Raw genomic sequence first — 144,179 nt, 5'->3', positions numbered from 1 at the left:
TAGGGCAACACCTGTTAAAGCTACCCCAGTAAAGATTATTATGAGAATGCCTAGGCAGGAGGGTATTGAAGGAGTTAGATTATCAAGTAAATTTAGCCCTTATACCTTCAAGGATGCTTTGATACAATCTACTACGCCTGGTGTAAGTGTAATTGAAAGTGGTAAGGACCCCCCCCCATTTGCTCATGCATAGTCTAGGTTTTTGGAATGTCCTGGTCTTAATGACCTGAATAAACAGAAGGTTGTAAAGTGGTTTATGCATAATCATGGAGTGGGATTGTTTGGTTTATTGGAAACTAAGATTAAGCCAGATACTTTACTTAAGAAAAACACCTCTATATGTGAAGGATGGAGTGTTTCTACTAATTGTAGTAAACATAAAGGGGGGAGAATTTGGGTGTTCTGGAAGCCTCAATGGTTTGATATTAATTTTTTTATCTTATGGCCCTCAACACATTCATATATTTGTTCAGTCTAGAGTTGATCAGAAGGAATTTTATTTAACAATGATATATGCATTCAATGATTTACATGATAGAAATGCTCTTTGGGATTTTTTGAAGGAGACTGCTAATTTTTGTACTGGTCCCTGGTTATGGATGGGAGATTTCAATGCTGTTTTGTCTCCTATTGAATGGCTGGGGGGGAATACCACTGAAGCAGAGATGGAGTTTTTTCAGGAGTGTGTCTCATTGTGTAGCATGGAGGATATACAGGCTACAGGTGTTCTGTATACTTGGTCTAACAAGCAGGCTATTGCAGATAGGGTTTATAGCAGACTAGATAGGGCCATGGGCAACCAGGATTGGATGGAGTCTTATGGGGATTATGTGGCTCATTTCCACCCTGAGGGCATGTTTGATCACTGTCCATGTACTGTTGTGGATAGGAATATTGAAATTGGTGGGAGGAGAAGCTTTAAGTACTTTAATATGTGGGGTAAAGCTGAAACTTTTATTAGTGAAGTAGCTACTGTTTGGGGTAGGTCTTACAGTGGGACTAAAACGTTCTGCCTCATTAAGAAATTGAAAGCTTTGAAACCAGTGCTCAAGGGCTTGAACAGGTCATGTTTCTCTGATATTGAGAATAGTACTAGTATAGCAAGTACTTTGTTGGAAAACCTTCAGAAACAGCTTATGGATGAGCCTGGAAATTTGGAGATTATTCAACAGGAAATGGAGCTGGCCACTGAATTAAAGGAACTTATCTCAGCTAGGGATAGCTTCTTGACTCAGAAAGCTAAAATTCAGTGGTCCATAGAAGGTGATCTCAATACTTCTTATTTTTATCAAGCTATCAGGAAGAGGATAATGATGAACAAAGTTTTGCAGATAGAGGATATGCATGGAAAGTTGTGTGTACTGGGTGATGAAATCTAGGGTGCTTTCTTATCTTATTATCAGGATTTGTTGGGTATTCATACTGCTACTGATCCTGTTAGTATGTCTGTGGTTAGAAGGGGGCCATGTTGTACAGATGAACACTGGAATATTCTGAATAGGCCAGTTACAGTTGAGGAAATCAAACAGAGTATCTTTAGCATTCCCAAGAGTAAATCACCAGGGCCTGATGGCTTTAATAGCCAATTTTATAGGGATGCTTGGGATATTGTGGGTGAGGAGGTTTGTGCAGCTATTGCTGATTTCTTCTCAACTGGAAAGCTTTTAAACCAGATTAATTCTACAGTGATCACTTTGATTCCTAAGGTGGATAGACCAACAAGTGTTAAGCACTTCAGACCAATTTCTTGCTGCAATGTGATTTACAAGTCAATCTCAAAGATTCTCTGTACTAGACTTGCATTAATTCTGCCAGATATCATTAGTCAAAATCAAGGTCCCTTTGTTAAAGGGAGGAGTATACTTGAAAATATTCTTATCTGTCAGGACCTTGTGAGACTCTATTCTAGGGGAATGGCTTCTCCTAGATGCATGTTCAAGCTAGACTTGCAAAAAGCCTATGATACTATTGAATGGCCTTTTGTGGATCAGATGTTGGAGGCCTTAAATTTCCCTAGTAGGTTTAGAACTATGGTGATGACCTGCATTACTACAACTTCTTATTCCCTCAATCTTAATGGTGCTAGCTTTGGATATTTTAAAGGAAGAAGAGGGTTGAGACAGGGGGACCCTATATCTCCTCTTGTTTTTTGTATCTGCATGGAATATCTATCTAGGGTTCTGATGTATGCAATTGATAAGTGGTTCTTCAGATACCGCCCACTTTGTAAGAGCCTCAAGCTGACCCACTTGCTATTTGCTGATGATTTATTGATGTTTTGCAAAGGAGAGACTCAATCTATTATGTTGCTGCTAAGGGCTTTGGCTACTTTTTCTGCTACTTCAGGACTTAGGGTTAATGCAGCTAAGTCTGAGGTAGTGTTTAATGGGGTTACAAAGAGTCCAAGCGGGATAGTCTGAGATCTCTGGTTTCACTGAAGGTAAGCTCCCCTTTAAATACTTGGGTGTTCCTATCCAGGCTGGGAGACTTACTAGGAATGATTGCAATGTGTTGATTGAGAAGATTGTTTCACGGGTCAGGAGCATTGGTGCCAGGAAATTGAGTTATGCAGGGAGGCTGGTATTGATTAACTCAGTTTTCAATACTCTACATAACTACTGGTGTTCAATTTTTTTGATCCCCAAAGGAGTGATAAAGAGAATTGAGGCAATCTCTCGCAACTATCTATGGAATGGGGACACTGAGTACCACAGATCCCCTCTTGTGGCCTGGCATGATGTGTGTTGCAGCAAGAAGGAGGGGGGACTGGGAATCAAAGAAGCTGGGGTGTGGAATGTGGCCATGGTTGGCAAGTTAGTTAATTGGATATACACAAAAGCAGACAGACTTTGGTTGTTATGGATAGACCATGTGTATATGAAAGGCCTTGACTGGGATACTTATCACCCTCCTCAAGATTCCAACTGGAATTGGAGGAATATTTGCAAGGTTCGCGGACTTCTCTCTGGTGGTTTTCATGGTAATCAATGGGTAGCTGACCCTAAAGGCTACTCTATAAGTTCTGGGTACCAATGGTTGCAGGGATCACACCCCTCTGTACCATGGTATAAGGATGTATGGAATGATTGGAATGTTCCCAAGCAGGCTTTCATTGCTTGGTTGATTTGCAGACAAGCTCTGAATACAAGAGTTAAATTGTCTCAGCTTGGAGTGGTTGATACTGATAATTGTGTTCTATGTGAAGGGGGGGCCTGAAACTCATTTTCATTTGTTTGATGACTGTGCCTATAGTCAACAAATTCTTACAGGCTTAGAAATTTGGCTCCAGAAGAAGCTGCTAATCAGGACAGGTAATTGTTCAAAAGTGCAGAATCAGGTGGTCAGTCTTACCAGAACGATTTATTGGTATACTATTTGGATGGAAAGGAATCAATGCAGACTGGATCTCAAGCTCAGGTGCCCTGCTCAGATTATCAGACTAATACAGCAACAGGTCCAGAGTAGAGTCAAGCAGAAGCTGAAGGAGTTTGTGAAATCAAGGGACAGGCAATGGCTAAGTAGTATTGACATTAATGTTTAGTGTAGGTGCTATGTAATGGTCTTCTTGATGCGGAATTCTGGAAAATGTTGTAATGTTCTTCTGATTAATTAATATATCAAAGCTCACATTTCACCAAAAAAAAAGATTGGTAGAATCGTGTTACCTTGTCTATAGCAAATAGAGAAGACAAAAGGCGAACTGGCTGAGCACACCAACAAACGTAGAAATTGGTGATGAAAAGGAATAATTTACTAGGTAGTGATGTCACACTTAGCAAAGGAAGAGAATTAATAGTTCTTGACAGGGTGGGATGTGATGATGTTTACAGAAAGCTTTTGTCAAAGGCAATGGATTATTGTATAGTCAGCTACTGAGCTGCACAACAAAACACGCCGAGACGATGACTAATATTATAAGGCTTTGGTTACTATTAGTTAGGTTTAAAGTATATGGTTAAATAGAATTAAACGAGTACTTAAAATAGGTTGAGAAGGGCCTAGAACTCTAATGAGATAGACAATGAAAAGGTTAACCGAATTTGGTTTTAATAATAACAAACAACATAAAACGGATTTTAATAAAATTTAAGACAATATTGTAATTCCAATAAATTACCAAATAATAATAAAAAGAATAGAAAAATAAATATAAAATACCCAAAATATTAGAAGTATTACATTAATGTTGATTTGCATGCAAGACGGAAATTAAACATCCATCTACCGAGTTAGGTTTATGGTGCTTAACATGATCCATTTGTCTTTAAAAAGTGCTTTGAAATACAAAGTGTAAAATGCAGACTCATCGATCTGATCCGTCTTGTATCCGAGTTAGCCGAAGTCGGGATTGTCCTAGACGAGTGCTAGAAAGGAAGCATGAGCAGTGCCAAGCAGCCTATTGAGGCGCGAGCCATGAGGCAATACAAGGGAGCCTGTCCTGGTTTGAAATGTAGAAAACAGAAAGCCTGTTTAGGCGCGAGTCAGATGACGGCCCAAAGGGGTGTCTCATGTTTGTTGAAAGTGTTTGTGAAATCATTTGTACAAGGGTGTTAAAACCCGGTTTTTTGTTGAAAAGGTCGTTAAGACGCTTTTGTGCTAATATCAAGCACGGGACTCGGAATAATTATCATTGTATTGATAATATTCGATGTCGGGTTCGATTTTGCAAGTTTGACATGAATAGTTTTATGAAAAAAGGATGTGAAAATGTTTGTTATGAACTAATTATGTTAAGTTCAAATAAAGTGTAAAAGGTGCTTGGTATGAACTAATTATATTAAGTTCATTGCTTTGTAATTAGTCAAAGTTTATCATCGTACTCGGGTTAAACCGACATGGTATGTAGAACCAAGGATGATTATTCATGTATGACTAATATGGTTTTTTCGCAAATGTGAACAAATGAATAAAAAGGCTTTAGAGTACCCTTTAAATATGTAATTAACCAAATATTATCACCGAGTCACGGATTAAACCGTCATGGCATGAAGAGCCAAGGGTGAATATAATTCATGGTTAAAAATGCTTGTTGTAAACTTGATTTGAAATATTTGAAATGGTAAAAATCGATTGCAAATAAGAGATGAAAATGAAGGAAAGATGAACTCACACACATTTGATTTCTGACCTGGGGTGCCATAAGAGGCGTGAGCCACCTAGTTGTGACTAGGGGCTTCTGCCTTAGGTCAAAACTCGGTTTTGGCTCGATCAATCTATATTTTGGATCATGTTATGCATGTTTTATCATGTTAAAGTCATAAAAACAGATAAAAAGAACATGAAAGAAGAGGATTAATTGCACCTTCATACTTACATGCTAGGTTGCTTGACGAGAAATCGACAAAGTGTAAAAACTCGTGAGTCGGAAAACTCGATTTAAAACCGTTTTTTGTAAAATATGGAGTGTTGTTTTGCTTTAGTGATGGTGTAGTTGGTCGAAGTGGTAAGTCAAGTGATTTAATGCACGATGACGGTACCAAACAATGTGTATGGCTCGTATTTTCAATCGGTAGGTCGAAAATACGTATCGTTTGTTGACTTGGGAAATCTAGGTCTAGAATTTTAAGGGAGAAAAGAGGGGGCAGACTCTCGCATGCCTTAAAATGGTGGTATTTAAGGGGTATTTATAAAGGATTGTGTGGTCGTGTGCATTTTGAGCGACGTGGCCACATGAGCTGCTTAAAGAGGAGCGAGCATGTCCGTGGGTCTTCGAGTTGTCTTGTCACTATCACGCATTTGGATTTGTTGTTTGTTCTATCCTAGGTTTTTTAGGTCATGATTGTTGTACTTGACCATCAAGTATGTCGTGTATACTTATCATGGAAGGTTTGTGATATTGTTTTTTGTGTTTGACTCGGTTTGACTCATTGTTGGAGTCGGGATATGAATTTTGAGTCGGTTTTTGGTCCGGTGTCGGTTTTGACTCTAGTTAGTTTTATTGCGACCCCGTCGTCGTACATAAAACACTCCAGGTACTTTTGGAATGTTTTGAAAATGTTTTTTGAAATCGTTTTTTGAGTTTTCCGACGCGTAGTTTATATAAACTGCCGATCAAACGTAGCGATTCCTAAGCATGTTGTAGTCTTATAATCATCAGGTGTTTGATGGGGATTCAACAGATACCAGGTATCTACAGAGCCCCCACTTTGACTGAGGCTTGGACAGGGCAAAAGTCAAAGTACAACCTCCAGGTCAATCGAAGATTACAACCTGGAGACCGAAGCGACATCGAGGCGGCTTAAAAGGATTTGGGCCAAGGACCTGCCGCCGGGAAGGGCGGCGTCGAGGCGAATCGAGGATTCGAGCCAAGGACATACCGTCGGGAATAGTTTAGAGTTTGTCGAATGCTAGTGTGGGTCATTTAAAGTCCGTTAGACTACGTATAAAGGCTCGCCAGCCACAGGAATGAGTCATACCTGAGGCATCTTCGGGATATGTCCTTGAATTGCTTTTTTGTCCGTGCGTAGAGGCTCGCCAGCCGGGTTGCAGGTGCGTAGAGACTCGTCAGCCATTGAAGGTGCGTAGAGACTCGCCAGCCGTTGAAGGTGCATAGAGACTCGCCAGCCATCGAAGGTTGAGTAATCGACTGCGGGAAATAGCCTGATTTATGGGGCTTATTTCAAGAGGTTGCTTGTTGTTAGTGGACTCCGCGGGGGGGTTTTCAGAGGTTCCGCAAGGGGATTTTTGGGTGTTTATAAGGGATGTTTGCGGCACTGGGAAGAGATAGGCTTCTCGTAACTTGGGCCTGGCTCTTGCAGATGGCGGCCTCCATTATTGTCATTCGTAATTTTGAAGAGAGGTAACGGTTTTTATTGCCGTCGCTCGGAGTTTGTAAAAATAGAAAATTTGAATTTCGTCATTTACTATTTTGTGTTTGAAAAATTTCGTTGTGATAATAGCGAGTTTTACTTTCGCCATTTGCTATTTTTTTTTTAAAATAACGGATTTTAATTCCGTTATCTTGCAATTTTGTGAGAAATAGCGAGTTTGAATTTTCGTCATTTGCTATTTTGTTTGAAGTTAACGGTTTTTAATTCCTTTACCCTGCGATTTTGTGAGAAATAGTGAGTTTGAATTTCGGTACTTACTATTTTTGTTTAAAAATGACGGTTTTTAATTTCGTCGTTTAAAATTTGTGAAAATAGCGAATTTTGAATTTCGCCATTTTGCTATCTGTGCTTTGAAAATAACGATTTTTAATTTCGTTGTTTGAAATTTGTGAAAATAGCGAATTTTGAATTTCGCCATTTTGTATTTGTGAAGAACATAATGGTTTTTAATGTCGTTGTTTGAAATTTGTGAAAATAGCGAACTTTGTGCGAATATAGGCCAAAGCCCAAAATTTCGCTGAAATTGCTAGGATCACCTCAAAGAGGCGGGAACCTTTGTGCGATGTAAGGGGCCTCTCCTTATTTTCTTAAAAGGACACGAGAAGCAGCAACTCCTCATTCGCCATTTCCGTCGACAAAACCCACACGAAATCGCCAAAAAGACATCATTTTTTATCTCGTTTTTTGCTAGGATTCGTGTCATTGCCATTATGTCATCTCAAGATATGTAAATACTCTTGATTCCATTTGAATTTGTTTGCCTTTTTGTTGATTGAATTAGGACGAAACCCTAACCCTCTTGAAATCGATTTGGGCGTTTTTGTTTTGCCCATTTTCGAGTGGAATTGATGCTTGCATTAGGTTAGAAACCTGTTTAGGAGTATAGGGTTGCTTTTAGTTTTCATTTTGGTTCCCGTTCCCATGGTACCCCTACTTTTCATGGTACCCCTTAATTTTGTCAGATTTCCATAATTTTTAATTACTAATTTATCGCCACATCATCAAAACTTAACGTCCATTTAACGGCCGCTACATTAAGGCACCATGGGCACAAAATGGAACCTCAAGGGTATCACAGGCAGATTCTTAAAAGCAAGGGTACCATGGAAAAATCTTACAAAATTGAGGGTAACATGGAAAATTTCCAAATAATTAATTAATTGGGTTTTGTTGAGTCGGGTTTTATAATAATCAAGTTGTTGAATCAAGTTCAAGCCAGGCATCAATTGTTCATCCCGAGAGTCCGAATTCCTAAAGCTTTGTTTGCATTTTCTAACTCTACCATTTATTATATTGTTTTTATTTTTTTTTTACGTTAATTTAGTTAATTAGTTTTATTTAAATTTTAGTTTATCTGTTAGAAATTAAAACATAATTATGGACTCACAAAACACATATAAGAGAGGTCAAGCTGTTTAATTAGTGAGTCAGAAGAACCAACAAGAAACCCCGAACCACAAATCCTTACGACCGCGCTATTTAACATTAACCAATTTATGGGTTTCACTCCGTCACAAACTCACAATTACAGCACATGCAATGGCCCGTCCAACCAAGTGACCAACCAACCCCTCCATAATGACCCCGACTAATTTATTTAGTAGTCTTATATTTGAAAATCAATCTTTTGACGGACCTATTACAATACTGTTACTGCCTATTCCACCACCTTTTATGACAAGGGGGTTAAGACCATAGTCCGAACATGGCTCAAGAGGTGATGAGTCATCTACCGATTTAATGCCATCCCATACACAAACACAACCTGAAAAACCCGAACAACCCGTAGTAGAAGTATGGTTGACCGAATAAGAAATGAAGGCAATACGTAAAAGCGTAGCTCTAGGGAACCCTGACAACATTTTATAAAAAAATGCTAATAAACCAATCTGTAAACGTATATACTGTGATTGCATATTTACTTGCGCTAGTACAGTGTACCGGTTATCTACTTTGATACTCAATAAGCTCCGTAAAAACGTCCCGATCTAGGGCAACCTTCAATGGACCAATTCGTGACTCACCCCGATAACAAATCAAACACTTATAATTACGATGAATGTGCCGAACAATTGTCTAAAATGATTATTCAAACGGAAACCCATTTGCACTTGCTGAACACCCTGCTTTTAATAAATATGTTAAAGCAAATCAATCCCATCACAAAGAAACGAGTAGGAGGTTCGTTAGAAATAAAGGTATGGTACAATTTCTGACGGCACGACAAAACCTTATTTCTGAGTTTGAAAAGACTAAATGTAAATTTGGTATAATTGCTGATGGATGGGATTCTGGCACAGTGGCGTATCCAGGAGGATGCAATGGATGCACCTGCATCCCCCCTTTCTGAAATATGTACATATTAGCTTCACTAAGTGTCATTAAATCTCTAGTGTTGCAGCGGTAGGTTGGTCACTTTCTATACTGTTGGTCATGAGTTTGACTCTTGCGTGCCTTTATTACTCTTTATAATGCTATATTATTGGGCTTCAATTTTTGGGATTATATTACAAGACATACTCTTTTCACAATAAAATAAAGAACTATATATTCCCTTTAAACCGCTTTAAAATATAAGGTCATTTAATAGGAATACTCCGAACTATTAGGGTGCTTCTCAAAATACTCTAAACTATAATTTAACTACCAATATAACCAACTATTATATCCTTTAGCTTTTAATAGAATTGGCCCTTTATTAACCTATAGTAGGAAGTAAAAAGGTCACATCTTTCTCATTATTGATGATCTTCATCTCCTTCCTCTTCACTATACTAAACTGCCCGGAAAAATTCACATCAAATTACAAAAAATCAATCAAAAACACAAAACAAAACCCTAATTAACCTAATTTAATATGACAATACAAGCTCAGAATACCAAATCGCAACAACTAATCGCTTCTCAGCCACGACTCCACTTAATCGATACAGTATTCATTTCTCTGTCTTCATCATTTGTACAGTATTTAGCCTAAAAAACTTCTCTAAAACCCCACCTTTCTTTACCTATTTTAATGAGGTTTCCGTCTTCTTCAAGTTTGCCCTCTTTAGCTTCGGAAATTGCCGGCCCATCTTCACAAGTGTTTCAAAAAATCAACATTGAAACAAGTTTTGTTTCAATCGATGAGTTTTTACCATTTCGTATGTTATGAAAGTTTCTGCAAATTAAACAAAGTGTGCCTATTATGGTTTACTTGCAAATAACTAAATCATGCACATTCCAGTTATTGACGATAAAGGAATGATGGGAATGGTGTCTATTATGGTGATAGTCTATCTCACACCTAACAAAGATAAATACCCTAGTAACAAATAAATGTAGTAGTAGGGGTCGAACACAAGGAGACGGGAGTTGCTAAACAAGTTGTCATGGAGCGAATTTTATCAAGGTTGATTAACGATTGGGTTTTTGTTTTGGTTTTAGTAACACTGATAAATTAGTGAAAGAAAACAAAAATCAAGAAGAGTTTAGGGGAATCGGGTCACACATGCAATTATGTAAATGCTCATGTCAAACTAGGAATTGATAATAACGATAATTGTTTAGGCTTAAAGACAACCACCTCTCGGTCTTATTGTCAACCATAGAACGGATTCTAGCGAGCTCTCGCTATTACTAGATCGGTCTACTAAAATATGCTTAGTCTAATTCAATTTTGTGCCTCTTGACTTATAAAAGTGAATTAACAAATTTAATCTAAGATAGTGATCAATTATCAAAGACTAGCAAACAATACAAGAATTTGATGGAAACTTTTAATAGATATTATAACATCCTAATTCAATAATTACAAGTACAAATGATAACATATGATATAATAAACATGATGAAATGTATATATGAAAATGCTATGATTAAACTTATGATAACAATAACTTAACAATGAAATGTAATAGACTAATAACGATATGGAAATGCTAATGATAATGAAAACAACATAACAATGAAAATGATGGATGAATTAACGAAGTAATGCTAGAATAAAATTACCGTAACAAGGGAAATAGAACTTGAATAAGAAGAACACGAATGAGAAACCCAAATAACTTGAATGGAAAGCTTGAATTAATAACTTGAAATGCTTAAAGGAAATTGTTTATAACAATAAGGAAATGCTTAAAGGAAATCTAAACTATTCTAAAAACTGAAATAAAGTGTATGAAGGTGTGTAAAAGTGGTGTAAGTGGTGTCTCAAATGACGAATTCAACACCCCTTATATAGAATTAGGGGTGTTGAAACGTAAATGACTAAAGAGAGGCAACCCCAATCAGAGACACCCTACCCCGATCGGGGACGTAGGTATTTCAGTTGTTTCTCTTACTTCCATCTTAATTGGCATAGGGAATCCAAATGCACAATTAGGAATCCTAAGCCTTGCTTCTCGATCTTTATGGGCTTCATTTGTTTACTTGTTCACCAACCAAAGTTGGTTTCTTCATGCTCGGGATTTCCATGCTCGGAATTTCCCAAAACGCCCCTCCATGGTCAAGTCTCGTTTCTTTTAGCCTCGTGAACTTTAGTTCTTGCTAATTTGACGGGAAAAAGCCACCGAATGCTTCATTTCCTACAAAATGCAATGAATACAAGCAAAACACCTAGAACACGGAATTAGCTCACAAATACACTTGTAGAAGTGCAATAATCAAATAAAACCGAGCTAAAATAGGGAGTTAAACTATATATAAAATAGACCTATCATATGATTTACTTGCAAATAACCGAATCATGCACATTCTAGTTATTGACGACAAAGGAATGATGTACTTTTGATAATGCATCTACCGACTTCTCTTGCTAATATGTTAAAAATTAGTTTAAATGAAATTCTTTTAAATGGTGCTTTGTTGCATGTTACATGTGTCACGTGGGTGATAGGGAAGGTGATGGACTGGATGTCGATAACGATATCGTCGATTGATTAATTCATTTTCTTTATATCATAACCACGTCCATATTATTATGATGATGAGCGGTGGCGAGCATGATGGTAATTTGCAGTGGAGGATGGTGGGTGGTGGTGCGTAATGATTGGGGTGGTGGTAGATGGGGTAGATGGTGAAACACAAGAGAGGAGACAAATTTTTGAAAAATTAGATGAGAGAAATGGCAGGGTCAAATTCGGAAAAAGCGTACTATATGAATAAAATAATTGCGAAAATCAACACCCTTTATCTATTATTTTATATTTCTAAAATTAACCCATTTTTTTCCTTTAAACTGCGTTAAAATATAGAGTTATTTAATAGGAATACTCTGAACTATTAGAGTGTTTCTCAAAATACTGTAAACTATAATTTAACTACCAATATAACCAACTATTATACCCTTTAGCTTTTAATAGAATTGGCCCTTTATTAACCTATAATAGGAGGTAAAAAGGTCACACCTTTCTCATTATTGATGATTTTCATCTCCTTCCTCTTCACTATGCTAAACTGCCTAGAAAAATCCACATCAAATTACAAAAAATCAAGCAAAAACACAAAAAAAAAAAAAAAACCTAATTAACCTAATTGAATATGACAATACAAACTCAGAATACTAAATCGCAACAACTAATCGCTTCTCAGACACAACTCCACTGGATCGATACAGTATTCATTTCTCTGTCTTCATCATTTGTACAGTATTTAGCCTCAAAAACTTCTCTAGAACCCCACCTTTCTTTCCCTATTTTAATGAGGTTTCTGTCTTCTTCAAGTTTACCCTCTTTAGCTTCGGAAATTGCAGAGCCATCTTCACAAGTGTTTCAAAAAATCAACATTGAAACAAAGCTTTTTTCAATCGATGAGTTTTTACCATTTCGTATGTTAAGAAAGTTTATGCAAATTAAAGAAAGTGTGCCTATTATGGTTTACTTGCAAATAACTGAATCATGCACATTCCAGTTATTGACGACAAAGGAATGATGGGAATGGTGTCGATCGGAGATGTGGTTCGTGCTGTGGTCAACGAGCACCGGAATGAACTTGACCGATTGAATGCATATATACAGGGAGGTTACTAGATGATGACGATAATGACATTTTATTATGTCGGTCTGAAAATTCTCGACTATCTTTGAAATTGTTATTCCTAATGGTATATGAATACTCACATGTTGGCTGTTTCGCATTTGATAAGTATCCTTATATGTTGATTTTATTGTAGTACTAGTTTAAAAGCCCGTACTTCGTACGGGTTAATGACCTTGATTATTTTTAAACTAAGTTATAGAACATTATCGAATAGGTGTTTCGAAGTTCAAATCCGGGTGTCACATAATTCTAAAAAAATGAAATATCATAATCCCTTATGGTCTCTTGATACGTACTTGATTCTAAGCATTAAGTAGCCTCTAAAGCTTTGTTATCTCGAATTCTAGCAAAATTTATTAAATACTAATCATCATAAGTGTAAGCCAATCGGGGCGCTTTGATAGCCCTTATGATTAATATATATAAAGATAGGTGTTTTGAAGTTCAAATCCGGGTGTCACATAATTCTAAAAAAATGAAATATCCTAATCCCTTATGGTCTCTTAATACGTACTTGATTCTAAGCATTAAGTAGCCTCTAAAGCTTTGTTATCTTGAATTCTAGCAAAATTTATTAAGTACTAATCATCATAAGTGTAAGCCAATGGGTGCGCTTTGATAACCCTTATGATTAATACAAAGACAGGTGTGAAATTAGTGAATAGTTTATATTTGCTATATTTTGGTAGGGAGAATAAAGCAAATGTAAACTATTGATTGGGACGGAGGGAGTATATATTTTGTTTGAACCATATATCTACCCTTCAAATATGGACAATTTACTTACACATGTCATTCTTAGAAGTTAGTCAGTTCAATTTTTTTTTTGTTCAATTAATAAGACTGTATTACATAACAACAATAACAACAACAACAACAACAACAACAACAACAACAACAACAACAACAACAACAACAACAACAACAACAACAACAACAACAACAACAACAACAACAACAACAACAACAACAACAACAACAACAACAACAACAACAACAACAACAACAACAACAACAACAACAACAACAACAACAACAACAACAACAACAACAACAACAACAACAACAACAACAACAACAACAACAACAACAACAACAACAACAACAACAACAACAACAACAACAACAACAACAACAACAACAACAACACCAACAACAACAACAACAACAACAATAATAATAACAATAATAATAATAATAATAATAATAATAATAATAATAATAATAATAATATGTTCGATATTTGCTTCCGCTCTGGGATCTCTGCTGGTAAGGAGGTCGATATTGGTCTGCTTGATGCGCATGACCGGTCCTTGCGTCCTGCAGATTTGTTGCTTTACTCTTGGGACAGGGGCCGGGATGTGTGTGTGGACCTGACTGGGTCTTCCCCTTTGACTCAGTCTGGAATGTCTGATTTCGTACCCGGATGTGTGGTTATTGATGTTGCTTGGCGCAAATGCGCCAAGTACCAGGGCTTATGTCCGGGGATCGGTTATGGTTTCTTACCTTTTTCTTTCTCTTCTTTGGGGGAGTTAGAGGCGGATGCCATTGCACTGCTCAAGCGGATTCGGAAATATTCTCTGTCTCAGGATGCCGGAGCGCGCGCTGCTGCTTTTATTTTCACTTGACTTAGCTTTGCTATTGCTAAGGGGGTGGGCGCCCAGATTGTATCTCGGCTACCCACCAATTTCCTGTAAACTTTTGATTGATTAATAAAAGTTTGCGTTTTTAAAAAAAAAAAAAAAAAAATAATAATAATAATAATAATAATAATAATAATAATAATAATAATAATTAATCTTCTAATTACTGATACATAGAGTTCATTTTTATGTTCTTTCTTTCACAAAGCACATGTAATGTATACTCCTATGATCATCTTATTGCTATCATTCCACCGTAAAGGCGTAAAAGATAAATCCGTCTATGTTTTTGGCCACTATACGCAAACATACACTTTAGTGACAACAAAATTATAGTTTCTTAAATTTTAATTTTAACCGTTAATAATAGAAAATCTTAAGAGATTTCTTTCACAATAATTAAGTGACTCAAAATATTTTGGGTTGATTTCCAAGTTTCAAGGATGGCTTCTATTTATAATCATAAGATCACCCTACCTTATGCATGCTAATCTTTCAATGTGGGATAAATTTACTATTTATACGTAGTATATTCACAACACCTCAATTATTTTTCAATGTGGGACAAATAACATACTAATAAATACACCATCTTTTTCACACCTAGCTCGACATCCAACCCGAATCCCGAAATACGGACAATTGCTACTCATTATATCTAATAGTAGTTATATTTAATATTTAATAATATGATCAAATACTATATGTTAATATTCGTACATTCAACATCCAATCCGATTAATAATGAGCAAATACTTACAAACTAATCTTATCTAGAGTCTAAAGTTTTTCGCACGTATATAGGTAACATGTGCAATTTTATCTTATTGCTAACAAACTAATCTTATCTAAAGTCCAAAGTTTTTCTTACGTATAAAATTAACATTTTTTCTTATAAATATTAAGTAGCTTTTAAGGGTTGGACTCTCTTGATGAAACAAATGTTAAAACTTGAAAATTTAACATTATGTAACGTTACTTTTAAAGTCTCTTATATAATAAGAATATTACTGATATATGTTCGTTATTTAAAAATTCAGCTTAAAATTTAAAAAATAAATAACTTATTACTAAACTACTAAATTTGAGTAGAAAAGAAGATGATATAACAATATATAATTATACAACTGTGAAACCACCAAAATCAAAAGTATTGTGTAGTGTGTCCCTCCTTTACCGTTTTTCAGTAAAAGGAGATAGTATTAGCAATCATCTAACTGGTAGTTAAGGCCTTCCTTGTAAGGCTTTAGGGGTTATTTCTTTTGTAAATTGTATTCTTTTCTTTACCCCTTGTGATTGAATGAGAAGAATTATAACCTTTTGAAAAAAAAATCACTATTGTGGAGGTAATAATACAAACTCTTATAAGAGTTATATAAGACAATATTTAAGAGACTCAAAAGATTTTGGGTTGATATTTAAATTCCAAGGATGACTCATATTTATAATCATAAGATCACCCCACATTATGTTAATCTTTCGATGTGAGACAATCTACTATTTATAATAATAGGATCGGCACATCTTATGTTAATCTTTCGATGTGGGACAATTCTACTATTTATAATAGGATGACCACACCTTATGATCATTTTTCGATGTGGGACAATTCTACTATTTATACGTAGTATGTTCACCACATCTTATTATTTTACAATGTGTGACATATAATATACTAAGAATTACATCATCTTTTTCGCACCTAGTTCGACATCCAACTCGATTTAATAATGTTTTGTTCTTTTGATTTTTTCCCCTTAACTGATGTATAAACTCTTTTTGTAAGTCTTTTAATTTAAGTAATATTTAAACAAAAAAAGGTTGAGGACGGATAATTCCATCTTAAATAAAAATTCGTGGATAATAAAATACAAATAAATTTGGTATTAAGACTACATAAGCTGCTATGGCCTATGGATTTTTTAGGAAAATATTTTTGTAGCATTTTATTATGAGTGTGTTGGCAGTTCGTAGAGCTAATATGGTATAGCTGAACCTTGAGCTCTTTGATATACTTGGATTTCTTCAACTGTTGTCCGCTTAATTGTTTGACTAATATTCAGTGAGTTGGTCTCATTGTAATAAAATCATACCTAACTCATTTTTATATTCTCATTCTCATTAAATTGAATTAATCAATATTAATCGCTTTTAAGACTTATTAATTATGGAGATCATGCATACTTATTGTTACATTTGTTAGTTAGTCTTATCGGTGTTCGATTGTTAGATTAAATTATAATATAATTAGACAATTGAATCAAGAAAATCAAGGATACTTGTATCAATTTAACTGTTAGAGCACAACAAATGTAACATATAAGACAACTGTAACATATAAGAGCTCTTTAAGACAATACTTAAGAGACTCAAAAGATTTTGGGTTGATATTTAAGTTCAAAGGATGACTCATATATATAATCATAGGATCATCACACCTTATGTTAATCTTTCAATGTGGGATAATTCTATTATTTATAATTGGATGACCCCACCTTATGGTAATTTTCCGATGTGAGACGATTTTACTATTTATATGTAGTATGTTCATCACACTTATATTATTTTTCAATGCATGACATATAACATATTAAGAAGCACGTCTTCTTTTTCTCACCTAGTTCGACATCCTATACTGTCTATTAATAATCGTACTTTTTTTTCTTTTTTTGTGCAAATGATATGAAATTCATACTCTAATAATTTCATTTTTTTATCCCAAATCTAATTATATAATTTTTTTACGATAGTTTTTTATCAAATGAAATGTATAATGTTTTTATATGAAAATTATAAACATGACTTGGATATATAATATAGGAAATATATATTATAATAATTAAAAAATATCCACTTTATTTTTTATATCATATTGTGGAGATATGATACAAACTTTTAAGAGATCTTTAAGACAATACTTAAGAGACTCGAATAAATTTGGGTTAATACCTAAGTTTCAAGGATGCCTCCTATTTATAATCATAGGATTAACCCCACTTTGTTAATCTTTCAATGTGGGACAATTCTATTATTTATACGTAGTATATTTTCCACACCTACATTATTTTTCAATGTGGGACATATAATGTATTAAGAACTAAGAGGTACACTATCTTTAGTATTTGCAAATGATATAAAATTTATACTCTAATGATAGAATTTTTTATCACGAATCTAATTATATTATTTTCATAATTTTTTTAACAATACTTTGTTGTCAAATGAAATGGAAAAGTTTTTATATAAAAATTGGAAATATCACTTGAATATAATTTAGGAAATATATATATTATAATTATTAAAAGATTCTCCACTTTATTTTTTACATCAAAAATTATTATTTATGATACTTTCCTAAATTGATTTTTGATGATGTGGACGCTCTAGAATCACTCGAAAAAAGCCTCTTTTATAAATATATACTAGGTTGAACGCCCGTGCATTGCAATGAGATAATTAATTTAGGTTGGTAATCATTATTGTAGAGACAATAATACAAACTCTTACTTCTATTTATAATCATAAGATCACCCCCACCTTATAGTAATCCGATGTGGGTCGATTCTACTATTTATACGTAGTATACACCACACCTACATTAATTTTCAATGTGGGACAAATAACATATTCTAAGGAAAGTAATAGTACAAATAAATTTTTTACCAACCATTTATAGATTAGTATTCATAAACTTTTTACCAACCATTTATAGATTATTAGGCGATGAGAACAAACTTTACAAACTTTTAAGAGCTCTCTATAAGACAATACTTAAGAGACTTAAAAGATTTTGGGTTGATACCTAAGTTTCAAGAATTACTCCTATTTATACATAGTATATTCACCGTAGTTACATTACTTTTCAATGTGAGACATATAACATACTAAGTAGACCATATCTTTTATATCAAAAAAATTTAGGTTAACTAGTTGTTTCTCCGTGCGCGATGCGCATGGAGACCTAAGGACGACCTCTATTGATGTTGAAGATATTAGACCATTTTGTATTGTGCAGCGACAACATTATTAGACATTACTTATATGTATTTGCTTGCGTTCTACATCTTATTTATAACAATCCATAAACTTGAGTACATATTGATGTTGTCCGGCCGTGTTTGCAAGGTTTTGACCATCAAATATAACTGCATATGACACTTGTAAGTAGGTGTAGTCTTTGCCAAGTAGTTGTGTATGTCTTATGTATATAGTTTGGAGTGTGAATACCATTTCCTCGTACTTATGTATATGGTTTGGCGGGTGAATACCATTTTTTCTTGTACTACTCCTGCATGTCTTCCAATTTCTCTTCCTCTCCATTCTTCTTTCCCTTTCCTCTTCGTTTTTATCCTTTTATATCCTTCACTCTAGTTCCTCTTCTTTCCCCTTACTCTCTTTCTCGACCTTCATCCCTTTTCCCCTTCCCCTAGGCATTCTCCTCATTTCTCTTCTCCTCCTACTACTTGTCCACCTCCCCTTAGTCTTTTGCCCCATTCTTCTTTTTCTCCCTATTTCTTCTCACTTCACCCCTCGCACCGTTCTCTCCCTATTTTATATTTAACGTTGTCCCCTCGTCTTCCTCCCTCTAATCACCCTCCATGCCCCCCTTCTTATTCGTCCTCCCTCTTTCATTTCTCCTTCTCCTTCACTTGCTCTTATATAACGCCTCCTCCTATTTGTCCTCGTATTAATCTTTCATATCTTCCCCTTCCCCCCTTCTTCCTCTTTCCCCTTGTTCTTATCGTTTGAATCCTTTCATTTCCCTTTACCTTCTCTTATTACCTCTTACTCTTTTTCTCAACCTCGATCCCTTTCCCCTTCCTCATCCATTATCTCTTCCATGTACACCGTCCCCATCCTATATATCCTCACTTCCCTCTCCTCCTCAACTTCTCCTTATATTACAACTCCTCATATTTTTCCTCGTATTAATCCTTCATATCTTTCCCTTCTCCCCCTCCCCCTCCCCTTCATCTTTTCCTTTCCTCTTATTCCCTCTCCCTACCTCTCATTCTTTCCCTTCTTCTCTTTCTTTACCTCCATCCATTTCCCATTCCCACTTCCTCCCTCCACCGTTCCATATTCTTCTCTTTCCTCTTCTCCTCCTACTATTTGTCCTCCTCTTAGCCCTCCCTCCCTCCTTCTCCTCCCCCGTCCTTCACCTCCTTCCCCTCGGTCTTTTCTTTCCCCCTCATTTTTTGCTTTAACGTTGACGCCTCCAAATCCTCAACCTCTTTGTCCCCATTTCCTATTCTTATACCCCCTCCCCCTTCTATTTCCATGTCTACATGCCTCTTTTTAAATCTCCTCCATCACTCTTTCTATGCTTATTCGAAGAAAATAACATCCTCATTACGACTGTCTTTATTGACTGATACATTAATAAAGAGAAAATTTGATAACTTCAATAATTTTGTTTTTAAAGTTGAGTTTTCTTATAATTTTTTTAATTTCTCATTATAATCAGTTCTCTTCCTATTACTACTACTCCTCATCCTCCCTTTGCTCCTCGTACTACTCGCCCTTCTCCTCTTACCCATTCTTACTCATCTTCTTTCCCCTACCTCTCCCTCTCTCTCGTCATCCTCTTCTCTCTTTCCATTTAATCTTTGACGTCCTCAGCCACCTCCTTCTACCCCTCTATTTCCTCCACTTTCTCTCATAATATTTATCCTCCACTGTATCCTCGGACTATTCCTTATCATTCCCTTCCTTTTTCTCCTCCTCGTCCCTTTCTCCTTCCTTTTCCTCTTATAGCTCGCATCCTTTCCCAGTTTCCCTTGTACATGCCTCCTCCTCTTTCACTCATTTTCTTCTCACTTCCCCCCTCGCACCATTCTCTCTCTATTTTCTCTTTAGCGTTGTCGCCTCCTCTTCCTCCCTCTAATCACCCTTCATGCCCCCCTTCTTATTCGTCCTCCCTCTTTCATTTCTCCTTCTCCTTCACTTGCTCTTATATAACGCCTCCTCCTATTTGTCCTCGTATTAATCCTTCATATCTTCCCCTTCCCCTCTTCTTCCTCTTTCCCCTTGTTCTTATCGTTTGCATCCTTCCATTTACCTTTACCTTCTCTTATTACCCCTTACTCTTTTTCTCGACCTCCATCTCTTTACCCTTCCTCGTCCCTTATCTCTTCCATGTACACCATCCTCATCTTATATATCCTCAATTCCCCCTCCTCCTCCACTTCTCCTTATATTATAACTCCTCATATTTTTTCTCGTATTAATCCTTCATATCTTTCCCTCTCCCCCCCCCCCCCCCTTCATCTTTTCCTTTCCTCTTATTCCCTCTCCCTACCTCTCATTCTTTCCCTTCTTCTCTTTCTTTACCTTCATCCACTTCCCATTCCCCCTTCCACCATTCCGTATTCTTCTCTTTCCTCTTCTCCTCCTACTATTTGTCCTTCTCTTAGCCCTTCATCCCTCCTTCTCCTCCCCCGTCCCTCACCTCATTCCCCTCGGTCTTTTCTTTCCCCCTCATTTTTTTCTTTAACGTTGACGCCTCCAAATCCTCAACCTCTTTGTCCCCATTTCCTATTCTTATACCCCCTTCTATTTCCATGTCTACATGCCTCCTTTTTAATCTCCTCCATCACTCTCTCTATGCTTATTCGAAGAAAATAACATCCTCATTACGACTGTCTTTATTGACTGATACATTAATAAAGAGAAAATTTGATAACTTCAATAAATTCTGTTTTTAAAGTAGAGTTTTCATATAATTTTTTTAATTTCTCATTATAATCACTTCTCTTCCTATTACTACTACTCCTCATCCTCCCTTTGCTCCTCGTACTACTCGCCCTTTTCCTCTTACCCTTTCTTACTCCTCTTCTTTCCTTTACCTCTCCCTCTCTCTCGTCATCCTCTTCTCTCTTTCCATTTAATCATTGACGTCCTCAACCACCTCCTTCTACCACTCTATTTCCTCCACTTTCTCTCATAATATTTCTCCTCCACTGTATCCTCGAACTATTCCTTATCATTGTAACACCCCCTCATACCAAGGTACCTTACCAAGGACTACCCTAGCATGAAAGGCTGTTACCATCTCGGTTTCCCGAGGTTAGTATACCAAAGTTACAAATTCCAAACAACATTTATTAAAGTATAAAAGTTAAAGATTACATTATCTCTGACCAACTCAAACTAAATGTACAAGGTCTCAATACAAATGAAATCCAAGACATCTAAACTCATAACAACGGAAGCTAGACTTGACGTGATGACTCCCCATGACTGTCCCATAGCTAAACATCTCGCATTACTGTCACAATCTGCTCACCATCCCGAATGGATCACCGCAGTTTTACAAAACAACAACACGGGGTCGATGATTACTCAATCAATATAAGACAACAACAATACAACCAAATGATCATCGATCTCACACAAGAATCGACTACACACCGAAGTGTGTAGCCCCGCCAGATTACCCATCGCAACAGTAATCCTCGCCGCCGATGGGTGACCGCACCCGTCCCCACCTAGTCCAAACTCATCAACGAGCGACTAACAATCCCCGTCCCTTAATGTGCACATCCCCTCCCGTGACGGGTTCCACGGAGGGCGAACTAGGGTGTGAAGCCACTCCCGCAAGTGACTCCACCACAATCACACACACAATCACAACTCACAACACCACAATCGTCACAACACAACCACACCAATACCGTCACCACAACACCCAACCTCCGATGATCGCCAGATAACAACAATTATAAAACATATGCAATCTCAATCAATTAACAGTACTGAGTAGGAGAAACCCTACCTTTTCGCAATCCGCTACGCTGCAATCAATCATACAAATGCACAACTAGTAACACATCATCACCTACAACAGAGATAATCAACAATCAACGACATATGATGACCAAAACCCTAAACTCCCAAATTAACCAAATTAGGGTTTGTTAACTTATAAGAATGACAATAGATGAACAAGTATAAGACACTTACTACGGCGATTGACACGGAATGAGATGCTAGAACCCACAATCGACAACCTTTGACTTGGAATTGATGAAGATGATTAGAGGATAATGAATGTAGTTTATGTTTTTGGGGAGAAATGATTTTAGAAACTGACGAACGATGATATATAACCTCTAATCATTATAACCAAAATCGCGGAAATAATACCCGTCAGGCCGGATACTCGGTCGAGTAAGGTGTATACTCGGCCGAGTATCCTCTACTCGGTCGAGTATTCACCATGCTCGGCCGAGTATTCCTCAATGAGAACCCAAACAAACTACACTCTTGACACTACTCGGCCGAGTAGGCTCTACTCGGTCGAGTACTTAGCTTATAAAAATCCGTAGTGTTACAATCTTCCCCTCTTAAAAAGAACTTCGTCCCCGAAGTTCCAACCCAACCTATAAAACATGGACACCTAACACCAGCTCCACTAACCACGCTTACTAGATAACATATCCTCTCGATATTGACTCCATAACATTATCGAATAACCACAAAATAATGTTTCCAATCTTGTCTCACTTCCATAACACTCAATAGCACTCAATACCAAGACAATCCACAAAAGAAGATCAACCATCAAAACGGAATGTTACATTCTACCACTCTTAAAAGGAACTTCGTCCTCGAAGTTTACTCACACTCATCAACATCATCATCCAAATTTGCCAAAACTCTCGAACTCATAAATATCATCATCCACTTTTATCAACACTATCGAAAAATTCTCACACTCCTAAACATCGAACTACTACAAGCACAACCATGGCCTTTTAACACTATCAAACACTATATGTACCCATCCATTCCTTATGCTACACCACACTCTACGTCCAATAATATTACGACATGCACAACCCTCAAACGCTCTTTGCCGCATCCTACTCCTCTTAAGACATATGTTACGTCCCCGTAACTCACTAATACTAGATCCTTAGCTATACCTCTCATTATCTTCATCACCACCACATGTGAAAGATACCCGCCTATAATCTAAACACTTATTATTCCTATATCCAAGGCTCTCTTACTTAAACAGTTCTCATACCTCAACTCATTCTGCACTCCATCTAACTAATACCACACAATCCTGATCATAACAAACACTCTAACTCTTCAACATTACCGCAACACGACATACCTCTCTATATAAGCAATATAAAACTCTTATCGCCGAAAGCATAACTCACGATCCACACTTGTTACGTACACTCATACTAGATCCTCAAGTTCCTTTCTTTCATTACCGCAAGACTCATACATAACTTAACACGACACTAATTACCCAACACCCTACACTCACTGTCTCAACAAAGGATTATGAACCACCTGCATATATCAGATCATCACCACACATGTTCTATGAATCACTTGCCATTACCATGTCTACCAAAGCCTCATCTAGAACAAGATCAAAATTACTGTAACAACCTATCCCAACTATGTCCCATCAACAGAATTTCACTATACCATGACAACAACGAAAACATATACAACTCTCTTTCATATCATACTCTACCCTCATTCCCAAATCCGAAAATCGGTAAGACACATCAACAAACAAAACAACAGTCTACATGTCTAACCAAAACTCACAAGAAACAACAGCAACAAAACAACAATCTGTGCATAACTGGTCTATACTTTCGAAACTCAAATCGTAACCACCTCGTATACTCCACCACAACCAGTGACGACATCGCAACACCGCCACCAACAGCCGCACCGCAGCGCGAAAATGCCCGCATCACAACACGAAGTACCGTGCCCGGATCACCACCCGAGGCACAACAACCACATCGATAAACATTACACCCACATATAATTTACACAAACACTGACTCAGTATAACTCTCCGGACAAGAAAACTTACTCAAAACTGCTTTACTCGATCATAACACAACATTTTATACGGAATAAACATACAAGAATCTCATGAACATCATCCTTACCATTTCACGGAATAAACATGTATCATCAATACACATACAATTTTAACTATCCATGCCAGATCAATCAAATTATTACCTTTTGAACCTCATTCCATTAGTATACCGTACCCAACATAAATTACAAAACATTCATATAACAACATTATAATTATCACACCATACCACTTCTTGTGAGATCAGAACCTCACACAAACATTTACACATATCATAGACCCGTAATCACATCCAACTAGTCAATCCTGATCACGTAAGTTACCACTTGACAATGAATATCTCTTATCCCACTTAACTCAGGTGCCCTTCCTAACATATCTTCTCTTACACACAATTATCACCCCTCCAAATGTAGCCATAACATCGACTCCAACTTCCAAATGAACACCTCGTATATCCACATCTTATACTTCCTCACAATCAAACATACTAACCACCTCCACAAAATCAACCTCATTAGAACAACTAACTTCCCCAAAGTAACATCATCCTCAGCCACTAGTGACACTACTATAACACCAACATCCTTCATGTGACTACTCTCTTACTATCACTTCTTAATATAACAATCTGTTTCCTCTCTTTGGTTATCATCCCAAATAACAAACATTCAATCCATCAACACAATTTACCTCAACATTATTCCCAATTCTATCCTTTATCATATCGTTACCTAACTCTCCACCAAAATCTCAGATCGTGCAAACAATCTACAAGCTTCTTATTCCCTTAATATCTCGAAACCCACGGCTATCATGTCGTCCTGCTCTCCTATATAACCATTAACTCACACTCTCTAGTGAGGCTATCGTACATTTCCATAATTTCCTACCTTCATGCTCCTTAACTCCGGTCAACGTTCTCTCAACTTCCATCCATCCATTTCCCCCCCTTTTTACTCAATGATACCAATTAATAATTCATCTCCTTTCTCTTTCTACCTAACTTTTAGTAAACTGTTTATTTTCTCATAGCTCCACAACTCTAATTCCATTAATTCATATCAATATCTTATCATTCTTCTTATCATTTATCCTCTCTCATCTTGTTTCTCACTCACCCTTGCCACCATCAACTCCACACTCTACAGTTACTCTTCAATTAGTCGTATCTCCCTTTCGTATCTCTAGAAAACCAAAAATTAATCTCATACCGTTAATCGCCCAAAGAATTACACACTAGGCTCACCTCTTGATATTCCAAATTCCCAAACTTGGTCACTATCTACAAATCCACGTCGCGACATAACTCTATCTAAGTTCACTATATACCCCTCTTCTCCATCCCTCTAAAGCAACCTTTCATTACATATATCCTTAAGCAACACAATGCTAACCGTCTCCCTCTATAAGTCCTTACACATCCCGAAATGTCACTATTCGTATCCCTCATCTCAATCTTTCATTCTCACGTTTCTTTAAACTCACATTACTTTTGCCCATATATACTTACTTTGATATTACTCAACACACGACTATATCCCTAACCATATCTCACAAAACATGCTATTTACCTCGACTAGCTCATCATTCTTCCCTTTCCTTTTTCCACTATTTCTCACAACCACATTAACACATGTCTTCCTTATCCAACACTTATCTCTCATAAGCCATAATTCTCCATGTCATAACTTCGGGTAACTTACGTATCAAGACCGTCTCACATATAAAAGAATGCGTTAAGATTCAAAACATACATGTGTATATACCCTACGACTCAAAACAATGTAAAAACATAGCCACCGGCTCAAAACAAAAGTAAGAACATAGCCACCGACTCAAAATGGCCGCCCAATGAGGTACTCGGTCGAGTACATAACATACTAGGTCGAGTACAAGGTACTCGGTCGAGTAACTATATTACTCGGTCGAGTTTTCGACTCCAGAAGCAAACTCAATTGTCGCAGAAGGATTACTCGGTCGAGTATTGGGAATACTCGGCCGAGGAGACCTTACTCGGTCGAGTATGAGACTACTCGGCCGAGTTCACGACTCCAGACGCTAAACAGTATTATCACAGAGAGATTACTCGGCCGAATATGGAATACTCGGTCGAGTATAAAAGATACTCGGCCGAGTAGGGACTACTCGGTCGAGTATCGGCCAGTGATTCTCAAGACCGTCCAGTTTTCGTAAAACAGTCATATCTCACTCGTTACTTGGTCATTTTGGGCGTGTGACCTATCGTTAGAATCGTAAGAGGACAAGCTATCACCTCAACTTGGAATCACAGCAATATCATTTCTAGAACTCGACTTATGACAGTTTTAAGACAACCCTTCCAAAATCGGTTTGTATACAAATCAAAATTTCTTATCAAAACAACTTAAACATGCATAAAACAAACATTAACGACCCAATACTTCTAAAACCAGTACATAGTTGAACATTTATCATATTCACATTAAAATTAAACATGAAATTTACATATATAGACGCATGACCTTAATCACATGCTTCTACCAACAATCAAGCATTGACACCATCATGTTCATATGCATATGTACCACTACCATACTTCATGCTCAACATTGCATTAAACAGGTAACATGATCACATTCTTCAGGCTCAATATCAATCAAATACGAATTCACAATTCACCCTTCATATTTTACCATGCTCCAACACTTAACATGTCAACATATTCATGCTCAAAGTTTAACATCAACAATCCTCGATACATCTTTCAACAACTATCACATTCCACTTCTTTCATCATTTAATCCAACCATGCACAAGATTCAAACTATAGATATGAAACACACATAACTCAAACATACAACAGTTTCCCCCCATGTGACCGGCTTGAGATCGTAAGGGCCTTAGTGCGACTCTGGGACGTCTCCCAAGTCTTTGCGGTAGCTCCAAACAACTCTCCCGGGTTCATTTTATTTAGACTCCCTAAGTTCATTGAGTTCATTAGTTTTAGGTGCCTAATCGTCGGCTCGATACCACTTTGTAACACCCCCTCATACCAAGGTACCTTACCAAGGACTACCCTAGCATGAAAGGCTGTTACCATCTCGGTTTCCCGAGGTTAGTATACCAAAGTTACAAATTCCAAACAACATTTATTAAAGTATAAAAGTTAAAGATTACATTATCTCTGACCAACTCAAACTAAATGTACAAGGTCTCAATACAAATGAAATCCAAGACATCTAAACTCATAACAACGGAAGCTAGACTTGACGTGATGACTCCCCATGACTGTCCCATAGCTAAACATCTCGCATTACACTGTCACAATCGCTCACCATCCCCGAATGGATCACCGCAGTTTTACAAAACAACAACACGGGGTCGAATTACTCAATCAATATAAGACAACAACAATACAACCAAATGATCATCGATCTCACACGAGAATCGACTACACACCGAAGTGTGTAGCCCCGCCATTACCCATCGCAACAGTAATCCTCGCGCCAGATGGGTGACCGCAGCCCATCCCCACCTAGTCCGGCTCATCAACGAGCGACTAACAATCCCTGTCCCTTAATGTGCACATCCCCTCCCGTGACGGGTTCCACGGAGGGCGAACTAGGGTGTGAAGCCACTCCCGCAAGTGACTCCACCACAATCACACACACAAGATCACAAAATGTCACAACACCACAATCGTCACAAAGACAACCACACCAATACCGTCACCACAACACCCAACCTCCGATGATCAGCAGATAACAACAATTATAAAACATATGCAATCTCAATCAATTAACAGTACTGAGTAGGAGAAACCCTACCTTTTCGCAATCCGCTACGTTGCAATCAATCATACAAATGCACAACTAGTAACACATCATCACCTACAACAGCGATAATCAACAATCAACGACATATGATGACCAAAACCCTAAATCCCCAAATTAACCAAATTAGGGTTTGTTAACTTATAAGAATGACAATAGATGAACAAGTATAAGACACTTACTACGGCGATTGACACGGAATGAGATGCTAGAACCCACAATCAACAACCTTTGACTTGGAATTGATGAAGATGATTAGAGGATAATGAATGTAGTTTATGTTTTTGGGGAGAAATGATTTTAGAAACTGACGAACGATGATATATAACCTCTAATCATTATAACCAAAATCGCGAAATAATACCCGTCAAATGGATACTCGGTCGAGTAAGGTGTATACTCGGCCGAGTATCCTCTACTCGGTCGAGTATTCACCATACTCGGCGAGTATTCCTCAAATAGAACCCAAACAAACTACACTCCTGACACTACTCGGCCGAGTAGGCTCTACTCGGTCGAGTACTTAGCTTATAAAAATCCGTAGTGTTACAATCATTCCCTTCCTCTTTCTCCTCCTCATTCCTTTCTCCTTCATTTTCCTCTTATAGCTCGCATCCTTTCCCAGTTTCCCTTGTACATGCCTCCTCCTCTTTCACTCATTTTCTTCTCACTTCCCCCCTCGCACCGTTCTCTCTCTATTTTCTCTTTAACATTGTCGCCTCCTCTTCCTCCCTCTAATCACCCTCCATGCCCCCCTTCTTACTCGTCCTCCCTCTTTCATTTCTCCTTCTCCTTCACTTGCTCTTATATAATGTCTCCTCCTATTTGTCCTCGTATTAATCCTTCATATCTTCCTCTTCCCCCTTCTTCCTCTTTCCCCTTGTTCTTATCGTTTGCATCCTTCCATTTCCCTTTACCTTCTCTTATTACCCCTTACTCTTTTTCTCAACCTCCATCCCTTTCCCCTTCCTCGTCCCTTATGTCTTTCATGTACACCATCCTCATTTTATATATCCTCAATTCCCCCTCCTCCTCCACTTCTCCTTATATTACAACTCCTCATATTTTTCCTCGTATTAATCCTAGAGAAACTCTCGTCCATGATTAGGTCGTCCTACTACACATGCTTTGTCTAATTCAATTCCGTGCCTCTCGACTTTTAGAATGAATGAACAAACTTAATCAATGAATAAGGCCTTTAAACATAGATTAAACGTGACGATGCAAACATGTGATAGAAACAATTTATCAATTTAACTTAGCCTCATTTTAACATTTACAATTTACTTAGTCATGCATGGTTTCCCTTACTCCTTGGACAAATGCAACTATTCTAACATGGTGGAAATGTAAACTAAACTAATGCTAAATGAAATGATAAATAACATAATGAAAATAGAATAAGAATTACCTTGAATGGAAATGGAAATGGAAATGGAAATAGAAGAACAATGAATCTAGAACAAACTTGAAATGTAACTTGGAATTAAACTTGAAATGGAATTGTAATGTAATTGCTAAAAAGAAATGTAAACAAACTAAATTAAACTAAGCTAACCTAAGCTAACTACTAAAATTTAGAGAGAATTTAGATGGAAAAATATGTGTAAGAGTTGTGTAAATGTGTGTGATTAGCACCCCTTATATAGAAAATAAGAGAGCAAAATTTGTAGAGAGATCCAAAATGGCATCCTAAGCACACTCTTAATTTTCCTTCAATTCTTGAGTAATTGCCAAAAGGAATCCCATGCAAATTCTTAATGTCTCTTTAATCACATGGTTAAATGTGATATTAGCATCCAAAGCTTCTTAGCATCCAATATTTTCCACCATAATTTGAACTTTGAATTTGGGCTTGACTTGCATATTGACTTTGCTTGCATTTTCATATTGATCCAACACTTTCTTCATGCAAAATCCATGCACTTCCAACACCTAGTCCAATCTTGCTCTCATACTTATACTTGCTTCTAGTGTTGGCACATTTTATAGTACTTTAGCTCATTTTCCTACAAAACACACTTGAGCACACAATTGCACTAGAAACACAATATTAGCTTAAAAACACTTTGATAAGTGCTAAATGATATGAAAAATCAAACTAATATAAGGGGTTAAAATGTATAAAATATACACTTATCATTATATTATATCATATCTTTCATTTCATCTCGCATGGCTTATCGTTATTTAAGAGAGGAACTTGGCATTGTGGAATTATATACCTGGCAATCATATTTATATTGTGTTGCTGCAAATTATTTTATTGAGACGAGACGAGATGAGATGAGATTTGATAGGCCAGGCACGGGGATGTTGAAGGGCCGTGGACCTTGGTTTGGATAGGACAAGCAGGACACGGTGTAAGGAGTTAGTTCTGCACCTGGCATGGCTAGTCCACATGGTGTGGTTGAGCTTGGGCTGAGAGCCTCGGCAACAGACTACTTGTGATTTATCATTGAGACAGTGACATTGTGACTTCGTATTCATTTCATTATTTATTTTATACTATTCACATGTTGTCCATTTATTTATTATAGATCATGAGGTTGACTTGTTTTGGGTGTTGTGTGTCTTAAATGTCTGTTTCCGTTATGGGAACAGATTGATACAGGTAAAGATGCTGTTTGTTTGCTGGGACGGGGCGTGTGAGCTAGATTCGAGTCATCACCTTTAGTCTTTCGCCTGACTTAAACATTATTCATTAGTATTCACTCTTATTGGTTGTAAACTATTTAAACCAGCTCCTTATTCTTTTATTGGCACATTTAGGCAGCGAGTATTGTAAGTCCAATGCGGACATTTATTTATCATTTCTTTCTATTTAAATTACCTTGAATCGTTTGTTTCTATACTATTTACCTCAGTCAACTGAGATGGTAACACCGTCTTTTATCTGAGATGTCTAACTCAAGGCTCTTAGATAAGCGAGGGTGTTACAACACTGTATATCATAATTCAAGTCGTGTTTGACGGTAAACTGGTAGTAATCCTTGTTTGATGGTAAACTGGTAGTAATCCTGAAACACTGAACTCGTGGAGTTCATTTAAAAATGCCTCCTTTTGTAGTAAGGGTCACTATTATATCATAATTATATCACTTGCACAAAGACTACATTTGTATAGTGAAGATGTCAATTCTATCTAAGTATATACTCCTCTGACCATCACCTGCACAAAGAATACACAGGTACGGGTATGGGTCTTATATGACCCTACCCACTCGCCATCCCTATTCCTACCCATACAACACCCAACCTCACCCTATCCATCACCCACAAGGCCACCATTGCATCAACACATTCACCCCGATCCTAACTCATCCTACCCTCTCCATGGTTTTAAGGATTTCTTGATCATGTAGCTCATTTAATCATTAAAGATGGAGGGTGGTACGGAGAAATGCACGGTAAAGCATTCCTTTCAATTTCAATAATAGATTATATAGACTATGACCCTATTGACGACAACATGTCCACATTGTATGACGACCCTTCTTGTGGTTGGACTTTAAAGCTCATTAAATCAAACATTTAACACAGTTGATGATGAAGGGCCAAAAAATGAGAAATCGAGAGCATAGATCGATGGTACAACACTACATGGTACTTCCTTTCTCCCGTCATTTGTTTACCATTAAGTAAAATAGTGCCACGATAAATATAAGAAGTAAATAAACGACTGAAGAAAGAGTACTATTTTATGGGCATATTTTACCTTGTTAATGTCACGGAGTTTTACCTATAAACCACGAATAATGATCATAATGTAGAAAATGGAGCAATCCTAGTGAAACAAACACCTTCAAGGATTTCTTTTATTTGCATATTCTTAATCTTAACCATGATGGTTTCAAACGCATGCCTTTATCGTGATACCGATAATCGACACATTCAGAACAACTTATTAAGTAAATATTCACCTTCAAAAGTGCACCATATTCCGTCTTGTTCTGAGCAACAGGAACTCAGGGAATTCGATCTAACCAGCGCAATGATCACATTGGAGATACTCGTGTGCCAGCTGAAAATCAGAGAAATCGGGATTAAGAGTTAACATTTTGGGAAATACTTAGTCTTGGGAAATCATATACTTATTATAAACTAAAATTTTCAAGCCGAAGCTACCTCTCAATTTCGATGCTCTTTAAATGTAACTTCTGCTAACTACAGCATTTCTGAGCAGACCTTCAAACCTCATGAGTGTTATGAAGTCCATCATTAGAAGCCGCTTGTTAGCTCCTAAAACAAATATATCAAAATCAAAGAACCTGCAACATTTATGAAGTTCAAGGAGTCATTATGAAAACTCTTATCCCTCTTAACCCAACTCAATATTTCATAATTGAGCTTATTATCCTAATTAATAACCACAACCCCCATATAAACCATCCCTTTACTTCTCAATTCATCTATCTTGCACTATCAGCACCCACCTCATCCATCCCCTCTCGTCCGACCACAACCAGCAACTCAAACTCATCATTGACAATAATCCGTCGCCAGCGTTGGTTTAGATAACTTACATTGCCTGTTAGCCGTCAACAACCTCTTAGTCATTTAAAAAATAGTAGGTGTATCTAAACGATGAGAGCATGTGGTCAAACGCAAAGAGAGAAAAATAAAAATAAAAATAAAAATTTACGAATAACATCAATAAACTATACTACTAACTTTGACCTAGTTTTTAGAGTTACGTTTCTCATACAAATATGTAATGATGCTCAAATAGCCATGTTAAAAAAATGACATTTAATGTTGCCCAGAAGATCCGTAATTGTCACCAGTATGGAAAGAGGAAAGAGGTAGTCATTGCGATTTTTCATCATTTCCACCTTCCACCACCATTCTCCTCCATTTTTTAGTTCATTAGAGCTCTATTACTCCGCTAATACTTACTCTCATCCCAAGAGACCCTTAAAGAGCAATAGGCCAGCAAATGAGTGAAAGAAATGTCATAAAACAATCCCAGCACACTAAAAAATCAGCATCCAATGCGCATTTGGTTCTCTCTACACCAAAAAAACCAGTTTCAGTGAAACCAGACCAAGACTTAGTGAAATTTTGCAGATACTATATTATTTAATGGAGAACTAGTTTTGACACCCGTGAAACTCACGGGATGCTAATAGTTTTTTATATTGATTTTCAAGGATTTGAATAAGAAAATGGCATTGGGAGAGAAAATTCTGGAGTTTAAATTGTATTATGTTCAATTTTTCAATAATTATGGATGTAAATATGAGATCAACAACTCTAAATATATGCAACGGAAATAAAATTATGAACTTGATTTCAATACAAAAATTGTACTCCATACTCCATAGTAAACTCTTAAAATAATATTGAAAATAAGAAATGACGTAGTATGTATTAAAAAAGAACAATAACAATAACACAAGATTAAGAAAAGTATGAAACAATTCTTGGAATCATGTACTTAACCTTGTCTAAATTTTTAACGAAGCTGGGAGGGCCCGTGTGAAATCATTTACTTCTAAAGATTGAATATATTTGTTAGTCGATCAAGTGATAACAAAGACATGCAAAATAAGATATACAAAGTACGAATATAAAATAAAGATATTAGTTATTCATTTTTTTTACGTTGATTACTATGGACATTTATCCCGCCAAAATAAAACTGTTATAGAGAACGTGTCAATTGAGGACAGGAATTGGGGGAGAAAAACGAAAGTAAAAATTTGATTAACATACATTAATAGAGAGCAAGTTACCCTCACATTATTCACAATGACTCTGCATTTTTCAAACAATACATTGGTTAGAAATAAAATTTTGATAGCCATGATGAACATTGTAAAGGGGATCAAATAAGCAAGTAAGGGAAAAATTAGTCACCAAAAAATCATATGAATATAAATAATAATAGCATTGAGAATGGACGAATAAAATATACACGCCCATAGGGTTTTTGTGTTCAATATAATAGTTTATATAGTCTTTAATCGACCATTAATATCAATGGGACTCTTGATTTTTCTTTGTAATACATTGACTGTATATTTATTTTCCCATATATTTCTTTTACTTGACGGTTTGTGAACCACCAAGGAAATCTATAAAATATAATTAAAAGGCTACCCTAAAATGACAAATAAACGCCACCTAGACAAAGTCACGTAGGATCCAAAAAGCCACCTAGATTAAAATTTAATGTGACGTGGCATATTTAAATGTGATGTTGCATATTTTTAATGTGACGTGGTGAATTAATGTGACATGAATTATCAATTTATTATTACATGACATTAATTTAAATCATTTATCTATAAATTAATTTAATTCACTTATATCTATAATATTAAAGGATATTATCATTATTCTTAAATTAATTTTGTATATTAAATATATTGTCTTCCAAAATTTATATAACCCTTACAAATTTACATCAAATTTCATAATTTATAATTAATATTGACATTTTAATTGAAACTTTTGTAATAAAACATGTTAATAAATTTCATAATTTATAATTAAAATTTTAATTTTAATTTATTTTTTGTAATAAACATATTAAGGAATTAATTAAACCTCTTCATATTACTAAACACTCATAATTATTAACATTTTCCTATTTAATTCATTGTTTTTAAAAATTTTGTAATAAAACCTGATAATAAATTAATTAAACCTCTTCATCTTACTGAACACCCACCATTATTAACATTTTCCTATTTAATTTATTTTTTTAAATTAAACATGGTAATAAATTGATTAAAACTCTTCATAATACTTAACACATACCAAATTAATTAAAAGTTTTTCCTATTTAATTAATTTTTGTAATATAGCATGTTAATAATTTTATTAAAACTCCTTATATTACTCAACACCCATAATTTTCATTAACATTTTGTCCTATTTAATTCTTCTCTTTAGGTGCTCGCCAATCAATTATCTAATTTAATAATACCACAAAATAAATTAAAATATGGGAATTTATGGTTGTGTAATGACTATAATACCTATACTAGTTTATATTCACTTTTTTTTATTTAAAATATTCTCATTTGTCATGAGTTTCTAAGTTGTGAATTGTATTTTATGGTTTAATTTATTTATTTGATTATATTGATTATATTGAGTATTATTGTCGAGTATTATTGTTGAGTATTGTTGTTGTTGTTGTTGTTGTTATTGTTGTTGTTGTTGTTGCTGTTGATGTGTCCAATAAAGTATATTTTAATTTGTTATGTTATTGGTTTTATGAATCGTTTGCTTTATATCTGAATTCATGTTTTCCAGTTGGTTTAATTTAAGTGACTTACATGTGACAATGTTTTGATTCGTTTATCAAGTTTTTGCCAGGTTTATGTTTTATCTTTTGGTCAATATATTTTTTATATAACTTTAAAGCACCATGAAACATATGTGAATGCAGATAATTAAGGCAAACCATCACGTGGGTAATCTGAAGAGGGAAGAAATACAAAGGGCACGAAACTGAGGTAAAATTAAAGGTAAAAAAAAGTAAGGTAGAAACTGATAAGTAATGGATGATTGTTGATTTCAAAATAGAAGTCTTATAATTATTTTTTTAATTTGTTATTAAACGTATATTGTGGTGTAATTTTACTATTATACTTTCCCGATCAACCTATTTGAATTTGTATTTTTGTATTCACGAGTATAATCATCTCTAACATATATTTTTCTTTTTCATTTTATATGAACTATTATCAAGGCATGTAATTAAAGGAAGCGAAAGTGAACCTTCGGGTAAATATTAAATAGTATGATTTCTAAATTCTACTTCGTATGTTTTTAAGTTTATGTGTTTTTTTTTGTCAAAACAGGAATAATACATAAAACTTACTTTCATAATTTCCTAGAAAAAAAAAAACCTACTCTCATAATTAATGGTAAATAAATAAGTACAAATAATTGAATGAAAAATTTTTAAAATTTCACAATTTACTTTTTGAACCATCATGACTAATTAATCATTTTAATTATGTCATTTCCTCTTCCAATTTAAGTTTTCTCCAACTGCGACCTTTTGATTATTTTTCTATAAAATTTATTTTACTTTTTTAAGTGGTTTATGCTTTTTTAACCATTATAAGATGATCGTTGATCTCAAAATAGAGATCTTATAATATTTCTTTAAATTTGTTATCAAGCGTATATTGTTGTGTAATTTTACTATTATGCTTTCCCGATCAACCTATTTGAATTTGTATTTTTGTATTCATGAGTATAATCATCTCTAGCATATATTTTTCTTTTTCATTTCATATGAACTATTATCAAGGCATGTACTAAAAGAAAGCGTACTAAAAGGAAGCGAAAGTGAACCTTCAGATAAATATTAAATAGTATGGTTTCTAAATTCTAATCCGTATATTTTTAAGTTTATGTGTTTTTTTTTTCAAAACCGGAATAGATTATTGTATAGTCGTTAATACTATTTTTATTTTTATATAGGATCGTGGACATAATTATAACAAGAGATGGATCAAATTCTTGAAATAGTAATAAGGAACTTAAAAAATTTTATGAACCTTTTGGAATTCGGATTTTAGGGAATATAGTTTTTTAGAGTATTGAGCTATTGAAATGAAAATTTAATTCTTAATAAATGGAGCAGATCCAACCATACCATTAAATCGTATCTAATATTTTTCTATCGATATAATAAATATTTTTTCGGGTGTAAATAATATTTGAAGCATGCACATGGGGATAAGATTTCAAAGATATTTTTATGGGAGGGTTGATGAAAATATCTGGAAATAATTTGGAGATGACTATACTGAGGTATTGAGTTTACAACCTTATAAGGCGTGTTATTGAAGATTTTTCCATATGGAATTTATTATATACGGATGGTTTCAACTTTTAATATTTTAAAAACTCACTTTATTATATTGCGGAGTAAAACACACGTATATATAATGAGTCGTCTTTGTCATTGCTCCGTTGTCAAGTTTTTCAAAATTAGTAGCTACCACATTGTCACTTGCCGGATTCGATTTACAAAAATAAACCAAAGCTTTCAAAGAAATAAGGTATTAACTAACTAATTTCTATGTATTTCAAGACTGTATATTTTTAAATGGATCAACAACTAATTGCTCGAACAAATATTAACAATACAATAAAAATATCAAAACTAAAATAAATAAACCCGTAAATTTCACGGGTCACAAACCTAGTTGAAAGATTATTAGGCCCCATGTATTCACTTCCTTATCTCTACTATCAATCCATATGCTTTTAGACTTTTAGTATGAAAGTAAAAGAAAATGCATTATCTATTGCCATGTGACTCAAAATTCTACTCAAATTTAGCCTTTTTATATTATTATATAGATATAACATGTCACCACATATCAGAGATTCATATTATCATTTTGTTTTGCACACAACATAATAAAAAAGGAAACTCCGACAGAAATGAGAGTATTCAAACCAAAAGAAAACTGCAAAGAAGATTCACTATCATTATTTCCAATTTCGTGTAATGTTATTGGTATGAGTATGTCACCCTCCTGTAATTTAAGTACAAACACAAAATAATAACTAAATTAGATTCTAACATTAATTCAAAAGATAACAAGGACAAAAAGCGAAACAATTCATTTAGTTCTCTATGTAAACTTTACCTACTAACCTTTTTAATAAAAACTAGTTTTGTGACCCGTGAGAATCACGGGTTTGATTATTTTTGTTCTTTTTTTTTTTTTTGGCGGTATTGTTCATGAATGCGTTATTCGGCTTGTTTGACTTCTTGCTTATTATCTTGGAGATATGTTGGTAGGATACCTAATCAAGGTAACAAAATAAAGTGCACGAAAGGGTGTACGACAATTTAGTAATTTAAAAAAAAATTGTTAATTAATATATATTCTAAGGGTTAGAATATATAATGTAATATGTCACCAATAATTAGAGATTCATAATACAATTTGATATTGCGATACATCATAATAATAATTAAAAAATGAAAAACCCAACAAAAAAATAAATATCCAAGTTAAAAGAAAATTGCAAAGAAGTTCCATAACCATTATTTCCAGATTTCATGCAATGTGATTGATATGTGAGTATATCATCCTACAACAATTTCAATAAAAACAAAAAAATAATAACTAAGTAAAATTATAACTATTAATTAACTTAAAACATAATAAGAATAAAAAAGTTAAATAACTCATTTGGTTATATACGTATACTTTACCTACCAACTTTTTGGATAAAAATGAAAAATAGAATTGTTGTAATATTTATATAAGGAAATTTTTGTAATAAATTATCTAATTAATTTCAGGAATTTATTTGAGAGAAGAAGAATGGATTGTGAACTAAGGGGGATATACAAAATTATGGTAAAATAAATACAAAGTATAATAATTGTGAGGAAAAACAAAAAGACAATCTATTAAATAAATGAAATAAAAGTTAAATAAATACAGTAGGTAGATTGATAGAAAATTTATGAGAGGAAAATAAAGAGTTTATATTAATTTATTTTTTGTGTTTGCAACTAATATTTTTTATTTTGTTTTTATTTATAAGCATGTAACACATTGTATTTAGAGATTACTTCTAGTTACATAATCAAGTAATTAATATAAGTAAATTATTATTAACCAATAGCAAAATTACACGTGGATTAAAAATTAATGCTTTAAATTGCCTTTTAACTATATTGTATAGATATAGATAGAAGTGGAATGGAGAAGGTCTCATTTAAATTCACCATGAACACAAAATCATAACAAAATTATAAATATAATTATTTTAGTTTTCTTACTAAATATATTGCTAAACAATATAATTTTTTTTTTTTTTACAAAACCTTATCCTTTACATGAAATAATTTCATGAACTAAATACATGGTATTACCACCCTTTTAAAATTCTATTATTAGTGTTTAATTTACTTAAGTATTTACAGAATTTATTTGTAAATTACTTAAAATAAATAAATATTTTCTTTTCCATATATTTTATATTTTTCAAAACCTTATCCTTTACATGAAATAATTTAATGAACTAAATACACGGTATTACCACCCTTTTAAAATTCTATTATTAGTGTTTAATTTCACTTAAGTATTTACAGAATTTGTTTGTAAATTACTTAAATTAAATAAGTATTTTCTTTTCCATGTATTTTATATTTTCCTAAGAAAATATTTTATATGATCTTTAATACTCGATTAATTAGTTCTGTAAAACATCTTCTATATACAACAAAGTTATATTAACAACAATAGTGAATTAGTGCCTTTAAAAAAAAAGTAGTGAATTAGTGACAATACAATTTTTTTTTTTTTCAACTTCATTTATTCTTCTTCGTTCTTAATTTTTTATGTATTTAGTTTTTTTATTTCGAATACATATAATACTACTCAATATGAAATATCTTGAAATTATTAACTTATATTTAATGCGTATTTTTTTATTGTAGTTTTTTTCTGAGTTAATTAAGTTTAAAGCTAATGGAATATGGATGGATTTTTAAAGGAAATAAGTGAATTAAATTAATACAATATAATTATAAATTGATAATCCATGTCATATTAGTTTGCCAAGTCACATTGTTATTGTCTACGTGGCTTTTTTTCATCCCATGTGGCATTGTCTACGTGGCATTTTTAGGCTTAACCTTTTAATAATGTTTTATAGATGAAAATTAGGATTAGTGTGTTAGTTATATATATTAAGATAATTTTTGTAATTAATTTTCGCATTAATTTCAACAATTTATTTGGGGGAAGAAGAAAAGTTTGTGAATGAAAGGGAAGATAAAAAATTATGATAACATAACTACAAAATATAATAATGGTGATTAACAAATATACCATTAAATAAAAGAAGTATATGTTAAATAGATATGATAGATTAATAACCAAAGTTGTGAGTGGAAAATAAAAAGTTCAGCAACTCTCATATAGGACCGTCCTATAGCATAAGACTGGCCCAAAAGGAGAAAAGTCCAAAGTTAACATATAATTACATTCATATTTCAGTTTTATTTTGATTACTCGATATCTTATAATGAATACCGACATATTTAAATATGTAGGTTATCAAGATAAAGTATTATGTTACCAAAATAAACAATTTTTTGACACATTTATTAACTTACTTAGTTGGGCTTTGTGCCATTAGGCTAGTCTTTTGCTAAAAATGGTCCTATAGAACAATTTGTGTAAAAAGTTTGTATTAGTTTATTTTTTGTGTTTGCAACTAATATTTTTTGTACTTATAAGCATGTGACCTATAGCATTTGGAGATGAATTTTAAATGCTACGTGACTTAGTGAGGTACTTAGTCTTGTTTTTTTTATAACATTGTAGCGGAGTTTATTTCCGTAGTGTGATTTTACTCATCACAGTACTTTCCATTTACTTGTCCTTAACTTAATAACTCTAAGAATAATGATGATAAAAATGACATTTTTGTAAGATATTTTAGTATATTTTAGTGTATATGAAAGGGTTAGTTTAATAAATTTAAATTATATAGATTAGTGTCATGTCACAATTAATTTTGCCATGTCATAATAAATTTTTTGTCATGTTAGTATGTTACAATTAATTTTCGCCATGTCACATTAGTTTGATATTTTAGTTTACCCTTTTAATAAGATTTTATAGATTTTGCATTTTCCATTATTTAATGCAGAATGATGCATGTCTGCCATTTCATATGTGAAGAGTAGATGGTTTAAGTTAATGGCCTATTTTAGACATTATGTAAGCAGTTTGGTGACATAAGACCAGTAAGAACCATAAATATCGGGCCATCTCAAAACATACGCTACTATTCTCCCATAATAAGACAACTTTGCATATGCCAATACCCATGGTAGTAATTTGGTTAATGACGTAACATTTTCAACATTAATGAATGCCTTCATTGGCAGTTACCTAACCTAATATACATCTAAAATTTAAGGAACTACGGCGTTTTGACACAACCAATGCAGAAAATAGATCGAAAAGCACATCAAATTCAACATTGAAACATAGTTGCACATAGCAGTTTATGTCCGTTTCAGCCTGAATCGTAACTGGCTAACTTAATAGGTTATGGTAAAAGTACAAAATAGACCTTACTATATAAATGACCAGAAGTGAAAAATGATAAGTAGACCATATTTCAAGACCTGGCCAAATTATTACTAAAGGTAAAGCTTAGGAATTTACTGCAATTTAAATTTTGGAAAAAGGTTTACTTGCATATTATTGGTACAAAAAGGTTTACTTGCACATTATTTAAAGTTTCCTAATATTTAAGAGCGGCATTGACGACATCTTAATTAGTAATGAAAAGAATTCTGCACACTTAATTTACTTGAGATTCTAGTATATAGTAGAATAAGTAGATACCCCCAAGGAATATCTCCAACAAGCATCTAGTCTCCAATTCTCCATCTTTGTCTTCATATGTGAGCACAAAGTCTGATGTTCCATCTAATAGCTTTGACGGTCTTGTTACTTTTGGCATCAAAATTAGTTCTGCATTTAATTCTAGCATTCAAATAAACAAGAAGTAATTACTCTCTAGATACTAAACGGAGCATTTCAAGCTTAAGACAACCAGTTATACTCCATAGTCAAAATCACTTTCTGAAGCTTATTCAGCTAGTTCATGATTTCAATTATTACCCTTGCTGAAATTGCAGTCATTCTTACACATTACGGATTCTCGATAGGCCAGAGTTTCGTGCAACAATTATGTCGAAAATGAATAAAATCAAATTTCAAAAGTTCCAGAAATCAACGAAAATGTGACGAGAACTCACCGTCAGCTGTATTGGTGAACATATCCTCCAAGGCGCAGGCTAAGGACTCGTAATCGGAGTGTGCAGTGAGACCAACCTTCCTTCCAATCGCAACACCTTCCATATTAACTTTGACAAACAATGAACTCTTGTGGGGCAATCTCTGGTTAGAAATGGGATTACCCTTGTCTTGAGCAACATAACCCCATATTTCCCTTTGTTTTCATTAGTAGCAATTGACTTTGGTTGGTTAGCCATGGTACTCATCCTGTATGACAATATAGGTGGCCATCCCACTACTTGACTGCTTCCCATGTTAATCACACACCAACCAAACAACAATAACAGCTTAAAATTCATCATAATAAATCATACACCTCCCCGACCTAGTCATTTGTTTACCTACACCACTTTGGGATGTGTCATTCATTTATCTACCTTTCTATATCGGAAATACTTTTAAATAGTAATTTGATCATCTCCATGTATTATTGTTGATGTGTTCATTTTATATATACTTTTACCCCTCATTTTAGCTCGGTTTTTATTGTATATCATACTTTAATTAGTATATTTGTGAGCTAATCTTGTGTTCTAGGTGTATTGTTTATATTTGTTACATTTTGTAAGAATCTAAGCATTTAGAGGCTTTTTCCTATCACATTAACAAGCACCAAGTTCACTAAGCTAAGTGGAAACAAGATGGACCAAGTATGAAAATGGAAGGTGTGTTTCCAAGCCCATGCAAGAGTGTATGAGACAATGCAAAATGATACTACAGAGAGCCCAATGAGAAGTCCAAATTCATGTGGAAAAGATCAAGCTTAGGATACTCTTTGAAAGCTCTTAAGTTGATAGATTAGGCATTTATCTGGGTGCATTAAGGGACATTTATCACGAACTTTGGATTCCCTCAACATTTAATCGAGGAATTAAGCCAAAAATGCCCGGAATGCTACGCCCCCGATCGGGGCTGGCAAACCCGATCGGGGTTGACCCCCTCTTGCAATTTTACATTATGCCCCTATTTTCTTATAAATAGGGGCCTTAATCCGTCATTAGGGATATCTTATCTTACGCATTTCATACACTATTTCACTCTAGCCTCAAGCAAAACTCTCTCTAAGTTTTCATATTAGTTTCAATATTGTTCAGCTTTTAGTTGATGTTGTTAAACATTTGGTTCTAAGTTATTCAAGCATTTGGTTCTCTTTATTCTCCTTTGCCATTCAAGTTCTATTTCCTTATTTCGGTAATTCTAATTCTTGTTTATCTAGTTTACATTTCCATTTAGTTATCATATAGTTTTATCATTAGTACTTTTATTATATCACATAGGTTAATCTCATATTTTATGTTTTATCATTTAGTTTATATCATTTCTACGATCATGTTTAGCATTTTATTCAACATAGTTTATAACTTACAATTTAATATGAGTAGCTAAATTCCTTTAGACCTTAGTATAGGGGGCAAGGGAAGCCATGCAAAAAATCAAATATGTAAAATGATAAATTAGGTTGATATAAAATTGTCTAATTGTTTCTATCACATATTTGCACCTCAACGTTTAATCTTTGGTTATTGGCCATAATCGTAGATTAAGTTTGTTAATTCATTCTATAAGTCGAGAGCCACGGAATCGAATTAGACTAAGCATGTGTAGTAGGACGACCTAGTCATAAACGAGATTTTCTCTAGGACCCGGTCTATGGTTGACACTAATATCATAAGGTGGGTGTCTCTAAGCCTAACAATTGACAATGTTATTATTACCGAGTTTAACATGAACATATATTTACCTTTGCATGTGTGACCCGACTCCCCTAGACTCCCTTTATCATATAGTTTACATCTTTATAATTATTAATCATCAAACCAACCAACAAACCAAACCAAAACGTAATCAACCTTGATAAGAATCTTTCCATAGCATTTCATAACGCAATTCCTGTCTCCTTGTGTTCGACCCCTATTACTACATTAATTTGTGTCTAGGGTAATTATCTTTGCATAGGTGTACGATAGCCTATCAAATTTTGGCACTGTTGCCGGGGAGCACGGTTTTATTGCGTATTGATTTGTCGATTTTTATCTTGTTTTCTTTTGTCTTAAGGAACACTTGTTCCTTGAGACCGTTACTTATCATTTTTTAGAAATTGTTGTCTTATTCCCAGGTCCTCTCGTAGTGGAGATTTTCTTTCATCGGATTCTGATCCCGAGAAAACCTTTAGGAGAAGATGACGTTTTTAAAAAGAAGTGAAAGAAGCCGCTTCTCCCGTGCAAGTTGAAAGTGCTAGAAAGTCTTACTTGAACGATCTAGAAGCTCTTGAAGAAGAGTAGGTTTCAAGTTCATCATCTCCACCACCACCATCTTCACCTAAAAAGATGGTGAAACTTTCTGATCACTCAAAGCCCACCGCGGCCATGCTTTCGGCCGGTATTACAACTACTCAAATTACCGCACCGGACTTCGAGAATAAGCCGGCTTTCATTAGCCTTGTGGAGAGGAAGCAATTTGGGGGAAGTCCTTTGGAGGATCCCAATTTGCATGTGCAAAATTTCTGCGATTATTCCTCCATGATCCGTCAAACGGGCGTCACTCAAGCCCAAATAAGGAAAATACTTTTCCCTTTCTCTTTAAAGGACAGGGCAAAGTTTTGGATCAATAGCCTTGACCGCACCGCTTTGGGAATCACCAATTGGGAGACATTGGCTCTTGCGCTCTATCAAAAGTTTTTTCCACCGGATAAAACTCAAACTTTGAGGAGCCAAATCACCGGATTCTGTCAACAAGCTCTTGAGAGCTTATATGAGGCTTGGGAGAGGTACAAGTATTTACAAAGACAATTCCCACATCATGGGTTGGACGATTGGTTCCTAGCTATAACATTCTACAATGGATGTCGTGCCGAGTCCCGAAGGATTCTTGATTCCGCCAACAATGGGCGGTTTGACCAAATTGACACCGATATTGCTCATGCCACGATCGAATCTATGGCGATCCATGACGCACAATATGTCAATTCCCGAAGTGTGCCACTCAAAGGTAAAGAAGAATCCTCCGACAATCCCGTCTTGTTAGATCAAATTGCCTTACTCCAACAACAATTGGCGGAACGAGATGCTAGGGATTCTCTTCAACAACTCAACGCCATGTCTTCTACGAGTCAAATCATTGTTTGTGACAGTTGCGGAGGTGCGGGTCATTACACCGCTCATTGCCAAGCTACTATTGAGGAGGTAAATGTTTTTCAAGCTTTTAGACAAAATTCATATCCACCGGGTACATTTTCCAATACTTATAACCCGAATTCAAAATTCCACCCGAATATGTCTTATAGAAGCAATAATGTGCTTAACCCTCAACCCCCACCACAACAAAATGCCTATGTCCCTCAACAACAAAAGTATAATCCTCCACCGGATTATCAAAACCAACAAAGGCCACCTTGACAAAATTACCAACAAAATCAACCCGCACCACAAAATGGCCAACAAAACAACCAAGGAGGAGGCAAGCTTGAGGGCTTGATAGTACAAATGCAAAGGGAAATGTTGGCTCAAATCCAAAAGAATGAGCAAGCTCACAATGCCGCAGTCAAGATGTTGGAGCAACAAATGGCTCAACTAGCATCATCTAGCTCTTCAAGGAAAACGGGTCAATTACCACCCCAAGGTGAGCAACCCCATGCTACCGAAATATGATGGACCACCTATGCCCAAGGAATATGAGGAGGTACTTGTTGAGTTGAAGATTTCTCCAAATGGTAAGAAAAGTGAAGATGTTCTAAAGAAGGTGGATGATCCACCTGTGGTTGAAGAAGTCAAAGATGTGGAGGATGCTCCTCCAAAGAAGGATGTTGAACCAAAGGTGCCGGAAAAAGTCAAAGTGTCATTTTCTCATAGATTGGCAAAGCATCAAAAGAATTCTCAATTCGGTAAATTCATGGAAGTTATGAAGAATCTCCATGTAATCGTTCCTTTTACCAAATTAATCACTCAAATTCCATCTTATACTAAGTTCATGAAAGACATTTTAACTAAGAAGAGGACTTTTGACGAAGTTGAAACAATAGCCCTCACCGCCGAGGTGAGTGCTCTTTTGCAAAACAAGTCCCCTCCTAAGTTGAAAGATCCCGGTAGTTTTTCTATTCCATGCACAATTGGCACCTATCAAATTGATAAAGCTTTATGTGATTTAGGTGCTAGTGTGAGTGTAATACCTTACTCTATTTGTGCAAAGCTTAATATGGGAGTCTTACAATGTACTAATGTCACATTGCAAATGGCGGATCGTTCTATAAAACACCCTTTGAGAGTTTTGGAGGATGTTCCCGTGAAGGTTGGTAAGTTTTTCATTCCGGTTGATTTTATTGTTCTTGACATGGCCGAAGATGCCCAAATCCCAATCATTTTGGGAAGACCCTTTTTACATACCGCGGGTGCGGTAATTGATATCAAGAATGGTACAATCACATTGGAAGTGAGTGACGATAAGGTCACATATAATTTTAATAGTGCCATGAAGAGTCCTATTATAGAAGAGTTGTTATTCTATTGACATTTTGGATGTTGTTGACATTGTCATAGAAGACTCTATACCTTGATCTTTGTCTAAAGATCCTTGGAGGCACTCTTGCTATTGGAATCATTTGCAGGTGATGATGAGGTTGGAAATAAGGAGATAGATGTTTTGGGGCATGAATTGGATGGAGAAGAGCTATCATTGGAGGAAAGCTCACACTTTATAGGTTTGGTTGCTACACCTTAAGACCTTGAGTGAGGTGCAAAAACCCGAACTTAAGCCCCTCCCCTCCAATTTGAGGTATGCTTTTCTAGATGATGAGGAGATGTGTCCAGTAATTGTTAGTGCTAAATTGAATGAGATTCAATTGTCTAAATTGCTTCATGTCTTAAGGTCTAACAAGAAAGCCATTGGATACAAACTTGATGATTTAAATGGCATAAGCCCCGAATTTTGCATGCATAGAATCAATCTTGAGGAAGATCATAAACCATGTGTCCAAGGTCAAAGACGACTAAATCCTAACATGCAAGAAGTGGTGAAAAAGGAAGTGCTTAAATTGTTGGATGCGGGAATTATTTATGCAATTTCCGATTCTAAATGGGTGAGTCCGGTCCAAGTGGTTCCTAAGAAAGGAGGAACCACCATAGTCAAAAATGATAAAAATGAACTAATTCCAACTAGAATTGTGACTGGTTGGAGAATGTGTATTGACTATAGGAGGCTAAATTTAGCCACCAAGAAAGACCACTACCCATTGCCTTTTATTGACCAAATGTTGGAGCGGTTGGCATGTCACAAGTATTTTTGCTATCTAGATGGTTATTCCGGGTTCTTTCAAATACCAATTCACCCGGATGACCAAGAGAAGACCACATTTACATTCCCTATGGTACCTTTGCTTACCGTAGAATGCCCTTTGGTCTTTGTAATGCCCCCACCACTTTCCAACGTTGCATGATAAGCATCTTTCCGACTTTATCGAGTCTATCATGGAGGTGTTTATGGATGATTTTAGTGTCTATGGTTCTTCTTTTGATGCATGTTTGGCTAACTTGTCTAAAGTGTTGAAGCGTTGTGAAGAGGTTGACTTAGTGTTGAATTGGGAAAAGTGCCACTTCATGGTGAATGAAGGGGTGATACTTGGTCATATTGTTTCGGAAAGAGGAATTGAAGTGGACCGTGCTAAGGTCCAAGTTATTGAGCAACTACCCCCACCGGTAAATGTGAAGAGTGTAAGGAGTTTCTTAGGCCATGCGGAATTCTACCGCCGTTTTATTAAAGACTTTTCTAAGATTGCAAAACCCCTTACGGAACTTCTTTTAAAAGATGCTCCCTTTGTGTTTACTAACGATTGTCTTGAGTCTTTTCGTAGGATCAAGAAGGCTTTGATTTTCGCACCTATCATCCAATCACCGAATTGGAACTTGCCATTCGAGCTCATGTGTGATACAAGTGACTATGCGGTAGGTGCCGTGCTAGGACAAAGAAAGGTCAAGATTCTCCATGCTATCTACTATGCTAGCAAAACCTTGGATGTGGCTCAAATCAACTATGCCACCACAGAGAAAGAGCTACTTGCCATTGTCTATGCCTTAGACAAATTCCGATCTTACTTGATCGGTTCAAAAATCATTGTTCATACCGATTATGCCGCACTAAAGCACCTCCTAGCCAAACAAGAAGCTAAGCCAAGGTTGATACGATGGATCTTGCTCTTGCAAGAATTAGATCTTGAGATTAAAGACAAGAAGGGAGCCGAAAATGTTGTTGTCGACCACCTATCCCGTTTGAAGTTCAATGATGGGGGTATTGAATTACCTATCAATGATTCCTTTACCGATGATGTTTTGATGATGTTGGAAGCCAATACTCCTTGGTATGCCGACATAGCCAACTATCTTGTTGGAAGAGAGTTGCAACCTAACCTTTCATATCAACAAAGGAAGAAATTCTTACATGATGCCAAGTTCTTCTTATGGGACAATCCAAATTTGTTCAAACATTGCTCCGACGGGCTATTCCGGAGATGTATCCCACATTGGGATGTGAAAGGGGTGCTAGAAGGATTCCATTCTTCTCTTTAAGGTGGTCATCATGGACCATCCAAGCCCGTTGCAAAGGTGTTGCAATCCGGCTTCTATTGGCCAACTATGTTCCAAGATGTTAAAGATTTCGTGATGGCTTGCGATGCTTGCCAAAGGACGGGTTCTATATCAAGGAGGCACGAGATGCCTTTAAATGGTATCTTGGAAGTGGAGGTATTCGATGTTTGGGGAATTGATTATCAAGGATCGTTTCCTTCATCAAAAGGGAATCGGTATATTTTGGTTGTCGTTGATTATATCTCTAAATGGGTAGAGGCAATTGCTACTTCAACAAATGATGCCCGTGCCATGATCAACTTATTCAAGTAGATCATATTTCCAAGGTTTGGTGTTCCAAGAGCGGTCATTAGTGATCGTGGTACTCATTTTGGTAAAAAACAACTTGATGCCTTATTGGAGAAATATTGGGTCTATCATAGAAGAGGCTTGGCTTACCATCCACAAACTAGTGGCCAAGTGGAGGTTTCTAACTGTGAGCTCAAGTCCATACTTGAGAAAGTTGTTGCCAAGTCGCGAAAATATTGGAGTATGAAGCTCGATGATACCTTATGGGCCTACCGTACCGCATATAAGACACCTATTGGTACCTCACCATATAGGTTGGTCTATGGAAAGCCGTGCCATCTCCCCGTTGAGTTGGAACAAAAAGCTTATTGGGCGGTTAAGGAGCTTAACATGGATCCAAAGTTGAGTGGAGAAAAGCGGTTGTTGCAACTAAATGAGCTTGATGAATTTCACTTACAAGCTTATGAGAGCTCTCGTCTTTACAAGGACAAAACAAAGAGATGGCATGACAAGAAGATCTTGAACAAGGAATTTCAAATCGGTGATAAGGTGTTGCTATTCAATTCCCGTTACAAGCTATTTACGGGAAAATTACGATCACGGTGTTCCGGTCCATACACCGTCACAAATGTCAACAAGTTCGATTCCGTTGAAGTGATGACCACCAAGGGCGAAAAATTCAAAGCAAATGGCCATCGTTTGAAGATCTATCATAAGAATGTGATCGTTGGTGTGATAGAGGAAGTAACCGTTCAACCTCTACTTAAGAAAGCTTAAACCGACTCAAGCTTTTTTGTCGTGCGGGACGTTAAACCAGCGCTTCTTGGGAGGCAACCCAAGCTTTTTAATTGCTTTCATTTATTTTTTTTTTAATTTTCCGCAATTTACTGTTTTTCGTAGAATTAGAAATAAAATACTAGACTTAACGATGTTTGTTTTTGTGTGATTTATAGGTGAAAATGAAGAAAATGAGGCTTAAAGGAGAAATAGCACGTTTCCCCATGCAAGGACCCCGTTCGGGGACCTAATTTTCGAAAAACAGGATGGAATTATTTAATTACGGAAGCAAAGGCAAAAGCGGCATGGACTGGTCAACCCCGGTCGGGGTTGCCAGCCCCAATCGGGGACGTGGTTTCGTAGTTGGCTTGCAGCTTTTTAGCACGGGTAAAAAAAATAGAACATTTGTTCTATCATTCAAGCACACCGACGGTACCCCTTTTCTCCTATCTCCCTCATTTCTTCACTTTTCTTCATCTAAAATCACAAGGAAACATCTATTTCTTCATTATTTTGCAAGATTCATTCAACTATTAACATCATCAAGTAGGTTTTCTTCCCTTTTCTCTTCCATTCATCCAATTTAATCAATTTCATCAAGTTTATCAAACCCTAACTCAAATTGGGGGAATTTGATTTTGTGCTTATTTGTACTAGAAATTGATTATATAATGCTCTATTCATGTTTATAGTATGAATTAGCTCACTAATTCGTTCTATTATGTCTATTTGGATGGAGTTTGGTTTGCCTTAAGATGAATTTTTGTCTTAAATTTCAGAAAAATGGCACCAAGAAGACCTCCTACCCAAGGTGCTTCTAAGAGGAGAAGAGGTGATGCGGAATCCTCCCGGGCTGCGGAGGATGTGCAAATGGAAGAGGTCCCGGAATGGCAAGATCCGGATTTTCCCGGAGTAATTTTCAATTGTCAAAAGCAATATGACAATTGGGTCATCCTAAGGAGCAAAGGTATGAAACCGACTAAATTCATTAACCAAGCTTCTTTAAACAATATTGGAATTGAAAAGAATGTTAAGACATTATTTAAGAACCTTAGTATGAAACATTGTTATATAATGGATTATAAGACCTTTCCCGAACTCACCCTTGAGTTCTTAAGCTCTTTTGAGTTTCATAGGTCGAAGAAACCCGGTTTTGTGCTTTTTGTGACTTTCCGATTGTTTAATGATGACCATAAGATGGACCTAGCGGACTTCGCTAATATCTTCCAATTGCCTCATAAAGACTTACCTATTGAATCACCCGACTCTTATAACCCGTTTTTGACATGGAATACCATTTCTCACTTCCCCTTTCAAAGTTGGGACCATTGCCCCCACCAATACATACATTACCCCGACATTCGGGTTTGGCAAAGGTTTATGGGGTGGACCTTTTTTGGGAGAAATGAGCCTCACTCGGTGGGGAAAGTTGAGGTGGAGATTTAGGGTGCTTTCCTTAATGTTAATGGTGATGATAATTGGGGGATCAATATTCCCTACCACTTTGCGGTTCACTTGACCAAACAATGTAACCCAAAGAATAGATGTATTGTCTTAGGAGGTTTGGTTACAAAGATTGCTCACCATTTGTGTCGTTTCAACCAAGAAAACACCGACTTGAGACCATTGCTTATCTCTAGGGAAAAAGGAGTCGGGCTAGATTATGAATAATTCCTTTCTTGCAATTGGTTTAGGGATGCTCACCCTAACATGGTTTAGAAAATCGGTAGGCAAGACTCCATTAGTCTACCGGAAGAGAAGAAGGAAATTAAGGCCTTAGTTCACACTAAGCCCTATCATGGGAGTGCCCCTTTTACTAGACCTACTTACCACTTGGCTCTACGAGGTGAGACACGTACCACCGTTGAGCGGCGTGAGGGAGGTCAACCCTCTCAAGCACGTCATTCCACCTCTAGTATTCATTCACCCTCTAGTCTAGAAATGATGGATATGATGCGAGACTTACGCTTAAGTGTTAATACAATTTGTGATTACCAAAGACTTGCATTGCATCCCATATATGATCATTTTGCTAGGCAAGGAGTAATCCAACCCGCGGGCCACACCCTTCATTTTATACTTATCCCCCGGGTGGATTTCCTCCTCCTTCTCCCTCTCCTAACAATGATGCAGGTACTTTTACTACATATGCTCCCGGTCCGGATTTTTGTGGGTTGGATTATGGATTTGAGGTATTACATTGGAGGATATGGAGGGTATGGTGGGTATGGTGGTTATAGTAGCTATGGTGATGGTCTTGGAAGAGGCCAAAACATTGGTGAGTATGTCACTCCTCTCCAAGAGGATGATTCTAGTGGAAGTGGTCAACAAGGTGAAGCATCCGGAAGTGGAAGTGGTAAGAAGAAGAAAGGAAGGAAGGGGTTCAACTTTTGGCCCTTTTCTTAGATGAATGATGAAGGAAGAAGTCCCTCGTATACATACTAGCTTGGGGGGGAGGCTAACAAGTTTAGTAAGTTTTATTTGCTTTGAATTTTAGTTTATTTCTCGCAACTCATTAAATATGACCCCTTGTCCTTCTTGTTTATGTGCTTTGAGCCATTTTTATGGTTTAGTTGGGTAATTTAATTGTTGGCACATTAAGGACAATGTTATGTTTAGCTTGGGAGGAGGTTGCATTTGCATGTAGTATAGTTTGAATGTAGAAAATTTGAAAATTTTGAGAGAAATTTGTGCTTTTTGCTTGCTTGTAGCCTACTTTCCCTCTTACTTATCCTAATGATGGGATAATTGCTACATGGGGATGTCTTGACATAGTAGGTGGGAGATGGAAAATGAACCGAATAGGCTTGATCTTAACTATTGGCAAGCTACAAAATTGGTAAGGTAGAACCTCTTTAGACCGACGCATCCATATCCGGTCTCTCTTAGGTGAGTGTAGGTGTCTCATTATGATGTGTGTTTCATCAAAACGCACAAGTATGGTTCTCATTTCATCTCTTTATAAGCATGAATTCATTTGTTATAGCATTTTGGAGTCATTCACATGATTATATTTGCCTTTTTGACCCCCTCACAAACATTTATCCCTAACTACATTATAATTTGCCTACCTTATTGAGCTAGTAGCTTTGTTTGGTTTTGTTTGGCCGCTCAATTGGGATTTGGTTCAAAGCTTGGAAAATCATGTGAGCTTGGTCTTAATGCTCAAGAAAGAAAAAGAAAAAAAAATGAAAGAAAAAATGAAGAATTGAAATGAAAAAATTAAGAAAAGAATGATGGAAAAAAAGAAATGAAAAAGCATGAAGGAAAATGAAAAAGAAGTATGATTTGAAAAAAAAAAAAAAAAGAGAAGTTGATGTGATAAACTCTCATGCATTATTCACATATTTTGGAGAGTTTACTTATGATTTGTGTTGTAATTTGGGATTAGAATTGGGATTGAGCATCCTTACATTTAGTTGTTGCTAGCTTGACAATCCATAATTCATTTGTTCCCCTTTCTTACCCATTACATATTGCCTTCTTCTCCCCCATTTGGCTTCTTTTTCATGCTTGCATATGATTGCTTTTGGCTTGTAGTTTTGAAATGTTTATCATATTAGATTGCGGACACATTATTATAAGTCGAGGATAGTTGAGTGTTTATTCACAAAAATGTCCTTTCACATATAAAAGAGTTTGAGTGCACCGTGAGAGTCCATAAGTCGAAAGATCATGCAAGAGCTTAAAGGTTCATTTCAAGTTTTCCATGCTACGCTGTCATGTAAATCTCATCCATGTTTTGCTTTATTCCTTTGCAAATGTTGTTTCGGGTTTTGAATCATTATGCTTAGCTTGTTTTAGGGTATTGCAATTGATGGGATATAGTTTCTTGCTTGGGGACAAGCAAGGGTTTAGCTTGGGGGAGTTTGATGTGTTCATTTTATATATACTTTTATCCCTCATTTTAGCTCGGTTTTTATTGTATATCATACTTTAATTAGTATATTTGTGAGCTAATCTTGTGTTCTAGGTGTATTGTTTGTATTTGTTACATTTTGTAGGAATCTAAACATTTAGAGGCTTTTTTCTATCACATTAACAAGCACCAAGTTCACTAAGCTAAGTGGAAACAAGATGGACCAAGTATGACAATGGAAGGTGTGTTTCCAAGCCCAAGCAAGAGTGTATGAGACAATGCAAAATGATCCTACAAAGAGCCCAATGAGAAGTCCAAATTCATGTGGAAAAGATCAAGCTTAGGATACTCTTTGAAAGCTCTTAAGTTGATAGATTAGGCATTTACCCGGGTGCATTAAGGGACATTTATCACGAACTTTGGATTCCCTCAACATTTAATCGAGGAATTAAGCCAAAATGCCCGGAATGCTACGCCCCCGATCGGGGTTGACCCCCTCTTGCAATTTTACGTTATGCCCTTATTTTCTTATAAATAGGGGCCTTAATCCGTCATTAGGGATATCGTATCTTACGCATTTCATACACTATTTCACTCTAGCCTCAAGCAAAACTCTCTCTAAGTTTTCATATTAGTTTCAATATTGTTAAGCTTTTAGTTGATGTTAAACATTTGGTTCTAAGTTATTCAAGCATTTGGTTCTCTTTATTCTCCTTTGCAATTCAAGTTCTATTCCCTTATTTCGGTAATTCTAATTCTTGTTTATCTAGTTTACATTTTCATTTAGTTATCATATAGTTTTATCATTAGTACTTTTATTATATCACATAGTTTAATCTCATATTTTATGTTTTATCATTTAGTTTATATCATTTCTACGATCATGTTTAGCATTTTATTCAACATAGTTTATAACTTACAATTTAATATGAGTAGCTAAATTCCCTTAGTCTAGGGGCTAGGGAAGCCATGCAAAAATCAAATATGTAAAATGATAAATTAGGTTGATATAAAATTCTCTAATTGTTTCTATCACATGTTTGCACCTCAACGTTTAATCTTTGGTTATTGGCCATAATCGTAGATTAAGTTTGTTAATTCATTCTATAAGTCGAGAGCCACAGAATCGGATTAGACTAAGCATGTTTAGTAGGACGACCTAGTTATAAACGAGAGTTTCTCTAGGGCCCGGTCTATGGTTGACACTAATATCGTAAGGTGGGTGTCTCTAAGCCTAAACAATTGACAATGTTATTATTACCGAGTTTAACATGAACATATATTTACCTTTGCATGTGTGACCCGACTCCCCTAGACTCCCTTTATCATATAGTTTATATCTTTATAATTATTAATCATCAAAACAACCAACAAACCAAACCAAAACGTAATCAACCTTGATAAGAATCTTTCCATAGCATTTCATAACGCAATTCCCGTCTCCTTGTGTTCGACCCCTATTACTAAATTAATTTGTGTCTAGGGTAATTACCTTTGCATAGGTATACGATAGCCTATCAATTGTCCACTTGGGTACTACTCCCTCGGTCCCAATTAGTTGTTTATTATTTTTTATGTTGGTTAATATCTACTACATTAATTTTGAAAAGGGCAGTAAACAATTCAGTAAGAAGAAAATACACCGTACCTAAGAGCAGTAGGAGAAGCATGTGTTTTGGTAGCAATAGAAGAAACATTGTTGTTAATATTAGTAACACCATATTAGCAGTACAAGTTTTCGAAGAAGACGACGACGAAGAAGAAGCGGATGAAAGAGAAAGAAAAGCAAGTCTTAAACTGCGGCTTAATTCAAGCTGAGAAGAATCGTCAAACTCTTCATAACCATATTGAATACCCACCATCTAATCAGTTTGATCAAATTGACGTGTCTGTTGCTCAACCGTTGATGACACTGAACCATTTTCAACCTCCATTAAACCCAACCTGCTTGATACAAATATTGATTTATTATTATTATTATTATTATTATTATTATTATTATTATTATTATTATTATTATATTTATTATTATTATTATTATTATTATTATTATTATTATTATTATTATTATTATTATTATTTGAGTTTGTTTGTTGAAAATTAATGAAGAAGAAAGAAAGAATTATGGGTGGAGATAGTGATGATTGATGATAATGGAAATACGTAAACAAATTAACGCAATCAAGCGGTATCAATAATCAAGGTATATATGAGTAGAAAACCCAGAATACAAAGGTCGAAATAGTAAACAAAAAACCCCAGGAAACAAAGCTGAGAATGATTAAGAACGAAAAGAAGAAAGGCGTTAATGGAAATTGAGAAACCCAATCAAAACCCGCCAATCAAATCAGTAGTATTAAAGCACAATAGTGATAATCAAGGTAAAGCAAAACCCTAATTCCACCCAAAGTAGCACAATAGAGAGAAATGGAATGCCAAAATACCTGGTTATTTCCGTCGCCATCATCAGAATCAACAACGTCATCGCACATCAACTCCTTACCGTCATCAACATGACGTCAACTCCTCATCGTCTCACCAAACGAAACTGAGACGAGCCTAAGAAGCCAGATAACACCTAGATCAAGTAATCAATCGCTCAGATATAGAAATTTCAATTCACAACACATGAACAATTAACACAACTAATAACCAAGCAATTCAAAACAGTTCAGCAAATGGAAAACACAACACATGAACAATTCAGTAAATGAAAAAGGAAGAAATAAGCAACTGAAATCAACCAGATCTAGAACGAGGTAAAGAAGGAAGAAGGAAAGAGGAGGTTATCCACTGTAAACAAAATATCCTTATCAATAGCAGATCGATAAGCTGAAGGAAGAAGAAAGTAAAGAAATATAAGCTGAAAGAAGAAGAAAGTAAAGAAGGAGGAAGAAGAAGGAAAGAGGAGGTCAGAGAACGAAAGAAAGAAGGATAAAACATTAAAGAAAGAAAACAAGAGAAGTCACAGTAATTTTGCTGTTCAACATATGAGGCGTGCGTGAGCCACTGCTCTACTGTTCAATATTTTGGGAAGTTCTCACATTTATACAGGGTATAGATACCTAAGTTTCAAGGATGTCTCCTATTTATATTTATAGAATCACCCTACTATTCTTTCGATGTGAGATATATAATTTAATTATTTAGACGTAGTATGTTCACCACGCCTACATTATTTTTCAATGTGAAAGATATAACATACCAATAAGTAAATGTCTCTTCTTAAAAAAATCACTATTGTATACATATTATTTTTCTTTGAAGGTAAAACCACTTAGTCTCGATCATTAGATAGAGATCTCTAAATCGTACGTATAACGATTCATTAACGCTCTATTAGTGCATTCAGGAGACAACCATTAGTAAAATCTTTAGTTTTGTACTGTGTTAGGAGACTACCATTAATAAAACTCTTTGTTTTGTACTGTGCTTTAACTTTGTGTATGTTGTAATGTTGTTCATTATAGGTTGCCTATGTGACACCAATATTAAGTGATTTTTGCTTCTCTTGTTCATGTTCTTAACTCTTTCCCGGTAGTTATCATCAATCTCCACTTTATTTTTTATATCATATCGTAGAGATAATCATAAAAAAATCTTAAGAGAGCTCTTTAAAACAATATTTATGAGACTCAAAAAATTTTGGGCTGATACATAAGTTCCAAATATGTCTCCTATTTATAATCATAGGATCACACTACCTTATACTAATCTTTCGATATGGGACAATTCTACTATTTATATGTATTATATTCACCACACCTACTTATTTTCCAATGTGGGACAAAACATACTAAAAAGTACACAATTTTACATATTAAGAAGTACACCATCTTTAATATGTGCAAATAATATGAAATCTATACTCTAATGATAGCATTTTTTTACCACAAAGCTAATTATATTATTTTCATAATTTTTTTAACGATATTTTTTTACCAAATGAAATGTAAAAGTTTGATATAAAAATTGGAAATATCACTTGAATATAATTTAGGAAATATACATATTATAATAATTAAAAGATTCTCCACTTTATTTTTTAAATCAAAAATTATACTTTCCTAAATTGATTTTTGATGATGTGGACGCTCTGAGATCACTCGAAAAAACTCTCTTTTATATAAATATATATAGATATAGATGAGAGAGTATGTGATGAAGTTGCCGAAATATAAATGACAATATAAAAGAAAAAAAAGATGTTAAAAGGAGCTAAAACATTTTCACTAGCTTAGCAGGTAGCTGGTCTACCTATTCTAATAGAAGGGAAGGGGTGTGAAAATTGAGAGTATATTGTTAATTAAAATAGAGTTTAAAATATTATAAGAAGCACTCACTTGGAATATTTTTTTTTTTTTGGTAGAATGTGAGCTTTTTTGATTAATAATAAAGAAATTTTACAACCCAAACTATTACAAGACTCCACTTTTAAACTAGACTAAGTACAAAAGGGACATCGAATATTAATCTTACTTAGCCAATTACAATCCCTTGGCATGACACAATCATTTAACTTTCCTACAATTCGACCATGCACCAGATTCTGAATTTGTTGAGCCAACTTCTCAGGCCTGCAAAGAGTAAGCTCTAACCGAGCATTGTTCCTTTGCATCCATAGAGTATACCAGGCAGCCATAGTTGACTACCCTACAAATTCTTCTTTGCAGCTTAGACATGGAGCTATAAGGAGTATTGAGCTTCAGCTGCAACCATTGTTCCAAACCTGCAATCACCTGTGAGGAGTAGGCACATTCCCAGAAAAGATGATCATGTGTCTCTTCCCTCATCTCACACAGAACACAGCTAGCAGTAACACTTAGGCCCAACTTAAACATCTTAGATCTAGTGTTCAAGGCTGCCCTATGAATCAACCAACCAACAAAAGCATGTTTAGGAAGAACCCTGGTATCCCAAACATCCTGATACCAAAGGACAGGAGGGTGTGGATCCTGTAACCAATGGTATCCAAAGATCGATAGTGTATACACCGCTTGAACCATCCAACAGCTTATCCCGATATCCACCTACTAAAAGATCTTTTACCCTGCAAATATTCCTCCAGTTCCAATTGGAGTCAGGAGGAGGATGATAATCAGTCCAATCAGCACCTTTCATATAGACATGATCAATCCAAAGAACCCATAACCTGTCAGCCTTTGTATAAATCCAATTCACTAGCTTTCCCACACTAGCTATATTCCACACCCCAGCATCTTTAATACCCAGACCACCTTCTTTTTTACTACAACAAACATTATGCCATGCCACCAAAGGTGCCCTGTTATAATCTGAACCCCCACACCAGAGAAAATTCCTGCAAATACCCTCTATTCTCTTGACAACACCCTTAGGGATCAAAAATATGGAAGCCTAGTAGTTGTGCAGAGTATTCAGCACAGAGTTTATAAGGACTAGTCTACCAGCATAGCTTAGCTTCCTAGCCCCTATACCTCTAATCTTTGAAACAATCTTATCCAAAAGCACATTACAATCAGCCTTGGTTAATCTACCAGGTTGAATAGGAATCCCAAGGTATTTAAAAGGAAGTGTACCTTCTTGGAAACCGAAACCCGAGCAATATCCTGTTTCGGGGACTCGATACTCCATTGAAGACCACCTCTGATTTAGCAGCATTTACCTTGAGTCCAGAAAAGCCAGAAAAAGTAGCCAAGACTCTAAGAATAAGCATGATAGATTGCACATCCCCTTTACTGAACATTAGAAGATCATCAGCAAAGAGTAAATGAGTCAATCTCAAGCTCTTACACATAGGATGATACCTGAAATACCATTTTCTAGTAGCAAAATCCATAAGTCTAGATAGATATTCCATACAAATGCAGAAAATAAGAGGAGAAATAGGGTCCCCTTGCCTAAGCCCCCTCCTTCCATTAAAGAATCCAAACTGAGCACCATTCAGATTAAGGGTATAAGTTGGAGTAGAAATACAAGTCATAATCATTCTTCTAAAATTTCCAGGGAAGAGAAGAGCCTCTAACATCTGGTCTACAAAGGCCCATTCAATTGAATCATAGGCTTTTTGAAGATCAAGCTTGAAAAGACATCTTGGAGAGGCTTTCCCTCTATTATATTGCCTAATGAGATCTTGGCAAATCAAAATATTCTCCAATATGCTCCTCCCTTTAACAAAAGCACCTTGAGTCTTGCATATCAAATCAGGGAGAATGAGGGCCAATCTAGAACAAAGTAACTTTGAGATAACTTTATAAATCACATTACAGCAAGAGATAGGTCCGTAATGCTTGACACTAGTAGGCCCATCGATCTTAGGGATCGAGTAATGACAGAGAATTTATCCGAGTAAGCAACCTACCGTGTCAAAAAAATTAATAATGACCTCACGTATATCTTTGCCCACAATGTCCCAAGAATACTTATAAAAATGACTCGTATACCCATCGGACCAGGTGACTTGTTTGAGGGAATACTAAAGAGACTCTTCTTGACTTCATCAGCTGTGACAGGTCTATTTAGTAAGGCCCAATGTGCCTCAGTACAACACACACCATTCCTGACCACATTAGAGTTCACAACATCAGTAGACTTATAAGAACCCAACAGATCCTGGTAATAATCCAAGAAAGCTGACTGTATAGCAGTCCCATCAGTACACATTTTGTCTCACTTGGAATATTGTCATTAAATAATCCTAAAATATAAAAAAATAAAGTCAATTTAGTGCACAAAGAAGGATCAAAATGACACTAACCAGCTAGTCTTGCTATAGACGGATATATCCGTTTATAACTAAAGACGGGTCAAATAGCTTGAAAGTGATGACATTTTTGGCCCTCACCACCCACTTGTTGTTTGTCCTATTAGGAATGTGATATTGTATTTGACCCGTCTTTAGATATAGACGGATATGTGACGTCTATAATGAGATTTTGTGGACACCAACAGGAGACAACACTTGTGAGGACCTAAGAACTTGAAATCAGCTTTGGAGCGCAAAGATGGCAACAGAGATGAATTGAAACGCCACGAATTATTTTTCCCGAGAAAAAAAAGGAAAAATCAAGAACAACACGAACACACATACACTCAAAAAAGAACCGAACTACTCATAAAAAGGTAAAAAAAACAAAAAAAAAGCATCACCTGAGAAATCTTCGTGTGCAACACCATTTCAACACGTTGCCCCGTATTTCCTCACTCTCAATGCATTTTTTTTCTCTCTTTTCCCCATTCTCTCTAATTCGTACTAACAGTTAGGGTTTGTTCTTGTAAATTAGTCTCTGACGATTTTTGTTGCTGTAAATTTACGACATTTTTCGTTTTTTGATCGGCGACGTTGATTTTGATTTTTGTTGAAGGTTTCGGCGATCAAATCATCATGTTTGAAGCGCATGTAAGTGATCAAATCGTCATGTTTTTGATTTTATTTATTTATGATTTGTTTGAGCGAAATACGTTGTTAGTTTGATCGCGTTGCTATGTTATGATCGAAGATTTGTGTGACGAATTAGTTGCTGTTTTTGTTGTGATTAGATGTATGCGATAGTTGTTGATTTGATTAAATGAGAAGGAAGTGTAGTTATGAAATTGATTTAGAGATTGTGCCTTTGAGAGCTGATGCCAGGAGCTTGGTGTTAGGTTGTTTTGAATTTGTTTTGTAGTATGGTGGAGGTGAGTTAGGGTTGAATTTGTATTGAATTTGTGTTTTGATATCGAATAACTGAATTGGCCAACAATCGTCTTTATGCGACGCATTTATGAAAGTGTCCTACGGTTGGATGTTTTTGGTGGAACACAAAAAAGTTCTGTTGAGGAACGAAGGTCTGATTGAGATATATTAGGTTTAGAAGTGATTGTCGATAGCATATAAATCTGAAGTTTGAGAGCAGTTCCGTGTTTTAAGGATAACAATGAATGTTGGTAGGTAATGTTAGTATGTGCCCGAGTGCTTTGCACTAGGCTTATAGAACCAATAGCAAAAGACTAGAGACTAGTCATAAGTTCAGAGAGGTGCCTCCTAAAAGCGATTGGTGATATGAGGAGTAATCACTAACGTATAAACGAGTCTCCCACTGGTAATTCCACAGATGTATGTGGGAGAATGCCCAATCACACACGTGGGAAGTGACCTCAATCGTACGAGCGTGCTTGCCACGTGCTCGACATGACACTTAATTCTAGTAACATATTTTTTTAATAAAAAAGTTCTATGACTTGTGTCCCAAACTCGACACTGTGGCATCCACCACTGGACACGTTATTGACCTTATCACACCCGACTCTTTTAGCTGAGTTGAAGTAACATATCTTGTAAGCAATATCTTTGATAATAGCAGCTGTATTGTTTTCTTGAGTACTGAACACGGGCGCTACTCACTTTCAGAAATCAGAACCTAATCTTGTGCTATCTGAAGAGAAGAAACAAGTGATTTTAGAATGGAAGTTGTTATTGGAGATTATGTTGAGTGTGGTTAGGATGTAAATGGCGTTAAGTTAAGAGGTCAAATGAAGATATAACCCTGGGGCTCTGTTTAAAATACCATCAATACCTGAAGGGGTCTGCTATAGTACTTCCTCCATTCCACTTTTATTGTCCTACTTTCCATTTTGGGAAGGATTTAAGGAATAGGGGTAAAATTACTATACCCCCTTAATTAAGAAGAGTGGGGCACAATGTCATTTTATAGAGGAAGTGGTAGCTAAAAATAAAATGGAGAGAGTAACATATAAGTACAAAAAGGTATGGGAGTAACTAGTAAGGTTAGTTCGCGAGTACAGAATAAGATAATTTATTGAGGGATCTGGTCTAATATTTCTTGAGATCAAAGTAAAAACAAAGTAACAATTTTGAGTTGGAGGTATGGTATCTAAGTTGACAAGCACTTTTCTTTTGTTGTGTTTGAATTTTCGTCTCTTAGCACTGTTAGTGTTCAATTTTATTTGCTCCTTTTCATTTTTGTTGAATAGTCGCCTTTTGTGCAATCAGATAAAATGTAGAATGTTTCTTGTTCACTATATGTTGTCATTACTTGATAGTGAATTTGCTAATTTGGTGTTTTTAGTTTGTGACCCTGTGCTATTCAAAGGGGGTACGACTAAATTTTTGCAGATGTTGTATAGTTCTTGGCATCAAGCCATCAACCTACCTGTCCAAGATTTCATTTGTCGCCATTCACTTCTATCTAATGTTTATGTTAGGAATTATACCTTTTACCTTTCACTTAACCTATCATCGACTGCTTACACTTCAGCACTTACTAGGGGGAGTAGGGGAGATATGTGGGGTGATGCCTTTTAACGCTGGTTAGTCACATGGAAATTTACCGAAATATTACAGGACGGCCAAGGAAAAAACGTTTTGAATTTTTTTTAGTCGATCTTGTGCATCTGTGGGGGTAGGGTTCAAGGAATGATTACAGTTTCTACAACATCTGTCTGATTTACTGGCTTTTCTGTCAGTGTTGCCATTTCCCTTCCTCAGATTATAAAAAATCGTTTAAATTTTTGCAATGTATCTTCTATTTTTTATTTTTTGAGCAACCCTAGAGTTGTTTGCATCCTCTTTGAGTCTGCTGTACTTATACTTGTCACTATATATGTGCAACATGTTTAATATACTTTTCTTGCAGGTCCTTCATTTGCTTAAAAGATATTTAGGTGAATATGTCCATGGACTGTCTTTAGAAGCTTTAAGAGTCAGCGTGTGGAAAGGTTGGTAACTTAATATTTAGAACCTTGGGGTCAAGACCGTGTAATTGTTAGCCTTACAATATTTTCTGATTTGTGACATAGGTGATGTTGTCCTCAAAGATTTGAAGTTGAAAGCAGAGGCATTAAACTCACTCAAACTTCCTGTAACGGTGAAAGCTGGTTTTATTGGTACCATAACATTAAAGGTACATTATTTATGTAAACGGTAACAGTTTGCTTCATCATCCTTCCTGGTTGAAGGCATGTTATCTTCATCTTTTTTCTGTGTAGGTCCCTTGGAAAAGCCTGGGCAAAGAGCCAGTGATTGTTCTCATAGATCGTGTTTTTGTTCTAGCCAATCCAGCACCCGATGGAAGCACTGTCAAGGTGGCTCTGTGTGCACTTTTAAGAAAAGCTTGGTTTTTTAGCTGTAACGAATTTACATAGCCTTTAATGCCTATGTCATTTTGTTGGTGTTATAGGAACAGGACAGAGAGAGGCTCTTCGAAGATAAACTTCACCAGATTGAGGTCATCTCTCTCTCTCTCTCTCTCTCTCTCTCTCTCTCTCTCTCTCTCTCTCTCTCTCTCTCTCTCTCTCTCTCTCTTCTGCGTTGACATTTTTTATGCCCTTTTTTTTTTGCGCTTACAGTAATGGTTGTGACTTCGGTTTTGCTACAAATCTATTTTTTCGTTTTTGGTGCTTTGTTTTTCTTTTGGAACTCTATGCACCTTGTTCTTATAAGAATAAAAAAGGCAAACAAATGATTGAGACAAAGGGAGTATTAAACTTGTATCAAACTATCAAAGGCTTTGAAGAAAACAGATTTCAAGTGATTTTGGGATTCTGGATATTGGCTCACAATTAGAAGTGCTATACTCAGCTGACCTTACACTTTCCTCTTGTGCACGCTAAATTGTGGCAAAAAATAGAGTTGAAAGAAAAAAAGTAAATTTCCAAGGCTTACTCTGTTTGCAACTTTGTCTCCTGTTATGATTCATGTGTGAAAATGTGAAATGCATAGTGAAGCACTCTTCAGCTGTAGCTTTGTGTGCAAGTAGCGTTACCTTCACAATCTGCACATGAGCTCTGTTGTTTTCATTATTATATCAAGAAGCATATATTACTTATTTATTAGCTGACATATCTAACATACATGCAGTTTAAAGAACAAGTGTATGTGTTATATTTCTTTCTATCCCTTCTCTTTTGAAGTATATCGATGTTTGGCAGATGAATGCCTCTTTGGAAATTTTTATCTTTGTATTATTTTAGACAAGGAAAAGTTAGATGCACACCAAAAAAATAAAAAAAATCTGAATGTCACTAACATAGTCCCTTTATATGTAGTAGTGGAATATTAGCTACTTGTTTTTGTTCCCTTTTTGTTGTGATCTTAGATAATGGGAGGTCATTTTTGCCCGTATGATATTCATTGCTTTTCTCTGTCTTGTGCAGGAAGCAGAGGCAGCGACTGTTGAAGCAATGTCTAGATCAAAACTTGGCAGCGTATGGCTTGAAGTGTTATTTTTATTCGAATGAATTTCACTCTTACATGCTTGTATTATGTCAATTTGTTCGTGTATATGTATATGCTGTTGAATAAATTTTACATATCTATGTTCGTTGTGTGTCTTACATATTTTAGTTTCTTGGCTCTAATTGGATTTCCATTTAGCTTAATGACAGATTTGTAGTGATGTTTAGCACAGTTGTGTGGTTTTTATTTTTTAATGTATCATTGTTAGTTTTAGTGTAGTGATTTCTACCTGTCACGCAGTGGTGGCCTGTCATATTTATCTTTATTTTGTCCTTCATTTTGTGTTCTGCAGAACACTAATGGAAATTCTTGGCTTGGCTCTCTTATTGGCACTATTATTGGCAATCTTAAAATCACAATTAGCAATGTTCATATCAGATACGAGGATTCTAGAAGGTTCGTTATTATTTTTTTTGGGCGCATTTTCTCACTGTACGCTTCAATTATACTTCACTGAGTAATAAATGTTTTTTCATTAATAGGGGTACTGCTCATCACTAAATTTGTTTCCCTGATATGCAGCAATCCTGGACGTCCATTTGCTTGTGGTGTCACCTTGGCCAAGCTTGCTGCTGTTACAATGGACGAGCAAGGAAATGAGACCTTTGACACAAGCGGCGCTCTGGATAAACTGCGCAAGGTGAATCTCCGTTAAACTTTGTAAACTGTGTAGGTATATTTTTTTTGATAAGTTAAATTGATGGTGGCAGTTTAACTTTTTCCTTTTAGATCATTCTGTGATTCTGTGATATTGGCTTAGATTTGCTCTTGCTATGTGCTACTTAAGAAATGTCAATTTTGTTGTATTTTCTTGCGAAGGTGTGAACTGTACTTGGACTCATTTGGAGTATTGGTCTTGGCGATTGTATTAAAAAGTTCCCTGTGCTCTTGGCTTAAACGATAGTGTCCAAGTGTCATACTCATGTCGAATTGACGGGTCTTGGCCCCTAGTTTGTGAGGTGACATGAAGATTGTTGAAGTCGTGAAGTGACTGGTGTGTTAGGTATTCGGGCTTGATATGCGGGGTATTTAGAGTGAATTGATATAAAAGGTCAAGTAGGTACTACGGCCCTTGTTAGAGTAAGCTGCTGCTGTAATTTGTATGATAACAATTGATTATTTGATATAACATGAATGAGTGCGTGACATAACTTAATATCACGCTTCTTGAAAATACTGTGCTACTCACCAAATGGCTGGTGCCATGCAGTGTAACTGTGTAAGTTATCACAGTCTGGTAGAAATACGCCATGAACACGTAAAACCCACCGTCCAATTATGATCTTGGTTTATAAAATGGTTTCCTAGCTAAAACTAAGTGATTTAGGTTTTCCCGAAGAATTAGAAAAGACAATTATGTTAAACCTATTGCAAGGCTAAACCAAATGGATCTTAATTTTAGGGAATACTGTTATGGAAACTTAAGAAATACTCCCGCCTATTCTATTTTATCTTCCCCTTTCTTTTGGGTTTCAAAATTAAGAAACTAATGCAGTTACTTCTCTACCCTCATATTACCCCACCACTTTTCTCTCTCATCCTCTCAACTCACGCAAACCCACTCCCTCCTAACCTATCACCATCCGAACCTGGCCTTCACCACCATAAATCTAGCCAAAAACATCACTGCTGAAGCAACCAAAAACAGCCCCCATGATGGCAAACCAAACTCAAATGTTGTGTACTTGCGTGTTTGGATGTGGGAGGAAGTGGGTCATCGTTGGAGTGCGCAAGATGTTCTTCGGTGCGCGCAAGGTGTTGAGCTCACCGACATATTTGTTCCTCATGCAAATCTGGAATGGCGTGATGTGCGGTGGTCCGGATGGTGCGGCGTGATTTTGCAAAAGATGTGATTGTAGGAGATGGGATGCGTGTGTGTTGTTACTTTCAACTAGTTAGAAAGAAACAACAATGATGGGGTGGCAGAGGGAGTTAGATGCAGTGGTGAGTGAACTGATCGGTGGTCGGAGGTTGGGCTGGCGTGCCGGTGGTGAAGGGGAGAGAGTGCCAGTGGTTGTTATAGCGGTGGTGGTGGTGGGTGGGTTGAGGGTAAGGTGACGTAGTGGGTGGTGAATGTGAGAGAGAGCTTGAGAGGGCCAGGTTGGGTTTTTAGGGGAGAATAAGTGAGGGTAAATTTGAGCATTCATGTACAATTAATGTCTCAAAAAGGAAATAGGGAAGAAAGACCGACTAAGCCCAAAAAGGAAATAGGGAAGATAAAATAGAATAGGAGGGAGTATGATCTTTCCCCGTTATGGGGTGGAATTAAGATATTTTAACGTAGGACGTTCTCGTAGGAGATCTATTGGTATGTCTTACTTTGGCACGAGGACTTGAAGCCAATATACTGTTCTGCTTTGTTTCTCACGAGTAACATATCTATTTTTTTTTAACCAAAATAACCGTCCTTATTTATTTTTGCTACTTTCTATTATTAAAGAATTAATTTCCCTTTACTATGTTTGAACAATGGTTACCTTCATCCTCCAGCTTTTGTATGTAGTGGTAGAATTTGGTTTATGGAAAATGTATTTCTCATCAGTGTCAACTATTTTGGGGAGAAGGCTCTATAATGTTAGCGTAGTCATCTCTTTTGGATGTTTCTAGCCAACCTCTTGTTTCTTTACAGTCCTTGCAGCTTGAAAGACTTGCTATATATCATGATTCTGATAAACCTCCGTGGAATATCAATAAAGGATGGCAAGAGCTTATACCAAGTGAATGGGTTGAGGTTCGTCAATAGTTGTTTTTTGAACTTGGTTGGACTAAAAATTTAGTAGTTTGTTCCCTCACTAATACATCTATGTTTCCAGATTTTTGAAGAAGGTGTTAACGAACCAGTAGTTGGGCATGAAAGTGTCAAAACATGGGCTCTAAATCGTTCATATTTAGTCTCACCTATAAACGGGGTCCTTCGATATCATCGGCTTGGTAGTCAAGAAAGAAACAATGCTGATATCCCATTTGAGAAAGCATCTCTTTTTCTGAACGATGTTTCATTGACAGTTACAGAGGTATTAATGATTTATTATGTGCAGGAACATTTCATCATATTATCAGCCAGTGTTTCCTATGTTTTGCTGTATGAATAAATTTGGATCAAGGATGTTTAAAAAAGAGAGTCTTACATAATAATTTAGGCGTTGATCATGATTAGCGTTACAACAACAATAACGTTACCTTAATGCCTCTTGGGATAAGTAAGGTAAGGGGTTCGGATCTAGGCAGTCATATGCCTGTGTTGTAAATAGTATGACTGATTGCTATTCCCCTCATTTAAATCCAAGTAGTTTGGTCTCACTTTTTTCGTGTGAGGGAAATTCATGGGGGACTTGGATCTGAATAGTGGGAGTACTTCATAATATAAGAAGTCAGACAGTTTGGAGTTTGGAAACACTGAGAATGTTATGATGGTGATTTATCAAGTCATAAATTCAGGAATCTTCTTCCAATACAAAAATTTAGTTGAACTTTTTTCCAAAACAATTTACTAAAATGTTCTCATCATCTTTCTTTTTGTGAAGCAATTGTCATCTTGCGGAAGTGTACTACAATTGTATATTTCATCTTGTCGATGACCAAGAAGACTTGTGGTTATGAGCTCATGGACGACTTTTTTGTTTCATTGGGATGTCTACATTATGCAGTGATCTTTTCCCATAAGGCTGAAATGCATCTGCTTCTGAACAAATGTTTGTTTTCTTTTGACTCTCCTCAGGCACAGTATTATGACTGGATAAAACTTTTGGAGGTTATTTCACGATATAGAATGCACATGGAGATTTCACATCTGAGGCCTGTTGTACCAGTCTCAGATGGGCCTCATCTGTGGTGGCGTTACGCTGTACAGGCTTCTCTGCAGCAGAGGAAAATGTGGTATTGTCAGACATCTTATACACTTACATTGACCTCATCTGTAGTTATATTTTAGCTGGTGGAGTTGAACATTTATATTCTTTCCTCACATTAAAGTTTGGACCTTGAATTAACGTCTGTTCAAAACTGCAGCTACCGCTTTTCATGGGAACGTATGCAATACCTTTGTCAGCTGCGTCGTCGTTATGTTCAAGTATATGCGAACTTATTGCAACAATTGCCCGAAGTTAACAAACACGAATTGCGGCAGATTGAGAAGGATCTGGACTCAAAAGTTATTCTCCTGTGGAGGTTTGTACATTAAACTTGATTCTCCGAAGTTATTGGACTACTGGGTTGATGTGCCCTGCACTGAGAGGAAAACTATCATCTTTCCATATAAAACCAAACATCTGTCAGATCTTCACCTGTGTATATGTTTGCTTTCTGGAATTTAGGAGCACTTATTCTGTGTCCTTGACAATTGACCTTGCAAACTAACTTCTCTCTACTTTTCAGATTACTCGCACATGCCAAAGTTGAATCTGCGAAGTCTAAAGAAGCTGCGGAGCAGAGGAGGCTTGGGAAAAATAGCTGGTTTTCTTTCAACTGGTACATATGAGCTTTTCAGAGTGTTTTGTCTAGTATAGTTGTACTCATTTTTCTTGGTCGGGAGTTATTTTCTGTTCTTTACCCGAGTAACCGCTTTGGTGTCATATTAGTTCTATACTTCTATTCCTATTAACTTGTCAGAAAATACTTAATCTCCGTGTTGGCTTGATTTTCCTTATGTTATATTTGTTACACCATGCAATATTAGGCGTTCCACCCCGGAAGATGCTGCTGCTGCTGCAGATGGTTCTGATATGTCAGAGTTGACACGGGAAAAATTGACAAAAGAAGAATGGCAAGCAATTAATAACCTTTTAAGTTATCAGCCTGATGAGGAGCTTGGGTTGTATTCAGGAAAGGATTTACAAAACATGATACAGTTCATGGTAGATATTTCCATTGGTCAGGCTGCTGCAAAGATAGTTGACATACATGAAACGGAGGTTCTTTGTGGTAGATTTGAGCAGCTTAATGTATCAACTAAGTTCAAACATAGGAGTGTCTACTGTGATGTATCTTTGAAATTATATGGATTGTATGCTCCAGAGGGATCTCTTGCGCAGGTTGGTTATTTGTTTAGATATTTGGTTGCTACATATAATCAATTGTTCAGTCATTAGAAATGACAGTTGATGGTCTTTTGTTTTGTTGTAGCTGTTAATTTACACAATTACGCCCTTCTTTTGTCTTTGCATCGTCTTATTCGTCGTTCTGGTCGGCAATGTAATGATACACCTGTGAACAAATGCGACATGTTATGCAAGTTTTCATAATTCTTTCCTTATTTTGTAAGCATGTTTTTCCGTGCCTATGAGTATCTGCATGCTGTTGCAATGCTTTTGATATTATGTCTTATTATTGCTCTCTGCAATGTTTTTTGATAGAGCGTGTGTAGTGAGGAAAAGCAGAATGCACTGGCTGCCAATTTTGTGCGATCACCTGCTGGGGAAAATGTGGACTGGAAGCTTTCAGCCGTCATGTGCCCCTGCCATGTCACGGTAAGTTCTATTGATGATAGTTAGCTTTAATACTTGAATATCTTGGGCTGTATTTGTTTAGTTTTTGCATTAACTTGGTTGTCCTCTATGGCTATATATGGGGATGGTGTGGTGTGCTTATAGCACGTGTGTGTGTGTGTGTGTGTGTGTGTGTGTGTGTGTGTGTGTGTGTGTGTGTGTGTGTGTGTGTGTGTGAATGAGTTCTATCACGCGTGACATATAAATCGCGTATACTGCTTCTTTGGCTTGGGTGAGTCTAGAGATTCTTTTTTCCATGTTATTTTTGATGGGATGACTTGCTTGAATCATTTTGGGATCGAAGCTTTGTTATTTTTGTATAAGAGGGTAAAGACTGCACTAATTCTTATGTGAGACAGCCTCATAAGTCATAATAATTCTTTTTATATGTTCAATGCAATGTTAATTAATGGACATTTAGGGGGGGTGGAGGAGGGTGATGCCCATGTACAAAAGATATCATGGATGTGGCGCCCATCTACAAAAAGACACAATGGAGGTGACAGCCATTACAAAAAGTCACCCGAATGTGATGCGTGTATACACAATGAGAGATGGATAATAACGCTCTCAAACTATCATGTATAATCTTTTTTACTAATAAAAGAAAAGACAAGTGTCCTTTTGGGTGAAGCATATGGCTTCAGATAACTAATTGCACCACCAAATGTAAAAGAACCAATGTTCCAAACTTCGGCAAACCCAATGTTTTTTCATTCTCCTCTTCCAAGTGGCGAGTACTTCTTTCACCTTTCGAGGATGTACCCCACTTACTCCAAGAGAGAGAATGATAAATTCCACAAAGACACAACCCACGAGCAGGAGAGAAGATGATGATCAATAGACTCTCCAGTCTCCATGCTCACACAAAGAGAACGTTTATTGGCAGGGCTAAAACTTCTCTTTATAGCATATCTTCTATAGCTATTTTCCCTCGGTTATTCCCTTAAGTTAAAAAGCAAGCTTTAGTAGGAGCTTTACACTTCCAGATCTCTATCACCAATGATGCCAAAAAGTCGTGAACTGTAGGATTTTCTAAATATTGCAAAAACTTTTAATGGAAAAGACCTCGCATGACTATGCTTTCAAATAATCTTATAAGACCCTTGTTGCACAATTTTAACACAAGAAAACAATGCTAAAGCCTCAACAAAAGGTTTCCTTCCAATCATTGCAAAATCAAGAAAAACAAAATATTTCATTGATGATGGCTGTTATCCCATAAGACAACCTCTTCAACTGTGGCATCTTTTTTGAGAAGAGGTTCTAAAGAGATTAGGAAATTGGCTTTTAAGGTGATATGTCCACATCAAATATTGTGCCAAAATAAAACTTCTAATCGATTTTTCTTGAAAGGCTACATATGACGTAAATAATTTTGAACCGCCAACAGTCCAACACCACGCAAACTACTAGCCTCCTTACTCCACGACCTAGCCTATTATCCCATATTTGATGCTTATGACATTCTTCCGAAGTGCCTCAATTTCAATGGCAAACCTGCACACCCACTTTGATTTTTATGCGATATCTTACATTTCGAAGATGTCTTATACAAAGACCACCATCAACCTTAGAAGAGCATACTCCATGCCAATTAACCTAATGGAAACCCTTGTTTCACTCTGTGCCACCCCACAGGAATTCACGTTGCATTTTATCAAGCTTTGAAGCAACACTTAACGGAATAGTAAAAAGAGATATAAGTACACCGATTGATATCAGTAGTTGTGATTAGTATCATGGGGTGGTGAGGTGGTCACACATTGCAAGTGATTCTGTGGGGTGTAACCTGTCCTAATCTGTAATTGTGGGAAGAGAGTCTGTATTAAAGGCATATTTTGGCCTAGGATTTTTTATCGGAGATTTAAACATTGTTAAGGATTGATATTAGTAGTTGTGATTAGTATGATGGGTGGAGCATTGGTAATGTTGTGGTTCACTGTATTGATTTATGTTGTCACACTTAGGAAAGAAAGGAACCCGCATAAAAGAAGTAGCAGGCCAGGCCCCCAGGCTTTAAAAGTTGGTGCATATGAGTGGTGTGGATCTGCCACAGATTCTTCACCCGAGCTAACCATTTAGATTCTCTATATTGGGTTTGGCTAAGGCTAATGTTGTTAGTGTTTGCTCAGAGTGTGGAAAGCGCTTTGATTTGGTACTGTGATAATTCTGTTTCTTCTATGGTTTGTGAAGAGAAGGAAATATGTTGATTCAGCATTTCAGCCTATAGGACTCCTTCCTTATTGTGTAAATTTGATGCCGGTTGTCTGTTGAGTGCCGATATTGAGACTCTCGCCCTTGCATTCTAAGAGGGCACTTCACTGTCATTTTTGCTGTTTTAAAATATTTCTGCTTGTCTCATGTGTCTAAAATGACTAATTTTGCAATGAAGGTTTTGATGGAGAGTTACGACCGTTTCATGGATTTTGTTAAGAGGAGCAATGCAGTGAGTCCTACCGTTGCCATGGAAACTGCCACAGCATTACAGGTGTGATGATAAGGCTTATATGGTTGTCACAGCTTAGTGCCTTTCGTATACTCATCTGTCAAAAGAAAAAGTAAATGAGATGACACTGAAAGTGCTTTGTTACTTTAAGGTTGTGAATCTCGACAACTACTGTCTGAATGGGGCATAGTTAAATTTTGCGAAGCTTAAAATTTTATCTCGCAGTTCTTAGACAGGCTATTTGAAAGATGAAATGCTGTCTACTGTATTGAATGGAAATCATATTTAGGATTGTAGTTAGGGCAAACCACCTGGAAAGAATTCTATTTTCATTCGTAATATTAATTTGTATAGTTATAACTTATAAGTGTTAAGTTGCATGTGGTATGCAGCGAAAGATGGGACTACCTTTTTAATGAGCAAGAGTGGCGTGTTTATTTTCCCACTTTGTTGTTTGTGTATTCATTGTCTTCGCATACGTCATACATGTCTCTTATTTCCTTGGTGATTTCTTTATTTCTATTCAAATGACTTAACATTAAAAATATTATTTTTCAATTGGGCAGATGAAGTTTGAAAAGGTAACACGTAAAGCGCAGGAGCAGTTTCAAATGGTCTTGGAAGAACAGAGCAGGTTTGCTTTCAGAAACTGGAATTCGTGCATCTTTTGTTTCTGCATCCTTGTAGTTGACTAGGTTTTAAATTTTGCCTTGCCTCGTCATTTCTTTTTCTTAGCTGTGAATGTTGTGAAAAATATCTCTGTGAGATGGTGGATGATGATTGTGATTAACCATCAGCCAAAATTTTATTCATTTGATCTTCCAGCAAACCATTTGGTAATCAGGCCAGTGGACATTTATTACAGCTTGTGTGACTCACTAATTCCAGGAGTTGTGATATAAAATTTCTTATGCGTTAATATTTGGTGTTTTATATTATGTTTATTTATTCTCTTACTCTAGTGAGTTCTTCTAGTGACGTTAAGAGCCTGGTTGAAATGTAGTTTATGTAGTGACTTAAAATCTGTCATCCTCTCTTATAAACAGGCTTTACGCCTTATTCTTTTGCTTTTTCTCTTGTTTCAACCGCCAAGTGAGTTCTTCTGCAGTTGTGTCGATATGTTAAATGCCTGGTGAAGTATATTCTTTTGGAGTTACCCATGACTTTTCATTATCTTTTACTTAGCCACAACTAGATCCTTGATTAAGTGAGGTTGGTGACCCAAAATGAGGATGTGATCAAAGGATTCATCATTGCTTTTACACTAGCAGAAATGGCAGCAAAGATGAAATGCAGCTGACACGAAAAAGCCGGAAATAATATTTTGGAAGGGTCTTATCCATATATCCTTGTTGTCCTCTAACAGACAAAGACCTATTTTACTAGCGAAAAAGAAGATATAGTGTCGTGGAATAACAGTCATTGTTATTCTGCTTTTTTCATTAATCTCTTGGGTTCAAAGTATCTTGGGAATGGTCGCCTTTAGTGACAAGGAGTTAGTTCATAGGTTGCTGTAGTTAAGTCTCTGGTATTGAGGTTAGATATTTTATGGCCCTTATTTTGGAATTTAGTTCATTTGCCGGTCAATTAGCACTGGTAAATATTTCTTCCTTCTAGGATTTTCAACAGTAATCACTGGTAATTTACTAATAAGCTGTTCATGATTTCTATGTGTACTTTGTGGATTTTGATGCACATGTTGTGAACATCTCATCGGTTATACTTCCATCAGGTTCGCTCTTGATGTTGATTTTGATGCTCCGAAGGTGAGGGTGCCTATTCGAAAAAGTGGTTCATCCAAATGTGAGAGTGATTTTCTTCTTGATTTCGGTCATTTCACCCTGAAGACTAAGGCAAGTTGACCCAGTTTCTACTTCGATTTTATTGTTTGCACGAAAATTAGCACTTACTATTCACTTCTTTGGTTTGGGTGCGTGGGAGAGGAGAGGGAATTCACACTTGGTACTGAAGTAAAGAATTGAAAAGTGTGAGCGTATTTATTGGCAAAGTTTGGAAGATGGTTCTTTTGGCTATTTAGCGTGTACTTGAATCCAGAGGAACCAACCTGTCTTTTTTATGACATTTCTTTGACAAGAACTAATTTTGAGGTTATTGTATAGTTGGAGTCAAGTGGTCCATTCTCACTGGAGCTGAATTTCCTTCTCTTCATAGATAAAATTATCTGTAGCTTAATCTTCTCGCTGAAATGGCTCAATGAAACCACGAAGCTTCATGCACATCTGTAGCCATTTCTGCTAGTTTACACTATTTAAGTGCTGCTTGACTGGCGATGCTACACTTTCTCATGGTGCGTTGATATATACACAGGATTGGCTATTATTTAGAGCCATAAGGAAACTGAATAGTTTGGATGTTTATGTCATATAGCCAGTAGTTAGCAGCGGAAAGTATTGGCTATGGAAAGGCTTTGTGCCTCGATGAATTTGTTATTTGGTTCTGCTTGAACCATTGAATATTAATTATTATTGATTTTCCTTTTAAGTTATTTAGGTAAATATCTTGATTTTTTCGTCATTGCTGTTTTGTCTTTGAAAGGTACTTATTTATGGTTTACACTATCTGTTGCAGGAGGGTCAACAGGATGAACAAGATCAGTCAGTGTATTCCCGTTTTTACATATCCGGGAGAGATATTGCGGCATTTTTTACCCCTTATGGATCTGAAAGTCCAGATTGCTCATTATTTTCCCCATCAAGGAACGGTGATCCTTCAGGGGCTCCTTTAGAGTGTAGTGGCAACATTTGTTCTTTGGTTGATAGGTGTGGAATAACAGTTATCATTGACCAGGTATCTCTTATTGTGCTGTTTTCTAATGTTTGTGGTATATACAACATTTTTGATTTTTCTTGGGGATAAGGCTGCTTGTTCCGTGACTCCGTAACTTTTTTTTTACGTTGATTGTCTGTATTTGTCATTTATGATACGGTGAGGACTCCCCTTTGTCCCCATGCGCATCTGTACTAGTGCTACTTTTTTTGTCAAAGATAGAAAAATGTCACTTAGATGTACGAATTTTGAAGTGTTTTGAATGCATGATACAGTTAGTGTGTATTATAGTTATTTTCTTTTTTTCTCGCTAATGAAAAATTATCCTTTTTATATTGAACCATTGACCTTTGGTATCTTTCGTTGTGCACATTTCTTATTTTCTAGAATAGATATTTTTCTTATTTTCCGGCTAAGGCCGAATATGGCAGGACTCAATTAACTCATCTATACAAAATAATTGGACCGACGTTCTAATTAGTCATTTTTTATACAATGATGACTTTTCCGTCCTTGATTGCGAGTTCTTTTTACCATTTGTAATCTTGATCAAAATTTAAAGCTGTTTTTGGAACTACATAGCTTGAACTTTAAAGCAATGAGTGTTTGATACCAATTATGTATGTTTCTTGCTAAGGTAAGTTTTGTCCTTTGGTTACTGTTTTAGATAAAGGTACCTCATCCGAAATTTCCATCAACACGCATCTCAGTTCAAGTGCCAAATCTTGGGGTTCACATATCACCAGCCAGATATTGTAGGGTTATGGAATTGCTAAGTATATTCCTTACTACATATCAAAGAAGTGGTGAAACTGTGAATGAGGTCTCTGAACCTGAACATGCTCCTTGGAAGCCAGCTGATATGGCAGCAGAAGCCAGGTTCCTGGTTTGGAAAGTATGTCCTTGCATATAATTGTACCTGCGTGAGGATGTGCTTGAATATTTTTTCATCATGGGGGTTCCCTCTTTTAAGTGTTGCTTTATGAACTACGTGACAGGGAATAGGCAGTTCTGTTGCAGCATGGCAACCTTCGTTTGTTGTTTTATCAGGATTTCATCTTTATGTTCTGGAATCTGAAAGGGCACGTTGCTACCAGAGATGCACTAGGTCTGCTGTTATTATTTATGCTTGGTGATTATATATATGTAATGCTTATATTCTTTGTTTTGCCTCTCCATGAGTTTGAATTGACTATTTTTTAAATTCACAGCATGGCTGGGAAACAAGTTTTTGAGGTTCCTCCTGCAAATGTAGGTGGATCGCTGTTTTCAGTAGCTGTCTGTTTAAGAGGAATGGACATTCAAAAAGTAAGCGATTATTTGATTCCTTCAATGTCATGCAGGTTGTTGCACTATACTTTTTTCCCCTATAAGGGTAGCCCATCGTAGCTGAACTATTAAATTCAAATAAAAGTTAAACAAGAACGTTTGAGTGATGCAAGAATGGATGAGATTTTTAGATGCTGAATGTCTATCTTCTTGCTATGATTTTTTCTTGTTTGTAGAAAGTTTCTTTTGCTACTCCAGTTCTGCTTTGTAACACTTCCTTTCATTTTTCTGTGTGAAGGCTCTGGAATCCTCAAGTACATTGATTATAGAGTTTCAGAATGAGGATGACAAGCATATATGGCTGAAGGGGCTTGTAAAGGCTACATATCAAGCGTCGGTAAGAATTGATTATTCGTCTAAGTTGTGGATCTTCATTAGTATTTTTTTCCCATTGCCTGTTATTTATAGTTTGTGGTGTAACAGGCTACTTTATCCATTGGTCTCCTGGAGGATTCAAGCTACAGTATTGGTGATCAAGATAATGGCCGAACTGCTAATTCTCAGGCTGCCGACCTCGTGATTAATGGAAGCTTGGCAGAGACCAACCTATTTATATATGGCGAGGTTTCCTTTTACCTTCTGCTTTTCTCAGAATTAGCTGATTGCCAATTTTGATTCATTATTTATCTTATATCGTGAATTACCAGTTCTTTGGTGCTGTTCTCGACGCAATTTTCATCCTGGTTCATTCAGAAACGACCTCTTTGTGTTGCTAACACAAGGGTAGGGCTGTGTACGTCTGAATCCCTTACCCCGCAATTTGCGGGAGCTATTGAGGCACTGGGGTAATGTTGTTGTTGGCGGCAATATAGGCATATACTATTTAACTTGGTTCACTAGCTTTTTCATGTAGCCTATGGTATTGACTGGGACCTTCAAGCCCAGTCTTTGTGAACAAGCTTTCTTACTTATGTTCTATCAAAAATCAAAATATCAATGCTTTCTGATTTCCTTAGAGTGATTTAAGCTGCGTGTTAGAAGAAAAGGGAGTGACTTTACCAGTTTTTTGTTCTTTATTTTTAGTGCGGGGAGGAGTCCAAAGACAATCGTGATGAGACTCTTATTGCAGAGGTGATTGGCATTGGAGGAAAGGTTTGAACTCGCACTGAATTCATTATAATTGTTTGAATTTGTATTGTCGACAAACTTTTGTCATGCTAAAGGGTATGTTAAAGTTCTGTGCATATCCTTGGTTTCTCTTTGTTTTGTTTTTGGAGCAATTTTTTTCGGTGTAAAGAGAGCCTCAAGGGAATATGCTATTGACGGGGTTTGAACCCCCAGGTATGAGTACCACCCCTCATGACTTTACAGACCTAGCAGATGAACATCTGCTGTTGGAGTAATTAAAAAGTATGTAGTAGGACACCAACGGCTGGCTCCCGATTACAAATGAAGATCATTTACAAAGAGCACGCTTTAAAAAGAAGAACAAGTCGCTGGAGTCTCATGCATAACTAATCAATAAAATTAGCCAAGTTTCGGAAAGTTGTCTTTATTTTATTGTAGATAAGATAATACGTGATACTTGGAAAGCGTAATTATGTCTCTCATTGTGTATATGGGGGTGGTGTTTAGGATGTCTTTTTGTATATAGCTATCACCCCCATTGTTTCGTTTTGTAGATAGGCACCACCTCTATGGTATATTACTTATCAAAAAAAAGTTATCATCATAACAAAGACCCTGGCTTCAGATTTCTTTCCTGCCAAATGACCTATCCTCTTTGTTGCTCAAACTCAATTAGAAGTATCCAACACGGGGTAGAGTGAGTGTCCAACTGTCTAATTTGGCTGTTTTTGTAAAAATCTCCATGTTTTGATTTTCTATATGTCATACCCATGTGAAGAGTTGACTATTGGAGTAACATAGCCTATTCTCTGACCATCAGTGAGACAGTGACCTAACTCACCTAAAATCTCTTCATCCTTTTTTCCACGCTAACAGAGGTTGGACCTAGGAAACTTCAGACTTCGTGATATGTCTTTCAGATTGAGAGCACACTAGTGTGAATGATTAAGGATGAACTGCAAAGTAGGTCAACAAAAATGCAACTAGCGTGAATGATTTTGGGGCTGCAATTAGTGGCATTTTGTTTGTTTGTAGCTAAGCATTACGAGTTAGTCTGTGTTTGATTCTTGTGCACTTGTAGGTACATGTTACTCTTGCTGATGGGAACCTAACTGCCAAGATGAAGCTTCACTCTTTGAGAATTAAGGATGAACTGCAAAGTAGGTCAACAAAAAAGCCTCAGCATTTAGTCTATTCAGTTGTGAAAAGTGAACAAACTGTCTCTTCCCCTACTCTGACTGATTTGCAAACTGGCCAAATTGCCACGATGTTGACGGAAGAAGATGACTTCAAAGATGCTTTGCAAGAGTTTTTTCCTGGAGTAGATATGAGTACTGTATTACAGAAGTCACCTAATTTGGAATCTGATCCTTCGGAGGTATTCAATTCTAGCCTGGATCTGGCAAAAGGCAATGGTTCCTCATCAGAAATATTCTACGAAGCTCTTGGAAGTGACAACTCTGATTTTGTGTCGGTTATATTTATGATCAAGGATCCTAACTCTTCTGAGTATGAAGGCATTGACACACAGGTTCTCATTTATGTAGAGGGTGAAAAAACGAATGATGGGATAATGCTTTAGCTTTTGTATACAGTGTATTTTTTTAATCTCAATTTAATCTCAATTTTTCAGATGAGTGTTTGTATGTCCAAGCTGGAGTTCTTTTGTAATAGGCCAACACTTGTTGCTTTGATACAATTTGGTCTGGATATCAGTTCAGCCAATTGTGGAGCTGATGGTGAAAGCATTGCCATGACTTGCGATGATATAGACACTGCCGGAGGACCGACGAAGCCTGATGATGGCGATGCATTTGTTAAGGGTTTGTTTGGCTATGGGAAAGGGCGAGTGGTGTTTAAACTGAGCATGGATGTAGATAGTGTCACTGTGTTCCTTAATCACGAGGATGGCTCTCACTTCGCAATGTTCATTCAAGAGAGTTTTATTTTGCACCTCCAGGTATGTAGTATCGTAGTACATTTACAATTGATAAGGACTTTCCTGTCATTTGTATTTCGTTTTCTTTTTGGCGCTTTGATTTTATAATTGCTACAACTTCTTAAAAAAAGATACGAAAATAGTTAGTTAGACATGACAAATCTGACTGTGTACCTTACCGTATATATGGAGAGATTTAAGGTCAAATTTGAGCATCAAACTTGAAAAGGATCAGTATAAATGGTATGAAGGTAATATTTCCCTAGACGTTAGTTGAAGTTTGTGGTTGATGTTTAAGAGTAATGTGTCTGGTTCACTGGTCAAATTGCTGGTTACTCTTTTTACGGTGCTACAAATAGCTTTGTATTAGAACAGGCAGATGTGATCTTGTATTCTTTGTCGGGTGTGTGTTTTAAATCAAATATTTCCTATAGGTGCACCCATGCTCTATTTCAATTGAGGGCACACTAGGAAACTTCAGACTTCGTGATATGTCTTTGGGTGAAGATGACTGTTGGAAATGGCTGTGTGACATCCGCAATCCAGGTGCCGAATCGCTTATCAAGGTAAGCATCCTCTGTGGTATTATTGTGCACATGCGTCTTGTCATTTAATCCACTAATATGTGTTTGTAAGCTTCTTCAGTAGGAAAATGGTTGTGTTATTTTTTGAGTGATACACCGTTGTACTTGGTGGAATTGACATTTAATCCACCTATATGCTGCAATTTCAGTTTGAATTCAAATCCTACAGTGCTGAAGATGATGACTATGAAGGATATGATTATAGCCTTAGTGGTCGCTTGTCTGCGGTTCGCTTAGTTTTCCTGTACAGGTTTATTCGCGAGGTTAGTGAGAACTATATACCTTTGTTTTTAGTGTTAAGTGCTAGCATGTTCAGAATGGTATATATGAACTGCATGAGCTGTTCCCTCTTTATAGTTTATTCATATGCTGTGAGATAGCTTCATTGTGCTGTTTAAGGATTTTCTTCTAACACCGCAACAAAATTCCTGCAGATATCAGTGTATTTCATGGAACTTGCCACCCCCCATAAGGAAGAGATGATTAAAATGGTTGATAAAGTTGGGGGTTTGGAGTGGATAATTCAAAAATATGAAATTGATGGGGCAACAGCTATAAAGCTGGATCTTTCATTAGAGACTCCAGTCATAATAATCCCGAAGCATTCCACGAGCAAAGAGTTAGTTTCCTCTTTTGAACTTCTGAATGGAATCATACGTATCTTGAAATATCCCCTCTAAGCTGTGGTGTAAGTTTGCAGTGTTTGTTTGTAAAATGTTGGCAGATAAAGGTACTTCTCTCCTTGTTGGGGTTGGGCACACCTCAATCCTTGCAAGTTTCTGTAGCTTAGTGTCTTTCAGGCATCCTTTCTGTAGCCGAGTGTCTTTCATTTAGTCGTGGTGCCACTTTCCTCATGTTACATTCCCAACTAACCTTCATTATGACCCTTGCTTCACTATGTTCCCTTCATGTTATTGTCATTGCCTTCATGTTGAAAATGATTTTTTTAGGGTTCAACCTATGGGAGATGTAGCTTACACGGTTAGTGGTTATAGTTCGATACTTCGATCAATGCATTGCTCATGCTACCTTGGACTTGTTCATGATATGCGATGTACATGAAGCTTACTAGGCTTTGCAATTTTTATTTTATGAATTTCCCTGATAATTAGAAACAAGAATATGTTTAGGGGTGTTTTGGAAGTGGGCTCTTGTTATGTGGTTGAACTAGATGTGATTATAGTTATGTCTACTTAACCTTGTCATTAAACATCCGGATACCTGTGCATCACAGTACATGCCATACTTTACATTGAAACCAATGTCTTGGGCAATGGGAGGGATATGATTAATTTGTGAGTGGATTTTATAGGTTTAAAACTCCCCTTGTCCATTATGCTGCGCACTTGGATCTTCGATTATTAGTCATTGTCCTCAATTTTCTCTGCCTACATTTTCTCCCTTTTATGACAACTCGTGCAAATTTACAACGGTTTTAAATACGGTTACATTGTCATTCTGCTTCAATTCTTCAGCTTTATGCAACTGGACTTAGGGCAGCTCCAGATTCAAAATAGCTTTAGATGGCACGGAGTACCTGAAAATGATCCTTCTGCCGTCCACCTTGATGTGCTTCGTGCCGAGGTAAGCCTAATCTATCTACACTGTCTGATGGAAAAGTATAGGCTGCTATAGAAGTTAGAAAAATAAAAATGGGTAAATCTTACTCAAATTTGCTTTTGCATGAAAAGGAAAAAGTTCCTTTGCAACCAAGCAAATCTCTGCTGAATGTAATATTGTGAGCCACATGTGAAGCTGAACTAAAACAACTATCACTTAATGAAATTTACTGTCCTCGAGAAAGATTCAACAAACATCATAAAAAAAATGTTACTTCATCCTCACTAAGGTATTTGGATTTTGCGCGTGGATCTGGGTGTAAATAAAGAACAGAGTGTGTTTGAATTGTGCTATGTTAACTGTGTTTTGATATATTGGATGGGTTAGTTCATAACTTCTGCCATTTATATTTCTGTTGCGGTGCAAATGTAACCAGCATCCTGTCTTCTACTAAATGTCTGATTTATCTGCAGATCCTAGGGATCAATTTAGCTGTTGGAATCGATGGTAGTCTGGGAAGACCAATGATTCGAGAAGGTCAAGGACTTGTTGTCTGTGTTCGTCGTAGTCTGAGGGATGTTTTTAGAAAGGTTCCAACTCTTGGCATTGAAGTTCAGGTAATATGTTTATGCTGTCTGTTCGCACTCCTATCATCTAAGTCGGTGCTATCGCTAATGTTCAGTTCTTAATTTCAATTGAGTGGTTACTAACATACAAAGTTTCGTGGATGGATCCACGGTTATTATTGTGGTGGTTAGTGAGTACTTATGGACATATCATCAACATTTTCACAGTGTGCTTCTTGCTCCATCAAAATAATGATGACTTTATAAATGAAGATATTACAGTAGGATCCACAAATACCTCCATTAAACAAACATACAAGCGAGTAAAATCAGAGGGTTTGGCATATGTTTTACTTAGATAGGGCCAGTAAAGGTTTTATGTTTTGTTTTCTTGAAAATCAGTGGCGCTTTAGAGTGATCAGTTTTATGTGGATGAATGGAGTAGATGATTCTCCTAACATCTCAAAGGTCTTGTTAATTTGACGAATACAAATTTCGTTACTCTATGAATACGTTTTCTATTATCGAAATCCTAATATCTGTAATTAATACGATGCATACATTAGTTTTTAGCAACTCTTTTAACATATTTAAAGTTCAGGAACTTTGTAAAAGGGTACTATTGATTCAGTTGGCTGAACGAAATTGCGCTTGCCGGTCAAAATTCAAAGAATAATTTGTTGCTGATAGACTTGGAAGATTGATATCGGAAGGCATAACTAGAAATTCAGATGTTAAAAATTCAGATGTTAAAAAGAGGGGGAGAGAGAGAGAGAGAGAGAGAGAGAGAGAGAGAGAGAGAGAGAGAGAGAGAGAGAGAGAGAGAGAGAGAGAGAGAGAGAGAGAGAGAGAGAGAGAGAGAGAGAGAGAGAGAGAGAGAGAGATAGAGAGAGAGATATAGAGAGATATAGATATATATATATATATATATATATATATATATATATATATATATATATATATATATATATATATATATATATATATATATATATATATATATATATATATATATATATATATATATATATATATATATATATATATATATATATATATATATATATATATATATATATATATATATATATATATATATATATATATATATATATATATATATATATATATATATATATATATATATATATATATATATATATATATATATATATATATATATATATATATATATATATATATATATATATATATATATATATATATATATATATATATATATATATATATATATATATATATATATATATATATATATATATATATATATATAGATAGATATATATATATAGAGAGAGAGAGAGAGAGAGAGAGATAGAGAGAGAGAGATAGAGAGAGAGAGAGAGAGAGAGAGAGAGAGAGAGAGAGAGAGAGAGAGAGAGAGAGAGAGAGAGAGAGAGAGAGAGAGAGAGAGAGAGAGAGAGAGAGAGAGAGAGAGAGAGAGAGAGAGAGAGAGAGAGAGAGAGAGAGAGAGAGAGAGAGAGAGAGAGAGAGAGTCTTCTAGCAATCCCTTGCTGCAGTTCCATTTGCTTGAGTTGTTTGGCAATAATTTTATCTGTTATTTTTCGTCCTTTTGATCACAGGTTGATTCATTGCACGGTGTTATGTCAGACAAAGAGTACAATGTCATATTGAATTGTGCTTACACAAATTTGAATGAAGAACCAACTCTTCCTCCCAGTTTTCGTGCTTGCAAGTCTGATCCGCAAGATACAATGAAGTTGCTGGTTGATAGAGTCAATGCTAATAGTCAGAACTTTCTATCACGAACTGTGTCTATATTTGCTGTTGAAATCAATTATGCTCTGCTAGAGTTGTGTAACGGAATGCAAGATGAGTCAACATTGGCACATATCAGTGTCAGTATCCAATTTACATCAGCTTCAATTTTTCTTGTAGTTGTTACGTTGCCATTTAATTCCGCTTCTCCTTTTCTAATTTTTCTTTTGGTTACAGTTGGAAGGTCTTTGGGTGTCATACAGAATGACTTCTTTGGCTGAGGCTGACCTCTACGTCACTATACCAAAGTTTTCTGTTGTGGATGTTCGCCCTGATACAAAACCTGAAATGCGGCTCATGCTTGGAACATCATGCGATGTTGGCAAACAAGCTTCTCCTTCTGGAAGCAATCCGCCTTCCGTTAGTAGCAACCTGACAAGAGCATATTCTGGAGTTTCTTGTGCTTCAGATATGCCAATGTCAACCATGGTTCTGCTGGACTACCGGTGGAGAGCAACTTCCCAATCGTCAGTAGTCCGTCTTCAACAACCTAGGGTTCTGGTTGTGCCTGATTTTCTTATTGCTGTTGCAGAGTTTTTTGTGCCATCGTTAGGTGCAATAACTGGAAGGGATGAACTCATGGATCCAAACAATGATCCTATCCGCAAGAGTAGCAACATTATACTGCATTCGGCTGTTCACACGCAGCAAGAAGAGGTGATTCAGCTGTCCCCAAGCAGACAGCTGATTGTTGATGTTGCTGGGATTGATGATTATTTATATGATGGTTGTGGGAGGACAATATGCCTGAAGGAGGATACAGATTTTAAGGAAAATCAGCCGTCAGGTGTTCAGCCTATAATTATTATCGGCCGTGGAAAGAGGCTGCGGTTTGTGAATGTGAAAATTGAGGTAAATACAAGCATATTGTTGTAGACTTATATATTAGACATAGGCAGGCTATCGCATGAAATACGTAGCGTTGTTTTGCATTTTGCTGTTAGCTCATTAAGGCTAATGTATTATTAAATGAGCAGAATGGTAACCTCTTGAGGAAGTATACATACTTGAGCAATGAAAGCAGCTATTCAGCAGCTTCAGATGATGGTGTCGAAATTATGTTTTTGGATAATGCTTTGTCTGATGATGATAAAGATTTGGAAGGCAAGAAGGAATCATCTGAGGAATCAAATTCTTCTCCTGCTGATGGCTCGGAGAAGACCCAAAGCTTTACTTTTGAGGCTCAGGTAGGATGGTTTAATAGCAACATTTTTCTGTTAAACCGGAGGCTTTGTTTGTGCTTGCTACTTTTTTGGCTTGTCGTTCTATTTGCTGCTTATCTCCCAGAATATATGTTACTGCTTGATTTCTCTTTACAGTTACGTTTTTCAACTTCTGATAAAGTAGAACGTGCACTGTATTGACAGTCTACTTATCATGTTAATTTGCCAGATAAGGGTGTCATTTCGATATTATTTCTAGTGATGAGATTCAACTTCATGGTTCTACCGGACCACGACTTTCTCTAACCCAACTTAAGTAAAGTGATCACCAGTCCAGCCATTCATGTTCTTCTACAGTTGAGCTTTTGACCTCATTATCACTTTTGAGGGTATTGGTCGAAATGGCATCAATGGGTGACACCTGTATAGCACAAGAGACGTGAGAGTGACACCCTCATCCCGGTTAGAGTGGAGTTCTTGACTCCAACTTCAACTACTCATATATAACAACATCAAAAGGTGGAATGTGTACTTGTTTAGTCGTCATTTTTTTTTACAAAATTAATAACTATGGAGGTAAATTATTGGGAAGCATCAGATTGTTATGACTTGGTTAACTTGAAACAAGGGAAGCCGCCAACATGAACAAGGGCAAAAACTCGTTTAGATGGTACAAATTGAATTAAAGCGATTAAATATTGGGAGAAAGAGAAGAGAAGAGAAAGTAGGTAAAAGTAAAGCGGGAGATAGAGTGGATGGACAATGTACGAACTGAAACATAGTTGTGGATTAAAGCCGGGGAAGGGTAATAGAGGGATTGTAGTTATATGGATTCCATGACTTGCAACTTTTATTTGACCGATACGGCCTATCCTTGCCTAATATATAACAAAAATAAACTGTGCTAGGCTGATCTGATATGATAAAATTAACAAGCCATGATAAACCATACAACCGTGTCATAGTACTCCATTGTAGTTCGTGACTGGTATCCCATGTGCCATATTGAAAGAGGTTTTTTCAGCTTGGTTGTGAAGGATGAAAAAAAAACACGGATTAACAAAGTTAGGAATATGGTTCCTTGGGCTATTCGGTCGTGTACTTGGATTGAAAGAGACCATCTTTTTTTCAATGGCATTGCTTCTATGAGTCAATTGTTCCGATTCCTTGTTTTGAGGTTATTCTATAGCTGGAGTAAATCGCTTCGTTCTCACGAGAGCTTAACTTCTCTTCTCCTTATGATAGCTTGAAAGTTTAATCGTCTCGCTCTCCTTTTATATATGGGTGTCACGCCTTTATTAACATCTAATCAATATAACAACAAATTTTTATCAAAAAATAAAGATTTAATTTCTCAAATGTTGCGGTTTTGAGCTTGTAAACTAATCATGGCTCAATTAATTTGAAGACTAAATTAACAACTTTTCGAAATGCAGTTTACATCAATCAATAAAGATATTATGACGATATTATGTAAATATATTGGAGATCTCTTAGTATTCTATTTTTTTTTTTTTTTTTTTTTTTTTTTCATTTCCAATGGAACTAAATAGTCGCAATCTTTTGGTCCTGGAGTATGATTGAGTAAAATGGCTGGCAAAAGTAATTGCTGTCAGTGCTTTTGATATAATGAAGTAGTGGGCAATTGTTGCAAAACTCGTCGTACTTTTCATAATGGGTCTATGTGTACAGTCTTTCCTGTTTAAAACACATGGGTATGGTTGTGTACATCGACCCCCTACCATGCGATAGGCGGAATTTTTGAGATGTTGGGGTGATGCTTTTGTTGTTGTTGGTGTTAATGTGAATTGTGTAGGTAAAACATTAGTTCATGATATAACTTTCTTTTGATCATTAATTTGATATTCCTTTAAATGTTGCTTATATGTTCTGCTTTTGTGTCTAGGTTGTTTCTCCTGAATTGACCTTCTATGATGGGACTAAATCATCTCAGGATGATTCACCATATAGCGAAAAGCTTGTTCGAGCAAAATTTGATCTAAGCTTTATGTAAGTTTTTGGATTTTTTTTTTCTTGTTTACATTATAGTTATATCTCTTTTGCTTTCTTAATCATATTACTGGGATATTTGCTTGGGGGAATAGGATTTGGGCTGCCAAGTCATGGTTATCAATATTTTCATTTCTTTCAGTAAATTCTTTGCATTTTCCATAAATTCCTTGATGGGATGACAGAAGTACATTCTTTCAACGGGTAAGCTGAATAGTTTATTCAACGGAATTGGAATTCCTTTTAGTTATCCTTTAGATCTCCCAACGGAATTGGAATTCCTTTTAGTCATTTTGCCACTTCTCCTTTTATGCCGCCATTACTTTTCCCCAATATTTAGTTCCATAGACACCACACTCATCGTATTCCACTGCAGGAGTCCTGTATGTGGGTTGAATTCAGTCCGAAAGATCAGGATATTATTAATTGTATGGATTATTTCCATCTTTGTGCCCCGTGAATCTTGGGCTAGTTCCAGTTTGGTTCCTTGATATTTCTCTTGTTCCACTTTGGTGACCTGAAGGTTATTGCCAACAAATCTTGTCCTAATATCACGTATTATTAAGTAAAATAAATTAAGTTCTTTCAAAATTACGTGGAATTTAGTTTAGTACTTTAGCAGGAGTATTTTTTGCGCTTTACTATTTTGAAAAACAACACTGTTCTAGATGAAATATGAATAGTCTATGCCTTAGGTCACCATAATTAGAAAAATTTTAAACCTCAAGTCACCAAAGTGGTAAAACCCCAAATGCCAATCCCCAAAGTGGAATCAATGAAACCTTAAGGCACCAAAGTAGAATTTGCTCAAATATCAGGATCTCAAAGTGGAAACAATCCGTAAAAGTTATCATAGTTGACATGTGGCCTTAGCCTTCGGACACATGAACGTGGGTGTTGTGACGACATATTCACTAAGGTTTTTTGTCAGAAGGTACGTAACATTTACACCATCTTGCACGAAGGTACCTAACATTTATTTTGCCCAAAAGTGCCAAAACTTTACATTCCACTTGCTAATAAGTACCAATTGACGGTTTCTAGCAACAAAGTCAAACTTTAGGGTTTGACTTGATGAAAAACGTGATTTTGATTTCTTCTGTCCTTAATCCCTTACTTAAAAACTAATTAGTCATCTAATTTAACGCATTATCCTCCCCTCCACCGATACCACATTATATATCCACTTACTACCTTCTATCTCCGCTCCATCTCCCAACCCAATCACGTTATCTCCTCCCTCATCTCAATCACTTCAAATCTCCACCCTCTACCTTAATCACCTTACATCTCTCCACCTCTCCAACTTTAATCCCCACACTTATTCTCTATCCTCCCTCCTTAACCCCTTTCTCCTTTTATTACTTTTATTCTCCCCAACTCCACATTTGGCGTATGACATCGTCCCTTTCTTCGGTGACAATTTTCGAGGTTAATGGGGGTAGTAGAAAGGGTGATTAACATTAGTGATGGGAAATAGTTGTTCAAGATGGTGAGTAGGATTGTGAGTTGGTGACTGATTAGATGATAGGAGTAGAGATTAAGAGGGTAGAGTTAAAGCTAGTAAATGATAAATGCAAAATATTTATTAACTGTAATTATGGGATCTTTATAAAAAACAATCACGTTTTTGGTTAAGTCAAGACGGAATCTTGACTTTTTTTGACGGAAATCGTCAACTGGTACTTGTTAACAAATATATAAATTTGAGGTACCTTTGGCAAAAAAAATAATGTCACGTATCCGCGTGCAAAGTGACCTAAATGCTAGGTAGCCTCTAACAAAAAAAACCAATTCACTAATGTTGTTTCTAAAGTATTGCCTACAAGGCTATAAGCTATCTATGTTACTTGAATCCGCCGACACGGTGTTAAGATGTGATACAGTGGAGTGTTTATACTTTTTTTTTTTTTTAAAGTTAAGCGACACATGGATACGGTCTTACACTTGGACACGTATCTTAGCTACTTATTAAGTACGGATACGACTCATCTTGTAAAATATTCAAACTATCCATGCTCCATGGACCAACAAATCGGGGAAATCTAATTCTCCACTTTATTTTTAAACAGACTCATCTTGTAAAATAAGGGATACAATGCCCATGTGAAGTGTTGAAGTGACACAGTAGGCTATAGCTGTTAGAGAGAACTAATCCCCAAGTTAGACCTTAATGCATAATTACCATGATATTGTTCTATTTTTGCTTTGATATCCAGCAAACCTTTTATTATTTTATGCACATATGCTTATTTATATGTTCATTGTCCTCCTATTTTTGAATAGCTTGGTGCCTTCGGACTGGGGGGACTATGTTAAACTGTTTGGTAGTAAAATGGCTTTGCACACTGCATTTTTGGTGGATTTTGTGCAGGTTTGCATCTAATGAGGAGGATGCATGGATTCGGGCAGTTCTGAAGGACTTAACTATAGAAGCTGGATCTGGTCTTGTAATTTTGAACCCCGTTGATGTTTCAGGCGCTTATACCTCGGTGAAAGACAAGACCAATATGTCACTCATGTGTACTGATATTCACATTCATCTGTCCTTAAGCATCATATCTCTCTTGCTTAACCTCCAAAATCAGGTAGCTGGTGCGTTGCAATTCGGAAATGCCAATCCTGTTGCATCATGTACTAACTTCGAACGGATATGGGTGTCACCAAAAGGTACCTAGAATGACCTCATGATTTATGTCCGGTGGCTTGCAATTTACCAAAGTTTTGTTGTTTCTTGCTAATCTGGTCGTATTTGCTTCATTTGTAGAAAATGGATCCAAATGCAACCTCACATTTTGGAGGCCCCGTGCGCCTTCAAACTATGTTATCTTAGGCGATTGTGTGACATCAAGGTAATTTTTATAAGAAATTGTTTTTGGTGGTCAGCATTGTATCTATGTCATTGTGTAGCGTATCTGGGAACTAAAATATTGCTCCCTCTATTTGAAAATTACCTTCCAAAATACAAAGGTTGTACGATTCAAGGAGTAGAAATACATAATTGCAAATTCAAAATAAAGGGTTAGTTGGACAAGTTGAGGGTATTTATGTAATATTATACGATGATGAGATTTATCTCTGAAATGATCAAAAATACTGAAAATGGAACTTCTTTTTGACAGAGTGAGCTTATATTTTGGGTCATGCATTTTTCTCGCAAATCATATCGAATTTTTTCAAGTGTCAATCACATTGACTTCTCCTAACCTCAAAAGTTCTGCGTATATCATACACCCCGTTGTGTCCTTTAATCAATATCCTCTGGTACCCATGGAAAAAAGGTTCTGCGATACTGATCATGTGCATGATTTTTCTGTGCCATGGAAAAAAGGTTCTGCGATACTGATTATGTGTATGATTTTTCTGTTATCCCCAGGTCTATTCCTCCGTCTGAGGCTATGATGGCTGTGAGCAACACATATGGACGTGTGAGAAAACCTACGGGTTTTAAGTTAATCAGAGTGCTTTCTGAAATCTTAGAGTTCGATAAAAGTGAAGGGACTTTAGATGGTAAAAGAGAATGTTCTTTGTGGTTGCCAGTTGCACCAGCAGGATACATAGCCTTAGGTTGTGTAGCAAATACAGGAGACCAACCTCCACCAAATCATGTTGTCTATTGCCTTCGAGCTGATCTTGTGACGTCTACAACCTTCTCGGAATGTATGTATCATGTGCCTTGCAATGGTCGTTTCCCGTCGGGATTTAGCATCTGGCGTCTCGATACCATGCTTGGGACTTTCTGTGCCAGTCCTTCCGTTGATTGTCCTCCAAAAGAGATATGTTATGATCTGGTTCATTGTCTTAAATGGGGAGGATACTGGCATCACCGTTCTTCTGAAAGGCCTGCCGCAAAGCCCAATCTAAATAATGAATCTACTGTTTCACAAGGAAGTGGGCAAAATTCGAATTCAAGTGGGTGGGACGTCATTAGATCATACTCAAGATCACATAATTGTTTTATGTCCGTCCCAAACTTTGAGAGGATCTGGTGGGACAAGGGTGGAGAGTTCCGTCGTCCAGTGTCCATTTGGCGGCCGATAATCCGTCCTGGTTATGCCATTTTGGGTGACTGCATAACGGAAGGGTTGGCTTCTAAACCTTCCTGTGTAACAATGGTCTGTAAAATCTAGGTGCCTAACCTTTTATGTTCACTTCTCAGGTTGGAGCCACCTACTCTTGGCATAATATTTTTGGCCGATAATCCAGTGATCTCTGCAAGACCTGTGCAATATACGAGAGTTGCTCACGTGGTAGGGAAAGGTGTGGATGACGCATTCTTTTGGTATCCAGTTCCCCCTCCAGGTTATGTGGCAATGGGATGTATTGTAACTAGAACCGATGAGCCCCCACGAGTTGAATCATTTTGCTGTCCAAGACTAGATCTTGCTGGACCGGCTAGTATAGTTGAGGTGCCTGTTTCTAGATCATCGAGTTCAAAAGGATCTCACTGCTGGAGCTTATGGAAAGTTCAGAATCAGGTTGAAATTATTGTTTTACTGATTTTTATCCTGTAACTACTTGCACATTTTATTAACAGTCTATGCATAAAGTCTAGAAAGTAGTAGAACTTCCTACTTCCTAGATTGAATTACGGGAGTACACATATAATTCTGCTTTTTGTTTAGGCCTCAACATTTCTGGCACGTGCTGATTTAAAGAAGCCATCAAGTCGTTTGGCGTTTGCTATTGGAGATTTTGCCAAGCCAAAGACACGTGAAAACGTGACATCTGAAATGAAGCTGAGGTGCTTATCAGTTACCGTCTTAGACAGCTTGGGAGGAATGGTAATCCCCTAACGTAGCATATTGAGTGCATTTTATCGATTTTCCTTTGGCCAATACTATGTATTTTGATTAATGTTAACCACCTTGCAGATGACTCCATTCCTAGATTTGACCTTTACTAATATTAAGCTTGTAACTCACGGCCGATTTGAAGCAATGAATGCTGTGTTTATATCTTCAATGGCTGCATCAACTTTCAATCGGCAATTAGAGTCTTGGGAACCCATGGTGGAGCCTTTTGATGGAATCTTCAAGTAATTTATTGCATTTATGGATTGCTGTTCAATGCTTTTGATAAGATGCATGATTGTTTCTACATCTTCATTAATGTTGTTCTGTAGAAGTATTATTCAAATGATCATCTTATGCATAGTGCAATTGGAATTGACGGCTGACTTGTTCTTTTATTTTGGAGGTTTGAAACTTATGATACGAACCTGCATCAGTTTCCTGCGTTGGGTAAAAGAATACGCTTTGCTGCTACCAGTGTGTTGAATCTTAATGTCAGCGCTGCCAACCTAGATACTTTTGCTGAGAGTCTCACTTCGTGGAAGAGACAGAGGGAGCTTGATCAGAAAGCAGCAAAGATAAATGAGGTAAAAACAGCTCTAGCATCTTCATATTTGTGGTGGTTTATAGAGGTTGTAATGTTATGTAACTGAAACTCTTGCAGGAAGCTGGTGATCATCATAGTGACAGGGATGAATCGACATTTTCGGCATTAGATGAAGATGATTTCCAGTCGATTATAATAGAAAATAAACTTGGGCGAGATATTTATGTGAAGAAACTAGAACAAAACTCTGATACAGTTGAAATTCTTCATGACAGTCGGGCCACTGCTATCTGGCTACCTCCTCCTAGGTTTCCAGATAGATTAAATATTGCAGACAATATCCGCGATGCACGCTACTATATTGCTGTTAATATACTAGAAGCAAAGGTAATCAAGTATAAATTTTACTAAATTTGATGCTTAAATTATTTCCTTAAATGAAATATGTGAAGAATGTGCGTGACTAACATTTGCAAATCCCCAGGATATACCAATTGTTGATGATGGCAATAGCCATAGCTTGTTCTGTGCTCTACGACTCGTGGTAGATAACCAGCCCATTGATCAGCAAAAACTTTTTCCTCAAAGTGCACGGACTAAATGTTCTAGACCCTTAATCGTGGAATCGTCAGAAGAAGGTTTGGGTACGGCAAAATGGAACGAGCTATTCATATTTGAGGTCCCTCGAAAGGTAGTCTTGCGCAGCTTATCATTTCGTATTCTCAAACTCTTCACCTCCTTCTGCAATTAATATTTTAGATGTGTTCCCCGTAGTCTCTTATATGCCTTTTGATGAATACTTATTGTGCTAAACAGCCTACTTGTTAGCCTGACGCATATAGTCTAAGGCCTGTGCTGCGCTTTCGTAGGCCAAGCTCAATCTTTATGAGTGTCATGCTTTATTCTTCGTGCGTTGTTCAGATACGCATATCAGACACGGGACTCTTCTTTGTGACTCTCTGACTGTTGCACATGATTTTAGAGAGGCTTATACTAGTCTCTATACACCATTAGCCCACCTTTTTTGGGAGCTACTGAGGCATTAGGGTAGTGGTGTTGTTTTGTCATTTCTTTATTCTCATCGTAAGTTCATTTTACTCGTGTTTACTTGGTCACTTTTTTTGTATCACTAATGTTTTTTGGTTCTTAATTTAATTTTTTCTTTTCCTTCACACATACTTGAAAAGCATGTTTTTGCCTCACCTCTGTGTGCTATAACATAACGGTAAGGCTGTTGACATTTAACCCTCCATACCCCAGATTCCCAGAATCTGCTATAGCCCTTGCCCTCGAGGAACTGGGATAATGTATACTTAACAGGTCACCCCCCCCCCTTTTTTTTTTCGTTCTTATTTCCCTCTTGTTTACTCTCTCATTTTGCCTGTGATACTTTATTATCATAACTGTCATCAGCTCTCCCTTTATCTTTGTACTTCTTTTCGTTTCCCATTTCATTGACAATAGTTTTGGGACCAACGGCTTGCTACTGTTGCTGAATAAACTCTTAGACTGGCAGATGCCAATAACATGTTTGGTGTTTGATATGCTCTCTATGTAAATCTTTGACGAGATGTTTTTGTAATTTTGTTTCTAGGGTGCTGCAAAATTAGAGGTGGAGGTCACTAACCTTGCTGCCAAAGCTGGAAAAGGTAGACTTTCCTGTGTATGTGTGTGCTCTTTTCTGTCTCCCTGTATTAGCTTGTAGGTGTTTGTTTCAGCAGTAGCAATTAGTCACACGGATTGGTAATATCCTGCCACTTAATTATTGCACCCCACACAGATTGAAAATAGAACAGTGAAAACTGAAAAGGCAAATGTGAGGTCTTCATCAGCAGATGTCCATAACAAAAATACAAGTAGAACGTTTAAACCTTCTCATGAACCTAAAAATATGACAAAAGAATGCAGTAACGTATTCATCTAAAAGATCTGATCGAGTGCTGGCCTACCCTAATCTACCTTGGACAGCTAAAATAGGGTCACTTTAATGCTACCCTGCTAGCCCTAGTCCCATCTTGTTCAGCCTCTCTGTTGGTCTGACCAGACTCACCCTTTCCATTGCCCTGGCCCACCCACCTATTAACTTCGTCTCTTGAGCATACCTGGGCATCTGAACCTTTTTGACATTCCAGTGTAATGCGCAACCCATCTTGTTTAATTTGCAGACGCTGACATCTGAAAGTAATTGCTCTTTGCTAATGTTAGTACACTTCAGACATTTTTGCGTTCTAAGGTCCCCAATATCCCGCCCTTTCTCATATTAAGAGGCAGAACCCTAGCTTTATAGCCTTTTTCTTAGGTTGTTCAGCCCCTTCAAGAGTTTGACAAGCACACAGTAGCCTAGCCAACACACTATGCAGAACAGTACCTTTTTGATTGAAAAATGTTAAATATGTTCAACTAAATCCCCGTCAACTCCTTGCGTAGTTATGCTAAGCATAAGCGCTGCGCCATGAAATCATTTTCCTTCTGAGCTTTTCATGTTCTGTGATATCTTTGTAATGCCTTTCGGGTAACTGCGAGCATTGGGCAAATCATTGGCAGTACCAGTTTTAGAAATACTATCTATAGTGTGTTATGTATAATTTGCCATTACAATTACACGTAAATGCAGGTGAAGTTGTTGGAGCATCATCATTTTCGATTGGACATGGTACAAATATTTTGAAAAAGATCTCTTCATCCAGGATGCTTAATCAGCAGCATACCTTTAAGAATATAGTCTCACATCCGCTACGGAAAAGGGTCAGTGCATTCTTCTTTTAAGTTCATTATTTTCTGTGTATGACTATTTCCTGTAGAGTGATGTCTTTGAATACAAATGATCAGGACAAGAGTGAGGAAGGACCAGATAACCTAGGCTCGCTTCTTGTTTCCACATCTTATTTCGAGCGGAAAATTGCAGTTGACTTAACAAGCGAGGCAACTGATGAGAGTGAGGGTGCCTCTGATGTGGGCTTCTTGATAGCACTTCGCCCGGATGGTCCATGGGAGAGCTTGCGGTCCTTACTTCCTTTATCAGTCATACCAAAGTCCTTGGGAGACAATCTTATTGCAATGGAAGTTGTAATGAGGAATGGGAAAAAACATGCCATTTTTAGGGGCCTTGCAACTGTTACAAATGATTCCAATGTGAAACTGGATTTGGCGGTGCATCCGTTATCCATGACTGATCCAAGGACAGGGGATCCTCGTAAAACGGTGGAGGGAATTGTGACATTAGATCCTGGATGTAGTTTTATTCTTCCATGGAGATGCATGTCAGGGGATTCTGAGAATTGTCTCTTAGTTAGACCATATGCTGAATATTCCGCTCCATCTTACTTTTGGGGTGTTACAGCTGCTTTAAGCTCTGTGTATAATGGTGGTAAGGACCAACTTCCTGTAGAGCAAGGTTTTCTCTCTCGGCAAATTACCATGAAGCAAGGGAGTACTGTAAATTCCTCTGTGTTCAAGCTGAATGAGCTTGAAAAGAAGGATTCCCTTTTGTGTTGCTCACCAAGTGTCCAAAATAAACAGTTCTGGCTTAGTATCTGTACGGATGCATCAGTTCTACATACGGATCTGAATGCCCCTGTGTATGATTGGAATATTTCCTTAAACTCCCCTCTGAAATTGGAAAACCGACTTCCTTGCCCTGTGGAATTCACCATCTGGGAAAGGACAAAAGAGGGTAAAGGTGCTGAGAGACAGCAGGGTTCAATTCTTTCCAGAAAAACTGCTCATATACATAATGCCGATCCAAGAAAACCTATATACCTTTCGTTGTTTATTCAGGGTGGTTGGGCGTTAGAGAAGGTACTTTATAGTTTATACTTATAACATTTAAAGGAATAATAGTTTTATGGTTGTACTTAATTTTTTTGTAATTGGTTGTGCTTTACAGGGTCCTGTTGTCATCTTGGATCTCTCGTCTATGGATCATGTTTCATCATTCTGGATGGTTAACCAGCAAAGTAAAAGGTTCAGTTTGACATTCAATTTTCTCATGTTATAATTTACTTGTGTATGCATGAACTGTTTTTGTGTACAGTTTGTGGAAGTTCGATCTTTGGCGGGTGTATGTTTTCATAGTTACATTTGACTTCTACAACAGACTCATCAAAATCTGTATCTTTGTTCCCTTGAATTTTCCTTACCATATGTGTTAGCTTTGATATTGTTTAGTATAACATATGATATTGTATTACAAAACAATATCACGATTTTTTTTTCGAATTTTTTTTTTTTCAAATATTTTTTTTCGAAAAAGTTTTTTTTTTTTTTTTTTTTTTTTTTTTTTTTTTTTTTAAGCTGTGATATTGTTTAGTGTAACGTGTGATATTGTATTACAAAACAATATCACGATTTTTTTTCAATATTTTTTTTCGTTTTTTTTTTATGTAAGCTGTGATATTGTTTAGTATAACGTGTGATATTGTATTACAAAACAATATCACGATTTTTTTTTTTCGATTTTTTTTTTTCAAAAACTTTTTTTTTTCAGCTGTGATATTGTTTAGTATAACGTGTGAAATTGTAAGTTGTGATATTGTGTAGCATAACGTGTGATATTGTATCATGGACTCACGGACTCAAAAAGATAGGGTTGACTCATGTGATCCTAATTCTATATATATATATATATATATATATATATATATATATATGGCTAGATCAAATCTGCGCTTAATTCTCTTCACCCATTTATTGTGTTTTCACTTTTCACTTTTCTCCTTTTTCCCTTCCCTTTTATTGTTATCTCACATTGAGGTTCCGTATGATGATATATGTTTGCCTGTTCCAAATCATTTCGGCACTAAAGCCTACTTTGTTGTTGTATTCTCTTCCCTCCTGGCTTTTCCATTTTCTAATTTCTTTTTGTGCTGTTCGAGGGACGGGGTCAGGTGTAGAAAGTAAGAAATTGAAGTCCGTAAAATTGAATTTTTTTTGTTAAAGAAAGGCTAAATAGATTTGTTTCTTTAGAGTGTGTATTGAATTGGTAAAACCTAAATAAACGTGTTGATTAGTTCATGACAAGCCTACAGCAATGTTTTTTTACACACATGACTGTTCCCCAATCCTCATCTAAGTGGCTTTGCTATGCTTCTTTTCAAGTAATCTGCTGTATATATGTAACAACAATATTTTACTCCAGTGCCTCAATGGCTCCCGCAGATTGCGGAATGTGGGGTTGCGGAGTTTGGGGTGGCTCCCGCAAATTGCGAAGTGTGGGGTGGGGGATATATGCAGCGTTGCCCTTGTGTTAGCAACACAAAGAGGTTATTTCCTAATGACCCAAGATATTGCCTTCGAGAACTGCATTGAAGGACTGGTACTTGACAATAGAAAGAACCAACCACTTAACTGAGCCACTTTGCTTTTATTCAATCGTAGTCCAAAACCGTAATGAGTCTTTGGCTTCATTGGAAATGCAAACATCTGCTCTTTTGATGCATATAATTAATTTTTCTTTTTCTTTTATTCTTTTATTTTTGAACCACAGAAAGTTGCGAGTAAGCATAGAGCGGGATATGGGAGCCACAATTACTACACCAAAAATCATCAGATTTTTTGTCCCTTACTGGATTGTCAATGAGTTTTCTCTGCCTCTTGCTTATCGAGTTGTTGAAATTGAGCCCCTAGAAAGTGGGGACAATAGCATTCTAAAATCGGGAAAACAATCTGTTCCAAGGAAAAATGTTCAGATTTTAGACGTGATCCAGGATACAAGTCCAATACCTAGCATGCTTTCGCCACAGGATTATGTTGGACGTGGTGGAGTTCTTCTTTTCACTTCTCGTAATGATACATTCCTTTCCCCAAAGGTGGGAATTGCCGTCGCTGTACGTGATTCTGATAATTACAGTCCTGGTATTTCACTTCTTGAGCTTGAGAAAAAGGTAGCAAAGATGGGGTCCTTTTTGAATGTCTAATTATGTTTTCTGGTTTTTGTATGAGCATCGCAGTCTTATGACCCTGTCATGAATTGATTTCCAGGGACGAGTCGATGTTAAAGCCATCGGCTCAGATGGATCTTACTACAAACTGTCAGCGCAGCTCAACATGACTTCTGATAGAACGAAGGTGAGTTTCTGCTCTAATAGTCAATTTTATATTTCAAGTTATCTTCCCATTGTAATGCATCCAATTGAGCATTGCTATCACAAATTAGGTGAAAGTTTTATTTTCTTTGAAATCATTAGCTGTCCAGAATAATTCTGTGGCGTATTGCTTTGCATTAGATTTTAGTTCCTGAAATCCCGCTGTCGCATATGGTTGTGGAAATCCCACTTATTTGAAGATTTAAAAGTGATGTACTTGACACATGTATATACTTCATCATACACTCAATACTACATGACCAGTTTATTCTAAATTTCATTCAAGACTTTTTTAAAGTTAAGCTGCTCTTGGAATGTCCTAGGATCATGAGGCAAGACATTTCAAGAGATTTTCTTTGGTTGTACCAGATAACTGAAATTAAAAGCTTGGTATATCGATAATATACACAAAATCCCAGCAGAGCACAACTTCATCATGCTTGCATGTCATAAATAAATCAAATAAAGTAACCGTAACAATTATTATTATTTTTTTTTTTACAATAATACAAGTTCCGACACCCTATATAACTTAGAAATGTGAGGCCCTTGCTCGAAAATGTGCCTTTTAATCAAACAATCAAGCTCCAGAAACCGACAACTATACTACAAATATCAAATGGCAAACTTGGAAGTTCTTAACACGTGCAAAAAATGTTGTAAAACCAAGCAACAATCTTGGAGAAATCTAGAACAATAACAACTCATTATTGAAAGCCCATGACAGACATCATTTAGCACAATACTTGTTCTTCGGAAGAGAAAACTTTGACATTTGCGTTGAATATATCTTGAATCAAATACATAGGGAAGCGGAAAGATATATGATGGTTTGTTGGGTGAATTGGCAATTCGCTTAGTTTGAGTGCTGTAATTAGCAGTTTCATTCATGTACATGCGCCATTTTCATCATGTTTGTACTTGTCATATGTGTGTGTATACGATAATGTGTCAAACATGCCCAAAGTCAACACATTAGCTTGCTGAACGCACAACTTGCCGTATCACGTATTTTCACAGCTGCATTTGTATATAGAATGTCTACACCTGGGTATTTGATTTAGGCCATTGGTCTTTCATGTACGCTTTTTACTCAATTATGTACGAGATTTCCAATTTTACCCCTCATTTTTTCATGTCTTCTTCCTCTACATCACATTGCCTCCTTCTGCCCTTTCAATACTAAAAGACATAAAAATAAAATATAAATTGATAAACCACCCTCCCCACCGTCTCCCCCACTCCTACCGCTGCCACGGTGCCACCCATCACCCCGCCCATCATCGACCACCCTCCAAGTTCAAGATTGACAGTAGTAGATCTGGGTGTTGGGTTGGCTGTTAACAAGATAGTGTGTGCGATTGGAGTTGTATTGTCAAGCTTTACTACTTGTGCTAATAATTCCTCCATTGTGGATTTTAGTTTAGTTATCGTGCATTCGTGCATATTGGAATAGATTGAAAAGGTGATTTTGGATGAAGGAATTAAACGGATGGCAAATAAAATGTTGATTAGAGAAGGTTTTAATTGGCTGGAGAATGGGGTAAAGTTCGTTCATTCAGAGAGGTTATTAATGAATCAGATACTGTAAATTTCTGGCCTTGATTGGGAAAAAATATTTCAAAACCCTAATTAATTCAATAAAAAAACAGAAATGCATGTAAGTTCATCCATACAATCTTGTTTGATATGATAATTATTAAAATCCATAGTTCAAGAATTTGATTAGGTTTAGAGGGGAGAGAAAAGATAATTTATTTTTCAAGAGAAAAAGTAGGGTATGGAAAAATTATGAGAAAGTGTACATGATCGAGTAAAAAGCATGCCTGAAAGACCAATTACGCTGATTTACTATGCTAATGTTTTCTGGTTGGTATATTGTTCCTAATCCTTCATTTTTGAATATTCTGTTCCAAATGATGTCGTGTGTCAAACTTTCAGGTGGTTCATTTTCAGCCACATACCTTATACATCAATAGAGTTGGGTTCAGTGTATACATCCAGCAGTGTGGAACTATGTCTATGGAGTACATTCACCCTACAGATCCTCCAAAGCCTATTCGGTGGCATTCTTCTTCCAAGGATGAATTGTTGAAGGTACTGCTAGTGTTTCTCACTCATTCAACAAGTTAAATTTACAAATGGATAATTCCATATCTTCAGCTGATTTCAATAACTGCTGCTTCAGTTACGAGTGGATGGATATAAGTGGAGCAGTCCGTTTAGTGTTGGGTCTGAAGGAGTGATGTCCATCATCCTGGAGAGTGATGCAGATGGTAGTGACATGAACATCAGGGTGGCAGTGAGAAGTGGGACTAAAAGTTCACGTTACGAAGTTATTATTCGACCAAATACATTGTCAAGTCCATACAGGTCTGCTATAGCTCTACGCAAGTTTACCATTCTTGTTTTTTAGTCCATGCTTTCATACGTGAACAAAATGTTTTGAATTACTGTATGTGGATAACTAATTCGGTTTTGATGGTCAAGTAAGCTCATAATAGATTGAAAAGTGGTCTGGTATGCTGCGACATCTTTAATAGTAGTTGAAGTCCTGGCGTTATGTATGTGATATAGATTCTCTTCCGTAATTTACAATTCACGGTCAATGTAATATCGTCTTTATTTTCCTGTTTTCTTGTTGATTAAGTTATTTGAAACGGTAGTGGAAATAGACAAAGAACAATGTGATACTTGAGTTTTAACTTCATATTGTCTTAAAAATCTCTGTGCTTTTATGTACAATATTATATTTCTAAATCTAATGGCTACATCTACATCCTGAATTTTTTTTCTCAGGATTGAAAATCGTTCTATATTTTTGCCCATTCACTTCCGCCAAGTCGATGGGCCAACTGATTCCTGGAGGTGTCTCCCTCCTAATGCAGCTAGTTCTTATTTATGGGAAGATGTTGGGAGGCGCCGTTTATTGGAGCTATTTGTGGATGGATCTGACCCTCAGAGAGCAGTAAAATACAATATCGATGAGGTATTTGATCATCAGCCAATGAATGTTGGAAGTGGACCAACAAGAGCTATATGTGTGGCAATTGTTAAAGAAGAGAAGATGAACATAGTTAAAATTAGTGATTGGATGCCTCAAGATGAGTCTTTATCTGCATCGCACCAAAGAGTTCCGATGTCGGTGTCACTCCTTTCCAGAAGCGATCCTGAGCATCAATCTACCTTAAATGCTGAGTTTCATGCTGTTGTTGAGCTGTCTGAGCTTGGTCTGTCCATTATTGATCACACACCAGAAGAAATGCTTTATTTGTCGGTTCAGAATCTTCTTGTTTCACATTCTTCAGGCTTGGGCTCCGGTACTAGTAGGTTGGTCACAGTGGCCTTTTTACGTTACTTACTATTCAATTCATGTATGTAGATGAATAAGAAATATTAGTCTTGTCCTCTTCCTTGCGTGTCTCTTTAAAGGTATCTCAGTTTCCCTTGTTCTCAATATGGTATGTGGTTTGCACTCTCGGAGATATATTTGTCTGTAGTTTCTTATGGCATTATGGGTTGTGGAATGAATTCTTGGATCCACTTTAAATGGAAATACCTCCCTTACCACCTGCAAATACAATAAACAAACCTTAGGCCTTGTTAGGATACAAAAAAATGAGGGAAAGGGAGGGGAGGGGAGGGAGAAGGAGGAAAGGGAAAGGGAGGGAAGGGAAGGGGAGGTGGAATGGTGGGTGAGAGTTTTCCCTCCAAATCTTTCCTTTGTTGGAGAGGAAGCATTTTGTCTTGGAGGGAAATGGAGGGATCCATTTTCCCTTCCCTCCAAATTCCTTCATCCCCATTTTGCTATCCAAACAATGGAAATTGCTTCCCTCCAAATCTTTCAATCCAAACAAGGCCTTAATAATAATATTAGCCAGGGCCTAGGGTGTTTTCTCTGTTCACTGGCCTTATGTGCATATTGGCACTTCCGCAGTTCCATGTTCCAAGGTAGAAGATCGTTATGTTGCAAGATATCTGCTTATATCATTCTTCATTATCTGTAAAAGATATCTTTAACAGATCTATGTTCATATTTGCAAGCTTAACAGCTATCAGTTTTAAGCCTTGTTTTAAAGCTTTGTTATGCAAACAGTGTTTCTCTTAATTATTAAATAACACTTTTTTTTTTTTTTTGAATGAGCCTTGATCATTTTTTAAGCTTTAGTTTCCCTTCTTGATGCAGATTCAAATTAAAAATGCGCGGAATTCAATTGGACAATCAACTTCCATTAACTCCAATGCCAGTTCTATTTAGGCCGCAGAGACTCAGAGAGGAGATAGACTATATCTTAAAGTTTTCTGTGACATCACAAAGTAATGGGTCGCTGGATTTGTGTGTCTACCCTTACATAGGACTCCATGTAAACTTCTATGTTCTCATCATTTCTACTGGTTATATCCCACATATGACTGTTGCCAGCATTATTTCATAACTTACTCCAACACAGGGTCCTGAAAATTCAGCCTTTCTGATAAATATTCATGAGCCGATCATATGGCGTCTTCATGAGATGATCCAGCAGGTCAACCTGAATAGGTTACATACTACTGAAACAAATGCCGTTTCCATTGATCCTATTATCCAAATTGGGTATGAGAAGTTTAACTGAGCTGTAACATTCAACTGTATATTTCATTAATTATGATTCTGCAGTATGAATGTGTGGTATATAATATGATAGGGTTCTCGACATTTCGGAAGTACGGCTCAAAGTGTCCATGGTTATGTCACCTACGCAACGACCAAAGGGTGTGCTCGGCTTTTGGGCATCATTGATGACTGCACTTGGGAACATGGAAAATATGCCTGTAAGCAAGATTTTTATTTTAGCCTGTTGATTTAGCATTTAGCAGTTGCCTTTCCATTGTACTCCCTCCTATTCACTATAAACTTTCCTATTTCTTTTTCCGTCTATTCACAATAACTTCCCTATTTCCTTTTTTGGCAAGTGTTTTTGTGGTCTAAATTTAATTGTATGGGGGGTAGTGTATTTGTGTGGTCCAAATTTATTTGTATGGTGGGGTAGTGTGTTTCCTTAATTTTTGTGTCAAAATGAAATGAGAAGTTTATTGTGAATAGGAGGGAGTATTATACCTCTTTTAATATATTTCCTCTCTGGTAAATTATTTTATACCTATAGTGCTTGGTAGATTCCATCGTCTCTCTAGCCAGCTCCTCTTGACCCCTATTCTATCACTGATTGAGTGAGTATTCTTTCTAGCACGCCAATGGGGACAAAAGTATAAGTCTTAAACCGCATTTACGCATCAGCTGAAAAGAAAATCTAATTGCTTTCTAATCAAAAGTGAAACACAAATAGTTTTTCTGTTACATTATAAATTCCATTAAGGTAACCTTGTCTGTTTTAGTTCTTTCTTTACTTAGATTTGATCTCTGAAAAAAGTTAGTCTTCCAATTCAACCAGGTGAAGATACACCAAAGGTTTGTGGAGAATGTGTGTATGCGTCAGACTGCGATCATCAATAATGCTACCTCAAATGTTCAGAAGGATCTGTTAAGCCAACCTCTTCAGCTGCTTTCTGGTGTTGATATACTTGGTAATGCTAGCAGCGCACTAGGACACATGAGTAAAGGCGTAGCAGCTTTATCAATGGACAAGAAATTTATCCAAGGTCGACAAAGACAGGTATTTTTGCTGATACTTGGTCCCTTTGAAATTTACCATGTCTAACAACATCATTTGAATGTTGGCTAACTATTAATTAGCTCAGAATATGGCGTAATAAAACAAAATATTTTTTTTACTAAAAAATAACAAAATGATTCAGTAAATTGTTTGCACTTTACTTATACATGAAGTAGCAGTTGGTCAATCTCTTGTTTGCAGCAATTTTGATTACACAAATTATTGGGAACTAGCTGTTTCCAGGTGTTAAAAACTGTGATTGATAGGATATTCTCCAGTCCTGATGGCACTATACATTTTTTTTATACTTCTCTGTCGAGTTGATTCATGTCCATATATGAACTAGTATGAGTGTAAGCCCTAGCGTCAGAAAGACAAGAAGAATACCCATCGGAGTTGGGACTTGGGATGCATCATGACTTTTCTCTTAGTCATTTTCTCTCTGCCATATTCATGGACAAATTGAAAAGGTCAATTCAAGATAATATCTCATGGTACCTGATTTTATTGATGTTGTTTGTCGATTGATGAGATGAAAGAAAGGACTAAAAGGAAGTTGGCCCTCTAAAGACAGATCTAGGAAGTCCTAGGATATACGCTGAGCAGGTGTAAGATTAGGAGAAAGTTGGAATTTTTAAAGGGCTAAATTGGTACTTACTGCCTTTTAAGTACAATTTCTTAAAAATAATTACCTAATTATTTTGGCTAATAATTACTTAATTATTATTTTTTTCGCTAAAAACTTACTACCCTATATGATCCATTTTTTCACATATTGCTACAACTAATGAATTTTAATAATTTTATAGTTTTGTCAGAACCTGTTTAAAACTCAGCTCAGGGCTCCCATTAATGGTAACAATTTGTAAAAAAGTGATTATAGTAGCCTAGTAGGTACTCCCTCCAATTTCTTCATCTTCTTCCGGTTTGTTTTTTTACACGTTTCTTAAACGAAATTAATATAAAATTCATAAAATGCTTTTGGGGGATGGGGTTAATAATTAATTAAGTGTAATAATATGAGTGGCAATTTTGTTAATATGTAAGATAATCAGGACAATCTTGTAAATTTGCCTTTAAAAATTAGTCAAATCTGGAAACTTTTGATATGGGAAGAACACTCTGAAATTTCCTTAGATGGAGTAGTGATTTTTGAAATTTTTATTATAAGTAGTAATTTGTAAAAAAGAATACTTATGAGTATCAATTTACCTTTGTAAAAAAGAATACTTATAAGAGAATTAGGAATGATCACTTATGTACAAGAGCAACTTTCTCTTTTGCTTATTTTATCTGTTTGGTGATTTTCAATGATGATTCATGTCAGGCTTTCCCCGATTCCCCGAATCATTTTGGGATGAGTTGCGTCATGTACTAGTTTCCTCATCTACTTACTTACTATATCTTAGAGGTAATCTAATGCGGGCTTGGGTCGGACATGGGCCGGGCTCACATTACATTTTTGGCCCACGGACAAGCGTGTTACTTAACTACGTTTTTACGTAACTTTCTGCACTCAATTTCATAAGCAGCCATTATATCCAGGAGGCTGCCTATTAATTTTTTTTCCTGATAACAGGAAAAGGTGGAGGATTTCGGGGACGTTATCAGGGAGGGTGGTGGAGCTCTAGCAAAGGGATTATTCCGAGGTGTTACAGGGATCTTGACAAAGCCTCTAGAGGGTGCAAAGACATCTGGTGTTGAGGGCTTTGTTCAAGGTGTTGGAAAGGGAATAATAGGTGCAGCCGCACAACCAGTTAGTGGTGTACTGGATTTATTGTCAAAAACTACTGAGGGTGCCAACGCCATGAGAATGAAGATTCAAGCTGCTCTTACATCTGAAGAACAGCTTCTACGGAGAAGATTGCCACGGGTAATAAGTGGTGATAACCTGCTTCGACCTTATGATGAATATAAAGCACAAGGGCAGGTATAAATCAATGAACGTCTTCTTTTCTGGTATGAATTTGGAAGGTTTAGATGAGTATTTTGTCTTGTTGCCTGCTTGTCATGTGCCAAAGATGGCAGATAGTTTGGCTGGATGGGTAGAGGGAACTTAATTTGGTAGGTTTCTTTCTCTATCAGTTGGTGAGGGAAAAGGCACAGTTATTCTTTAGTATTCTTAACACGCACTTGTCATGTAGCTAGGTAGTTTTCAATTAGCCGTTAAATCTACTGGATTAGCAAACTACTCCCTCCTATTTGGATCTGGAACTATTTCCTTTTTTAACCAATTTACTGGATTTTTTACGCTTATGGCAAACAATAATTAACTCAAATAACATTTTTACCCTTACTAATTTGCCTAAGAGACTATTCTTGCCCCTCAGTTCAGTCATGAACTCATGATCATATCTCGTAGTGGTTTTGACTTTAGATGTCTGATGTAGCATAGGAAAGTTGAATTTTTGACTGATGTAGTTTAACGTAAACAGAGTATATATTTTTTTCCCTCTGCATCCTGCATAGAAAGAGTACAATTTTTTTTTTATCTGCAACACTTTTAGAGTTAGAAGGTCTGAATAATTCATGCAATTTTTCTGATTAGTAAAGATCGAGTAGAACTTTCATTTTGACTCAATTTCAATGCTATTAGTTTGGTTTACTCCCTTTTTTATGGAAATTTTGATGTGAATACATTTATGGCTGAGTCCAGCCTTTTTTTTTTTTTTAAAGGGAAGGTTCAAATACACTTCATGATCTTGATGATTGGAGAACTATATGCTAGATATGCCAAGAAAAGAGACTTGTGATCAGAGTCATTTCTCCTAAGAACTTTTTTATATATTAAAAATATTGGATACTTAGCACTCCAAGAACCGTGCATTGTCCCTACGCTTTAGGAAGGTCCTAACCAAGGATGGCCTATCCTATTAGGTTTTAGCTGTTGGGGTTGCCTTATCTTATAGCTGGAACTTGAAACTTCAATCCTTATAGACACATACTTGTAAATGAACAAAAGACACCAGAGATGCTAAGCTTCTTAATTATTTTTATTTTTTCACCCTTTCTTGTAATCGAGTTCTTAATCAGTGGCATTTACCAGTCTTCTTTGTTCATTATGAAGGTCATGCTGCAACTTGCAGAATCGGGCTCTTTTCTTGGCCAAGTTGATTTGTTTAAAGTACGTGGGAAATTTGCACTGACAGATGCCTATGAAGATCATTTTGTGCTTCCCAAAGGAAGATTTCTTATTGTAACCCATCGTAGAGCTGTACTTCTGCAAGTAAGTTTACATACACAATGCATACTCTTAATTTTAGATATGACTGATAAATGATAATACCCTGGGAGTTCAGTTGTTGATACTGAACACTATTTTCAACTGTCCAGCAACCGTTGAGTATTATATCTCAGCATAAGAAGTTCAGCGCAGCCAAAGATCCGTGTTCAATCATGTGGGATGTGTTATGGGATAACCTGGCAACTATGGAGCTGATTCAAGGAAAAAAAGACCAGCCAAAATCACCACCTTCACGTGTCATTCTTTATCTAAGGACAAAGTCAGTAGATCCCAAGGACCAATATCGTGTGGTAAAATGTAACCGTGAATCTACCCAAGCCTTTCATATTTACTCTGCTATTGAGCAAGCTATGGGCACCTATGGACCTACTCAGTCAAAGGTGATGTCACCTTCCATGTTTCCATGCTACTTTGTTTAGTCAGCTTCATTGCAATATTGCTCAGTTAAATGCCTGTGCCATCTTTTTGTTATGTTCGCACCATGAAAACGATATTCCTTGAGTTTATGCGGCCGCCTAGTGCTGTGGTTCGTTACCCAAAAATAGTGGAGTTGCTTCATTTTGTATTAAAAAATGCTTTGTTGCTTTTAAATGTTCGATAGGGACTTCTGAAAAGGAAAGTAACAAGACCTTATTCCCCCGCATTGGCAAGCATTGATTCAATGTCCAAAGAAGGAGTTAGTGTTTGGTCGACAGCACAAGTTCCAGGATCACTTGCTACAAGGTCGTTGTTTGGCAGTAGCCCTAGCTGATTACCAGCAAGGACCGACTGCCACTTTTGTAAAGCAGCAGGTCGGATTACCTTGTTGATGCACGTGATAAAAGAAAAGGTAACAACAAAGCAGCTTCATTCTTGATACTTGCAAACTTTCATGTTGCATATTCTTAATTATACCACCTTTTACCCAGTAGGCCTATGAAATCGATTATATACACCTATTGTCTTCTTTACAATAATGCAAATACTTGCTGGAAATCAGGGGCGAAGCCGGGATTTTTAAGTTTGGGGTAGCGAAACTACTAACACTATAATTATTCATAAAAACGGAAAGTCATGAAAAATGTGTTGCCTAACATATAAATCAACAGTCAAACGTACGCTCAATACTAACTTAAAATTCTCATTTTATAATCCACAACTTATCTTTAATTTTATTTTTCAACTATAATTTTTATTATGGCTTTGTTTGGTAAACAACGGATTATTATTGGCAGAAGCAGATTGTAAAAGCATATTATAATTAGCAGATTTTGTTGACAGGTTTGACTAGCATATTTGATTAACAAAATAGTCAAATTTGATTAGCAGATTTTGTTAAAGGTGTTTGGTAATTAGCATACTTGAATTAGCAGATTATCTTAATCCTTTGTAAAATGACAAATAAGGACATAAATAAATTATTGACTAAATTAATTATTCTATAATAAAAGTAGGATCAATATTTTTTAAGGGGTAAAAAGGTGAACATGGTTTTTTTCCAATCTATTGTTAGAATATGCTGGGGAGAGCAGCATATTGGAAAATAGTAGATTCGACCTCAATCTACTATTTCAATATGCTATTTACCAAACATACCAAATAGCATTTTGATTGGTCAAATATGCTAAAAGCCCCAAATATGCTGATTTTTTTGCAATCTACTGTTACCAAACACCCCCTATATAATACTCCCTCCTATTCCGAATAACCCTCCCTATTCAAGGGAGGAACGGAAATTAAGGAAACCGAATTAAATAAGCTAAAGATTGTGGTGGGGTGAGGTAATTGGAGAGAGTGAAGATATTGTGGGGTATTATTGTGGGTGGAGTGATTAAAATAAGTATTGTTGTGAGGTGAGGTGATTAAAATAAGTATAAAACTTTATCAAAAAAAGAAATAGGGAGAGTATTGTGAATAGACGAAAAAGGAAAGGGGGATTAGTTATTGAGAATAGGAGGGAGTATAACTTTGTGATACAAAAAACGCTTAACCATTGCTACATAACGGTTTAAATTTTTCACATTATAATTCGACAATTTATCTTCATTTTATTTTTCGTTACAATTTTGATACTTTACGATTTAGAAAAATTTAACCATTATAATAAACATAACGGTAACAAATATAATGGAATCAATAATTTAAAAAATTGAAATAAATAACAAATTAATCAAATGACGAGAAGCTAATTATGAATTGTTACCGTAAAGTTGGGAGCTTTTAACGAAATTTATTTGAGATTCTTAACCATTTTTAAAAAAAATCATTTAACGAGGACAATAAAACAAGGTAAAAATAATAATAATACTATGCGTTTAGCAAGGCTCAAACCCGTGACCACTGCTTTGACTCCCGCCTACTTTGCCGCTGAACCACAACAATATTGATGTTTAACTTATGCGTTAATTTTACTTATCTTAATGTTCTGGTTGGGGTAGCAGAACACAAAATCCGAAACTTTTTTTTTTCTTTGGGGTAGCGGCTGCTATCCCTTGCTACCAATTGGATTCGCCCCTGGCTGGAGTGTTTACGTTTTTAAGTTGCAACACAAACACCGACATGTTCTCCCTCAAAATCAGATTAGCCACGTTGGTTTTGGTTTGATCGCATTGGGTTGGGTATGTTGGATTATTCCATGTTTACGTTTTTAACTTATAATGAAGTATTCCATGTTTCTGCTATAAACAGATCAACTGATTTGAAGTTTATTGTGAAATCAATCTTATTTTTAGGTCTTTCTTGACCTGATAAATTGTCAAGTTATCTATCGTGTTAAGTCATGTTTCTAGGTTGGGCCTCGAGTCGTGAAACTTTGGTACCTGTTTAAGATAGATTGCATGAAAGTTCTTTCTTAATTTTATTTATTCTGTTTTTTCTCAAGCAGGTGTGTAGAAATTGTGCCTAGTACTATACGGAGGTCATATGCCGCCTAAACATCATGCAGTTGTATTACTTGGCCTTCCCTCATACATAAGCCGCATTATGTTTTTATAGGGCCTCATACATAAGCCGCATTATGTTTTTTATAGGGTGTCTATGGATAGCATAATGCCCATGTATGTATTTTTGAACTTTTGCGTAGCCAAGTCAAATGTATATCTCGGCTTCTATGCACCAGCCATCTTCACTCAACTGCATTACATATATGCAAGTACAAATTGATAAGAACGCTCGAGTAATTACCCCCACCCATTTATTTGTTCTTCCTATATCTTTTAGAGAATAATTTCGGAAACAATATTTTTATTGCAATGAATGAGAGCAAGTTGTCCTTAACCACCAGCACCCTCACCTCCACCGTTGATGTTTGATTGTCGGGAGGTACAGCGCCATATAGCTACGTTAAGGTTTAAAATAAATTTTAGGATTATTTCATGGAAATACTTCATCATATGGGTGCCCTGCAAATAACACACCATTCTATTAGTAATTTCAATTAAATCCATCCTATCCTCTTCTCATGACACCAACTACACGTAGACTGTTTTGAGACAGTCAACACCAAACCCCACTACTGTCAACCACCACCCCACCATCATCGTCGACGGCAACCGGAGACTCGACCCACACCTCAAGCATGACTCCCTTACATCAACACTGTCACCTTTCAGTCTTTCGCCACCAATTGAAACAATCGTCTCGATGTCGGAATCGAATTATTGTAGACAATCTGCAGCCCCATCATTCACACTCACCTTCTGCCGTCGAACTCCAATAATCGTGCATCACCCATCTACTAGCCTTTCCGCTGATTCGACCACCGTGGTTCAGGATGCTCCTTGCATTTTGATCTCTTGGGCTCGGGTTTTTATCTGAATTCTGGATGTCGATGGCGGATTTAGGGTTTTTATCTGAATTCTGGATGTCGATGGCGGATTTAGGGCTCGCTGCTAGTACGGGAATGAAGATGATGTGAAATGGTGATGGTGGCTAACGAAATGGGGTTGAATGGAGATGAGTTGATGGTGGGAGCTGGTGGATTCAAAATGGTGTTTGGTGATGAGGTTGAAGAGTTTGCCGAGTAATCAAATGAACGGGGGTTCACATGGTTTTTTTATAAAGACAAAGTTGACCTTGCTCCTCTGAAATCGCTCTATTTGACTTGTTTTAACCCGCCTTTTCCGACTTGGATACCTTCATGATTTCCGTCTCTATCACGAGCTGATGCCTAAAAATTTATTATATTAATAATGTCAGAGTTGTAATGGTGGTGAAGGTGAATGGGGAAGAAGGAAGATGTTTGGTTATAAAAAGGAGGAGGTGAGTGGTGACCTAATGTAGCCTCCAACCCGTTCGTGTCGTGCTCGTGCCGTCAGTACTGTTCATCCGTACCGTGTTGTGCCGTGCCGGACTCGTGTCGTGCTGGTGCCGCCCACCTTAGTCCGGCCCGAATTGCCATCTCTACTTTTTTTTTTTCGACAAAGGTAAACTGATATATTTAAACATAGATAAAACGTTATTACAGATACAAGCAAAATCTAGTAAGTTAACCAGTAGCTAGACTAACCGACCAACTACGATGTAAACGAAGAAATGTGCGAATTGCATGTAGTGAATTTCGCACTGCTATTGGTACTGGCTTTTGAGAAGGCAGAACTGAACATAATTTTTTTGATGATACCATAAAAGTAATTACGGGGTAAGTATCTGTCTCCTGGCGAATCATAACTTGAAGTAAGGCTTGAGAATAAGCGTCAAAAAGGGATGAGGCACGCATCTAGGAGAATTCAGCCACGCAAGAGTCTGACTCAACCATAGTTGTATAACCATTATGTAGAGAATTCCAGCAGATGTAGAGCCGATAAAAAATCGAAGGCTGCAAGGTTGAAAGATGATTACCTGCGTTAATCTGAAGTACTTGGTTCAGAATGTCGTCTTATCGGAGAGAAGGCAATTGCAAGTGTGAGTGATGTAACGCTTCAGCTAAATGGAGGATGCGTACAGGCACAAACTCACGGTTCTCAAAAACAATGGAGTTACGTGTGAGCCAGATGGATCTCAAGATTGCATAAAAATGAAGTAAACAATTAAACCCAGATGAAGATGCTCGATGAAGATATGAAATGTGATCAACTAACCATCGGACGAAAGAGACATTTGGATTAGCCAAGGAGTGTATGCCAAGTAACGAAGAACGCCAGATATGTTGAATTACATCACAGGACCGGAACAAATGCTCGGGAGTTTCCATATCCGTTCGACATAAAGGACAAAAAGTATCAAGACGAAATCCTCTATGGGCCATAACCGTCTTCGTTGGGATGATATGATGGGCAAGCTTCCAGATAAAAAGAGGAAATTTACTTGAAAACGGGAAAAGCCATACCAATTTCCAAGGAAAAGAGGGAAACTGTGGAATTACTGACGAATGCTTGGATAAAAGATATGAGTATCTGACTGAATGTTATAGCAACCATCTTCAGTATACTTCCAGTAGAGGTAGTCATCATCTTGAAGAATGGGTGGTTCCATGGCCAAGATATCCTTAGCAGTGGAGTTATTAAAAAAACGAAAAATACTACGCGGATTCCATGAGCCATCTTCACGAACAAAGTCAGAGAATGAAGGCATGTGGGTATCCTCTGGTTGTTTCAAACTTGGGGGATGACCTTGTACCCAATGGCTAAGAATAAGGTTAATGGATTTGCCATTTCCAGCTTTCCAAGCCATAGCTTCAGAGCACGTTGCGGCTACCCGACAAATACCTTGCCAAACAAAGGAAGGCTGCGTAACATTGGACTTGAGGTTAGGAATGGGAAGATCCTTTCGATATTTTGGCGCGATATATTTGGCCAAAATTCCAGTCGGCTTATGATGTAAGCGCCAAAAATTCTTCATAAGGTAAGCTTGACTGAGAACTGTCACCGATTTAATTCCCAAACCTCCTGAGTCTCTTGGAACATGCAAGTGTGGCTGAGACAACCAATGAATTGATCTATGTGAAGAATTTTTACTCCACTAGAAGGCGGCAATTAAAGAGTCGATCTTCTTAGACACGGATAGTGGAAGAGGAACAGCAGCTAAAATGTGAAACAACGAACCAAGAAGGATGGAATTGATAATAACAAACTTTAGCTTGAGATAAGTGGAGAGAAGACCATGATGAAATACGTGAGGTGATCTTATCCAGAATATCATGAAAAGTTGTCTTCTTGCATTTAGGTATATCAACCAGAACACCCAAATATGTACCAAAAGAATCAGAAGCTTGCATACGCAGTATAGAGGTCATATGGGATTTAAAGTCCTCCGGTGAATTGGGACTGAATTTAATAAAAGATTTCTGGAGGTTAATCATTTGTCCAGAGGCTTTCTCAAAGTCTTGAAAAATATCTCGGATAGTCTCAAAAGAAGCAGGTGTTGCTTTGCAGCAGATGAAAGCGTCATCTGCATAAAAAAGGTGCGATAGAGGCGGAGCATACCGAGAAATCTTAAGTCCAACAATTTGTTTCTGGGATTCAGCCTTCTGAAAGTGACGAGATAGAGCTTCCATACACATAATAAACAAATAAGGAGAGAGAGGATCTCCCTGGCGTAAACCACAAGACGGATGAAAGGAGGGCGAAAGTTCACCATTTATCATGATACTGTAAGTAACCGTGGAAATGCATTCCCATATCAGATTACTCCAAGACTGCGGGAAACCAAATTGATCTAACACAGACATGAGGAAATGTCAGGATACTCTATCAAAAGCCTTATGCATATCCAGTTTTATCACCGAGTAGCAGTTTGTTCCCTTCTTAGTCTTGTTAATATAATGCATTATTTCATGAGCAATAAGGCATCCATCAGACATGAGATGACCAGGGACAAACGCTTGTTGGGATTCAGAAATAATAGATGGCATAACCAATTTGAGTCGATTTGCCATACACTTGGAAGCTAAACGGTATACGACATTGCATAGGCTGATTGGTCGATACTGCGAGACCAACTTAGGGTTATCAACTTTTGGTATCAGAACAATGATGGTATTGTTCCATTCTTTCAACATAACTCCGGAGTTGAGAAATCTAAGAATTGCCGAAATCACTAAATGACCTATTTGTGGCCAAAAAGTCCTGAAAATTTTTGGTGTAATACCATCAGGACCCGGTGATTTTGAATCATCCATACCTCGGAGAGCAATCAGAATATCGTGTTCCGAGAAAGGGCCTTGTAATAAAGAGCATTCAATTGGTCCAAGCTTGGGCAAATTCAGTGTAGACAAAAAATGATGGATAAAACCCCCAGGATCGGCATGAGCATTTGTAGAATTATTGCAAAGCAAATTGGTGAAATAATTGACGATTTCATCTGTAACAGAAGTTGGTGAATGCAACCATACTCCATCAGCTGATCGAAGAGCCATTATACGATGCTTTATAGCTCTTTGTTTAACTCGATTAAATAGGAAGCGCGTTGGATAACCATCTAAAACCTCAGCTTTGATTTTCGAATGTTGAACCCAAAAAAGTCGCTGGTTTCGCATAAGCTGAAGGCGAGATGAGCGTAGAAGTTGAAATTGTGATGCTGAATGTTCATCCACAATACTTGCAGCAGATATATCCAAATCAGCTTCTATTTCCGACCAGTTAATCCCATTAGAAATTCGATGACTTATAACCCATTGCAAGATAGCACGACGAACCGTAGCTAATTTACGTGACAGCACAAACATCGAGGATCCGAAGAAAGGAGTATTCCAAACTCGTGAAACAAGATCTTGAACTTCAGGGTAGGATAAGCACCAATTATCAAGACGATATGGCCTTTTGCGTGGTTTAGAATCCGGACTCAGAGAAAGGAGAGAAAGGATGACAGGTGCATGATCAGAAACAAGAATGGGAAGGTGCGAGATAGAAGTTGAAGGGAAAAGAGTAAACCAATCCTGATTGGCATAAGCGCGGTCTAGACGTTCCATGATGATATTGCCATTGTACTGATTGTTCATCCAAGTGAAACGGGGACCAAAGAAAGGAACATCCGAAAGGCCATTGCTAATTTTCCATGTGGTAAAATCACTTTGGCCACGAATAAAGCTTGTACCCCCAAACTTATCAGCGAACAACTCAACTTGATTAAAGTCCCCAAGTATCAACAAAGGAGAAAGCCCCAAAATCTTGGAACTTATATGATTCCATAAAGCTTGTCGATACTCAAACCGTGCTTCACCATATATAAATAAAACATAGTTTATATCATTTGTACAAGGTGCCCTAGGGGAAGATAATTTACAAAGGATAAAGTGAGATTCTAGACTTAAGGTAGTTAAAACTATAGATTTATCCCATCGCAAAAGAAGGCCTCCACTACGACCAGTCGAATCTACACCGCAATAGTGAGGCAGGCCCAGATGAGAAGTCCTATAAGATGCCGAGTCAGAAGTAGTCATGGTTTCTTGCAAAAACAAAATGGACGGATGATGTTGTTGGACACTTCGACGTATAAAAGGAATTGTAGGATCATCCGTCGATCCTAGCCCCCTACAATTCCAACAAAAGATCTTCATTGGAAAACGGGTGGCGAATTAAGGTCCGCCACCAGATCCAAATCAGGAACAACTGCTTCATCTCTGAACAAAGAAAAAGGAACAAGCATTAGTGAAGGTCCATTCATAAAAATAAATGGACCAGCTTGTTCCAAGCATGGTTTCTTTCTCACAGGTAAGTCCAGTAAAGATAAATCGAAAGGAGACAGAGGCCGTTTTTTGCCCAAAACAGAAGAACGAGAAAATTGGCAATCATCAGGCTGCTTAAACCGAAAAGGCATAGCAGAGAACGACCCAAACAACAACTCAACCGGAGTTGGTTCAGAGACCGAATCTACAGCCAAGTCAATAAAACCCGATCTATTAGTGTGTTTAAATCGAGTGCGGCTGTAAAAATTAAACCCAACTCTAACCTTGCGTTTGAAGACAAATTTCACCGTCCTGCCAAGAGAGTCCATAGCAGGAGGATGAGCAACAGAGGCAGAATCAGAGGGACGAAAAAGACAGCTAACATCAACTGTCCGTGGTGGAGTTAAAGGTTAAGCAAGACCAAGGTCAGGCACGGTCATACGAAAAGCAGGGGAAGGGTCTCTAGCATGAGACGGTTCTCCAACTTCAAAACCAGGTGGTCCGGGAACAACCGGACCTCTGACAAGAGGAAAGATCTCAAGCAATACCTCTCGTGATTGATCCTCATGGACAGACAAGTCCGGAGGGTAAGTAAAGCCATGATCATCAGAATCATCATCCGAGGTAGATGAAGAGAACGAAAAAACTGATGATTCACCACCAGAATCCACAATAACTGGGTCCGATGAGGCAAGAGTACACAACTCAGAGTTCAAGTATTTTAGTCGTGCAGGCAGGCCCAAAATTTCAGGACTGTAAAAGGGAGATTCTGGTGGGCCATGTAAGACCATCAAGCCACGAGCCGTAAGCTCGTCTAACCGTGCCACGAATCCCCTGCACCTTACTAGAAGGACATAAAGACACACGGTGTCCAACATGGCCACAAGTTTTGCAAAAACGGAAAATTCCTTCATAGGAGAATCCAATCCACCACTGATGCTCTCGATCATTAAAAGCCAAATAACATCCAGGAATTAGCGGCTTCGAAAGATCGACCCAAACTTTAACTCGCACAAAATTGCGAGGAGGAATTAGTGAAGGATAATTTTCCTCCTCACAAATATCTCTGACATGGGAGAGGAGAAAAGCAGCTACCGAAGTATTCATAAGAGGAATAGGAAGATGTTTCACTCGAATCCAAAGAGGAACGATGTGAAAAAGCAAGTTATCCGGTATAGTGGTAGCTGTAACAGTGCGGAACACAAATAAGCTCCCCTCAATGGTCACTGTTTGTCTCTGTCTAAAATAGGCAAGGTCAGCTGCAGACGAGAATTCAAAGATGTAATAAGGTTTCATACAAAGATGTAATAAGGTTTCATAGCACGGATAGAAACCGTGCCATTGAGAGTCCAATGTTTGAAAATCTTAGAGTAAATGCGAGGAATGGCCAGATAACGTTGGTCTATAATTTTGGCAAGGAGAGATTTAGAAAAATCGACCCCTGTGAAATCGGCACAAAGATGTAAAGGTAACTTAAGGCTGACACCAGCTTGACAGAGGTTAGACGAAGAGGAAGAAGCCATGATCGTGTTTAAGAAACTGTGAGCAGGTAAAACAGAGGTTAAAACAAAGAAAAGAAGGTTTATTAATGGGTAAAAGACGGTTGAAGGTGAGAGAAGGTGGAAGTCAAGGTGGTTATAAAGGCGGAGGCGAGACAAGAGGTTGATGAGGTATCAAACAGGTTTGATGCATGAAGGACAACACAACAAGTTAGGGGAGGGTTAGGCGAAAAGTGAAACTGTGGAGGTGGTGATGGATAAGGTTAGGCGGAGGGAAGAGAAGGCGGCTAAGAAAACTTACGCCTAAAGCACTCTAATTTTAGAGAAACTCTCAATTTAGAGAGAAAAGTTTTTTTTTTGTACAAGGATTTTCAGGATGGTATATTGCCATCTCTACTTGGTATGTTCTTTTCCTATTTTTGTTGCATATCCTTCCACTCTTGACATCTAACTTTTCACCTACTAACCTTGGTTTTTTGGCTAGTCTTCATATGTTAGATATGCTTCTATCACTCGCAGCTACCTCGGTGGCACCATGAGCAAACTTACTATTTTGGGACTTTTCAAGCAAGTAAATGGCTATTTCAGTCATCTGTTCTCCTGTCATGCACTTAAAGCCCATTGTTGTGTAATTATTTCAGGGAACACAAATTGTTGTATAAGACGGTCTCTTACTATGAGACCAATCCGTTAATTAAAAGGCCCAAAAAACAAGTATTACAAAACCCAGCAAATTTCATCTTTCTAAATAATCTTAGAAACCGACTACTAACTCCACTCCTGCCTTGCTAATCACCTACGGAGTACTCTCTTCAACCAAAACAAAGTCGTTTCAATGCAAATTTTTGTGAGTACCATGTCTCAACTTCAGTGCCATTCAAAGGAGTAAACTCGAGCCACACTTTGAATAACTTCTCCACAAAAAAAAGTTATCTAAGAGCCACTGATTTGTTATTTAAAATAACCCGTTTTCAAACTAAAATTGGTAATTATTAATTTTAAAACTATATTTATAAATATAAAGCAACTCTAAACTTTTATTGCAAATAAACAAAATAAAAACTTGTTAGTTTTAAAGTTAAAACCTGGAGATGTCTAACTCTAGTATGAGCCAATTAAGATTGTGCGTTAACTATGTAAAAAGTTGTAATTTAAATTGAAACCCATAATTTCAACTTAAATGTTGAAGTTCTCAATATAAAAACATGCAATTAATTAAAGTTTAAAAGTATAAAATTTTAATTTTAAATCTGAAACTTACATGATAAATTCCAAACCTTGATGGTCGATTTCATCTTTAGTTTTAACTGATAAATGGGAGGAGAAAAAGGACTCAACAATGGTGATGAGAATGATAATCGTGAAGGTTAGGAGGATGTAGATTGCAAAGCAGGTAGAGTAGGTGGCGGTTGTGAGGACGTTGACCGAAGCAACGACAGAGGAGGGGCGGTGGAGGAGAACGTTGATTGCAGTTGTGATTTTGGGCGTGGATTGCAAATTTGCAATGTCAGTGTGGTATGAATGAGAGACGGTTTTCAATTTTTTATTTTCAATTTACTTAACCTTCTCTATTATTGGGCTATTTTCTCCTATTGGACCCGTCTTATGCTATGAGACGGTCTTATAGGAGAGTAGCTGTTTCAGGGAATTTGTGTAATTTATTGTAGAAAGGTCTTGTAATTTGTTGTTTGGACTGTAATAATTTATGGGGTGTATTTTTTTGTTGCTTTGTTATTGATTGAGAGAAAGCTGTAATTTATGGTGAGGAATGTTCTAATTTATGGGGAGGAATTACTGCATTATTGCTGGTATCCCTCGGTTTTTGTAATTAAGAGTTGACAGAAATTGGGGGGGAAATGGAATAGGGAGATTTTGGTGGGCTTTTTAAAATGTTAACATTTTGGTGGGAAGATTAGTCTTTAATCAAAACTCAATTGTCCCACAAATTCTGATTTAATAAAGCACAATGCACAATTCCATTTGTACTTCTATTATTTCTTTATTGTTGCCTTAATATTTGTACAAAACTCAATATGGTAGAGTGGAGTTAGATGGAGGAAGTATAATATATCGAACTATATAATTATAAAAAATAACAATAACTATACGTTTATAATTATTAAAAGAGAAGATTGTTGATTACAACCTTATACAAACCACTTTTTGAAAATTATAGGCTTATAATTTTTTTTTTATGAAAATTACAGCCATAATAGCACTTCTAATTAGAAATTACAACCAAAAGTTTTACTCCGGTGGAAAATTGAAACAAATTTGAATTTTTGTGACCTATGTTCATATTTTACAACGAAAATACGCTTACCTTCAACCTATAACCACCCCGTATCCGTTAAAAATATCATTTTTAAAATATTAAAATATTATTTTTTGGGTTATACTAGAACTTACCATACTACTAGTGTTATTAGGGGTCGTTTGGTTGCATGTAGGAAGTTGCATTACCTAGGCAGTGATAAATCACATGATTTTAGAATTCATGTGAATTAGGAAAAGTTGTTTGGTTGTATAAAGGAAATGCAGTTCATGTAGGCATTTCCACTTACCTAGGGGGGCCTAGGTAAGCAACTTCCTCCATTATGGAGGAATTAGAGTTCCAAGGTAATTCTATTTCATGTGAATTGGGGTAACCAAACAAGTTGCCCATTTTGCAATTCACATGAATTGGAATTCCTGTGTTATTTAATGGGTAACCAAACAACCCCTTATAGTGCAATTTTCAACCTATGACGAAAATACGCTTACCTTCAACCTATAATACCGGAAACGTCATCATGATGCAATTTTCAAAGAAAAGTGTTATTATGGCTGTAATTTTCAAAAAAAAATTATAAGACTGTAATTTTCAAAAAGTGGTTTTTTATAAGGCTGTAATGAACAATTTTCTCTAATTAAAATAAGGAAAATAAACACCTGTAAAAAAGGCGTTAATTTGACTCGTTTCTGACCCTAACCCGAACCCGGCCTGAAACACGTATAAGCATAACCGGTACAAACTCGTATTTACAAACACGAAAAAAACACGACTCGTATTTTACTCGAACCCAAAATAACCGAACCCGTAACCCGCTCTGTATAAATAGCCACTCAAGTTGGAACTCGGCCATCCCTTCGGTACCCATTATTTGGAAATTACTGAACAGGAGACACCCGGATTGAAATTTTAATTTTTGCCGACGATACATGTGCAATATATGTAATAACCCCAATAATCCTCCATGCTAAATGAAAACTCCCCATTATTGACATCATCTGCACCTTAGCCTCTGAAAAACATCAATGCTCATTCAGTGCTTGTGACGAAAAAAGGACTTCTGACAAGTCACAACCACCTCCCTTTTTAACATTATTTTAACCGGTTGTGAGGTGTTACAAGCTTGTGACGCGTCACAAATTTGTGATTCTATAAGGCCTTGTTTGGATGGAAAAGGGAGAAAAACGAAGGGAGGGGGAGGAGGGACGGGGAGGGCGAAAGTGGAAAAGGAAAGGGAGAGTTTTACCTAAAAAAATCCCTCTTTTGTTGAAGAAATTTTAATTTGTCTTAAGAGGGGGAGAATTTCCCACCCCGCTAAATCCTTTGACCTTCACCTTTAACGACCAAACAAAGAAAATCACCTCTCTCCATTTCCCTCCCCTTCAATTTTCCTCGAGATACGGAAGGGTGTCTTAGTTTAGATTCCTTTCCACTATAGAAGTCTGAACATGGTTGATATGAAGCATGTTTTAATAGCCGGGGTACACTTAAAGACATTGGAGAGCAAATTGGATAAACCTATGAAGTGAAGAGAGCAATGTGCGGACTTTTACTGAATAGGAGAAACAGGCATCTAAGCTCATCACTAACATTGCCTACGAGTGCTTTTCTAAGAGCCCTCAAATACTTTAGGATGAAATAGCGAAATATCTTAATTGGGTAAAAAAAAATTCTGATGTTTGCTTAGTGAATTGCCTTTTGTTTAAAAAAAAAAAACATTTGGCCGGTCCGTGACCGGCGACTTATAAAAGAATATAAACAAAAAAACAAACTCCGTGATAAGTATATACCTACTGAGTACGGGTAATAATGACCTGAATAAATGTATGCGTATTTATTGTCGTAAACACTACAAATGAAATCAAAACCTTATGAAACTTGTTTTTTAAATACTTGAAATAAGAGGCTATTTCACATCGCATGGGCTAGCACCGGGATTAAATGATGACGTAAAGGTGGAAAATAAATGAAACCCCCATCTCCCATGTTGAAACGTGGGAGGCTAGAGAGCATTGAGCTTCCACACATGACCTAAAAAGTATAAGGGCACACCTGAGAGTCTGAGACCAGCAAGCTGCATTCCCTGAGTCAACTTCAACCTACTTCGACGCTCTCCGACGCTTCCCCATTCTTGACTTGGCATATCTGAAATACGTTAAGGTGATTGACTGACCACTTCTGTTATCAACAAGTTAGCAACACTTTTTCAAAACATTACCCCGAAACGGAAGAGAATATTGTGAACCTTATCTAAAGATGGCCAAGAAAAAGGAAAATGTCGCATTGTTCCACGCCTTTTCCTAGTGGATCAGGCCACTCACTGGCTAACGGCCTTTATGTTTATTTTAAGTTAAGTAAAATATACACTACCATCAAAAGGATACTCCAAATGCATGCCTTCACCTGCTGGAGAGGAATGGAGAATGGTTCCTTGCAGTTGAGTTAAAGCCTCAGTTGAACAAGCAGTATCCTGCATTGAAAGGAGAATAATCTAACCTGAAAAACCTTTTAAGGATAAATGGCTTTTGGTGTGCACAAAAACTTGAATGAGACCAACTCAACAACAACAACATTAACCTTAGTGTCTCAATGGCTCCCGCAAATTACGAGGTAAGGGAGGGGGTTGGATGTACGAAGCCCTACCCTTGTGTTAGCAACACAAAGAGGCTGTTCCGAATGGCCCAAGATGAAAATTGAGTCGAAAACTGTATCAAAGGACCGCTACTTCACGAGAGAAAAAGCGCAGTCACTTAAGTGAGCCATTTTGATTTATTCCATCATAATCCAAAACCAAAGATTAAAAAGTAATGAGACCAGCTCGTTAATCATATTTTTAAATGCAGAATTAAGTAATGACTTGGGGTTAACTATCTCATCATACAACACACACTAGAAGGCCCAACTGCCCAAGGCGATCCCCAAAAGTATATTCTCTCTGATATCTGAGTTATCTTTTGCCCTTACCCTTCTCGGCTCGACTGCCAGAGACATACAACAAGTACAGCACACTCTAATCAAATAACAGAGAGAGGTCATGTTCACAGAGATGCAGATGGAACCATTAGAGGCTCCTACTAGTCTAGATTGATGCCTAACAAAAGACACGGCAGATAGCAAGTACAAAGTTGCAGTAGTTCTACCTTAATGATGGCGCTTTTTGTTGTTTTCGGGAGGATATGATTAAAAAAAAAAAAACAATCATAGATTGGACTAGGAAGAGTAAAGAATATCCGGCAACAGTAGTACCTCAAAGTCAACAAAAGCAACTGGAGCTCCACGTGACCTCTGAAACTTCAACTTCAAAAATCCCCGACATCTGTTAGCAAGGTGGAAGCACAAACTCAACTAAAACTTCTGAAATCACACCCCACAAAAACAGTAAATGGGAAGGGGTGTATAGCTGCAATTACTAAACGTCAGTAGGTGCAACAAACCTTGAGAAGATTTTCTTTAGATCTTGCTCTGAGCACTTCGGGACCAAGTTAGCGACAAAAATCGTTGGACATGGAGATTTATCTTGGGGAATAGAGGAAGAGATACTTTTGCTCTACAAGAGTAAGAAAGTGACGTCAGACCCATTTCCAGGCAATTATTTAACATTGGAGAAGTCTTCTATGATAATGGCAACAAGGATAAAATGGAAAAGAAAATGACATGTAGAGAAGTTATATAAGACATCTAGTAGAAATGATGAAACAAAGAACAAGCAGACATGGTCATCGTTCATCGGCAGATAGGCTGATGCAGTAAACCACGAGCTGTTTAGACCAGAATGCACGACTGCAAACCTCTTTATTTTATCTTGATATATAATACTTTCTCCGGCCACTTTTACTTGTCTTGTATACTAGTTTTAGTTGTACCAGAATTGTCAAAATGTGAATTTAAGTCCCATTTTATTCGGAAAAAAATCACTAACTAGTCTTACCTGGATATTCCTTTACTTATGTAAACTCCCTCCATCCCACTTATATTATCACATTTTCTCTCTTGGTTTATCCCAAATTAAGAGTCCCCTTTTTTAAAACTATTAAGAGAAAAATTGAGCATCCAATATTGTCCCCCTACTTATAACTACATTCTACAATCGCCTTCCATCACAATTAAAATTTTCCATATTTTTTCTAAGTTAAAGGGGTAAAATTGTTATTTTATCACTTTTCCTTAAAAGTTTAAGCATCCCAAAGGGCAAGGAAAACAATAAAAATGGATGGAGTATAATCTTAGATTTCCTAACGTTAACTAGCTTTCCTAAGCACTCATCAAACGGGTAAGAGCCAAATTACCATTTTCAGAGTTTTAGATCAGATTTTATAACAAATACTCCGTATGTGACACTACTAAATAGACACCATCAAGAAGGTTTAAAGAGGAAACTGACTTGGGGTCCAAGGAAGATTTATAACAAGTATGTGACTAGACCTATCAAAACCTGACCCAACCCGCAAACCTGACCCACCTGACCCGTTTTTTTAGGGTCAAAGACACGTAAATCTTGACCCGTGACACAAAATGACCCGAACTCGAAATGACCAGTTATTTTAGGGTCGAAACCCGACCCAACCCGTTCGACCCGTTGGGTCAAAGATAAATGAAGAATATTATTAAAATATTAATATTTTTATATTATATTTGAAATAATAAATATAAAAAATATTATATTAATATTTTTAATTAAAAAATTAATTTAAAAAAATTATTAGTATTTGATGTTATTTGACATATTTAGTGTGTTTATTTAATTTTAAAAAAAAATTATTTGTTCTTCTCTCCTTTATTACACCTTTTTTTACCAACCACTTGCTTATATATTTTACTTGGTTTACTTTTAAGGTATCCCGGATCCTTAAATTCTACTTCGGTTTTCAAAATTGTTTTAATCTTTATTCTCGATTTAAATTTTAAGTTTTTATAAAAGACATCCGGACTTTGATTTTAAAACCTATAAGTTTACCTTGACTTTGTATTATGTTTCGCTCTCCCTTTTGTTTTTCATTTTTCCGTTTTCTATTCTTTTTGCATTTTGAGGTGTGCGTTCACCCATGTCCGGTTCTAAAGGATGATTCATGTCAGCCGACCCCATATCATTTTGGGATTAAGGCTCTGATGTTGTTGTAAAAAATTAATTTAAAATTCAATTTTATATAACTTTTATATCATTAAATAATAAAATAATTATTAAAATAATGATTATAATAATACTATTAATATTAAAAATAATTTAATTTCAAGAAGTATGTTTTTTCGGTTGAAAAATGATAAAATAAAAGGCGTCAAACTTTTTTTAACCAGTATTCTGACCCTAACCCGACTCGACCCGACCCGTTTGACAGGTCTATATATGACACTACAGATATATGGCACAGATGCCAAATTCCAAAAAAGCAAGATATGGTTATCATTGACCAACCAACTGAAATAATGTCAACGAAAAACCATGATATGGTTCGCATTTGTTGAAGTTCAACTTGCAAGAAGCAAACTACTTTCAGTTATTTGTAACTATATATACTCCATAAAATGCTACATTGACTCTACTGCATATGTCGATGAAACATGTTGGAAGGAGAGCCGCATGACCGGTGACATAGTCAGTTGATACCCAAACCTACGAATGGCATAGGAACATATTGACTGAATAACCAATCTTGGCAACATAATGAGTGAGGGAGAGGCAATGACTCTAGTCTGATAAAAATCCAGCTCACACAATCACACGATATAACTTGGCAAAAATGAGCAGAAAAGAAGCAAAGCAAAATGGCAAATGTGAATTATAAGTACATGACTTACTGATTGAGCAACATTTGCGTCAACCATGCCTCCGTTATCAAAGCTCACATCACTAGGTGGCAAAAAAAGGAACATACGTCAGGAAACCATCTTTAAAGATTGAAATTGTGAACACCGAAGAAAAACAAAGACTCCTTGACTCAAGAAAGCATTAAAGTCCATTAATTTAGAAATTCAACGCAAGACTGCAAGTTAATACTGCTCTGAATTTGAGATAAATCAATGAGTGCCAGCAAAGTATAGGTGTTGAGCTAGTTCTAGGATATTTGGTCCCAAGTAAAAGAGATGTGCGGTGTGCAAATGACCTTTGTGCAGATGGATAACCAACGATGTTGTAGTGAGAATTATCCATTCCGGGAATGTGTAAGCTGCCAACACCTGCTAGTGCCAAGCGTGGGAAAAAATTGTGCAATGTGAGTTTGTAGACAAGAGTGCTCTCAGGGTCAACTATACACCTAGTTATGAGACACTACAATCATCAGATAAAATGCGCATAAGAAATTGACTTTTATCCAAATTTCCTTAAAATATCACAGGGCGCCAAAATGTAGCTCCTTGTAAGAATAAAAAAGAAAAGAGATCCTCTGTCCAAAGTGCTGCATGCTGCACGAGGCATAATACCTGACTCATAAACATCCTTTGGAAATGCTCGGGAAGCCTTCTGCTTCTTACCTGAACCAGACCTTTCATTGCCTGCTTACAAAACACGCCACCATCAATGTGGTCATAATTTGCAAAGGAAAATTCCATAAAGAGTAAATGGAAACGGAATCTAAATGGACTATAACATGGGACTTCAAAAGGACAGAACTACCAACCAGTTCTCTGACGCTTGGATCGTGAATTAGATTTTGCAAGGTCAATGTACAAGGTTGAGCCTTCTTCTAGATCAAAAACCATACCCTAAGCAGCAATGAATAAAAGAGCTTAAATTTGGAGATCATACACAAGAAATTGATTGTTCCGAAAGACATAGGTTTCACTTCAACAATCATAGATTGATTACCGCTCACATAACATTACTTCCACATGAAAACACAACTGACAAAAGATACCGAATCCTAAATAATACTCCTCCATGACTAGTCATAAACATCTCAAAACAGGAGTTTTGTGTCGCTTTCCTTACATGCCAATACAATACTTCAACAACAACAACATCAGAGCCTTAATCCCAAAATGATTTGGGGTTGGCTGACATGAATCATCCTTTCGAACCGTCCATGGGTGAACGCACGCCTCAAAATGCGACTAAAAAAAAGGGAAGATGAAAAACAAAAAGGGAGAACGAAAATGTAATGTAAAGTCAAGGTGAACTAAGGGGTTTTAAAATCGAATTCCGTCTTTCTTTTATAAAAACTTAAAATTTAAATCGAGGGAAAAGATTAAAACGATTTTTAAAAACCGAAATAGAGTTAAGGATCCGGAATGAACCAGGTAAAATCTATAAGAAAAATTGTCAAAATTGTAATATAAATGTAACAGTTTTTCTAACACGTGCTACAAGTAATTTTCTCTTCAATTTTCAATAATTTTTTAACTCAGAACTTTGCATTTAGGTGTCAGCCCTTAGGACAAATGTTAGAAAAACCGTAATCATAAATCTCCAAGTCTATTAATACTAATACCCACCACTACCACTAAATGGTTAAATGCTTGGCTTTAAAGAGGGAATCAGAACCCTAAACCCCGGGGCTAGGCTACTAGCTAAAACAGCTAGGTGCGGCTTTTAGATAAGACACGGCTAGCTAAAATGTTGAGGAAGAGGTTAATGATACTGATGATTGTAGTTTTAAAGACGATATTTATGATCCTAGAAATTGGGATAAACTAGATGCTAAATCAATTGACGAATTAGCCTCTAAGGGTCCAAAGAGGGATTTAAGTGTCGATAAAGGTCATAAAAATGAATCAAAAAGATACTTTTTGTCTAAATTTTATATTAGATTTATGCCAAACGGAGAAAAATGGGATAGGGAATGGCTTGTCTATTCAAAAGATCTCGATAAAGTGTTTTGCTTTTGTTGTAAATTATTTAGAAAATCGCAAGGTAGAGGCGAATTAGTATCTTGTGGCTTTAATGACTCGATTCATCTTGCTGTAAGACTTAAAGAGCATGAAATGAGTGTGGAACATGTTAAGAACATGACTATTTGGTATGAATTGCGTTTAAGACTGGGTAAGAACAAAACAATAGATGATGTGAATCAAAGAAATGTATATAAAGAGAATGAACACTGGAAAAATGTAATGGTAAGAATAATTTCAATTGTGAAGTACCTTGGAAAACATAATTTAGCCTTTCGTGGTTCTAATGGAAGATTGTATGAGGAAAATAATGGAAATTTTTTGGGGTTGGTTGAGATGATGGCTGAGTTTGATCCACTGATTCAAAACCATGTTAGTCGCATAACAAATAGCGATACTCATTATCATTATCTTGGTCACAATATCCAAAATGAGTTGATAAGCTTGCTCGCTCGTAATATTAATCTGATATCATTGCAAAAATTAAGCAAGTAAAGTACTTTTCTTTGATACTTGATTGTACGCCTGATACTAGCCACAAAGAGCAAATGTCTATAATATTACGGTATGTGGATACTTCTTTAGATGAATTTCGTGTAGAAGAGTCATTTCTAGTATTTTTAAATGTGAACGATACTAGTGGTTTAGGACTTTTTAATGCTTTGCAAGATGAGTTAAAATGTCTTGATCTTGATATAGATAACATAAGAGGCCAAAGGTATGATAATGGGTCTAATATGAAAGGAAAACAGGAGTGCAAAAAAGATTGTTAGACATAAATCCTAGAGCCTTTTATACACCTTGTGGTTGTCATAGTTTAAATCTCACCTTATGTGACATAGCTAATTCATGTGGTTAAGGTAAAGATTTTTTTGCAATCATACAACGTGTGTACACTATATTTGCCCATTCTACAAAGAGGTGGAAAATTTGGAAGGATAATGTGTCAGGTTTAACCCCTAAATCACTGTAAGTTACTCGGTGGGAAAGTCGTATTGATAGTGTCAAAGCTATAAGATTTCAAATTGTGGAATTTCAAGAAGCTTTGCTTGAAATTGCTGATATCGATAATGATGGTATTGTTAGAAGCCAAGCTAAATCTTTAGCGTTGAATGAACATGGTAGTTTTGAGTTCGTGGTGTCAATAATTATTTGGTATGAAATATTATACTTTGTTAATGAAGTTAGTAAACAATTACAATAAAAAAAATATGCATATTGATGTAGCTATTTTACAAATCAATGCTTTAATTTCAACTTTTGAAAAGTATAGAGAATCTGGTTTCTCTAAAGCCCTAGAAACGGCTAAAGATATAGCTAAGGACATGAACATTGATCCTTCTTTTCCTAAAAGGTGAGAAAGAAGAAAAAAACACTTTGATGAGAGTCCAGAAGATTCATCACCTCTATCGGAAGAGGAATCATTTAGAGTTACCTATTTTTTTACCTTATTGATCAAGCAATATCTTCACTTAAAATAAGGTTTGAACAATACCAAGAATTTGAAAGTATATTTGGCTTTATGTTCTCTACTGATAGATTGAATTCAATAGATGATTCTATGTTAGAGTCTTGTTGTGTTAATCTTGAGAGTGTACTCAAGAATAATGAGAATTCTGATATAGATGGAAATGCATTGTACTTGGATTTGAAATTTTTTAAAGAACTAATGCCTGATACAAGTATGGGTCCTCCTGATATTGTGAATCATATGAAAAAAAAACTGGTGGGTGTTTTCCTAATGCAGTTACAGCATATAGAATCTTATTTACGACTCCAGTCACGGTTGCATCTACCGAAAGAAGCTTTTCAAAGCTCAAGTTGTTGAAGTCATATTTGCATTCTACAATAACAGAAGATCGCCTAAATGGATTAGCTATGATAGCTATTGAGAACAAAGTTTTGGACAAATTTGTTTTGAGGAACTAATCGCTGAATTTGCTTCGGCGAACGCAAGAAGAGTTTCTTTGTTTAAGAAGTGATGTTTTGTAACGGTGTACTTCGTTCGAATTATTAGAGAATAATTTTTTTGGGTTGTGAATTAAACTCTGTGTAATTTTTTTTTTCTTAAATGTATTAAATTTAGGGGCCCGTTTTGATAGTTCGCACAGGGCCACGAAAATCTCCATACAATTGACAATAACAGTAATCAGACAGCAATTCTTACATTGAGTGCGTGCATTGCAGCAACGGCCGACTGTTGATCCGCAAATACAGCAAACGCAAATGCCTGCCATCGCCAAAATAAGTTCCAACACTATGATTAGATACGTTATCTCAGAGTGATCAAATTCCTGGAATTTCAATTCCAACACCAAAACAAAAACAGAAGAAAGAAAGGGACCTGAGAATTGCCAGAAGGAGGGCGGAGATTGGTGGAAATAAAACCGGGGAATTCACGAAAGAGGTGATAAATTTCGCGGTTTTTGACATTGGCGGGTAGACCGGCGATAAAGAGGGTGCGAACCTCGGAGCCATGATCAGCGCGGGAGGGCGGAGATTGCGGTGAGAGAAGAGTGTGATGGTGAAGCGACAGCGGGGGTTGCGGTGGATGGCGAGGAGGTTCGAAATAGGAGAAGCGAGGAGGGTAATGAGAGTAGACGGGTGAGTAAATGTCATGTGGTGGTTGTTGCGGCGGCGGCGGTTGTTGAGGAGGATAGTAGCCTGACATGTCGCCCATTCTATATTTCTTTGAGGGGTTTTGGGTGAGGGGTAATAGGAAAGGATATAGATTTGGTATTTAGGTTTGGATTAAACTGCATTTCATGGTTTTTAAGATTAATCTTTCGTCAACCTGGACGATTCTTCGTTAACTTCTAAAGCAATCAAATATTTTAGGTTCAAAATATCTTATACTTCCTCCAATCAAATATTGGTGTCCGGCTTCGCCCGAGCTACCTCTACTAATCATTAATTTTTTTTTTATTAAATAAAATTACTTAAAATTGCATAACACATAAATTTATCATTAATTTATTTTTCTATGACATATCCACAAATTACGATAAAATAAATTTTGAGACAAATTCACTACTCCCGCTATTAATATTTTACTCTTATTAATAAAACAGTAGTAATAACATTTCACTACTTGTTCGTAATCATTGTTACTTTCACTATTGCCGCCGTAATTATTGTACTGTCACTAATGCCGCATTAATATTGATAATTTCACTACTCCCGTCGTAATTATTGTTACTTTCACTATTGCCGCATTAAGATTGATTATTTCACTACTCCCGTTGTTGTTTCTACCACTTTCACTAATCTCGGTCATAATATTATTACTTTTACTATTCAAAGGAGTGATTACTATCCTATAACTATATCCAATGTTACTACAATTCTTTTCATTACTGACGAAATTACTTTTACTACTTAGGCATGCAATTTTAGAGGATTATATATTTATATAAATATATTACATATATGCATTAAATCAAATCGAAAGAATTATGGAATATTATATATTATGGAATCTAACTTGAATTATTTTTGTATGCTAAATAATTAACAACTCTATATATCTAATAAACTATAAAGTTTAATAAAATTGCATAGATTTTAAATTTAATATATAATTTTATGATGATAATAATTAATACCATAAGTGTGCATGTTTATACTAATTAATTATTTTATTTTAGGGAAATTGACCATCTTAATTAATTATTTTATTTTAAGGAAATTGACCATGTTTTAGTCTCTTACAATGTTTAGGAAAATTATCAAACTTCTATATAATTAATTTTAACACAAACTATATAATATTTGCATTGAGATCCCTTAATCGGGTCCATCACGGTACTATTGATTTAAAACTATATAGTATCATTAATTTGTATAACTTTCTTTAATTACATTGAAGTCCCTTGGTTTCTGGATTTAATATATAGTATTGATTGATTGATATATAAAACTGGGTTGAAACGTTGTGGATGTGTCACGTGTCAACCCAACATTAAATACAAGTATTAATTACATTAAAATTATAAGTAACAATTACGGTAATTTATTTTAAATTTATATAAAAAAAAATTGATAAAAAATCTAAAATGTAAATCATTACCTTTATTGCGAAAAATGCTTTAAATTGAGTATACTTTCCATTATATTTATTGAAATATTTTGATATGTATAGATGATTAAAGTGAGTGTCTCACAATATGTTACATTTACTTAAAGAAAAACATTTTGAGAAAGTTATAATACTTAGATCATTAAATCCATCAAGAAAAATATATTTGGAAGAGTCATTGTATTTATTAAAAACAAAACTTAAAGATAACTACTAAGAGATAAGTTTTTATGATGTGATAATGAAAAAAATATATTGGACAAGTGATAATGTGATAACGAGTGAGATATTTGAAAAAATTATGAAAAACTTAATGAAAATACATTTGAGACTTAAGAGGTTTTAAATAATGTGATAACGAGTGGAGATTTGTACTTGAATGATGACTTTTTGGACGTTTTCGAGTAGGTTTAGATGGAGTTTTAAGGGGACTTGATACCTATCGTAGAAAAAAGTTAATATTTTGATATTGATTTCTAATTATTGATTATGTTGATACTGATTATGAAAAAGGGTCATTATATTGGTATTGTTTATCAATTAACTCTATTTTATACTTTCTCCATTCAACTTCACTCTACCATAATGCAAAATGCACAAATATTAAGGTAACAATAAACAAGTAATAAAAGTACAAATGGTTGTGTGAAAGTTGTTTTATTTTAAGGGAAATGATAAATACAACCCAATGAGTTGTATTTAAACATTTAATATACTTCCAAATTTGGTATTAATTTAGAAATTAGGGAATAAATTATACATGAATCAATGCAAATAATGTATGTATTAAGTGTTTATTTCTTTTTTTAGTTCCATAAATACAACCCAATGAGATATTTATCATTTCTCTTATTTTAATTAGGGTGGAGTTTGATGTTAATTTATAATGGGGTAAGAGTGGCAAAAGTTGTAAATATGAGGTTTTCAATAAGACAAATGATCATTTTACATTATTTTTTAGGAAAGTTGTAGAGTGGAGTTGAATGGATGAAAAAAGAAATATGGTAGAGTGGAGTTGAATGGAGGATGTATATAGTTGTTTCAAAAAAACAAAAGAAGCAAATTTCTTATAAATATGTAGTTTGACACATAGCATATGCAAGAGATGCACAACCAATGAACCAAAACATTCAAATAAGTTCAGCTTTGAACTTATATGTTTGATTCATAAACATCACACGGTATACATTAAAAATTGAAAAATGCATCAAATTATATTCACATCGTTTTGATCAAATATTAATTGATTTAGAACATAACGTATCGTGAAATGATCTAACTTAAGAACTTAATGTTGATTGTTGCATTATTCGAATTCATTTATTTTAATTAATATGATATTTGATCAAAACGATGTGAATATAATTTGATGCATTTTTCAATTTTGATAAGTCACAAACTTATTTATATAATAAGGTTTATCATTAATAGATAACTATCACTTATTAGTTATAATTAAAACTGTATGTATTTTATTTTAAAACATTGAAGTAAAATTTAAGAAAATAAGAGTTGAGAAAATTTATGTATTTTTATTTATAAGTAAAGATATTAAATGTCATATATGAATTATATTATTTTTCTTCAATTATAATAATAAAATTTTCAAACAGGCCGCGCGAAGCGCGGGATACTACCTAGTAATTGTATAAAACTCAATAATAGCAATTATTAAAATTAAATGGAATTTCTAACAACTACTTCTTCCTTCCTGATCATTTATATACCTTTTGTATGGTTTCAAATATCTACTTATAAGAGGGTGGAGGGTACTATTTGTGGATATTGTTTGTAACACCCTCATACACTAAGATGTCTTACCAAGAACCACCCTAGCATATCAAGGTGTTACCATCTCGATTGCTCGAGATAGAGTATCAATGTAATACTACGGTTTTATGAGTCTTTGGGTACTCTATCGAGTAGAGCTTACTTTGTCGAGTAAGTAGTTTTTGACGCAAATCAATAGTTTGCATGTAGGGTACTCGATCGAGTAAGTTGGGTACTCGATCGAGTAGGGGGCACTCGATCGAGTAAGTGCCTTACTCGATCGAGTAAGTGTGTTTTATGGGTTTGTTTTGACGGGTTTTGCTAGTAACGCGAGATTAATATAAAAGGCTTCCGCCATTTTCTTTAATCACTTTTCACCTTTCTAAACCTTTCAAAAGAAAAAGAAGTTACGTAGTTCTCTCTCGTCGCGTTGTTGGCAAATCCTAAGGGCTAGAGTCATCGGATCGTTGTGTTCTTTACGCCGTTGAGGCCGTCGTATTGTGGGTAAGGTCCTAGTACAATTTTTATGTTGTTTCATTGATTTTAGTTGAAACCCTAATTGGGTAATTTGGGGGTTTTGGGAGTATTGTGTTTATTAGATGTTGATTGTATGATTGTATGTTTGATAGGAGGTGATTGTATTGAAGAACGATTTTGATTAGCTGCTAGACCGTCTGTGGTGGTTGCATTCCAGGTAGGGTTTCCCTACTCAGTACTCCCTCCCATCCAAATCAAAGGTTACATTTGACTTTATTACGCTTGCCGATGCGCGTTTTGCAACGTGAATATCTTTAGTTACATAATATTAAAAATTATAAAAACTTGTTATTCTTATAACATTCATGACGATGAATCAAACAAGATCACGCATGACTATGTTTTTTCTTATACATTACTAGTAATACCAAAGATTCTCTACAATCATGAATAGTACCAAAAAGTCAAATGTAACCTTTGGTTTGGATGAGAGGGAGTATTAGTTACATGATGTGTGTGGTGATTGTGCTGTAGTTAGTGATTGTTGATTGATTCAGACGGTTGTGATATCATATTGTTGATTGATTCAGACGGTTGTTGATGTTGTATTGTGGTCGTTGTTTATCTGTTTGTGTTCTTCGGGGTGCGTCCCTGACTGAGTGGAGTCACTTGCGGGAGTGGCTTCACGCCCTTGATTCGCCTTCTGTGGAACCCGCCACAGAAGGGATGTGCATATTAATGAACATGGCTTTATCGCTCGATGGAGATGAGCGGGGCTTAGGTGGGAACGGCTGCGGTCCCCCACTGGCGGCGAGGAGTATCTGTTGCGATGGGTACTCTGGCAGGGCTACACACTTTAGTGTATAGTCAGTTATGAGGTGATTGGAGATGGAGACTGGGATTGTGTGTGAGCTATTTGTATGATTGTTTCAGTGTGGCTTTGATTGTGTAATTAGTACTGACCCCGTTTAATGTTTAAAAAAAAACTGTGGTGATCCATTCGGGGATGGTGAGCAGGTTTGATATGAAGCGTATGGGATAGTTGGGATGAGTCATCACGTGGCAGTTAGAAGTCTTCCGCTGTGTCAGACGATGTTTTATAGCTTTGATAGTTTTAGTAATAGACCGTCTGAGAACCTTGTATTTCAGTTTAACAGTTTTGGTTTTGATCGTGTAATCACTTTAAATTATATTGTTATTTAAATTATGTTTCTTCATTGTCATTCGGTTATCATTGCCTCGGGTAACCGAGATGGTGACGTTCTCATACCTTATGTGGTCCTGGTAAGGCACTTGGAGTATGGGGGTGTCACAAAGTGGTATCAGAGCGATGATCCTGAAACATGTAACTAATGAACCTAATGAATATAGGGAGTCAAATTAAAATGAACCCGGGGTAGAAGTTGTAGGAGCTAATGCAAAGGCTTGGGAGACATCCTAAAGTCGCGAACTCGCCCTACAATTTTTGAACCGGTCACCATGAGATATGAGTCGGGATCGCTATGTGTTTATCTTGTGAATTGTGTACCTATATAGTAATGTGTGGCATGAATCAGTGGATGTATGTATGTGGAGAATGGGGAATGTGTAGAGAAAGATGATAATGAGGTGATGTTATACATTATTGATTGAAAGCATGATAGTTGTGTAGAAGTTGTTTTACGATATGGAAATACGGAAAGAAAATTTGTTTGGTTTGAATTATACATAGAGTTATGTATATATATATATATATATATATATATATATATATATATATATATATATATATATATATATATTGTTGGTAGTGTTGTATGAGTTTATATAGCTGAAAGTTTGAGTAAGAGCATGAATAATTGGTGGAAAAAAAATGAATAATTGTTGCATGATAATATGATTTCTGATAAAGCATGTTATATGATGGAAGAGATTTTATAATGTTGTTATGCTTGTAACATGTGAATAGGAGACTTGATGTTATATATTTGTGATTTTGTTTACGTAAAGTTATAGAATAAAAACATGTAAGTAATACATGCTTGGTAAGTTGAATGATGTATGTGCATAATGGATGTTGTTGCTTGGCTTTTGAAGATAGTAAAATGTGGTTAGGGATGCTGATTTTATGAGTATTGAGTTGTTTTGTTTACCTTGTTGTCGTTTAAGTTGTTTGGAAGTAAAAATCAAGTAGTTGTGTTTTTCGATTATAGAGAGGTTGTCTTTAAACTGTTATAACTTGATATGTATAAATGATTTTAATGTGACTTCGATTGTAGGTGATAGCTTGTTCTTTTACGATTCTAACGATAGGTCACATGCCCAAAACGACCAAGAAACGAGTGAGTTATGACCATTTTACGAAAACTGGACAGTGCTGAGAAATGCGTAGGGTACTCGATCGAGTGGCCCTCACTCGATCGAGTGCACCTCTTGGTACTCGATCGAGTAACCCTCACTCGATCGAGTAGCCCTGGTAATTTGATTTACGTGTCTCTGACCTTCACCTACTCGAGCGAGTAAGTCTTTTACTCAATCGAGTGGTCTGTACTCGATCTAGTGACCCCTGTTTTGGGTCATATCTCATCTTTTGATTTCATTGCATATTATGTTTAATTCAAAGGTATTATTGTAACACCCCCATACTCCGAGTGCCTTACCAGGACCACTCATGTATGAAGACATCACCATCTCGGTCGCCCGAGGTATGATAATCAAATAGACAAAACAGAAACAATATTTATTGTAAATAGTTTAATGAATAAATACAATCCTCGAAACCGAACTGAAAGTGCAATACATTATTCCAAACTATCTGTTCTCAACTGAAATGTGAATAAAAGCTAAACTACAGCGGAAGACTCTATCGTCATGTCGTGGCCATCCCAGCTATCCCAGTACTCATCTCTATACCTGTTCAATATCTGCTCACCATCCCCGAATGGATCACCGCAGTTTTACAAAACAACACCGGGTCGATACTAATCACACAATCAATATAGATAACAACAATAAGACAAACAGACAAATTGAACCGACACACACACACACACACCACCAACTCCCATCATCTCAATCTTGACGTCCCACTGGACCCGACCACTGCCATGGGGGACCGCAGCCCGTTCCCACCTAAGCCCCGCTCATCGTACGAGCGATAACCCTGTCCATTAATGTGCACATCCCCTTCCGTGGCGGGTTCCACGAAGGGCGAAACTAGGGCGTGAGATCACTCCCGCAAGTGACCCCACTCAGCCGAGAACGCATCTCGAGAACCATCAACAAACACAACCACAATCACAATCACAATCACAATCATCATATCAAACAACTAACTACAAAGACATCACCAATATCCCATTATGGGACTAATACTGAGTAGGAAATCCTACCCGGAAAGCACAACACGCAGACGGTATCTACAAATTTGTATCAAAACGGCTCCTCTACGAATTCTCCTCCTATCATACAACACATAGATGCTACCATTCAAATACTACTCATAAAAACCCCCAATTCCTAAATTAGGGTTTCATCAATCTTATCAAAACATTATAGAAATTATATTAAAAGCTTACCCTCGACGCAAGGAATCCAACGACACGAACTACGATACGAACTGACCGTCGAACTCCGGAATTGTCAAGAACGCGATTAGGAAGAAGACTAGTTGCTTTCTCTCTTAAACAGGTTTTAGGTTTTGTAAAAAGTGATTTAGAACAATTACGAATATGTTTAAATACCTTAATCGCGTAATTAACAAAACCCGAGAAAACTCTCCCGTAAAACCGGACACTCGATCGAGTACCCAAGGTACTCGATCGAGTACCCCCCTACTCGATCGAGTACCCAAGGTACTCGATCGAGTACCCCCCTACTCGATCGAGTGCCCCAGCTACTCGATCGAGTGCCCAACAGGTCAGAAACTATTTTGCTTCGCTACTTACCCTTACTCGACAGAGTAAGGCCTACTCGATAGAGTACCCCCAAGACTATAAATACGGAGTATTACAGTCTTCCCTCCTTAAAAGGAACTTCGTCCCCGAAGTTCAAACCACTACTAAAACAAAGGTACTCCAAAACATTCCCGACTCAACAACCAAAACAAAACTCAATCCAAAACACGCTACTTACCCAACTCATCCCGACAACCTACCGACGCAACATATAAAAAGGGTGTATAAAACTCTTAGAAACTGCTCGCGATCATCTCCTACCCCCCTAAAAGAAACAAGGTTACGTCCCCGTAACCATACATACCTGATCAAAAAGGAAGGGGTAACGCTCTTTCATGATATCCTCTGCCTCCCATGTAGCTTCCTCGGTCTCGTGGTTAGACCAAAGGATCTTGAGCAAAACTGTCTCACCACTCCTGGTCTTCCTAACCTTTCGGTCTAGGATCTGCTTAGGCACCTCAAGGTATGATAAAGACTCATCCAGCTCTAAGCTCTCTGCCTCCAACACATGTGACGGGTCACTCACATACTTCCATGGTGCGATACATGAAACACATTATGTACTCTCTCTAACGCAGTGGTAAAGCCGACGATAAGCAACTTCCCCAACTCGCTCTAAGATCTCATAAGGCCCTATAAACTTCTGGCTTAGCTTGCCTTTCTTCCCAAACCTCATAACCCCACGCATAGGAGACACTTTCAGAAGAACCTTGTCCCCAACCTGAAACTCTATGTCCCGACGGTGTAGATCTGCATAACTCTTACTCGTCGATCTGGGGGTGCTCTCATCCGTTCCCTGATCATCTTAATCTATTCCACCATCTCATGTACCATCTCTGGTCCTAAAACCACCGCCTCAAAGACTATCGTCCCAACAGATCGGACTCCTACATCTCCTCCCATACAAAGCCTCAAACGGTGCCATACCAATACTTTTGGTGTGATAGCTGTTGTTGTAAGAAAACTCTATCAAGTCCAACCTCTGCTCCCAGCTACCACCAAAATCCATCACACAAGCTCGCAACATATCCTCAAGAGTCTTGATTGTTCTCTCAGTCTGCCCGTCTGTCGCAGGATGAAATGCTGTACTCATCTTCAGATTTGTCCCCAACGATTCCTGCAACTCCTTCCAAAACCTCGATATAAACCTCGCATCTCTGTCAGACACTATGTCCTTAGGGACTCCATGTAACTTAAGCACGTTCTTTCGATAGGCCATAGCCAATTGTGCCTTAGTCCATGTATCTTTCATTGGAACAAAGTGAGCTGACTTGGTCAAACGATCCACTATCACCCAAATCATATTGTTACCTTGTTGACTCTTAGGTAAACCCACAATGAAATCCATGGAAATGGATTCCCACTTCCACTCAGGCACCTCCAAAGACTGAACCTTACCTTGTGGTCTTCTCTGTTCCCCTTTAACTCTCTGGCATGTCAAACAACGGGACACAAACTCAGCTGTCTCTTTCTTCATCCCAGGCCACCAAAACGTTTTCTTCAAATCTTTGTAAAGCTTATCTCCACCGGATGCCTTTGAATATGGTGTGCAATGTGCCTCTGTCATGATAGTCTTTTTCAACTCCTCATCATTAGGAACACACCACCTACCATCAAACCTCAAACTACCATCTCAGATGAATGGAAAACCGGACACCGCCCCTTTCTCTACCCCAACTCTCCACTCCACTATCTTAGGATCCAAAGCCTGCTTATCCCGAATATCATCATAAAACTCAAGTCATCTTTGTCATATCACCCATGGCATCTCCTTTCTGCATCATATGTATCCCGAACCTCGCTACCTCATCTCTCAGCCTCATCAAAGATAGAGCTGTACACAAAGAATGTACACTCTTCCTACTCAAAGCATCAGCTACAACATTGACTTTCCCTTCATGGTAGATGATTTCCATGTCATAATCGCCAATCAACTCCATCCACCTCCTCTGTCTCATGTTCAACTCCTTTTGCGTGAAGATGTACTTGAGACTCTTATAATCAGAAAATACCTTAAAGATTGCTCCATAAAGGTAATGTCTCCAAATCTTGAGAGCAAACACCACTGCACCCAACTCCAGATCATGAGTAGGGTAATTCTCCTCATAAGGCATCAACTGCCTAGAAGCATAGGCAATCACTTTACCATTCTGCATCAACACACAACCTAGCCCATTCTTCGAAGCATCAGTATAAACCTCAAAATTCTCGCTCCCTTCAGGCTATGCGAGGACGGAGCGTGGTCAAACGCTCCTTTAAGGTTTGGAACGCCGTCTCACAACTCTCATCCCAACGAAACCTGTTCTCTTTCCTCATCAACGCTGTCATCGGTCTAGCTATCTTGGAGAAATCTTTCACGAACCGCCCGTAGTATCCAAACTAAACCCAAGAAACTCCTAACCTCAGCAACATTCTTCGGTGCTTCCCACTTTGTCACCGCCTCAATCTTCGCCGGATCCACACTACCCCATCTTTAGAGATTTACATGCCCCGAAAAAGCAACTTTCTCCAACCAGAACTCACACTTGGACAACTTAGCATACAACTCATGATCCCTCAAAGTCTGCAACACGATCCTCGGATGCTCCTCATGCTCCTCCTTAGTCTTAGAGTAGACTAAGATGTCATCGATAAACACCACCACGAATCGGTCCAAGAACGTAAAGATCCTATTCATCAAATCCATAAACACTGCCAGCGCATTAGACAACCCAAATGGCATCACCACATACTCATAATGGCCATACCTCGACGTGAAAGTCATCTTCGGTATGTCCACCTCTCTAATCTTCACCCGATGGTACCCCGACCTCAAATCAATCTTAGAAAAGACTTTTGCACCGCTCAATCGATCAAACAGGTCATCTATCCTTGGCAAAGGATACTTGTTCTTTATCGTCACACGGTTCGGCTCCGGTAATCTATGCACGACCTCAAACTCCCATCTTTCTTCTTCACGAAAAGAACTGGTGCTCCCCAAGGCGATACACTTGGTCTAATGTATCCCTTCTCTATCAAATCATCCAACTGCTTCCTAAGCTCCTCCATCTCCTTAGGACCCATACGGTGCGGTGCCTTAGAGATTGGCCCCGTCCCAGGCTTCAACTCAACGGTGAAATCTATCTCCCTCTTCGGTGGCAACCCCTAATCTCCTCTGAAAAACATCTCGCAAACTCTCCCACCACTGGTATCTCGTCAATCTGGGGCTCTCTATCCGGTCATCTCTCACATGGCACAAAATCGGAGGACATCCCTTCCTCGGATACGACTTCAAGGTGACAGTTGGAATCAACTTAACTTTGGGTTTGACTAGAAACCCACGGTAAGACACACTAACACCCTTAGGACCTCTTAGGGACACTTTCTTTTGATGACAGTCTATCTTAGCTTTATACTTTCCTAACCAATCCATCCCAACTATCATCTCAAAACCATTAAAAGGAAACTCTAGCAAGTCTACCTGGAAATCGACTTGCCCAACTATCAAAGATACATCTCTAAACAACCTCCCACACGATACGGACTCACCCGAAGGTATGAAAACTTGCTCCCTAACGGACTCATATACCCTCAAACCAACTGTTTTTACATGACTCGAAGATACAAACGACGAGAAGCCCCGAATCAAACAAAACAAACGTAGGAATACCATTAACAAGGAATGTACTGGTGATAACGTGCGCATCTTCCTCAAATGCCTTCTTGTCCATCATGAACAACTTGCCATCGGTCTTCCGCCCACCTCCTGGACAAGATCTTGGGCGATGCGGTCGGCTTAGCACCCGACCCTTGATTGTTGTTGTTGTTGTTCGTCGGTGTCTTCCGATAAGAATTACCGCCGTTGCGGTTGCCTCCACTCTGGTAGCTCGACCTCCCGGTTTGGCCATGATCCACCGTGGTCCGTTGCTCGCAAAGCTACTGTGCGGTCTCGAAAGATCCCGGTGCACTCGTGCACTCATGTCTCTTATGGCCTACGCCACCACAACCAAAGCGGTCACTCCCCACTATTGCTCACACTCCCACGGCCTCGCCCAAAGGAAGTTCCAAAGACTAAACCCGGACCCGAAGAAAATCCCTTAGATTGATTGTGGTTGCCTTTCTTGAAATTAGATTGGCCACCACCCTCGCTCTCAGACTTCCTCTTCTCTCCACCTGACCTCTCCTGAGCCATCTCCACTAGTCTCTCAGCTCTCCCAGCCCTCTCATACGCTTCCTTTACATCAGTAAGGACTCCCACGGGTAACTTATCCATAATTTTCGTGGTTAGCCCTCTCTCAAACCTCAAAGCCAGATTCTCCTCACTCAAACCCATATCCTCCGCATATCTAGATTTCTCATTGAAATGCCTGTAGTACTCAGCCCACGGACATCTCAAAGATCATCTTAAACTTGTCGAACTCCTCTCTCAACTTACTCCTCACATGTTCTGGTACGAACTCCTTCCTCACAGCCCTACGAAACTCCTCCCAAGGTATAGCAGGTAACCCTTGGTTGGTATATATCTCCTTGGCACTCGCTTTCACTGAATCCCACCACTTACCAGCTGCCTCCCTCAGATAGAATGCAGCCTGATCCACTCTCATCTCATCAGGACAGCGAACTAAATCTAGTATGTTCTCCATCTCCCTCAGCCAACTATCAAGAAGGTTAGGCTCCTCAACTCCCTTGTACTCCTTCGGGTTAAACCTCGCAATATAGAGGCTGACTTTAGCATGGTCAACCTCCTTCTCCTTACTCTTATCCTTGTCCCTATTCACTCTCTTCAGGGTCTCAGTAAGAGCATCCTGGTGCTCTAACATCTTGACGATGTCGTCCGTAGTCATAAGCTCAGCTCTCGCATACAAAGCATTTCTCTTTGGCGGCATCTTGAAACTATACATATATAAGAAAGGGTAGATATGAACATACGTACTAAACGGCAAAACACGAAAACACGCTGCCCAGAACCTACTCGATCGAGTATCCAAACCCACTCGATCGAGTAACGGGCTACTCGATCGAGTGCCCCCATGTACTCGATCGAGTACCCAAACTCCAGAACCAAACAGACCTTCTGATCTCTAACCCACTCGATCGAGTATCTAGGCTACTCGATCGAGTGACCCCCTACTCGATCGAGTACCCCTTGTTACTCGATCGAGTGCCCCAAAACGCGATTCTGGACTCAAAATCGCCATAAACCTACCCGATCGAGTCAGCCTCACTCGATCAAGTACCACCAATACGTAAGAGCTACCCGCATATTACGTCACATACTAACATTGCTAACTTTATAAATCACATTATATCATAACATTCATGCTATTAATTGCCACGTTGTAAAACATTCCATCATGCTATCATTTCATCAACAATGTCTATATATATAACATCACTTTTCTTTCATCTCATCAACTTCCAATTCGAACATCCAACCATCAACACATTCCATCACATTGTTATGCAAGTTACTAAGCACACACATGACTCAACACACATTTCCCCCATGTGACCGGTTCAAAGTTGTAGGGCGATCCCCGCGACTTTAGGACGTCTCCCAAGCCTTTGCACTAGCTCCTACAACTTTTACCCCGGGTTCATTTTAATTGACTCCCTATGTTCATTAAGTTCATTGGTTACAGGTTTCAGGATCGTCGCTCTGATACCATTTGTAACACCCCATACTCCAAGTGCCTTACCAGGACCACTCGGGTATGAAGATATCACCATCTCGGTCGCCCGAGGTATGATAATCAAATAGACAAAACAGAAACAACATTTATTGTAAATAGTTTAATGAATAAATACAATCCTCGAAACCGAATCGAAAGTGCAATACATTATTCCAAACTATCTGTTCTCAATCAAATGTGAATAAAAGCTAAACTACGAAATGGAAGACTCTATCGTCATGTCGTGGCCATCCCAGCTATCCCAGTACTCATCTCTATACCTGTTCAATATCTGCTCACCATCCCCGAATGGATCACCGCAG

General features: G+C 36.8%; 4 protein-coding genes and 1 non-coding gene across 10 annotated transcripts; 2 read left to right on the top strand and 3 right to left on the bottom strand.

Moving 5' to 3' along the window:
• Window positions 1-506: 506 nt before the first annotated feature.
• On the top strand, window positions 507-3,541 carry LOC141617084 (uncharacterized). The gene is made up of 5 exons (XM_074434254.1): window positions 507-1,358; window positions 1,404-2,375; window positions 2,479-3,192; window positions 3,253-3,311; window positions 3,400-3,541. The coding sequence occupies exons 1-5, from the start codon at window positions 507-509 to the stop codon at window positions 3,539-3,541; spliced, it is 2,739 nt and encodes a 912-aa protein (XP_074290355.1).
• A 41,163-nt stretch (window positions 3,542-44,704) lies between these two features.
• LOC141624613 (small nucleolar RNA R71) lies at window positions 44,705-44,811 on the bottom strand. Its single transcript, XR_012534419.1, has one exon. It is a non-coding gene; the product is annotated as a small nucleolar RNA R71 (small nucleolar RNA).
• Window positions 44,812-60,411: 15,600 nt separating this feature from the next.
• LOC141623163 (uncharacterized) lies at window positions 60,412-110,943 on the top strand. Of its 2 annotated transcripts, none has more exons than XM_074439234.1 (64): window positions 60,412-60,602; window positions 60,845-60,879; window positions 63,116-63,197; window positions 63,279-63,382; window positions 63,468-63,563; window positions 63,659-63,706; window positions 64,635-64,685; window positions 65,009-65,112; window positions 65,239-65,356; window positions 67,346-67,447; window positions 67,530-67,730; window positions 68,435-68,592; window positions 68,725-68,883; window positions 69,091-69,183; window positions 69,392-69,746; window positions 70,068-70,181; window positions 72,595-72,690; window positions 73,215-73,282; window positions 74,381-74,501; window positions 75,238-75,456; window positions 76,103-76,330; window positions 76,434-76,543; window positions 76,647-76,743; window positions 77,003-77,101; window positions 77,188-77,328; window positions 77,788-77,856; window positions 78,914-79,363; window positions 79,466-79,792; window positions 80,206-80,337; window positions 80,505-80,618; window positions 80,790-80,974; window positions 81,831-81,939; window positions 82,389-82,532; window positions 84,086-84,361; window positions 84,459-85,133; window positions 85,259-85,468; window positions 87,351-87,454; window positions 89,829-90,124; window positions 90,222-90,306; window positions 90,831-91,538; window positions 91,614-91,932; window positions 92,080-92,238; window positions 92,329-92,492; window positions 92,654-92,834; window positions 92,912-93,181; window positions 93,279-93,485; window positions 94,389-94,443; window positions 95,409-95,539; window positions 95,624-96,592; window positions 96,681-96,757; window positions 98,280-98,676; window positions 98,774-98,860; window positions 100,819-100,974; window positions 101,066-101,250; window positions 101,677-102,207; window positions 103,064-103,241; window positions 103,329-103,471; window positions 103,563-103,689; window positions 104,307-104,528; window positions 106,108-106,458; window positions 107,596-107,754; window positions 107,862-108,152; window positions 108,374-108,601; window positions 110,636-110,943. In XM_074439234.1, exons 2-63 carry the CDS (start codon window positions 60,865-60,867, stop codon window positions 108,521-108,523), a joined length of 12,372 nt encoding a protein of 4,123 aa, XP_074295335.1. In that variant the 5' UTR covers window positions 60,412-60,602; window positions 60,845-60,864; the 3' UTR covers window positions 108,524-108,601; window positions 110,636-110,943. The 2 variants fall into 2 exon arrangements, with proteins under 2 accessions (XP_074295335.1, XP_074295334.1); XM_074439233.1 differs by having other exon boundaries at window positions 60,571-60,672.
• On the bottom strand, window positions 102,374-130,763 carry LOC141623164 (uncharacterized). Of its 5 annotated transcripts, none has more exons than XM_074439237.1 (11): window positions 130,290-130,716; window positions 130,113-130,175; window positions 126,736-126,820; window positions 126,539-126,610; window positions 126,223-126,298; window positions 125,918-125,969; window positions 123,559-123,671; window positions 123,371-123,440; window positions 122,509-122,594; window positions 122,177-122,269; window positions 102,374-102,448 (listed from the first exon to the last, which is right to left on the bottom strand). In XM_074439237.1, the coding sequence occupies exons 1-10, from the start codon at window positions 130,623-130,625 to the stop codon at window positions 122,224-122,226; spliced, it is 999 nt and encodes a 332-aa protein (XP_074295338.1). In that variant the 5' UTR covers window positions 130,626-130,716; the 3' UTR covers window positions 102,374-102,448; window positions 122,177-122,223. The 5 variants fall into 5 exon arrangements, with proteins under 5 accessions (XP_074295338.1, XP_074295340.1, XP_074295337.1 ...); XM_074439239.1 differs by lacking the exon at window positions 102,374-102,448 and adding an exon at window positions 120,728-121,136 and having other exon boundaries at window positions 126,223-126,295; XM_074439236.1 differs by lacking the exon at window positions 102,374-102,448 and adding an exon at window positions 121,036-121,136.
• LOC141617083 (uncharacterized) lies at window positions 113,110-114,244 on the bottom strand. The gene is made up of 2 exons (XM_074434253.1): window positions 113,822-114,244; window positions 113,110-113,664 (listed from the first exon to the last, which is right to left on the bottom strand). Exons 1-2 carry the CDS (start codon window positions 114,242-114,244, stop codon window positions 113,110-113,112), a joined length of 978 nt encoding a protein of 325 aa, XP_074290354.1.
• Window positions 130,764-144,179: the final 13,416 nt, after the last annotated feature.

This window comes from Silene latifolia, chromosome X (genome assembly GCF_048544455.1).
Source record: "Silene latifolia isolate original U9 population chromosome X, ASM4854445v1, whole genome shotgun sequence".
Taxonomy (NCBI): domain Eukaryota; kingdom Viridiplantae; phylum Streptophyta; class Magnoliopsida; order Caryophyllales; family Caryophyllaceae; genus Silene; species Silene latifolia.
The sequence above is the reverse complement of the archived record's forward strand: the minus strand, read 5'-3'. Positions and strand labels throughout refer to the sequence as shown.

What these genes read in the sequence shown, in the direction of transcription:
- LOC141623164 (XM_074439237.1), bottom strand. Translation starts at nt 130,625, where the DNA reads ATGGGCGACATGTCAGGCTACTATCCTCCTCAACAACCGCCGCCGCCG. An exon ending in CTGCAATGCACGCACTCAAT is followed by an intron (nt 126,821 to 130,112) that starts GTAAGAATTGCT and finishes ATTGCTGCTTAG; the next exon opens with GGTATGGTTTTTGATCTAGA. An exon ending in AAAGGATGTTTATGAGTCAG is followed by an intron (nt 126,299 to 126,538) that starts GTATTATGCCTC and finishes GCTTGGCACTAG; the next exon opens with CAGGTGTTGGCAGCTTACAC.
- LOC141617084 (XM_074434254.1), top strand. Translation starts at nt 507, where the DNA reads ATGATATATGCATTCAATGATTTACATGATAGAAATGCTCTTTGGGAT. An exon ending in ATATGCATGGAAAGTTGTGT is followed by an intron (nt 1,359 to 1,403) that starts GTACTGGGTGAT and finishes TCTTATTATCAG; the next exon opens with GATTTGTTGGGTATTCATAC. An exon ending in GAAGCTGCTAATCAGGACAG is followed by an intron (nt 3,312 to 3,399) that starts GTAATTGTTCAA and finishes GAATCAATGCAG; the next exon opens with ACTGGATCTCAAGCTCAGGT.
- LOC141623163 (XM_074439234.1), top strand. An exon ending in CTCTGGATAAACTGCGCAAG is followed by an intron (nt 65,357 to 67,345) that starts GTGAATCTCCGT and finishes GTTTCTTTACAG; the next exon opens with TCCTTGCAGCTTGAAAGACT. An exon ending in ACCTATTTATATATGGCGAG is followed by an intron (nt 77,329 to 77,787) that starts GTTTCCTTTTAC and finishes CTTTATTTTTAG; the next exon opens with TGCGGGGAGGAGTCCAAAGA.
- LOC141617083 (XM_074434253.1), bottom strand. Translation starts at nt 114,244, where the DNA reads ATGGAAGCTCTATCTCGTCACTTTCAGAAGGCTGAATCCCAGAAACAA. An exon ending in TCCACTTATCTCAAGCTAAA is followed by an intron (nt 113,665 to 113,821) that starts GTTTGTTATTAT and finishes TGGTTGTCTCAG; the next exon opens with CCACACTTGCATGTTCCAAG.